This window comes from Prionailurus viverrinus, chromosome D3, assembly GCF_022837055.1.
Source record: "Prionailurus viverrinus isolate Anna chromosome D3, UM_Priviv_1.0, whole genome shotgun sequence".
In the NCBI taxonomy this organism is placed as follows: domain Eukaryota; kingdom Metazoa; phylum Chordata; class Mammalia; order Carnivora; family Felidae; genus Prionailurus; species Prionailurus viverrinus.
In genome coordinates, this window is record NC_062572.1 from 67,897,565 (window position 1) to 68,029,033 (window position 131,469).

Sequence of the window (131,469 nt, forward strand, 5' to 3'; positions counted from 1 at the left end):
TTCCTTCTGGGCTTCATTCAAATGCTTGCCTTCTGAAGCCTGATCATTTTGGGGGCCTAGGACCCTTCTTTTCAGAACCAGGGCTGGCTCTTTGTCAGGCTAACTCCTCCCTGGTGATGATATGTCCTCCTCATCATCATGTGTTGGCAACCCTTGCCTCTGGGTGGGGAGCTGCAGCCCATGTTTCTCCTGGAAGGACAGTGTCATTGTGGGGCACTGCTGATGCTCGCCCAATAGCCATGGCCCCTCCTCCTGCCTAAAAGAATTTTGATTGGTACGACTGGGGTTAGGCCAACCCCAGGATGAGTGAGGAGTGGTCAAAGCCAGTCATAGCTATCCTGTGCCTCTGTGTCATGACTGGTTCAGGGATGAGTCTGCCATCTGGTTCTGGCCAGTGAGATGTGCGCCTGGGCTGGGGTTGATACAGTGTGTGGTGCACCTTCTGGGAGAGATTTTCCTTCCTTCCTTCCTTCCTTCCTTCCTTCCTTTCCTCTTTCTTTCTTTCTTTCTTTCTCTCTTCTTTTTTAGTTTATTTTTTGAGAGAGAGAGAGAGAGAGAGCAGGGGAGGGAAAGACAGAGAGGAAGAGAGAGAATTCCAAGCAGGCTCTGCACTGTCAGTACCTGATGCAGGGCTCAAACCCACGAACCATGAGATCATGACCGGAGCTGAAATCAATAGTCTGACGCTTAACCAACTGAGCTACTCATGCACCCCCAAGATGTTCCTTTCTGCTAAAAGACAGAGGAGGCTTTTTCGCCCAGTTTTTCTTCCTGTTTTGGATGCTCTCATGTGAGGACATGATGCCTGAGCTAGGCAGCCATCTTGTGACCATGAGGCAATAAACCAGAAAATTAAAGTCCATATGCTGTGATTAGTGGAGTCAAAAGGTAGAAAGAAAGAGAATGGGGACTTGATTTCATTGTTAAGCCTCTGAACCCATTCTTTTTTTTTCTAATTTTTTAAAAACATTTATTCATTATTGAAAGAGAGAGCATGAGCAGGGGAGGGGCAGAGAGAAGGGGAGACACAGAATCCTAAGCAGGCTCCAGGCTCTGAGCTGTCAGCACAGAGCCCGACGCGGGGCTCAAACTCACAAACCGTGAGATCATGACCTGAGCCGAAGTCGGATGCCCAACCGATTGAATCACCTGGGCGTCCCTGAACCCATTCTGAAAGCACACTTACTCCCACTGTAGGACTTGCCAAGTCAATAATAAATGAACTTGTGGTTTATGCTTCTGTAAATAAGGTTTTCTTTTCATTATAGTTAAAAGCAGCCTGACTAATAACACTCACGGACCGTCTCTGGTCTCGGATTCTTCTGGTGCCTGGGAAAAAAGTGGTCTTAGTTTAGTACTTTTCTATAACAAAGTACCACAGACTGAGTGGCTTAAGAACAACAGAAATTTATTTCTCTCAGTCCTGGAGCCTGGAAGTCTGAGATCAGGGTGCCGACATGGTCAAGTTCTTGTGGGGACCTTCTTCTGGGTTGCAGAATGCCACATTCTCACCATGTCCTCCCAGAACAGAGAGCAGAGGGGAAGCAAACTTTCTATGACTCTTCCAAGGGCACTAGTCCCATTCGGGGGCTCCACCCTCATGACCCCGTCTCATCCAGTTGCCTCCCAAAGGCTCCACATCCTAAATACCATCACATGGAGGTGAGAATTTGGGGAAGACACAAGCATTCCACTGTAACAAAAGCTATGACTTATTGGGGTTCAAGGTAAGCCAGCAATTTATTCATTCAGTATTTATTGAGTGCCTACCCTGTGCCAGGCCCTGATTTAGGTACTGGATTTGAAATCCAAAACAGAACCAGGACTATGTAGGAGCATCAGCCAGAAAGAGAAAAAACAGGATGCCTCAGTGTATATCAGGGCACGTACAGGGCTTTGCTGTGGCCCACCCTGTGCACAGCATTGTATGTTCATCTGCGTGCCGACACCCATGGTAGGTAGTGGTAGTACCCCCATTACATGGATGAGGGAACAGAGGCTCAGAGAGCTTCAAAATTTGTCCATGGTAACATAACTAGTCAGCCTCGGATCCCTGAGCCCACACTTAATCACTTCATAGGTGGGACAGGAAATGAGTGTCTGTTTTCCAGCCAAAGGTTGTAATTTGGCAGAGAGAGTAGGGAGAGTGCTATGTTGTTCAGTCAGTCAACAGACGGCTGGTCAGTGGCGGGTGAACAACTGATCACCCTGTCAATCAAGCAAACATGGGTTCATGTCTTGACTGGCTCACCCTGAGCCCAGAGCACATGATTTCTGGGGGGGCGTGAGAGCAGGGAAGACCCTGCCCCTGCCCTCGGGGCACTTACAGCCTAGGCGCCAGCAGACCGATGGGGAGAGGCGGAGGCCAACGAGACAAGTGTTGCGTTTGTCATGCACAGGTGCCTCGCAGTTGATCTGGTTTAGGACATGGGCAGAGAGCTGGAGACAGAAGGGTCCCAGTGGAGGGCACTGTTCGTGGATTTCAAAGCAAGGCTCAGGAAAACAGCATGGTGTGGATTTCAAAGCAAGGCTCAGGAAAAAAGCTCACAAGGGTAAGCGTAGAATGACCATATGACCTAGCAATTCCACTCCTAGGCTTACACCCCAAAGCACTGAAAACAGGGACTCAGAAGATGCTGGTACACCAGCATTCATCGTAGCAATAGCCACAATAGCCAAAAGGTGGAAACGTCCCAAGAGTCCATTCACAGATGACTGGAAAAACAAAATGTGGTCTATCTATACACTGGAAAAATAGTCCGCCCTGAAAAGGAATGAAGTTCTGACACAGGCTACGACACGGAGAAGCCTTGACAATGGTGAGATAAGCCAGTCACAACAGGACAAATGTTGCATGATTCCACTTATATGAGGTATCTAGAAGAGGCAAATGCATAGAGACAGAAAGCAGGTTAGGGGCACCCAGGGGCCAGGGGGAGGGGGAATGGGGTGCTTAATGGGTACAGAGTTTCTGTTTGGGGTGATGGAAAAGTTCTGGAAATAGTGGTGATGATTGTACAGCATTATATCTGAAGGCACTTAGTGCTAACGCAAATGCACTTGATATAAATTTACACTAAAAACGGTCGAAGTGGTGAATTTTATGTTACGTGTATTTTACCATAATAAAACAAAACCAAACCAAAAAGTGAGGCTCAGATTTTGCCCACGTTGAGACTGTTTGCACCTCCCATTAGGCAACGTGGAGAAACAAAAATGACTCAGACATCGTCGGTGCCTGGAGGAAGCAGGGCAGATGAGGGGATTCGAGAACACAGGCAAAATAACGCAGGGCTGGTTCAGGCCCGTGCTGGGGCCGAGGAGAGGGCACGGCCAGGGTGAGCAGGGGTCAGAGGTGTTCATCTGGGAGGGCGTCCTGGCAGAGGGGTGACCCAGGAATGGCAAATTTAAATGCTTCGGGGACAGGCAGGTAATGCTATAAGATGCACTAGCCGGTATAGGGAGTACATCACAGGGAGAGGGGTTATGTAGCGGAATGAGAAGCTTTGAAATAAAAATCAAACACACCCAGCGTTCTTCTGGCTAAGCAGTCATACCCGCAAAGCCCCCACCTCTGCTGCCCCATATGTCCTGGGCTGGCTCGTCCTGGCCGGCCGAGAAATGCTGTGGTGCCCTGTACTCTCACCTCAGCGGGTTTCCAGGTGTCTCACGGTCCCCCGACCCCCTGGGCTGTGCAGGGACCTGGGACTCACTCTCTCAGCCTTGGATAGAAGCATCTAGGATGAACGAGCCACGGACCCCTGGCTGTACGCTTCAGACTCCCATCAGCCGTTACCACTGTAACCTCACGTAAGGCCAAGTCAGAAGCCCAAAAGGGTTTAGGAGTCCAAGGGTCAGGGAGGAGTGTCAGCACAGGCAGGGGCTCTGAAGAACATCCAGGTGAGCCCCTCGATATACAGATGGGTGGATGGGACCCAGAAGGACAGACACATGAGGAAGGAGCCCCTTGTCGCGGGAAGCATTCCTGCTGAGTGACCACTCACGGGTGATGGTACAGCGAAAATTCCCTCCCTGAGTTGGGGGATGGACTGGATTTTGTAAACTTTCCCTTCCGTGTCTGAGAGTCCCTGATCCAAGGCCCCCCACGAAGCCCTTCTCCCTGTGGATGGCAGCTCATTTCCTTCTTCATTCAATTTGAACACTCCCCATCTGGCTTTGCTTTGGAGCAGTTATTATTTGTCATCAACATCAATTCAGCCCTAATGATGTAACCTGAACGCATTGTGGGGTGTCAAGCCTGGACCCCAGCTGCCTCGCAGGGGACATCCCCAGGTCTAGCTGGCCTCGGACTTCTTACCTCCCTCTGGGCCCTTTAGGGGGTAGAGGCTGGGCCTCTGCCCTAAGCCCCTCCCTGTCTTGAGGACCAGCTTCTGGAGGCCTCTCAAATCCACCCCCCTGCCAGGCCCAAACCTGAAACTCCTATCTTTGGAGCTTGACCCAGGGCACACATAGCCAGCGAAGCAGGGACAGGAGGCCCAGGAGAGGGGAAAGAGAGAGACAGAGCCTCTGCAGGTCAGTCTGGCAGATGTGGTGAACACACTAAGAAGGGCTGAGCGTGTACTTCCTGAGCTGTGGGAAGAGTCAGCGTCAAGGGCCGACAGGTCAGAGAGGGGCACTTGGATAAATTTACTTGAGCACTCACTGCTTTTTCCTAAGGCCTCATTTTTAAGCCACTGAGTGAGGGGTAGTGGTGTTTGACGGTGTTGTGGCTGATCTGGGGACAAATGTGGAGGAGATGGGTCAAGAAGCCTAGGCCCCTCAAGTTCCACTGTAACGTGAGGCCAACGCCTCCAACGTGGTGAGGGGCCACCCAGGATTCTGGGCGTTGGGACCTAGAGTGACAGGATGCCCATGCCAGCAACATGCAGTGTCCTGTAGTTGGAGTGACCAGGCCTAGGGGGCAAGCCCAAGTGTAAATTTGGTGCCCTGGACTTGGACAAAGGGACCTAACTTCTCGGAGCCTCAGTTTCCTCCCCATGCCCACTGCAGGGAAGGGTGAGGGGCACCGTGGGGAAGGAATGAGGACGGCCTCGGGAGGCTCTGCAAATGTGAGGCCTCGGGCCCCACACCGTCTCATCTCCACACCCCGTCTCTTCCCTCAGTGCCCTCCCAGGCCCCATCTCCAAAGGGACGGACTGCCCAATACTAACACAGAGCTCGCCGGGGGCCGGTTAGACACTGGCCGCCCAGTCAGAAAGTGGGTTGAGGATCCAAATGTTGGCCTGAGAGTCTGATTTTTTTAAAAAAGAAAATCCTCTGCTCCTGTTGGATTAGAAACTCTTTTGTTCTCCCTCAGCAGGGCCAGAAGTGGAAGTGTTTTTAAAGTCACTCTCTTGCTCGAGACGGCACTGTGGCTCCCCATTGCCAATAGGTAGGCATTGAATGGTCGCCCGGGCCGCAACGTGCTGTGCAAAGCAGACACAGCAGAAGCTGTCCTTGGGGCTGACAATCTAGACCTCACAGCTGGGTTGCTTCCAGATAGCCCTTCACCATCTGCATGAGATTCACCAGGGAGGAGGCAGGGCTCACTAAAATGCAGACTCCCAGGTCCTGCTCTGGGCCCTCCTGGTCAGACTCTCAGGGGCTGGGACCTCTGAAGCCAAGTTCTCCATTAGAGTCTTTTGCACACTGAGGTATGAGAACCAGCCCCCAAGGATAGTGGATCTAAGGACTGCCTTCTGCCCCCAACATGGATTTCCACCCCTCACTCAGCCCCACCAACCAAGAAAAAAGAATGAGGGAACTAAGGAATAAGATAAAGTCATAATGCCCCCATTGCCCGCCAAGACAGGCTAAGCCATTCATCTTGTCACACCCAATTTGTTCCAGCGGCCCTTAACATTTGCTGATTACATTTAGCCACATTCTCCCTGCTTTTCTCTTCCTCATTGCCTCTTGATGTGCATGAAAGTAGTGCCTCTGTTCAGGAACTTAGAACTTATACGTGTCCATAAGTTTGAACAAAGCCTTGCATGTCGCCTCTATCCAGTACTCACACAGACACATACACAGGGGTCAGTGTTCCTGTGGTGATTTTCCACCTGCCTACAAGTGGGAGACAGTGAGAAAAGGTTACCAAGTAACAATGGCTTCAATGAAATAGACATGTAATTCTTTTCTATTTTAAACAAGTCAGGGATTCCTAGGAGAGAAAAAAAAAAAAGGAAGAAGTCACGAGAGGGCATCTGGGGCTTACAGATTTGCTTTATGAAATCATCCAGTGTCCACACTCTTTCAAACTTGCTTCTCCACCAGCTGCATGAGATTCACTTTCCATTTTATGGTCCTAGACGGCTGCTCAAGCTCCAGCCCTTACATCCATCTTCCAGTTAGCACAATTGATAAAGAGGAGAAGAAAGACTCATCTTTTTGCCTTTAAGAACACTTTCTGGGAGGAATACATGAACTTCTGCTTTCAGCCCAGCAGTCAGAACTTAGTTACACAGTCACACCCGGCTGCAAAGGAACCTGGGAAACATAGTCATTATTCTGGGTGGGCAGCTGTCTGATTAAAAGTCACACATATCATCAAGGAAAAAGGGGGGAATGTATAACAGGGACTGCCTGCCAGCACTCTGCCCACCCCTGTAGTCTTCCTCGATCTGAGGCATGTTTTCTATGGTGATCCTTACATTTGAGTTGATTTGTGAAGGTAAAAAACTGCCTCATGTCCAATAAGAATAAAATCAGAGACAATGTGGAAAAGATAGTAAGAGAATCAGATAATTACAAAGGGAATGAAAGTAAAGCATAACTTTTCAGAGACAAGTATATGTAATCACTTTGGATTTGGGAGCAATGGGACTTGGGAACCACCGTTGGAGTCTTATATCCTCATAAGGGGAGGAGTGCTCATAAAACATTCTTTCCCTGGTTAAAAATGTCAGGGGTGTCTTCTGTTCTTCCTTTATACTCCTGCGCTCAGGATTGATGGGCAGTTCCTACGTCTGACTTTCAACCTCACCCTTTTATCTCCATGCTTTCCCGGTCCCTAGAACCTACCCCCATCCCCATTCATTTTGTGCATAAATAGATTTCTTTTCGTGATCAGTTCACCCCTCTGCTCAGAAACCTCCAGGGTTGCCCATAGATTACCAAATATATTCTTATTTTCTTCACCAGGCACACACACACACACACACACTCTATTCCTATCAAATGAAAACACTGGCTGTCTCCCTAATTCACCATCTGCCTTGGCTTCTTTGGAGCTCTGAATTTGGTCACCACTGGCCTTCCCTATGAGGCTTTGCCTGGTTCCACTGGCTCCTGCTAGAGAAGAACATGTCCGGGCTAGCTGACAGAGGATGAGAGGCAGGTGGAGCAGGACCATCCCACAACCCACAGCTGGTTGTGAGAAGCGGAGCCACTCCAGATGCCTCAGGGCAGAGCTGGAGCTGGCCAGCCCTGGGATCTGTGAGAATAAATGCTTATTGTTGTGTGTCACTGTGATTTTACAGCTATTTATTATGTAATATCTTTGCAGCAATTGCTAACTGATCTACCTGACTACATACGCTCTTCCGTATCTGGACCCCTGCAGTATTTTCTGTGTGTCTTTTAGAGTATGAGTCCCTTCTACCTTCAGTTGCGATTGGGTTTGGATATGAACACAGACACCCAAAGAAACAGTGGTGAAAATAAGATTGGAGTTTATTTCTCTCTCATATGAAGGCTGTGAAGCAGGTAAGCCGTCGTGGTGAACTGAACGGTGAGCCAGCCGTCCGCTTTGCTGAGCGTGTCACACAGCAGAGCAGGGACAGTCCAAGGCAGTGAGCAGGAACTAACAATCAGCCTTAGCTCCCAGCCTAGGCCTGTGACCAATGTGAGAAACAGGCACTGTTTCCTAACTTGCCCAACCTGAGGAAACATCTTTTCGTGTGCTTGCAGAGTACGAGGATGTGTGCTGGCTATTTTCTGTGTGTTTTAGTTTTTATTTTTACTTTTGAAAAATTTTAAATATAAACCGTATTAGTCAGGGTTCTCCAGAGACACGGAACCAATAGGATATATATAGATACATAGAAGGAGATTTATTATAAGAGTTTGGCTTCCATGGTTATTGAGACTGAGATGTCCCACGATCTGCTGTCTGCAAGCTGCAGAGCAAGGAAATCCGGTGGTGAAAGTTCCAGTCCAAACCCAAGGCCCGACAACCAGGGGAGCCAATGGTACAGGTCCCAGTGGAAGTCTGAAGGCCCAGGAATGAGGAGCATTTATGTCTGAGAGCAAGAGAAGTTGGACGTTCCAGTTAAAGACAGCAAATCCCACCCTTTCTCCACCCTCTTGTTCTATGGAGGCCCTCAGTGCCTTGGGTGAGGCCCAGCCACACTGGTAACAGAAAGTCCTTTACTCAGTTCACCAATTCAAATGCTTATCTCTTCCAGAGTCACCCTCACAGGCACACCCAGAAATCCTGTCTCCCCAGCTCTCTGGGCATCCCTTAGATCAGTCAGGTTGACACACAAAATTAACCATCACATAAAGAAAAGTAGAGAGAATAATAGAATGAATCCCCACATATCTATCATTCAGTTTCAACAATTATCAACTCAGTGCCATTCTGGTTTCACCTATACTCCTCCCCCATCAAGAGGTAAGAACCTTCCACTCTTCCTTTCTTCCTCTCTACCTTCCTTCCTTCCTTCCTTCCTTCCTTCCTTCCTTCCTTCTTTTCTTTATTCCTTCCTTCCTTCCTTCCTTCCTTCCTTCCTTCCTTCCATAAATAAATAAATTAATTAATTAATTAAAAGTAATCTCTACACCCAACGTGGAGCTTAAACTTATAACCCCAAGATCAAGACTGGCATGTTCTACCAACTGAGCCCCCAGATATCAGTTAATATCATCTGGAAAGCATTTGGAAATACAAGGACACTTTGTGTAAACATAACCACAATACCATGATCTCATCTGAAAAAATTAATATCCTAATATCCATTGTCTGCATTTCCCCAATTATTTTTTTTGTTCTAATCGTGTTTCACAAAAGTCTAAATGTTGCATTTGATTGATATATCCCTTCTGTCTCTATAGGTTGCCCCTCTGTCTCTTTTTCTCCCCCTTATAATCCATTCATTTGTGAGAAACACGGCTGGTTTGTCCTGTAGCATTTCCACAATTTAGACTCTGCTCGTTGTATCCCATGGTATCTTTTAATATGTTTCTATTTCCTGTGCTTCCAATCAATTGGGAATTAAGATCAAGAAGTTTCATTAGGTTCAGGTTCCATTTTTCTGGAAAGACCACTTCAGAGGTGGCCGGCTGTTCTATTAGGACACATGTCACCTCGCACTGTCTCTCTTTTGGAGACACTAACAGCTATTAATGGCCATTGCCTAGAACTATTATTTCATTACGATGATATTCTCATCATCTCATTTCTTCTTCATTTATTAGCCAATACTTCTATAAAGAGAAGCTTCCCCTCATCAAATATTTCATTAACCTGAAACAGAGTTCATAGAGGAAAGGCAGGATACATGGTTGATTCTATTTACCAGTTGTTTGTTTGTTTGTTTGTTTTAAACGACTTCTTGGCATCCTCCAAAACAGCTCTATTTTCTAAGAAGGCCATCCTATAAAATTCCTGCTTCCATGCCTTTCCCCAGGATGTAGCCACAGGACCCCACCTCACTGCCAGCCTGGACAGGCAGGGGCTCAGATAATTTCCCTATTACAATGGAGACGGGGATCATGGACCCCGGGTTCTGCTTCGTTTCCTTTTGGTCCATCTCTGGTTGAGGACTTTGGCCAACTCCTGGCACCTGGAGCCCTGGTCAGTGCGTGTGCGTGGCATACCTGGGTCAGCAGTCCCCTCCTGCCTGCTCCATCCACCCCATGTCCCAGGTCAGTGCAGAGCACAGAGCTCTCTCCTGTAGCCTCACTTTTCCCAAGATGCTGCTGCTGCTGCCTTTCCTTCTCCTCCCTCTCCTCCCCCTTCTTCTTCCCTCTCTCCACTCTCCTCCTCCCTTTCTTCCCCTTCCTTCTCTCTCTTCCACCCCTCCAGCTCCTTCTCTTCTCCTCTGTTTGCTTCTGGGCCTTGGTTCATGTTTTACCTCCCTCCTTTTTCTTAGCTTGTTGCAAATGACCCCACCCTTGAGGGTCCTCTCCTACCCTGCTCTGTCCTGAAGGATTTCTTGAGTGCTCAAGCCCATCTTGACTTCCGCCTGACTCACCATCATCCCTGGTTTGGGGCAGCTTCTCTTGGATCCCTCTTTATTTTCTTGCGGTTATGCCCTGACTCCCCAGTGACCGTCAGCGCCCCGGGCCGTGCCTCTTCCTGTGGCAGGCTGCATCTAGAACCCCGCCACGTTCAGCACAGAGGCTGTTGTGACGCCAGTCGTGGAGGGGGCGTCTACTGAAGTCCAGCTGTTTCGCACAGATTTTGAAAGCTGTGTCTACCTGATGCCAACCCAATCTGGAGATGAACAGGAATTCTGTCATCTGTTTTGGAAAACTGTGGATGTCTACATGGCTGATGTGCTAGGTTTGTTTCCGTTTGTTGACTAAAGGGCAGTGGAGGTCATAACCCAGATCTAATGTTGGGCTCCAAAGGAGTAATTCTCAAAACAGATGCGTCTGGGCCCCAGAATCAAGAAGCTCTGTAGAACCCCTTCTGCAGGTAGCCAAGGTAAAGACAAAAGAGAGTGAGGAATCAAAGCATGAGCCAAGGTTCAAGGTGACAGTGCTATTTCTACCTTATAGGGTGATGTTTCTCTGGTTTGGATCAGGAATTACAGATTTCATTTTTAAAATATTTCTTCACCTTTCAGTTTTTAAATATTTCTTCCTGAATGTTACATGCTAAGCCTGCAAACATGCTCTAGGTATTGACCTTGGCAGGGGGCAGGAAGCACACATAAAGATAAACCCCGATGAACGAAATGTTTCTGCAAATATTCCTCTTCTCAGGAATCTGCTTTATTGTATCCTGTGGACATTAACTAATGCGAGGAAGAGTGGAAGACAGCCATCCTGGCGTGATGGAGAACCAGTGGGAAGTGGCAGCAATACTAGGCTATGTGCCAGGAAACAAGGATCCTCGTTCTGACTCATCCAGGAATGGTGGTGCCCTCGTTCATAACCCCATTTCTGAGCCTCAGTTTCCTTATCCATGAGACAAGGAGATGGGCAAAACAATAATCAAATTTCATTCTTGGAGATACCACTATTTTATGCTTCTAGAATTTTCCGTGTTCTATGCTTCTAGAATTTAGCCGTGGCTCCACGGCTCTCTGCTCATTTGATCCTCACAGTAAACCTTTAAGGTAGTCTGACAGGAGTTATTATTATTCCCATTGGACAGATGGTTGCATTGAGGCTGCGGAATGGTAAACACCCAAGGTTTTATTCAAAATGAAACCCCTTCTCGTAATGCGAAATACTTCCTTCTTAGCAGGAGGCTCACGTCTGTGTGCATGTGGGCATATTGGTGAATGTGGGCATCTGTCTGTCATGTTTCTCTGATGTTTGAGTAAGAAGGGTGCAGCTAGTAATTGGACTCATGATTTCTGCTTTGTCTGATGGATATTCCATGTCATGGTATCATTCTTGGTCTATTCCTGGATGTTTGCTTTTGTCTGACGAATGTTCCATGTTACAGTATAATTTATGCTAAATGCTTTAGGCAAAAATAAATAGTGACAGGAGGACAAAGGGTAGTGGGCAAGGGGAGACGGAGAAGTAAAGGGGCAAGAACGAAGAGCTGAATTGCCAGCACTATTGTATGTACTGCACGAGTGCAGAGTTCTCTTGATCTTCACATTAACCCCATGAGGAACTATAATCACACCCATTTTACAGATACTGAAACCAAGGCCTAGAGAAGTTAAGGAACTTATCCAAGAGCCAGCATGTGAAGCCAGGCAATCCGGTTTCAGAGTTTGTAGCCCAACCACCCCGCTGTCGAGGGCAGGTCGGGTAGTCATCAGCCTTTGTGAGCTGCTCTGGTATAAAGTAGGATTAAAAAAAAAAAAGAAGAGCTGCTCAAGTGAGGAAGGTTGTAGAGAAATTGGGACGCTATATACTGCTGGGAGTACTGACTGTGAGTTTAATCTTTTCATAAGCCATGTATGGCAAGAGCCATAAAGTTTTTCCATATTTGTCAACTCAAGAATGCCAACCCTAGAAGTTTGCTCTAAGCTTACAGTTTAACAAAAGCAACAAGCTATAGGCATGAAGTTTATCGTGTGATCTCCAGTAAGGGAAAAGTGGGAGTGAATTACATGCCCAAGAATAGAGTATGATTGAGTAATTTCACAGTACCTTCACTTGTTGGATACTATGAAAACATTTAAAATGAAAATTATGAAGATAATTATGTCGAAGGATGGGGAAATGTCTCTGATAAAAATGTTAAGATTAAAACGCAGAATAAAAAATATGTAGATTATGATGACAAATCTGGTCTATATGCATATTGACAAAGCCTGAAATGGAACAGGAGAAAAATTCTAGTAGTTAAGTGTTTGTTAAGGTCTTCTCATTTAAAAAAATGTTTTTAAAAATGTTTTATTTATTTTTGAGAGAGACAGAGACAGAGACAGAGACAGAGCATGAGTGGGGGAGGGGCAGAGAGCGAGGGAGACACAGAATCCCAAACAGGCTCCAGGCTCTGAGCTGTCAGCACAGAGCCTGACACGGGGCTTGAACCCACCAAAGGTGAGATCATGACCTGAGCCAAAGTCAGTTGCTTAACCAACTGAGCCACCCAGGTGTCCCAGGTCTTCTCATTTTTTCAAGAATTTTTATTAGTGGTGGCATTGTGTTTATTTGACAGATTATGAAAACAGGAAAGAGCTGGTGGCAGAAGCTTGTTGAAATGACCCTCCAGAGCGGGGCTTGGGCCTGGCGGGAGATGTCCTCCCCCAGTTCGCCCCTGTGGGGCAGCCACAGGTGTTTGGTAGGGAAGAAGTCGGAGGGATATATGTGCTTGGGAGGGAGAGAACGGTGTGCCCTGGGATCCCGCCCTACTGCTGCCACCGGGAACATGGTAGTTGTCTTGGCAAAGCCAGGCCATGGTTTTCCCTTTACTGTCTCCTTTTTTGCCTCGCCTCACCCCTGCCACTCTTCATGCTTTATCTCAGAAGTCACTTTCCTGGAGTCAAGCCAATTGCCCCCACCCTGCTTCTCGCCCACTGGGCTAGGTGCGCCCCCTAGGTGTCCCCTTACCGAGCACCCTATGCTAAGTTCCATCTCAGCCCCTAGCAGACTTTTGGGTGACTGCCTTTACTTGCCTGAGGCCCCTCTGCCCGCAAGGGTTGGAATGTCAAGGGATCCTGCATGGCCTCCCTATGCCCGGACACAAGCTTATCATGTGTTCAATGAATGATCTTCTTTTGCCTTTTCTCTAAAATGGGGGAAGGTTGGGTTGTATTAGATTCCTTTCAGCTCCCTACACTATGATTTTACCATGTAAATTTTTTTTTTTTTTTTTTTTTTTTACCAGACTCGTTAAATAAAGTAGCCATTGGGATTTGAAGACAAGTCCCAATGTAGGAAACGTCTTCCACCTTGGTGCCTGTGGATGGGCTCTGGGCACACTCTGGCCCTGGTGTGGGCTAAGAGCTTGGTCTGAGGGTTGTGCGGGGAACTTTCACAGCCCGCGGGCTGAGCGTGCATGGACACAGTCTTAGCAGTGCACCTGACATCAGGGCTGTGGGGTGAAGGCTCTTCACTTCTGTCTTGCTTGTACCTGGCAGGCTGGCCACAGGCCACACGTGACACCCCAGCTGTGCCTCCACGTGTAAATCTGAGGAGCCTCCTAGCCTTGATGTCATGTGTGCCATCCCCCACCCCCCTCCCCGCCGGCTGAGGAAGTGGGCGTGTCTGTGCACATGGCTGCTTGTGCCTGTGTCAGAGCAGGGTGAATGGTGGCCAGGTGGCTCTGGGTTTTCGGCGTGCACATACTTCAGTGTTATGAGTGGATTTCAATTCAGCAAATAATTATTGTGAGCTTTGTGCTCTGCCAAAGCAACAAAGCGTTGCCACGGGCAGGGAGCCTGGGAGTGTACATGTCTGCATTGTGTGTCCCCTCTGTGTGTCTTTGGGAATGTGCTCTTGGCACGTGTCCTGCCTTAACAAGGCTTTCGGTGTGTGCATGTCTGTGTGTCGGTGCCTGGGTCCTGTGTGCTGCTGCTTGCTCGCTTTCCACCTTCACTTGTGCCCGCAGTCAGGCTCTGCACGTGCGCCAGCCCCCATGCGCACGTCCCCGAGTGACCTGTGCGCGGTGTGCAAGGACCTCCGGGTCGTGTGCACTTGGTGCGCTCGTGCCTTTCTCTCCGCACGCACGAACGCACTTCCACATGTCTGGGTGCACGTCCCCCTCGGTGTGTGCACGTTCCGTGTGCACGCCGCCCGTGTCTGTGTGCAGGGCGCTTCACGCGCGCGCTCGGGCCTGCGGGCGGTCAGGGACCCGCGCCAGGCTCCACGCGCCCCGCGGGGCTGACCTCCCCCCCACCCCTCCCCGCGCCCGGCCGCGGGCCTCCGCGATTGGCCGCCCGCGCCCTCGCAGCCGTCACCCCTCCCTCCCCCCGCCACCCGCGCGCCCGCGGTCCCCGCTGTCCCCCGCGGTTCCGGCGAGGCCGCGCCGCGCTGCGCTCCGCTCCCATTGGCTGCGCGCGCCTTTGTGTGGCGGCAGCTGCGGCCCCAGCGCCTTTGAATGTCGAGAGGGGCCGGGAAGGGAGCCTTTCCATGGGCCATCTGTCTCCCCGCCAGCCGCCGCCCCACCGCCGCCCGCGCCCCGCGCTCCGCCTCCCGCCCCGGCGGCTCCCGCAGCCCCGCCGCCGCCCGCGCCCGCGCCCCGGAGCCGCGCCACAAAGGGCCCGCGCGCAGCCGCCGCCGCCGCCGCCGCCGCCGCCGCCGCCGCGCGAGGAGCCAGGATGGTCCTGGTCCACGTCGGCTATCTCGTGCTTCCAGTGTTTGGCTCTGTGCGAAACAGAGGTATCGCTTTTTCCTTTCGGGGTCCGCTTCGGAGCGTGGATCGCCGCAGGCAGCGGGGCGGGGGCGGGCGCCGCGGGCGGCCGGGGGCTCAGGGCACACCCGCGGGGACGCAGGGCGAGCGGTGGCTTCTCCCCTCTCCCTTTTGGGGGACCCCCAGTGTGGGGGTGGCCGCCCTCGTGGGAGCTTTTGTAGTGAAGTTAGGGTTTGGCGAATTTGGGTCCCTCCCTCCCCAGCCCCATTTTTTATTCTTTGCGGCGGACGCGGTTCCCCCAAATCACAGCCCCTTCCCTAATACCTAGCCCTGTATGATCGAAAGAAGGCGAGAGGTACATGACTGTGTGCGTGTGTGTGTGTGTGTGCAAGCATACTTGGTTTTCTGGTGTGTGTGTGTGTGTGTGTGTGTGTGTGTGTGTGTGTGTGTTGAGGCATATATGTTTTTGTGTTGTGTTTGTATTTCTTTATCTCTTTGGTCATTGATACCGAAGGCTGGTTAGCTGGGATCTGGCATCTGCCCTATCCCGTGCCCCAGCCCCCACCCTCTGGTGGGCACTTGCATGATTTCCTGTCCCGTCCCATCCTTTTCTCCCCTGTAACCCTTTTTTGCATCTCCCTTGTGCTATCCCCCCCAACCCCCACCATTGTCTTTGTATGACTGTTGCATTTATGGGTTCAGTATGCTTGGGTGTGTGTGTGTATGTGAGCGTGTGTGTAAGTGTGTGCGCGCTTAGGAGTCAGACGTGCCCTGCCGTGCACCCCTGGTCCCGGCCGGAGCGGGGTGCCCGGCCCTTGGGTGTCGCGCTGTGTGTGAGGATGAGGTGGAAAGCTGCCTCCACGCCAGGCCTTTGCCCCGGGCGGGCGTTGACAAAGCAGCAGGCCGGCGCCGGCTTTGTTTTTAACTGTGATATATGGGGTGTGTTTGCACGGTCCCCTTCCCCACATCCCCTTTCCCTTACATTCTGCTCCAACAATAGCTTGGTTTCCCCCTCTTCTCCCCCCCCCCCCTACATTTCTTCCATTTTCTTTTAATCAAAAATTCCCACCTCCCAAAGCAAATCCGGGATGCATTTAGATTCATTTTTTTTTTTTTTTTCTTTTTGTATTCTGCCTCTGGACTCACATTTCTCTTCTTGGAAATGTTTCTGCTACCCTCTCCCACTCCAAGTCTGCTTAAATCCCTGCTGGCTGAGGCCCTCCCTCCTCCCCCCTTCCTCACGCACAGAATGATGTCTTCCCTTTGCGACCAGGGCCGCTCCACCGAGTCAGAGCAGGGGGTGGGGTCGCGGGGCCAGCGCTTTAGTGCGCCCCAGGGGCCCGATTGGGCAAGAAAATGAAAGCCCAGCCCTCTTTCTTCCAGCCCAGCTGTCCCCAGCCCCACGCCTCTCCCCAGAACCTAAAAGGCAAGGTTGGCCCCCTTAGGCCTGTTTGAACCGCAGTTTTTTTGTGTGATGATAGAATGATGACATTCTGCATTTATCAAATCTTTTTTTTTCTTCATTGTGTAGCTCAGTGAATGGTCAACTCGCTGCTGTGTGCGCTGTGACCCTTCTGCCTCCGCATTTAGCTGTATTGTGACACCCCTCTTAACCATCTCCTGTCTCCATCTGAGGAAGGCATTGCTATTTAAGCGGCAGTATCCCTATCTCAGGCCGGTGGAGGGGGTGTGGGGTGGGTGTGTGAGGAATAGGAGTGGGGCGGGGGCTGGGCGAGATCTCCCTTGAAATGCCAACCCCCTCCCCCAACACACAATTATGTCTTATTACTTGGCATTTCCTCTTAAAGCGGGTGTGGAACATTACACTAGGCAGAAATTCAAAAATGATTAAGAAGGATGTTGAGCCTGAAAGTATAATTATCCTGATTAAATCATTATCATCCTCATTAATACCACGGATCTCTAAATACCATTGCAGGATGCCGATTTTACGTTTTGAAATTCAAATTGCTCAGCTGCCTTTAAATTTTATTTTTAATACACCCCCCCCCCCAAAAAAAAACCCCAACAAAACAAATTCTGCCCATCAGTCAAAGTTTACTTTCATGGCAAACACGCCCACAGGAAATTCAAGGGCTGAGGGTGAGTGGGGCTGTGGGTAAAATTTAGCACCATGAGATAAGAATTCATGACCTTTTGATAGAGGATACTAATGCTTAACCCAACAAGGTCCTACACCACAATCTTCTTGTAAAACTATTAGATAGCTTGCCAGCTTAAGTCTGTTCTTTTTAGTTTCCATTGTAGTAGTGTAGGATGTAGGCCATTTCAGAATAGATGTAGAGAAATAACCATTTTTGTATCTTCATCTTGTTTAGCTGAGTACATTGCACTGTAAATCCCTGTTAAGTGGATTCCTTTTGCCTTGGCTTGGAGGCTGTAGCACCCCATTTCCCGCTTATCTGGGTGGCCATCAGCTAGCTTCTTGGCAACACCCAGGAATAAGTGAAGAGATTACATTTAGTCGGAGGCCAAAAATAATGAGTGTATCTATACATCTCTGAAAATCTTTGATGAAATGGCAGTTGCTTCCACTCCATAGCCTCTGAAAATTTGGTGCAGCAAGGTCCCTGGCTTAAGGGGGAGCCGGGGCTGTGGTGTCTTAATTGTTTAATTGTACAATGTCAAGAGCATCTTTGGACATCCGCCCTGGCCCTCAGAGCTGCCCCTTTAACAGCCGGCTCCCTTCTGCTGCCTCACCAGCCAGACCTGCTTGAAAACTGAAACAAAACAGCGGCAATAATGAAAGAATAAGGCCCCTACTTCGAGGGCCCTTCCAAAATAAAGTCCCAAGTGGCTGCCCCAGATTGCCATTTGGCAATCTGAAAAGAAAGAGAAAAAAAAAAACAAAAAAAACAAACCACAAAACAAAATGAAGAAGAAAAAAGAATCCCCAGCAAAATGGTTTTCCATTAAACAGGGATAGCGTGTTCTGCTGTGCTGAATTACTTCTTGTTCTTATTTTGTGGGTAATTTTTTCTGTATCAAATATCCTTTTGGTTGTGTATCTTTTTCACCTTTTCTTGTACTAAAACTAAAGCATGATCTGTATTTTTTTACATCCCCCAGTTGACAATGTACAGCGCTCGGTTAGAGATGTCACCCTGCTGAAACGTACTGTGGTCGTGTAGCCCCGGCCATCTGCTCATTGTACGCTGCTTTTGTTCTGTTGCCCTTCCGAAGCATGGTGGGCCCAGCCTTTTTTTTTTTTGTATCGTGTGCATGATGACATTGTTACACACAGAATCCACTAATACTAATATACAATCTCTCAATAAAGAACTAGTTTTCCTATATTAACCTAGTGTGCTTTTTCTCTTGCTGTTTTCCCATTTATTGTCGTATCCTGCTGTTTAGATTTTTTCCCTTGCTTTTCTATCCCCACCCTCACCCACCCACCACTCCCACCTCCCATTGTAAGATTCGAGTGAATGCCTTGTTTTTTTCCTTTCCTTTCTTTTTTTCTTTCTTATTTATTTATTTATTTTTGTGGTACAGATCTAGTCCGTATCTTTTTACAGTAGACACCTGGGGCCATGGGAAGGGTCAGCTGCCCTACCACACCAAAACGCCTAACTGCGTAGGGACCCTGTCTTTGGCCACCTGTGTACCTAATAGCCTGCACATTTCATCATAGTTTCTAAGTTACATGGCACTCAGTTTGTGATGCTGGGGAAGAGGGAGGGGTATAACACTTAGGTTGAGAAAAGGGATACTGTTCTTAACTAGCAATCTTGTAGCATTTCAGACTCGCCTGAAAAACCCATTTTTGGTTGTGTTTGAACTTTTCCTTTTACTGTCTCATTGATTTACTGTCCTTATAAATCATGCTGGGGGTAACATGTTACATGCAGTTGAAACCATGGTCTAGAATTTTAAAGTACCCTCTTCTATGTGCATCTTTAAATTCTTGGGACCTGCAGTGTAAGTTTTGCATTGAGATCCTGCATAAGGAAGATGTTGGCAACAGAAACCAACCCAGACCACCCCCACATTTATCCCAGGGTCAGCAGCCTGACCTGTTACCGTAGAAATAAGAGGGTCTGTGTCCTCTGTAGGCTGTAAGCCAGTTAAAGCTGATTATAGCCTGGTTCCCTGACAGCTGCCTCATCTGTGGCCCTACTGCCTCTCTTGAGAAAGAAAGCCCGATCTTTTGCCATTGTCGCTCTGTGTGTGTGTGTGTGTGTGTGTGTGTGTGGGCGCGCGCATGTGTGTAGGAGGTGGGGTGCGGATCAGGAGGGAAACTTCCCCCAAATTGAATTGGAAGAAAAGCCCTTAACGTGTATCTTTTTTCCATAATTACGTTTGAGAAGCCAGTGGAGAGGTATTTTTCCCCCAGAGTGGAACCCAAATTCAAGCATTTGTCAATTACACCTATTCAATTTCAGCCCAGAAGAAGTCTTGCTAAATGAAGCATTTTAGACACCCAGGAAATCAGTTCATTAACGAAATTCACGGTTTCTACAAAGGGTCATCATTTTGGAGCCGCTCTTCCTTGGGCTGTACCTCCTCCTTCCTTCTCTGGGCTGTCTCCTGGGGTCCCTCTGCCCCTCTGCTGGCATTCCTTCCCCGTGGAGGTGCACCCTGCCTGACCACAGTGCTTCCTTGCCTTCTTTGTGGCTTGGTAGGACTCTCCTCTCCTCCCATTACTGCCCTTTCTGCTCTGGGCCTTTGTTCTCATGCTCTCCCCAGCCTGGGTGGGAAAGCTGAGCTGATTTACTGTGACACATGGACACACATGGAAGTTCCCAGCAGAGGCTCATGCTGTAGTTGGTACAAGAAGAGTATGCAGGCCTTCAAGGATTTTTTTTCCTTTTTTTGCTTCTCCTCCTTCCTTTTCTTCTTTTATTTTGGCTTACATGAAACTTTTAATTTTGTTCCTAGTTTGAGAAAGCAAAATCAACCATTCCCCAACCCATCCTCAACAATGGTAAAAGTACCCTAAATCAGGTGATGACCCTCATTTTTGCCCTAGAGAGCAGTGGCTTTTATTAGATTGATGTTAACCAACCCTAAGATTCTATTTCTCTAGATTATGTGTGTCAGAATTCGTTGAACAATACATTGCAAGGATGGTCTCATAACCTAGTAATAATATAGAAAGCTAGTGGGGTTAGTGGGAAGTCATGCTTTAGCAATTGATCAAATGCATACTCTATTTTCACCCAGATTGTCAGAAGAAACACATTCAGATGAAGAAGCCTTTTCCCCTGACTGGATGATCCAATCATTACAAAGCCATTGTACTTTACATCTACTCTCTCAACCATCTGACACATATCCGTTTTAATAACTTTTGACTCCAGGATTTTGGAAAAGCCATCTGTTACTTAGATCCTACAGCACAGACTTTGTAATGAGATGAAACACAGATCTTGTTTACCAGTCTTCTTTTCAAACAAAAGAACTCTTTTGAAACTAGCATCAGATAAGGACCACTTAATTGATGAGTTTTCTTAAATAATAGTTACCTATAAACCAGCAAATACAATTCATCACTCAAGACTAGGGGAAAACCATCAAGAGTCTCGATGCTCTAAGATGCAGGTGACAGAGACCTGGGTCCTCTTTTCTTCACTTTACAGTTTGCTCTCCTCCTGTCCCATCCTTTCCCCCCACATCTCTCCCATCTTTAAATAAGCAGCCTAAAGTGTCCCATTGGAAAACTTACTCGTTTCCCGGTTTGCTGAGTGAGGGAAGCAGCAGCTCTGAGCTGGACCCAAGTGCAGTGTGAAACCCCTTTCCTGGCCAGGAGACACACGCCCTTGACTCCAATTCAGAGTATGACTCTGGATCTCTCAATCCTACCTGACTACTGTTTGCACAAATGTGCCAGACATTTGTGCCTTTGTTTTCCTATGGATCTAAATAGCTCTTTAAAAATTCCTGGCTTAACACTGTATGAATGTGAATGAGTTTTTATTAGTTTCCGGTACGGCTTGGCCACGGATGAGCCAATATATTTCCAAGAGAGTTGGGGGGAGAGTAATGGGGAGAGCTTGCTTTGGAGAGAATCAGATTTTCTGGATGCTTTGAGAACTAAAAGCAAATGTTCATAACCCTGAAGCACAGCCGCTTGCAATGCCTGTGCCTTCATGTACTCAGTCATTCATTCATCCACTCACCTGTTTGTTCATTTAGTTATTGAGCGTTTATTGAATACCTACTTGGGACCAAGCTAAGGGGGATACTAAAGCAATGTAGGACCTGGGTGTCTGCCCTCCTGAGGCTTATGCTGAGGCTGGGAGATGAATGCTTAGGAAACGAGATGCTGTCTCAGATGTTCTGTGATGGCAGAACATCCTGACTGGGCGAAGTGGGAAGAGCCTGGAGCAGTCCCGGGGTTGAGTCCTAGCTCAGTCTTGACCTGGAAGGGTGAACTTAGACCGCTGCTCTGAGCATCCTCTAAACAGTGACCACCATCATACCCGATAGGGTGTGTCTAGACTATTCAAAGGCACCTGGCACGCAGCAGGTGCCTGGGCTCCGCTAGATGGTTGACCCTCCATCCCCCATAACTGGAGGCATTTATTCGTGAGGGATCAAATAAAGTCTCAGAGCTGACCTTGCTGAGGAAGTGGAGTTAAGATGTGCCTCAAAGGGTCGTATAAATACAGGAGGGAGGAAGAGGAAGAAAGGCTGCAGGTTGGGGTAGGGTAGAAGTGAGACTTTGGCTAAGGCCAAGAGGCTCCGCTGATTTGGCAAGACCAGGATGTGCCTATGAGGAAGGGTGTGTGTGTATGCACGTGTATGCGTGTGTGCATGTGTATAAGGGTGTGTGTGCAGGTCTGTCGCCTTGCATGGCCATAGGAGGCCCTGGGGTCATTGTCACTGCTTCTCCCTAGTGCACAGCTCCAGGGGTTAAGCAGCACGTGGTCTGGAGAATGTGGGAGGAAAGTCTGGAAGATATTTTGAAGCCAGTTTTTGAAGGCCTCGGGAAGCTTCAGCAGAGTTTGAACTTGCTCCTTTAGCCATTGGGAGCTCTTTGGGGAGAGTGGTATTTCGACAACTCATTCTGGCAGCTGATGACAGAGGGGTGAGCCAAGGGGCCGAGGCTGGGGAGGAGGCCATGGCAGGCTTCCAGGGGTGATGGAAGCCTAAACCAAAGGTCTGGGGGATGGGAAGGACAGTTCCCACAAGGGGCCTTACCATAAGAGGAAGTGAGCAGAACTGAGCCTGGGTGAAGTGCCTGGGAGTGTGTACGGCCATGAAGACAAACTGGGAGATGGGAGCAGTAGTCAGTTTCAGGGAGAGCTGAGTTCAGTGAGTTTGAGATGCCAAGAGTGACAGAGGAAAGGGGACTGTGACAGTGTCCTGTGGTTTAAGACTTCTGTACCCAGCGCGGTTAGGAAATTCACTTCAATAAAAATTCCTCATGTTTACATGGCAACTCCTCAAAACCCTCTCTCTGCAGTCTTGAAATCCCCTTCTCCGGTTATATGCACGCATCTTTAGTCAGTAGGCCATTCTCTCCATAGCCTCCCTTACGACACAGACCCCTGGGGAGCTGTGCCCCGCTGTGCCCTGATGTCTCAGTTTGAATGGTTTTCATCAAACTTCACCGTTTTTGAGAAGAGAGACTCCAAGGCAGGCAAGTGCCAGGATTCTTGCCTCCACACGTTTGCGGAAAGGTTGACTTTACCCACGTGAGGAGGAAGAGCTTGGTGTTTCAACAACTTCTATCTGTATTCTATCGTGGAAGTAGTGGAATGACATTTTGGAAGGTTTAGAAAATAGACCAAAGGGAAAAGAAATCTTTTGGATGTCCACCCCCTCCGATCATGTTAGTGAAATTCCTTCCACGTGTTCGTGCACACATACATGTATATATTGCGGAGAGCTGTAAACACAGTAACATACACTCCTGCATTCTCCATTTTTTTACGTCACATGTCACAAGCCTTTTCATGCTCTCCTGTGTTGTCCCCATGAGCATCACTTTTAATGGCCGCGCAATATTCCCCTCGAATGGTGGCTCTGCCCTTGGGCTGGTGGAGTCCAACGCACTCACAGGGCACTGGGTTGAGGGCTGCTGTGAGCCACATGGGAGGAGAGGTCAGCGGATGGGTCTAACAGCTCCAAAGCCTCTCTGCTCACCATCGGCCTCTTCCATCAACAGGTCCAAATAGGTGGAGAGGAGGGCGGGTAAGAGAGGGCTTGGAAGCAGGAAGGTTTGCATAAACTTCTGAGATCTGGGTGCTGGTCTTTTTTTCTGCCACAAACTCCTGTGATCATGAGCAGGTCAGCTTCCCCCACTGGGCCTCAGTTGGCCGGTCAGTCAAATGGGGATGATAGGTCCATCGTGTCTGTCTCACGGGGAAGGACTTGCCACAGAAAGTGACGCAAATGAAACAAAACGAGAAGTCAGCCAAAGGCCAGGGTAGCGGCACTGACTGGCATTCCCTAGTGGTGGTCCTCAGACAGGAGGGACAGTGCAGTGGGGACAGCCCGGACGCGGGGTCCTGCTCCGCCAATTAGCGAGGGTGTGACCTGTGGGTCACGTCCGACTGCTCGGTGCCCTCTTTGCTGTCTGCTACTGGAGATGATTGGCCGAATGGCCCCTTCCTACCTTCAAAAACTGGGATTTCCCCCAGATGAGAATCACTTGCCTCACTCTTTGCCTTTCCTTAGTGCCACCTTCCTAGGCCACTTCCGCTGGCCGGCTCTCCGCGCCGCGGGACGGCAGCCAGGGGCCCACCGAGGCCCTGAACGCCGACCCGACGCGGGCCGAGCTCAGGGTGGCGCGGCTGGCCGGCGCAGCTGCCCTGGTTCGGCCTCAGAGCGGGAAGTTCCCGTGCTTTCCTAAGGCATCCTTTCCTTGAAACCTCCTCCCCCCCCCCCCCCCCCCCCCCCCCCCCCCCCCCCCCCCCCCCCGGCGAGCCAGCGCGGGCAGGGGAGACAGCGCTCGGGAAGTCACCCTGTGGGTGGCCTGGCCCGTCGGGGCTCAGCGCTCCCCCAGGTAGCCGCGGTGCGGCGGGGACAGGAAGTGGCGGCTGCTGACTCAGCACCAGCCTGCCACGTGGAGAGGGGGTGGAGGAGAGGCTGGGAGGAAGTGAGCACTGGGCCAACACCTGTCTCGAGGAAGGGCAGGAAGCTCTGGAACAGCTGCTGCTCGCAGTCTGGGGCTGAGAGTGGGAGGGAAGGGGGCGGAGGCGCGCTCGAGTCTGCCCCTCCCCCACAGCCAGTGTCGCCACGGCTCTGCTCCCCTAGCTGCCGGGGCCTCCGTGCCACCCCCTCCCCGTGTTCCCCAGGCACCCGCCTCCTGGAGCAGTTGCTCCCGTCCCCAAACTCTGTGGGCAGGAATGGATGAATGCCTCCCCCCAGGACTGGAGATCCTGGTAGCGTTCCTTAAGCCGGAGGGTGGAGCTCCCCGGACTGGTGGCGGGGGGAGGGGGGCATTCCCTGCAGGCCAGCTGGAATGGACTGGCCGAGAAAGAGCGGCTGGCCTGTCCAGGCCTCCACCTCCACCTAGGAGACATGGTCCTCGTGACCAGAGTTGAGAAATCCAACCCTGGGGAAGGTGAGACATGATGAGGGGAAGACTTGGGTCCACAGGGATGTCCCCTTCTACAGGGCTCCCTGCACTACCGGTCACCCCTGGCTTGGGAGCCTGTGTGTCCAGGTGAGGGAGACAAAAGAGGTAGCTGGACAGAGCCTCGGCCTTGATTTAGTTGGAACTCGCTGGAGCTGCTCTTGGACACCAGGTTGGGTAGACTGTGGCACAGGTGCAAGTCTGGCCTGAGCGGGGGGCTCAGCGGCTGGTCTGGGTGGAAGCTGGTCTTGGGAGGCAGTGCCTCCTGGACTCCTTTCTGCTGAGGGGATAGATACTGAGGCTGCCGCAGGCAGGGGTGCCCGGGAGGCAGGGCTGGAGCCGAGCCAGAGGGGAAGGGCAGAGGGGAAGGACAGTAAGAGGCAGCCGTGGGGAGGGGGGAGGGGAAGAGAGGTCGCAGGTGGCGAAGGGAACAACAGCCAACCAGCCCTCACCTGGGCAGGTGAACTGGGAGAGTGACGGAGAAGGTGGAGAAGGACCCCAGACAGGAACCTGGGCTGCATTTTCGCATTCTAGCCCCACTTCATCCTGAAGGGTCCTTGACCAGTCTGAGCTCCCCCCAGGAGACAGGTGGAGGAAAGAAGGAGCACGACATGAAGGATGGGAAGGAGGAAGTTAGAGACATGTTGTCACAGTCCCCCCTGCTCTTCAGCAGGTGGCACTCACCGTCTCCCGCAATACTCACTAAGTCTTTGCAGAGTCCCTCTTGTGCTCACCATGGCCGGGTGGTCCAGACCTGCCCTCTAGGAGCATCCAGACTAGCGGGGAGTTGGGAGAGGTGTGCAAGGGACAGACAGCAGAACCCGTGACTCCGGGCCAAAAACGGCCCTTCCATGCCCCATGCCAGGGAAACATAGCGTGGTTTCCAGTTTTACTACCAAATCTGGGGAAAAAGAGGTTTTTATATTAAACTAGACAAGGAGCTCTTAAGTCATCAATTGCAAAGGTTGCGTGAACTTTTGAGTGAAAATAGAAGACTGGGATGACACATTTCATGTGGGCAGGTCAGACTGTACCCCCATGGCTGGGGAGCTCGTTGTTTTACATGGACATTGGGGTGCTCCCGGGGAAGAGTATGAAGGGTGCTGGGTGAAGCAAGTTCTCGTCACAGAACCGGAATCCCAAGCCTGCCCGGTGGCTGGAGTTGCAAAGCCAGCTCCCGAGCGCTCCAGTCAGGATCGGGACCCGGGTGTCCTGATTCTGAGGGGCCAGTGTTCTTCCTGGTCTTGATTCAAGGCCAGTTGGAAGCGGCCTGAGCTCCAGGAGCCCTCACAGGGGTGGTTGAGTGAAGCTCTGTCAGGGGCACAACTGGGTGAGGCTGAAGACAGTGTGGGGTTTAGGCAGAGAGAGAGAAGGATGGTATTTCAATATGGTGCCTCATCTGCCGTATTGCCTCCGAAGTCTGGAGAGCCAGGGCGAGGACTGGGAGCGAGGGTCTGAGTGGGGGAGGCTGGGAGGTGGAGACGAATCCCAGGAAGAAGCAAGGGAGGGAGGCTTTCCTGTGGGGGGTGTCTAGCAGGGCTTCCCCCAGGACTCTCATTTTTACTGTAGTAAAACATACAGTGGCTCCCCCTTACCTCTGCAGTTTTGATTTCCACGGTGTCAGTTACCCACCGCCAGCTATAGTCCAGAAACAGATGATCCTCTTTCTGACGCATCATCAGAAGGTCAGTAGCAGCCTAACCTACGTCACAGTGCCTGGTCGTCCCCCCCACAATCATGGACGCATTTTGTCACCACGCGTCATCACGGGCAGGCTGAGTACAGGACAGTGAGATGTTCTGAGAGGAAGACCACGTCCACGTAACTTTTATTTGTACGGCGTATCGTACAGCATATTGGTACAATTGTTGCAATTTATTATTAGTTATTGGTAATCTCTTCCTGTGCTTTATTTATAAATTATATTTATTGTAGGTAGGTGTGTATAGGAAAAAAACATAGTATATACGGGGGTTTGGTGCTGTCTCTGGTGTCAGGCATCCACTGTGGGTCTTGGAACATATTTCCTATGGATAAGGGGGAGCTGCCGGATAGCATAAAATTTGCTGTTTTCACCACTTTAAGGTATGCAGTTCATGGGCATGGAGTATATTCACAGTGCTGTGCCACCATCACCACTTTCTATTTTTAAAACTTGTGGATGGCCCCAAACAGAAGCTAAGGGCCCCCTTGACCTTGAGGCCTGCTCCTGGGCAGGGCACGGCCGTGCCTGCTGGGTCTCCTTGAGGACCACTGGGGGAGACTAAGTGGTAGCAGGAAGTGCACAGATTTTGGCGTCGGGAAATCTTGGGTTCAATTCTTGGCTTTGGCACCTACTAGCCAGGTGACTTTGGGTCCCTCTGAGCCTTCTCTCTTCATAACAAAAAATGGAGGTAATTGTTATTGGTACCAGCGTCAGGGGACAGCGAGGATGAAGGAATTACATATCAGGTACAAGGCACCTTGGAGGTGCTTAGCAAAAGATGGTCATTCCCAGCTCCCGCTGCCTCCTCTGAACACGCATCCTGTTTGTTTGGGCCTGGAACCCTGGGACAGTCTAGGGGCAGACCAGAAGGGGCTGGACACGTTCCCGTGTCATTGCATACACAGTTCATGAGAACCTAGGGTGCTGGGGAGACCCCCGAGCACCCCGGAAGTGGGTGGAAAACCCAGACTGGGCGACACAGAGGGCGAAGCCGATGGTGATGCTGGCTAGAAATGGAGCCTGGAGGCAACTGGTCAGGGTTGGCACACGGGATGGGGAGAGGTCGCTGAGGCCTGGAGAAGTCAGGAGGGCCTCCTGGAAGAGGCAGAGCTGGAGCTGTTCCCCAGGAGGGAGAGAGATCTGCCCTTTGCTGCCTGGGGGAGCTGTGAGGTCAGCCTGCCTCCCACGCCCCCTCCCACTAGGCCCACATCCGATCCAAGAGGTGAATGTTCAGAGTCCTGTGGCTGTCATCCTTGTCTGAGTTTTCTTTTTCTTTTCTGGAGCATTGGGCCCTCTCATTTCATTGTCATCCCACCCATTCCAGCCCCGCTCTCCCTGCTCTCTCCCCTGCCCCACCCCCAGCCATCTTCCCTATAACTCTCTGCCTCCTCTCCTACCCCCTGCCTGAGCGCTCCAGTGGGTCAGCGTGCCGTCCCTCGGGAGAGCCTGTGGAGGGCAAGGCTGCCCTAGGGGAGCTGGGGCTTTCGTAACCTCCCTCTGGAGCAGGTACCCCTCTCGGGGCATTGGTTCAGTTCTCTGCAGCATGGGGTCCTCATCCTGACGTGCCAGGCTGCGTGAGGTTTAAATGGGCCCCCCGTGATGCCCGGCACAGAGTATGGGGCTATTTTTGTTCCATGTGGCTGTCCACTAGGGACGTGCCACACACAGAATCCCCTGCCTGCTTCTAGGAGGCACTTTGAATTTGGTAAGGGGAACAAAGGCGAGGAGCCAAGACTTCTTGGAGCCAAAGTGCCCTCATCGGTAAAATGGGAACAATCCTGGTAAACCCATGCCCCCCCCACTGGCCCCCCTTATCATGAGGCTCAGATCTGATGGTGGTTTTGTGCAGCTCATCTGACAGGTGTGCACTGAGCAGCCCTGGCCCAGGCGTTGTCCCGGGCACCGGAGACGCAAGGGTAACAACGACAACAGGAGCACTATAGCATATGCTCACGGGGCACTTGTCCGTGCCAGCCGCTTTCCTAAGCGACTTACCCTAAACAGACTCCGTGTGGTGGGAAACAGGTGCGTGAGCAGTCAGAAGTGAGGGCCCAGGTACGTACCGGGTGCTCTGTCAGCCTGCGCGGGGACGTCCCGGGGAAGGCAGTGCCCAGGGGAGCTGGTGCGGAGCTGAGTCTTGGAGCGTGCGTGGGCTTGACCAGGGGATTGGGCCGGGGCAACGTCTCGCAGGCAGAGGGGCTGCAGGGGCACCGGGCGGGCTGAGAAGCAGAATGCTGCCCGTGGGGCCTGGAGGTGAGGCTGATGTCCTGCGGGGCAGCCGGGGCTTTGTCACTCCTAGTTGTCAGCACAGCAGTGTTGCCCGTCCATCAGCATGGCTGCTGGTTGACTGGCTTGTGTCAAGAACGAAGTGCACACGCCCTACCCAGAGATGGCATGTTCTGAGCCTCGGGCTGAGGGCGGGACCAGGGCACTGCCCTCGAAGGCCTAGGAAACAAGGTTGACATCTCGACAGACCCCCTCCCCCCCCAGCCCAGGAAGCAATGAGGGGACGGGATACCCTCCCCCCACCTTCCAAGGGTTATCATGGCTGACTGCTGGGAGGAGGGGGAGGAGGCCAGACGAGGGCAAGATGAGGGGGACGTGGTGTCCAGGAGTCTTGGAGGACATGGGCCTTGAGCTGACTGACCCTTGAACTAGGGCCCCGGGGCAGCATTTTTCACCCAAACACTAGGACCCCTTGAGCTGTTAAATGTTGTTTCTGCAGAAAAGTTACACGTTCCGCCATTTGGGAAAATGCTGCACGCGACACCCCTGTCATGGAGGTCCCCATGCATGTGAGCACACTGAAGGTTCTGGTAGCTTGCACAGTACTGAATGCCCTTTGGTTCTGCTTCAGTAGCACTTCCCCATACTCTCTGACCACAGAACTGTGTGTGTGTATGGTGAGTCCTAAAACATCCCTTGAACTTGGCGCACGGAGACCGTTTGGGGAATGGCAGCCTGGGAGCTGGGTCATCTACCTCAAGGCTGGGCCAAAGCAGCTCCTTATGTGAGGGGAAGTAGAGGCTAAGAAAGGCCATGAAAGGTGGCCCATCGGTTGGTGACTGCCTGTCTCGAAGTTCCCCCCCTCACCCCTCCAGCCCAGTCTTCCTCCCAGGAGGGCCATCTTTACCTGCTGAAGAGAAGACTCTAAGATCAGGAGGTCAGTGGTGAGCGGGTCACCCCCTCCCAGCGACACCCTTGCTGGCCAGCCTGGGGGAGCTCCAGCCAGGGAGCGGAGGAGACCCTGGAGGGAGCTCTCGGCCCCTGGAGGGACGGGCCTTGTACAAAGCCCTGCTCTGCTTAAGACGTTCCTCCCACCTTTTATATTTATGACCTTGTCCAGATGCCACGGGGTGGGCTTTCTCCCTACCCAGCTGGGAGCCCCCATGCCCCTGTGCCCATAGCTATATTTGACACACTGCACACGGTCCACGCAGCTCTTGATATTCACCTAATAATGCACCCAGGTGCTCAACCCCAGCACGCACGCACGCACTCAACCCCACATGGTCCCCGTGTAATACACATTCGTACACGATCCACACGCAGTCAGAATGTCAGCACATACACTCATTCACACTCGTTAACACCTGTACGGGATCGGAATGTGTGGTACACACATTCACAGGTGCAAATAAATGCACACCTATGCACTTGCAGCCACGCACACGTGTGCACACAGGTATACCGGTGACACCTCCTCACCTCGCAACATACAAGCTTCAATGTCTCCAGATGGGGACCTCCTTCTCCTTCTTGTCACTGACATGCCACCTGTGCCCGATGAGGCCCCCATCCCACCATCACTGAAGTCACACAGTTAAAATTCCAACAAACAGATGGAGACCTTCAGCCAGGCTAAAGCCACGAGGCCTGAGCGTCTCCATATCCCCTGGTCAGGCTGGCCAAGGTAAGGGGCCCACACCGGCCTCAGAGCCGGGGCCTGTGGCATCCCGTTGTTCCCATCCTCAGGACTCTGCTTTCTCCACGGGGCCTTGCTGAGGCCCAGGAGGGGCAGTGGCTATGTGGGCTAATGTGGGAGGCACAGCTGATTTGCTATGGTATCCACTATAGCCGCCTGGTGATGGATAAAACAAACATCGACAGCCCCTTTTGGATGTCAAGTGGCCTGGAGGGCTTCATGGAAGAGGTGGGTCTCGAGCTGGGGTGAAGGATGAGGACCATGTCAGCAGGAGGTGAGAGAGGGGAGGACGTGGAGGCGGGGAAGTCACACGAAGGGCATGGGGAGCAGTGAGCATGGCTGGTGGCCCCCTAACCCAGAGAGCCCCAGTGATGATTGTGGGGACAGCTTGAGCAGAGACGGGAGAAGAAGCAGTGGGGCCAGGAAGCAGTCAGTAGCCCTGCTCTGCTGGGGTTTCCTCCTGCTGCCCAGGAGACTCCTCATTCAGTGCTCAGCTTCTGCACCCAGGTGGTTGGGGGAATTAAAGAGACCATGCAGTATTAATGTTGCTGCCTTGTTTTATAAAGTGTCCTAACAAGCCGGTAAGCCAGGCACACTCAGTCTTATTTACAGCTGCTATTATTTCTCTGACATGGAGATTAATTTGATGATAGCCATTTATAAGCTCTTCTATCATCAGATGGGCCCATTACCTGGGAGGAGAGGAGGGCTGGATTTAATTTGTGAACAGTGCGCTGGGTTTTCCTGCTCCGGAGTGTGTGTGGGAGTCACAGTCATAAATCATGGAAGGGAACAGCAGCGCTGAGACTGGAGGCCGGGGAGCTCCCCGAGCCGGCGGAGTGCGGGAGGGAAAGAGATGTCCTGGCGGGTGTGCAGGTCCGCAGGCCCAGCAAGCTGGGTGGGGAAGCCCAACCACCTGTGTGGGAGAGAGACACTGGGGATCGCCCAGCCAAGGAGCTTCAAACTCAAGTCTACATCAAGTAAGAATCATCTGGAAGCTTATTAGAATGCAGATTGCCCTAGCCTAGGGGCAGGGTTTGGGACTTGCCCCAGTCTGAAGAAGGGTCTGGAGTGTTCTCCGAGGAGGTCTGCCTGGTGCATTGTTGCCTGTGGACAGGCCACACTAGTTCCCCTGCTCCAAACAGTGGCTTCCCTTCCCTGGATTTCTGAAGAAGAAAAGGACAGGAGAAGGGCTGGCCAAGAATGAGGTTGTGTCTTGAGCAAAATGGTCAAGTTTGCAGAGGCTGTCTCCTTGCATCTTTGGAGGCTCCCAGCACTGCGGACCCTCAGCTGGCTGTGGGAGCCTCCGGCCTGGCGGGAGAGAAGCATTAGTCCCGGAATGTTGTCCCACTGGGGGCTTTATAGGCACCCCCTGCCGATCATCCCATGTTGCTCTTGGGTTAGCTTTTACTAAAGCCAACTGAACAATAAGAAAACTGAGGTGTTGCAAGCAGTGGTTTTGAATGTCATGGCCTAGAAACTGAGGCCTGGGTTTAAGGGCAACTTGGACGTTGATGTCCTTTCCAGGACCAGAGGCAGTATCCCCAGCCTGGAGGCAGGGCCCAGCCCTGAATCAGCGCACGCACACTGACACCGCAGCGCTCAGCAGGGAGTAAGACAGCTGCGTGTGTTGGGGTAGGGGTCTGTAGGAACTCGAGCTATTCGAGGAGTCCTCATGGCTCATGGACCTACGCAGCCTTCCTCCAAGAGCTGCGTCTGTTTTCCTGGGGGCCTCTGGAACAGAATGCAATGGATCTTTCTCCACGGGTGGCCCGGCAGACACTACTACAGGTCAGTGGGGGAGATGGGTTGCGGAGGAGGAGGGCCTACCTGACTCACACACGGAACTCCATCGTGTCCTGTTGGACGGCAGTGGCCCGTGGGTGGTGAGCTTGCTCCTGACGTTTCCCCTTGCATTTCCTGGGCCTGTCCCCGGGATGGCTGCTTCGTGTCCCCTGCCTCCCAGGCCTTGGCCTTTCCTGCCCTGCCACCGGCTCTTGGCAGCTTTTGCGGGGCTCTGCTGGAGACTTCTGACGGTTCTTCAGGCCAAACACCCCCGTTTCCTTCTCCTTGGGTGCCTCTGGTCCCATCCAGGACGCTTGCCTTGATGAGCCCCAGCTGGTTAAAGCCCATAAAATGGGAAGGCAGCCAGTATGGACTCCAGCAGATGCCTTCCCCTAGTCGAGAATCCACGCTTCTGTTAATGCAGCCTGATTTTGCACCAGATGTTCTGAGCACACAGCACCCTTGTATTGAGCTTAATTCAGGTGGACCAGAACCCTCAAACTGCCAACACCTGCTACGGAGGCTCTTCTGCCTTAGCTTATTTGAACTGGTTTATTTGGTAGGGTGTAAGTTTGGCTCTGGTGACAGAGACACAAAGTAAAGGTGGCTCAAAGGGGCTACCAGCTCTCTGGCACAGCCTGGAGTTAGTGTTCCTGGCCAGGCCTGGTAGGTGGGTACTCGATGTCAGGCATCAGATACCTCCTCTCTTGCTGCTGCACCCCTCCCTAGGCCGTGGCCCCTTTCTGCGTGGCCCAGAGTGGTTTCACCCCCGTGTCCACTTTCCAAGCAGTGGGATGGAGGAAGGAAAGAAAGGGTAGAAGGAGCATGACACAGGCTGCCGTCACCCACTCATATCCCGTTGGGCAGAACTGGCCCACATGACCTCGTGTGGCTGCAAAGGAGGCTGGGAAATGTGGTCTTCATTCTGGAAGGCCACGTGCTAGCAAAATCCGGGAGTTCTGTTACCACAGAAGGAGAGAATGGATATTGGCAGAGAAGTCAGCTCTGCCTCCGTTGGTTCTCCGACCCGTACACCGGGCCTTACACTGACGTCCTGTGTGTGCACTTTTCCATTTAGTGTTATGGTGGGTGGGCTAGCATGCCCTCCATGGCTTCCCCACTAGGCAAGGACAAAGCCCCAGGGTGGGAAGGGGGAAGCCACCCTCCAAGCTGGTATCAAACCCTGCGCTGTATTGATGGGATGTGCTCATTCGTCTAGTTGCAGATTCTCCTTGTTGTCCTGGTGACTAGCTCTCATTTGGCATCTTGTCCCCGAGAATACAGTAAGATGTTGGAGTGGAGACTGAGATGATGGTCGTGGAGTGCCCGGCCCGGGGCGTGTGTACAGCAGACCCTCCATAAACGCTGTGCGTCCTTGGGCAAGGCACTTAACCTCTCAGGGCTTCTGTTTACTCATCTGAGAAATGGGGATATAATCATGGCCGGCCCCTGGGTGGCTGGGGGGATTCAGTGAGAGTCCACAGGGAGCACCATGCAGTGGCTGGCGCAGGGAGTGGAAGCTGCCACAGAGGCAGGCTGGCCTGGGGGTCCGGAGAGCAGGCTCTGGGTCAGGCTGCCGGGTGAGAGTGAGGCTCTAACCTCCCGAGAAGTTGTGTGAGTGAAATGGGATCCAGTGAGATTTCAGTACAGGTGCCTGGTAAGCAGTGGGTGTTCAATGAATCCTAGTTTGCTCCCTATGCCTACCTCACTGCCACTGGTGGGGGACCCTGGATGCCAATCCCTGGATCCCTCCCCCTCCCCCGGTAGACACTCCGTGGAGACAAGAAGGGGGGCGGGGCGGGTCTCTGAGAATCAGAGCAGAAGTGATGGGGCCAAGGAGCTGCTGGTGAGGAGAAGACTGGGGTTGTGGCGCCTTAGACCAGTGTCATGCCCACGGTCCCCCGTTTCTGCCTCAGATCCTCTGCTGGGGGAAATGAGATGTGCCTCCAGGAACAGTAACTAGACACAGACTTCCCATGTTGAGGGCTGGGGGCATGTGGTTCCCCGGGCTCCTGGTGGTGGCCTGGCTGTGACAGAAGATTCTGTCTTCCTGTCCACCAAGACTCAGCTCTCTGGGTTCTTACCGGAAGCCTGGAATAGCAGGGCAGGAGGGGACTCAGAGGTAGCCAGCTCATTACCCCCACCCCTCATTTTATAGGAAACAGAGCCCAGAGAGAGGAAAGGGCTTGGCCAAGGACCCTCAGCCACGGTGAAGACCCAGACCCACCTCTCAGTCTCCATTCTTGCTCCTGACCTGGGAGGGCCGGAGTCCTCTTTCCTCTCCTCTGCCTTCTGCCCGCAGTTAGGAATTAGTCTGTTTCTTCCCATGGTGCAGTCCCCTGTCTGGGGAAGGCCCAGGGAGGGGCAAGCACATTAGCAGAGGCACTGCAGGGAGGGGGGCAGGGGACAATCTCTTGGGGAAGCAGCTGTGATGGGGAGGGGGCATTGCAGCGTCAGGGGCTGGGGGCCGGGGCCTGGCCGCCAGCTCCGAGGCTCACCTGTGTGTGCCAAAGGGCAAGAGCGGGCACCGTCGGACTTGCCCGTTGGGGTCGGGGTGGAGATTCATCGACACAGGTTTGTAAACCGTGAGGGGCCATTCAGATTCAAGGGCTTCTGTCCATTTAGGCTGTAAAGATGAGGTTCCTCGGGCACAGGGCCCAGGAAGGGAAGAAGCATGGTAAGGATGCGTGGGCGCCGAGATCTAACTGTGCTATTGGTAAGCTGGGAAACGAGAGAAGTTTTTACAAGAGTGTCCGTAGTTGGTCAGAATGCTTGCAGGGTCTCTGCCTGACACTTCCGGGTTTTCACAGAACATTCCACTGTTCAGCCATCAGTAAGCTTCCGAGCTGCACACATTTCCGCAGTTCACATCTCCGAAACTGGAGGGCACCTGTGAAGTGCCCGTGCGTTCTAGTTTAATTGCCCTTAAAAAATCTTTTAGTGGTTGATAAAGGATGGTTCACTGTGCAATCGATGGCCTCTTAGAACTGATAAAACTCGGCAGCTTTTTTATGCTCCCCATGCACAAAGCTTTGGGGGCCACAAATAAGTCTGTAAAACCCTCAGAGACAAACATCAGTGCCAAGTTTGTGATTCATAATATCTAGGTTTCTTTTGCAATAGGGACTATCCTCCTTCATCTTGTTTTTAACATTTCACGAGAACCCAAGGACTCAGGACGATGAACACATTGGGGAGGGCCAGAAGTGGGCGAATCGGGAGACAAAATTCCTGGGACCCCTCTGATGGGGACCAGCTTTGTTACCATTTTGGGGGGGCCTTGGGCTCTTTGCTGGTCCAAAGGGAGGAGCATCCTCTTTCTGCCTTACTCTTCAGGGGCTGCTGAGGACCCACAGGGCATACTTGCTGTCTAAATAGCTTTGCAAAGGACAGACGTGCCCCAGAGCTAGGAAAAATGCGAACTTCCTTGACTTTCCCTCATTCCCCAAACCAGCTGTCTAAGCCCCCTTCCTGTGCCTGTCAGAGAACCGCCAATCTCCTAGATGGTCAGATGACCCTTCTGGGGTGCTGACCCCTCCTTTTCCCATTCCTCCCCCAGTCACTGTCTCCCAGTGCCCTGTGATGTCCCTTTCCGAGCCTCTGCCATCCCTGAATTCAGTGCCTGCCTGGCTTTCTGGCAGCTCCCTTCTCTCCACCCCTTGCGAACTCAGCTGCCCCCTCAGGACCTTCCCTAAACCCAGCTGCGCACACGTGAGCCAAAGCCTTGCACGGCCCCACTATGCTTGCAGGGCCCCAGCACCGAGAGACCCAGTATGGCCCCAGCATGTGGGGGATCTGATGGGCATGGATGATGGTGATGATAAGGATGGTGATGTTGAAGATGATGAAGATGAGGATGATGAAGAGGCTCTGTGGCAGGAGGAGGCACGGCCATATGACGGGGCTGCTGGTTCAAGGCCATGGGGCCACTCGTTGGCAGAGTTCCCATGGCACTCAGCCCAAGGCCAGTATGAGGTTGACTCAGGACAGGTCCAAACTGCCACCATTCCTCCCTCATTCCCCCCTTGATTTATTTGTGAAATATTTATGAAGTCCCTACTCTGTGCCAGGAACTTGTGGAAACTGGAAACGATATTGCCTTGTCTTTCCTTCCTTCCTTCCTTCCTTCCTTCCTTCCTTCCTTCCTTCCTTCCTTCCCTCCTTCTTTCCATTCAATCATTCACTCGTTCCCAAATGTTGATTGGGCGGCCAGCCCCGTTCCGGTTGTGTTCTAGGCATTGAGGATGCAGCGGTGAGTCAGAACCTTCCCCCCTGACTTCACGGAGCTTACGCTCTAGTGGGGGCTGGCAGACAGCAACTAAGTAAGCAGGTAAAAGCAGGTGGAAGGTGACAGGGGCTAGGTGGCAGAGAAAGCAGATGGAAGGTGGCAGGAGCTAGGTGGTGGAGTAGCTCGGGGCACGGGGACAGTGATGCTGGGGCCGGGGTGCTTTCTGTCCACGCTTGCTCAGGAAAAGCTCTGTGGTCAGTGCGGTGCTACCAGAGGCCTGACTTGAGGGTTGTGCGAGAGGGGCCCAGCGGCTCTGAGGGGTTCGATCTCACCTCCCTTGTGAGTGCGGCTGAGTATGGCTGCTTCCTGCCTCCCCGGTGGGCTGGAGCATCCTCCTTCCCAGGCGCTCTGAGCACTGCCTCGCTCAGTCTTCATACTAACTCTGCGAGGGGGGGTGGTTAGAGACCGTCATTATCCCTGGTTTACAGATGGGGAAGCTGAGGCACAGAGAGGTGGCCAGAGTGCACACAGCTTGTAAAGGCTGAGCCGAGCTTCAGATGCAGGCAGGGGACCCCAGAGTCTGAGTGGTCACCACTCTGCTACACCGCTCTTGAATGTCTCTGCCGTACCCCTGCATCCCGTGGGTTCTCTGAGCTCCGGAGCCAGACAGACAGCTGGCTCTGCCATCCTCCCCACTCAGGGCAGGAGTGCCGACTGGTTGGTGTAGCACCCAACACGGCATTCAGAATCTCTCAGTGCGTGGCTCCCTGTCCCCTCTTACATGTGAGGAAACTGAGGCCCAGAGAGGCAAAGTGACTTGCTTGGAGCCACCTTCTAATTAATGACCAAACAAGTTCAGAGAGTCTCCTCTCCATCCTCCTCTTTGCCGGATTTCTTTCCGGGAGCTTCAGGGCTAGTGCAGGGCCATGGAAGGGGGAGTCTGGGAGGAGGCAGGAGCACAGTGGGTCCATCTGTCTTCTCAGGACCATCTCTGAGCACAAGGCAGGTGTGTGCGTGCATGTGTGCACGTGAGTGTGTGTGCCTGTATGCATGTGCACATGGAAGCCCACCAAAGTCCCACTAAGGACCCCCATGAATCAAGCCCAGACATAGGCCATTGAAAACTGAGTGGTGCCCGGAGTCTCAAACACCCCTTCCAGGGCCCTGCCTCCCCAGGCCCTTCTCGATGGCGGTATCAGCTGTTCCTTTCATGGTGCCACCTCTTGTCCCCTAGCTCACTGCCTCCAGTTGAGATCATGGTCAAATCTGGTGAGCATAGGTTTTATACAGGGGAAACTGAGACCCTAAAGACGGGGAGGCTTCCTCCAGAGCCAGATGGAGCCCTGGTTGGGAAGACAGAATTCTGTGCCTTTGAGCTGCGGCGCTGACTTCAGGTGGGGACAACTGGCTTTGTTCAGTTCTCATACATGTCATTAGGGTTACCTGGGGAGCTTGCCAAAATCCATATTCCCAGGCCCTGCAGCAGAGCTACCTTTCTGAGGGGGGAATCTGTATTTTTATGTATATGTGAATTTTATTTTTTAGATTTTATTTATTTTAAATGTTTATTTATGTTTGAGAGTGAGAGAGCACAAGCAGGGGAGGGACAGAGAGAGAGAGGGAGACAGAATCCAAAGCAGGCTCCAGGCTCTGAGCTGTCAGCACAGAGCCGTCAGCACAGAGCCGGAGGTGAGGCTCGAACCCACAAACCGTGAAATCATGACCTAAGCCAAAGTCAGACGCTTAACCAACTGAGCCACCCAGGTGCCCCATGTATATGTGAATTTCAAATGCAAATGAGTTGTTTTGTCAATAAAGAAAAAAGTTCAAGGGACACCTGGGTGGCTCAGTTGGGCTCATGATCTGTTTCATGGGTTTGAGTCCTGCATTGGGCTCTGTGCTGGCAGCTTGGAGCTTGCTTGGGATTTTCTCTCTCTCTCTCTCTCTCTCTCTCTCTCTGCCCTTACCCCACTTGCACTGTCTCTGTCTCTCTCAAGATAAATAAATTAATTAAAAGAAAGAAACTTTAAAAAAAGAAGAAAGTGCAAAAAATGTGAGTGAAATGTAAGTGAAAAATGAAAGCCAAAAAATGTAAGTGAAAAATGTGCAAAAAAATGTAAGCAGTATGGAAGACTCGTTGCTGAACAGCAGGTTTCTTTCCTGCCCCACAGACCTCTCCCCAGAGCTGACAATTGCTATTACTCATTCTTTTTTAAAAACATTTTTTAATGTTTATTTATTTTTGAGACAGAGAGAGACAGAGTGTGAGCAGGGGAGGGGCAGAGAGAGAGAGAGTCACAGAATCCAAAGCAGGCTCCAGGCTCCGAGCTGTCAGCACAGAGCCCGACGCGGACCTCGAACTCATGAACTGTGAGATCGTGACCCAAGCCAGAGTCAGAGGCTTAACCAACTGAGCCTCCCCTTTTTAAAACAATTTTTTAACGTTTATTTTTATTTTTGAGAGAGAGACAAATGTGAGTGGGGGAGGGGCAGAGAGAGGGAGACTGAGAATCCAAAGCAGGCTCAGAGCCGTGAGCTGTCAGCACAGAGCCCAACGTGGGGGCTTGAACTCATGAACCATGAGATCATGACCTGAACCAAATCAGACACTTACCCGACTGTGCCACCCAGGCGCCCCTGTTAATACTCATTCTTGATTAAGTAGCAAGTGCTGCACCTGACGTGGCACATCCTGTGTTGAACAGAACCCTTGGGTCCCTGCCCTCCTGGAGTGCATAGTCTAGTTGAGGTGACTGGGAGAAACAAATGGCCCACAAATGTTCACGTTATCGTGAGACCTGACAAGGGTCAGGAGGAACAGAACAGGGTGTCGGGAGGGAGAACGGCAGGGATGACCTCACTTTGGGAGGCTGAGCTGGAGGAGGTGGTGGTGTATGGGTGAGGGTTCCCTGGTTTCCTGTCCAGGATGCCAGGTGGTTTTCGTGGAACCCTCAGTTTCCACTCCCTCCTCCTCTTCCTCCTCTTCCTCCTCCTCCTCCTCCTCCTCCTTCTCCTCCTTCTCCTTCTTCTTCTTTTAATTTTTTGGGTGTTTATTTATTATTGAGAGACAGAGACAGAGCACGAGTTGGGGAGGGACAGAAGGAGATGGAGACAGAATCCGGAGCAGGCTTCCTGCTGTCAGGACGGAGCCAGACGTGGGGCTTGAACCCACAAACTGTGAGATCATGACCTGAGCCAAAGTCGGACGCTTAACTGCCTGAGCCACCCAGGTGCCCCAGTTTCCACTCACTTCTTACTCTAAGTCTAGGGTACAGAGGGGAGCAAGATGCCTTCTGATGTTTCAGAGTCACCTTCCAGTTAGGGAGACAGGACAGAGGTTTTGATAAGGATTGTACTGGCTGCCTTAGGATTGTCCTAAGGCTGCCATAACAAATAAATGAGTGGCGTAAAACAGTAGAGATTTACTTTGTCACAGTTCTGGAGGCTAGGGGTCTGAAAGTAAGATGTCGACAGGACCATGCTCCCTCTGAAGGCTCTAGGGAAGGATCCTTCTTCCTTCTTCTATCTTCTGATGGTGGCCGCAGTCCTTGGCTTGTAGACACATCCCCCCAATCTGTGCCTCTGTCATCATGTGGGCTTCTCCTTCTGTGTCTCTGTGCCCACACACGGTCTTCTTCCAAGCACACCCAGTTTCTGGATTAGGGACCACTCTATTTCACTGTGACTTCATCTTAACTCGATCATTTCTGCAAAGACCCTATTTCCAAATAAGATCACATCCATAGGTACAGGGGGTTATGACGTCGATATGTCTTTTTGGCAGGACCCAATTTGACCCACAACGAGGATAAAACATGCAGGCCCCAGAGTGACCCAGATGGGTCAAGGAAGGGGGCCTGGGTCCCTGCAGGCTGGGGTGGGCAGTCCAGGGCAGGCCTCAGGAAGGGGAAGGTCTGGGTGGTCTGGGAGGGTCCAGGTACATGGGGAGGAGGGTGGAGCATGAACAAGCAAATGAATGAAAGATGGCAGAGTCAGGGAGGCACAGAGCACACACAGCCACAGGAAAGGGGCTCCAAGGACCTCTGCAGAGCTGCCTTCTAGAAGTGTGATCCAGTACAGTGAGGCCATGGCAGTTACGAAGCCTGCAGAGTATCCCACATGTCACTGTTCGCTCCTCCCCTGAAGGAGGCTCCGGAGGGGGGGGGGCTCTGGGGTGTCCTCTGTGACCTTTTCCAGCTGCTAGCTCTGGCCTTCAGATACAGTGGCTGCAGACAGGGGAGAAGTCACTGTCACTTGGGCTCCTGAGATGAGCCAGCACGTGTCCCCAGAGCCCAGAGCCTCTAGCCCTTGACGATAGGCTCCAAACCATCCCTTCGTTACCATATGCCCACACAACTAGCTCCTTTTCCCATCTTTTCCCTTCTCCCACTCTCAGGAGAAACCTGCAGGTGGGGTATGACATTGTATCCCCACTGCCTAGAGAAGGGCTTGCTTGGAGGAGGCACATAAGAAATATTCTTTTGGGGGCACCTGGGTGGCTCAGTTGGTTAAATGTCCAGCTTTGTCTCGGGTCATGATCTCACAGTTCATGAGTTCGAGCCCCGCGTCAGGCTCTGTGCTGACCGCCCGGAGCCCGCTTCAGATTCTGTGTCTCCCTCTCTCTCTGCCCCTCCCCCACTCACGCGCGCGCGCTCTCTCTCTCTCTCTCTCTCTCTCTCTCTTTCTCTCTCTCAAAAATAAACATTAAAAAAAAGAAGAAATATTCTTTTGACTTAAACAACGACCACAGAGACACGAGAGGCTCCTGACAGCGATGTCCTCAGACCTTGTCCCTGCAGAGACCGAGATCCCCCAGCCCTTCATGCAACCACTGTGTCAGGAGGCTCACGTCCTGCCACTGCTGCTGGGCTGACGTGAAGCTTGGGTGAGGTGCCTCCCCGTCCTGGGACTCAGTTGCCCTCCCTGTAAAGTAGTAGGTGGTAGTAGCCCCTTCACGGGGCTTACGTGAGGAGATGTGCACAGCTGTCCAGGAGCTAGAATTGTGCGCTTCGATTCGGCCCGACACCCTGGGCTCCTGCTCTGCACTCCCAAGCCCTATGCCAGGCCCAGGGGCTTCGGGGTAGACAAGGCAGGCTGTGCCCTGCCCACAGAGGTTATGGGCTGTCTGCTGGGAAAACCGTATCTTGCGTAAAGGGTTTACAGAAATGAGGAACGGTATAAGGAGGAGGAGGAGGTGTAACCAGGATTTCAGCTGGTGCAGGGGTCAGGTAAAGCCCTCCCAAGCAAGTGATACATAAGAGGGGGGTGGACTAATGAGGAGGGGTCAGTCAGGCAAAGAGCGGGAGAAGAGTTCTCAGCAAAGGGAATAGCATCTGGGAGACTGCAGTTCATGGCTTGTCGTAGAAATAGAGAGCAGCCTGGTATGGTGGGAGTGTAGAGAGCAAAGGGGGTATAAGAACTGAGTCCAGGGCCCAGGTGGACCCCACGTGAAAGGCCATTGTATTAGTTAGTATTTGCTTGGGTTCAAAATCTAGGTGGTTTCTCTCACCTGGTTGGAAGTCTGGAGGTAGCAACCCAAGGCAGGTATGATGCTCCGCATGGTGTCAGAGAATCAGACTCTTTCTGCTAATTGCTGTCATTCGTGACTTCCATTCCCGAAGTCACTCATGGCCCAAAATGGCTGCTAAAGCTTCAGCCCTGGGGTTTTCATTCCAGCAAATACAGAGGAGGAAGAGGTGAGGATGCCTTCTCAAACTGAGGCATTTCCTAGAAATTACATGTACCATTTCCACGTAAAATCCTATTGGGCGGATTGTAGACGCAGAATCGCATTTAGCTTCAGGGCAAGTTGGGAAACAGCCTTTATTCCAGGTTGCCATGGGCCAGCTAAAAATGGGGAAGGGGGCTCCTATTAATGTGGAAAGAGCAAGATGGATATTTAGAGATAACTCACGACCTGCTCCATAGTCACTATGCTTAGTATTTCAGTTGATGAGGACACCCTGGATCCAGGAAATGAGGAGATGCATCATGGGTCCATGCACTGGCTTCACTGAGTGCCTTCCATGTCACTCCCCCAAACAGGGCGATCCTCATCCCACTGATGTGGTCCATTCAAAGGCCATCCTCCTCTCCCCCGTGGAACCCTCACTCTCTGACAAGGGTGTTGAGAGCGTTGGAGGTCTTCCCTCTGACGCGTAGATTCGGAGGAGGGATGATGTATTTGTGGCCAGCCATGGAGGAACAGAGGGCAAATTCTACAGAGAGTGGACTAAAACTGGTAGTCAGGCTCAACTAGAATGCAGTCCTGCTGCTTCCGTGGGCTAACCTGGGAACCCAGGGCTCCCAAGGAGAATGCAGTTGGAATTTCCCTCACCTCGTTCACAAACAGACCCGGAGACCCAGGCTCCTTGTGCCCTGTTCTCGAAGACATTTCCATGGCAAGTCCCTGCTTTCCAGCCTTGCCCTGCTCTCTTTTGAGGCCAAAGCACCAGGCAGCATCAGACAAAGGACCCCAGAGGTAGGGAGTTATCGGAGCTTCCCTGGGGGCCAGGAGGTGGGGTGCTATGGGAGAACCCTTCCCTGCCCCCAGGACTGCCTGTCACAGGCACGTGAGGTGGGTTGTGGAATTCTGTCTGGGGTTCTACCAGAGGTCGGGCACTGAGGGGTCAGGCTGGTCCCAGGGCACTAGGCTGGGAGGGAGGTGAATGCCGTCCAGCCTGGGGGTGTCCAAGTTGCGCTTGGGGAACCATGAGGACTGCAGCCCTGCGGAAGAGGGAGGAACCCATGGGCAGGGCTCACCATCACAGTGGGAGACTCCCACTGGCTTTCACAGGGGGGTTTTCACGGCATTGCATTTGAAGGAAGTCTCTGCAAATAGAAAAAGTTGGACTCCAGCCAGTCCCCCAATGAGCAGCTGACGGGAGATGGGCTGGGCAGGGCACAGTGACTTGCCAGAGACCCACGCTGCTGGCCGGTAAAGCTGGGGTGTGGGCACCCGTTCCCGATGCTCGCCATATTGCCTGCAGTCGAGTTGGATTGGGTACTAGCTTCTTGACCTTGAGCGGGGCTTCCCTCTGGCTCCAGCTGGGAAAACAAAAAGGTGAACTGAACACTCATCCTTGCTCTCTGAGGTGAAATTTTGTGATTGTTATTATTTTTTGATATATCTATATTTAATTGAAGTGTAGTTGACAACAATGTTACTTTAGTTTCAGGTGTACAACAGAGTTCTAAAGCGAAATTTTAGCCCAATCCCTGTAACCTCGCTCTTGTAAAAAACAGAAAAAATGGTATTTATAGATTATGATATGGAAATCATTATATATGCATGCATATATATGTGTGTGTGTATATATGTATACATACACATATATATGTATGTGTGTGTGTATATACACATATACATATATATACACACACACATAATAGATATACACATGTATGTTTATTGATATTTGGTTGGGCATCATAGGCACATGACAGAATATCCAAAAGGCAGAGGGGGCACACAGTGAGAACAGGGCTCCCTTCACTGTGTCCAGCCCCCCAGTGGCCCTCCAGAGATTCCTGTGGACTCTGTCAAGGACTGTCATGCTCATTCTGGTTGGCCTTCTTGACCCCTGTTAATGTTATGTTTCAGTGTTGTTACTAAGTATATATGGTTATGGAAGGAGAGGGGCAGCTGGCCGACTGTCCAGGAAGGGACCTGCCCCACTCAGGACAGGGTGTGGAGGCCCAGGTATGAAGTCCTGCCCCCTACCCACTCGTGAGCTAGCCAACCCTGGGGGCCTCCAGCCCCTCCTCTGCTGGCTCCTGAGAGAATGACCCTCGGATGCTCCTTGGACCTTAGTCTACTGTACTAGCAAGCCAGGAGCCAGATCTCCAAGACGCCTTTCAGCTCAAATTTCCCTGAGTCTCTTATCTGCTTCATGCCCCATTTCCCCACTTAAAGGCATTAAGAAATAGGGCAGCATTGAAGATAATAGCTCACTTATGTCCCTGAAGGATTTCAAAGCATTTACAGAGTACAAGCAAAATGGAGCTCAAATTCAGCTGTGGTTGGCCTGCCAAAGTCACCACTACCTGCCCCATCTCCACTCATAGATGGGTGGTGTAGCGGGGAGGCTCCAGGCTCTGGGCTTGGGAACAGGTCCAAGGTGACAAGGGGCTGGAGGCAGTGGCTTCCCTTCTGAGGCCAGTCTTTTCTCCACCAGGCCATAAAGTGGGCCCCAGTAGGCCCATGGGATGGATCCTTGAAGACACCATGTTTCCCTTCAAGGTTTATCAAGAAAGTTGGTTTCCACCCAAGATTCCTTAGACCTGGGTTTACTGTCTGAGAGCCAGCTGGGAGAGTCCCTGAGAGCACTTCTAAAAGGAATAACAGACATCTGACAAGATGCCTGCCTTACAGGAGGGGAGTGTGTGTGTGTGTGTGTGTGTGTGTGTGTGTGTGTGTGTAGAGGTCCCACTGGCCCCAGGACTTAGGCCCACTCCTTAGCAATGCCTGCAATCCCATCGTGGGTATCCTCCTTGTGACTCATGTTCTATTCTTGAAAACTCTGAAGAGCATCATAGAAGCCACCCAAACAGATGGTGACACAGCTACACCCCACTCATCTGAACTAGTGAGAGCCTCAAAGCTCTGTTACTTACAGACTCCGGGCAACTCCACCTCGGCCAACAAAAGTTTGGGAACGTGCTTTGGTGAACCAACAAGAGGAATCTCTGATAACCATACCGAGTTCAGCTGTGTTTGAAGTAGGTGTGTTCAAAGTGCTTGACGAGGTTTTCTTTCTGACGGTCCCCTTTGGACCCCTTTCTTTAAATGACAGAAGCACAGCACCCTAGTGCTGAAAGGTCTTCAGAGATGTGTTCACCCAGCCCTCCATTTTTCACAGGTGGAGGCTGTCTCAGAGGGGAAAATCAGAGGATGAGATACTGGCAAAGAGCCAGCCAGTGCCCAGGGCTCGTGTGTGGAGTTCACAGAGATCTTTCCACGTGTGCAGAAAGCGTGTAGAGTGAAGCCCAGGCTGGCCTCTCTTCTGCCCACGCGGAAGCTCATGAGGGCATGGGTTTTGCCCCATTTGATCACCACTGTATCCCCAGCGCCTGGCCCAGGACTGACACATAGGAAATGCTCGATAAATATTAGTTGAGCAAGTGAATGGGAATTGCAACACATTCTCAGTCAGCGGGGTCTGAATAAATGTGGCTTTGCTGTGCTGTCAGTCGAGAAAATCCCTCGGTCTTTGGGCTCCGAATATGGCTCTGGAGATGAGCGTGCTGAATTCTTCCACCTCCTTCAGCTGCAGAGGAGGCAGAGGCCGTCTTCCACCTGGCAGAACAGACCGCTCTCTTCCAGGTGTGAAGAAGACGGAAAGGAACACGCCGCAGTGCCCCCAGCCCATCAGCCCCGGTTTGCAAAGCTCACGGGAGCTACGCCGGCCTGGGAGTGGAGGCTGGCTCCGCTTCTCAGCCTGAGGCACACATAAGTCAGGATACACCCCTTGGTGTCTGGGTCCCCGATTCACCCCTACACCCCGCCCTACCCCGCCATGTGCCAGTTGATACATACTCTGAGTGCGGCCCTGTGGTGGGCCCAGGGGAGGGCATGTGGGGGAGAGCAGGTGGTCAAGCCACAGCCCAGCCTGTGGTAGTGGTGACAGGGGGGTTATGGGCAAGTGGAGGGCCCTCGTTGTCATAGTGAGCTGGCCGTGTCTCCCCAGCCTGGCTGCATGCTCTCTGGGGACGGGGAACCTGCCCCTTGGTCTTGGGTTTCCTTGGACTTTCTGGGTAGAATTGAAAAGTTCACACAGAACAGTGAGGGCCACCAGTGAGTGCGTGACCTCCGGACTCACCTCTCAGAGGGCCTGTGGTCCAGTCTCTGCTCCCTGGAACCCCTTTCCCACAGAAAAAGATCTTCTGGGATCTTTTTGCACTCCCCACCCCCTATCCAGGCACTTCCTCCCCAACCAGACGTTTGCTTGGGTCAAAAGTCCTCAGGAGTTACCCCGAAGGTATCTTGGTGTGTTCTAACAAAGCATCAGGGTGCAAGCTCCAAGGACACAGAGCACACACTCTAAAGTGACCGCGGAGTGCCTCACTCTGGAGCGCTCGAGGACCCTTGGTGATGCCTGCCTCACACAAAGGTGAGGTGGGCACCTGGGCGTGTGATTTCAGGTCACCTTCCAACCCTCACTGCAAGAAGCCCTCCTCCGGCTGCTGCTCCATGCCTAGATTTTAGGACTGGTTCGCAGCTGAATTTTGTTTTCTTCCGAAGTGACCAGAACAGAGGAGGCAGCGTGGAATCTCCTTCGGTGGTTTTACCAGGTTGCCCTGGGGCTCCCTCTGACACCCGTCCTTGAGTGCTGGTTGGGGGTGGCCTTTGCTGAGGACCACACGGCCCTGGAATAGAAACCAGGAGAACCAGGTTCATTGGATTCCTCTGAACTCCTCCTGTCTGGGCTTCGGGCTGGAGGCCCCGGGAAGCAGCTGACGGGTTGGCCAGGTTTCCTGGAACTTCAGGGTGGCTTAGGTGGTGGAAAAGAACCCTGGCCCAGATTCGGGAGAGCTGGGCCCTCCTGGGCTCCCAGGTATCTGTTTCTCTCTCTGTGGCAAGAGAAGGGAGAGTGAGTTGGGGGTCTCTGGGACTCCCCTTGGTTCTAACATTCTGAGTCTGGTTCTCCCAGATAGTCCTACTTTATCACCTTCCCTTGCTTCTCCTGCCATGTCCTCTCCAGGAAGCTTCCTGCCTTCTTGTTAGAGGACAGGAAGGGGAGTTGCTCTTTGTAACCAGACTTGGGTGGGAGGGGAGGGGCTTGGACAACAGGGGCCTAGATGATAGGTGGCCCGAACCCTGGCCTTGAGGCTCCCAGGTGGGCTCTTCAGAAACTCAAGTCCCTGGGGCATCTGGGTGGTTCAGTCGGTTAAGTGTCCAACTTTGTCTCAGGTCATGATTTTGCAGTTCATGGGTTCAAGCCCTGAGTCAGGCTCTGGGCTGACAGCTCAGAGCCCAGAACTTGCTTTGGATTCTGTGTCTCCCTCTCTCTCCGCCTCTCCCTCACTCATGCTCTGTCTCTCTCTCTCTCTCTCTCTCTCTCTCTCTCTCTCAAAAAATTGAGTAAACATTAAAAAATTAAAAAAAAAAAAAAAAAAGAAATGCAAGTCCCCTGTCTGCATTACCCACTCCATACCCCTGACTCAGGGCCACGTAAGGTCAAGGGTTCAGGGGTTCTGTTCTTGGAGTGTCAGTGTCTGTCTCCAGAAATTTCTAGAGGAGACTTTTCTACGTTAAGTAAACACATATAGTTATTTCTTCACAAAGATGCTGGCTCTTGATATCCAAGGTCCTGACATTGAAATCTGGCCAGGTACCTTCTTATCTTGTGACCTTGGACGTCTCACTTCACTTCTGGGCTTCCACATCCTCCTTCAGTAATGGGGAGCTCTAGCTTTTGGCTAGAATTTCCAGAAAGTGCAGGGTGTGAGCGGGGAATAGGAATGATTACAGGGAAGGTATACAGCAAGGTTGCCTCAAGGGAAGTTACAGTCATTTGCAAAGGAAATGTCATACCTTGTGAGCCATACAATTTGGGGTCTTTAGTCCTCTGGAAGATTAGTGGGGGATGAGCTGGGAACAACTGACAGTGTTGTCTCCTCTCCTCCCCAAGCCCAGCCCAGCCCCAAATCTGTTCTTCTCAAATGTCCCCTCAGATGCTGTGAGTCATTTTATGATGGGCCCCTGAGAACTTGATGAGGGGTCATGGAGACTTGTTACCAGCTTCCTCTATGCTCTTAGTAAATGCGAGTGCCCAGCAATGCCTTGGCTGCCAAGGCGGGGCAATCCCTTGGCAGGGATTCCAGGAGAACTTCTCGAAAGCACAGTGGTCAGTAAATGCAGGAGTCAGGACAGAGGAATAGTAGGATTTCTGAAAAAATTCTAGACTGTGCCTTGAGATTATAGAGGGAAATATAGCTGTGCCTTGAGATTTTTCTCTACACTTCATAGTCCTGGAATTAGGTTGAATTCATTCATTCATTCATTCATTCATTTACTCAACACACACATGTGGACCATCCACTATATGTCAGGTGCTGTGCTAGAGGCTAGGGAAATGAGAGCAAACAAAATAGTCCTGGAGAGTGAAATGCAAGTCTAGCAAAAAGCCTTCTGTGTCCTGCTGGAAAGAATGGATTTTCTGAAACTGGCTTAGGGCCCGGTCCTCCTGTTGGGCTTCTGGGATTCACACCAAAAGGAAACTCATCATATACTTAATTTCTAAGAAAAAGGAAATAAATCGCCAAGCAAAACAACACTGTGGCCTTGTAAAGCAAACACAACAGGAAGACACTGGGATCAGGTGGGTGAAAGACTCCTCCCAGGCTGCCCGTCTGCTGGGAGATGTGGGATCTCTTCTTACAGATGCAGAGTTTTGGGGGTTTTCCAAGGACCTTTTGGGATTCAGCTTTATATTCAACTGGTTCAACCCTCTCCAGATGTGGGATAGACCAGATGACCTCTGAGGTCTCCATGTGCTCTAAAATTCAACAGCTCAGGGATTTTCAGGATCTAAACTCATACTAGAAGATGTATTAATATTCAGCATACGTGATGGGGAACAATTTGTCCATAGCAATGACCTGGAAAGTGAGTGGGATTTTGCTTGGAAGAAAAGTGGCTCTCTGTTCCATGCATTTGTGCCAAACCCTTGTGCTGACCCTCTCTGAAGCAGGGTTGAATTGGTTCTTGAACGACAGACCGGTCTGTTGGACCTGTTACCTGGTATCTTCCTAGTTAGGCAGTGTCTTCATGATGAAATCTGGCCTCAACCTGGGCCTTAAAACCCACATTATCTAAAACTCCCAGAATGGAGTGAGTTGTGTTTGAATAAACTCTGGCAACGTATGCCACCAAACTGGCCTTGGCTTTTCCCCCACCGGCAGCCTGTGACTCGTGCTTTAGTGGAGACCAGACCCCAGCTCCCCTGAGTTCTTGAATGTCAGAATCTCTTCAATGCTTTCAACAGTTCCGACTGCTGGGTTCTACTTCTTTGTATTCATGGCAGCTTCTCCGGGTTGGGAGCAGGTATCTATACATGTAACCACCTTCCTACACAGTTTTGATGGCTGAGCTAAGGTTGAGAACCACTACTTGAGGTCAGTGAGTCTCCCAAGTGGGGCAGCACCCTCACCTGGGGGCTTGTTAAACATGCAGTGTCCTGGGCCCCTCCCCAGTGCTACTAAATGAGATCCTCCATGGTAACTCTGGTGTGTCGGGCCTTGTCTGCTTCCCTGGGTCTCGTATGGGCTTTGGTAGGCCCTGGTGCTCGTATGAAGAAACCCTTCCTAGGTGAAGCTTGTTGGAAGTTCACTAAGTGGGTTCACCCCTAGAGATGGAGATTGGGTCTGGCTGATGTTCACCCTAGAGATTGGGTTGGGGTGTGGGGTCCTGAACAGAGAATAAAATATGTTGGTTAAATCGTTTGCTCTTCCCCCATCTTCTTCCTTTCCTGACCCCAACCTCCTGCTTACATCACCACCCTAACCCCCCAGGGACATTGCATGGGAAGCCAGAACTCCAGAACAGCCCTAGTCATGGGATAGAGGAACAGGAGGAAGCCCGTGAATGCCCCTGGCTTCCTTGTGGGCCAAAGGGACCCGAGTCATCTTGGTCAAGATGTCATGGGCTTTGTCCCCGGCCTCACCAGCTGTCTAGGAGGAGGCAGCTGGGCCTTCCCCTGTGGTGATTAGCTCTGTAGTTCTGTTCTCTTCGGGACAACGCTATGGAGCTGGGTCTTTTCTGTTGCGCGGAGGGTCGTGGAGCGCTTACCGTGCACCAAGGTCTGGCTGTGAATAAAGATGCGGGTCAGCCTGCCCCGAGAGTCTGCATGGTGCTTGGGGGCAAACCCGCTCTGCCCTTCACTAGCTGTGGGACTCTGGGTAGGTCACTTAACCTCCTTGAACCTCAACGTCCTCACGTTTGTTGACTCATACCCGTTCAACCAATAGCGATTTATTGAGGGAGCTGGACTTGACCACGTCATTTCTGGGAAACTGGGTACAGTGTCCTGGCCAGACCATGTCAGGAGGCATCCTGGGGATGAGGCAGATTTCCTGTAGGGTGGGACAAAGGGACTGATGTCTACATAGGAGTGCTCCATGAAGGCAGTGTCGCTGGGCTGTGGGTTGGCTGCAGGTCCTTGAAGGTTGTTGCAGTGTCTGCTGTGTCTTAGCGATGCCAAGTTCACGGGCACTAGAGAATCCAGGTCCTGCATGGAGTCCTTTGGAGGGTGCTGCTGATCAGGGCGGAAGCAGAGTTTTCTAGAGAGAGAGGCTGGTTGAAGAACGAAGGGGCTCCGTTGTAGTGCCGCCCTTGTGCATCCTTAGGCAGTGCACTTGGTTGCTTTCTGCGTGGGTGCTGGGAGCCATAAACCTGCCAACGTCCCTCCCAGAGGTCCTGTGAGGACTCAGTAAAAGAGTGCACAGGGCAGTCTGCGAACAGTGCTCTGCGGTGTCAGGGCATCATTGTCCCTTCCACCGTCTCTGTGTGGGGCACCTATGCTCACTCCCAGCTCACGGCACATTCCAGCTTGCTTCAGTCCTGGAAGCGAGGGCCACGTTTCCGTGACAACAGTCAGGAGCGGGTCTTGGGGGCTGGCTGACCTGAGGGATCAGGGGTTCTCCTGTCAGGGAACAGTGGAGGAGAGGCTGGGCTCCCCAGCTACACCCGCTCTTGCTCTGGCCCCAGGAACGAAAGGGTCTGTTGCCTCTGGCCAGGCTGTTTTATCCACGTGTCCCATCCTGTACATTTGCGAAGGACAAAATCCGTGTTTCCTTTATTCTAACCACACTGCAGTGCTGTTATGTAAGGGCTGCGTGGCGTCCAGGAGGCCTCCTGGGGGCACAGGGAAAATAAGATTCCTCACCTCTGCAGCCTGCACTCTCTCTTCTTGCCCCGCAGCCTTTCGGGGGCACTGCCAACCCTGCTTTGGAACCAGAAGCACATGTGTGCGTGCATGCGTGTGTGTGCATGCGTGTGGGCGTGTGTGGAGGTTGTGAAATGGGTGGGCTTACAGCTCCGAAGGTAGCAAGTGCACAGTGGGCTCTCCCATCTTCTCGTTACTCAGGCCAAGCCTCCTCCGAGGGTACATTCTCTTCCAGGACCTCCAGGGCCGTGAACTTGATGCCGTGGCTCATGGGGTAGCCTGGCTAATGCTCAGCCTGGGGGAATGGGGATGCCAGTCAAAGGCTACGGATAATAACGGTGCACATTTCCACAGAGCTGCGTGCAGGCTTTCTAGGGTTGCGTTTGTCTTTCTTCCTGCCAATCACCTGTGAAAGCGGCTGGCCCGTCCAGAAAGACAAGAAAGTGAGGCCCAGGGGTGCTGAGGGTCTGAGTTGGGTGGCCCAGGGAGGGGTGGACTCTATCCAGGCCGCCTGATTCCCCGGCAGCCCATAGTGTCTCGGCTGGGATGACTGGCCTAATTGGACGCATCCCAGAGAATGTGTCAATGTGGTGGTGCCTCTTGCCATTGATGACCCAATTCAAAGTGATTCAGGACAAGAGAGAGCCCAGTGCCAGGGACACAGGGGGCTTAATAAACCCCTGCTGCCGCTGCTCCCCAGTAGAAGCTCCGCGGGCCCCAGAACAGCCTGCCCGTATCCGCTAGAGCAGACACATTTGAACGGCCCTGTGTGGTTCTTCACAGGACAGGATGCTTCCCAGGATCCAAGTGGGAGGAAGGAGTCATTATCTGCATCGAGAGCGCAGGGAAGCTGGGCTCCAGGTGGCTCCGTGCCTTGACCCAGCCCTGTGCTGCCCACTTTCCCCCAGCAGATGGGCATTTGCTCCCACAAAGAGGGTGTGTGGTGCCCGTGCCGCGGTTCCCGTGGCAAACTCAGGCCCCTCGTGCTTCTAATTACCCCTGATGTTCCTTTTTTCCCTGGGTGTGAGCGAGGCCAGGCTGGGGCGTTCTCGTCATCCTGGTCCCCTCCCTGACAAGTGTCGCGGCTGGAGCCCTTCCCACAGACAGACCAACTGGGGCCCAGGCACTTGTGCACCGGCCAGGTAGCTTGTGTTTTCTTTTAAAATTGCTGTGTTAGGGGTGCCGGACTGGGTCAGTCTGTAGGGCGTGCAACTCTTGATCTCGAGGTCCTGAGTTCAAGCCCCACATTGGGCATAGAGCTTACTAAAAAAAAAAAAAAAAAAAAAAAAAAAGAAAAAAAATTGTTTTTTTTTAATTGGTTATTTTTTATGATGGCCAAATAAACATAACATAAAATTTTAACCATTTGAAGCGCACAGTGGCATGAAGTACATTCACGTTGTGCAAACATCACTACCATCCGTCTCCAGAGCATTTCTATCTTCCCCAATTGACACTGTTCCCGAAAGACACTGACACCCCATTCCACCTCCCTTCAGCCTCTGGCAAGCTCCATTTTACTTCCTGTCTCTATGGGTTTGACTACTCTCGGAACCTCACGTAAGTGGAAAAATACAGTATTTGTCCTTTTGTGACCGGCTCATTTCACCCACAACGAGGTCTTCCAGGTTCGTCCGCGTTTTACCACGTGGCAGAATTTCCTTCCTCAGCCAGGTGCACAGGGACTTTCAGACCCCACGGCAGGCAGGCGGGCAAGGGGGGGGGGTGACAGTTGGGGACGGGAGCAGCACACCGCCTGGATCCACTTTGGGTGTCCCGTAAATCCCTGCCTCCGTCACACTGCTGTGGATTGATCACCCCTCCCGTGCCAGGGAAAGTGCATCGGAGACCCTGCCCTCCGTGAGACAGTGAGTCTAGGCAAGTCACTTCACCTCCTTTTGCTTCCCTTTCCTTCTCTGTAAAATGGGATGATGACGTCTGCCAGGGCTGTCCAGGGATGAGGTGAGAAGATAGAGCCTGTCGAGTGCTTGGCCCCGGGCCGGCACGGTCAGGGCCACCAGGCGCTGGCCACTCCGAGTGGCACCCTCGCCTGTGGCCGGGGGCCAACGGACACCTCTCTGTACCTGCTGTGTGCTCCGAGCTTCCTGTCTGCAGCCCTGGCTTTTAGGCAGCAAAGCTGTCACCTGTCCTGACTCACATCAGGGCGCGACAGGGAGGGACCTGACACTGATTGGCTGCCTTCTCTGTGCCAGGAATCTCTGCGAGGTAAGGGTCAGTATGCCCGCTTTGAAGACAAGGAAACTGAGGTGCAGGGTGGTGAAGGAACGTGACGAGGACAATATGGTCAGGACATGGCAGAGGACACAGTGTGGCCCTGGCCCGTCCAGCATTCCCTTTTGTTCCCGTCAGGGGAGGGCAGAGGCGTAGAGGAAACAGAAGGTGCAGCTCTGTGGGGCGATCATTTTGTCAGGGGTCTTTTGAAGCCTCCTGGATGGGACCCCAGACCCCACCGGTGCACCGGAGTATTAGGCCAGCCTTTGTGGGATGTTGCAAAGTCATGGGCCAGGGACTTCGAAAAGAATTTCCTTCGGGGCCTCAATTCAGTTCATTTGAAGTTAATTCAGCAAACACCGGGTGAGAATGTTTTATGTGCAGGGGATGGCAGAGGCTCAAAGACAGCAACACCCAGCCCCTGCCCCAGGACGCGCCCTGGCCCCTGGGAGGAGGCGGCCGTACTGGGAGCACTGGGAGAGAGGTTTAGATATGGGGACCCCGCCTGAACTCCAAGTTAGCACGCAGCACAATGGGGTGTCTTCAGCTGTGAACGTACGTATAGGAAAGGACTTAGGAAGGCGTAAATTGTATCACCTTTTGTTATATCTTTAGTAAATGGCCTTTAACGAAAAGAATAATGTTTCATAAGGCCGAGGTTGTGTATTTGAGACATGATGTCGTTCCTCCCTCTTTCTGCCCCTTCCTCCCTCCTTTCTTTTCTCTTCCCCTCCCTCCCGACTCTTCAACAGGTATTCGTTGGAACCTGCTACATGCTAAACACACCGGCTTATTCTAGCTATGGGAGCTATGGTGAGGGGAGGGAGGCAGACACAGAAAAGGCAATAGCGAACCTAAAACTGCTCTGGAAATGTCTACTTGAAAAAAAAAAGAAAGGGCAATATCAACATCGCTCCAGAATGGCCCTGCATGCAGGGGCTGCAAGAGCCTTCGGGGGGTACTTCACTTCGTTCTGGGGCAGGCGGCGCCCAGATGAGGAAAAGGTGACCAGAAGGACAGCGCCATTTTGTCCAGTGAAGGAGGGGAGGATGAAGTGGGAGGTGGGGAGAAGGTGTCAGGTAGAGAGAAAAGCAAGTATGGAGGCTCTAAGAACCAAATATATGGGAAGTCAAGGGAGGATGTCATTAAATTTGCTTGATGGCAGAGGCACGGGAGGTAGACAAAGGCTTCAGGGAGGGGCTGGTGTTTGGGGCATTGTGGGATGAGTAGGAGTTTGATGAGCCAAGTTTGAGAGCACTCTGAGCCCAGGGAGAGTCATGTGCCGATAAATGCACGCTATATTTAGAGTGTGATCCTCAGGCCATCGTGTCTAGGAGAAGAGTACAAAAAGGTGGGACTTGCCATGATCAGGCATCTCAGAGAAAGATCTGGGGAGTAGGACTGCTAGTAAGTGATGGTGGGCTACATGAGGGAGGTGGTGCAGGAACAGAGAGGCGTTTGGGAAGAGGGCGGCAGGTCTGGGCAGCTGACGAGTCACAGTTGAGGTGAGGCCCGTGGAAGATGGCCCTGGGCTTTGTGTCTTGAGCAGACTACTCTGCCAGATCCTCATGTGGACTTCATCAATGCTCCAAGGGACCCCCAGCCATTTATCAACTTGTGCTGGGGGAGCGAGCTTGAGGGTTCGGTTCAGAAGCAAGCTAAGGGCCCCACACATTCCCTGGGGCGGCCGAGCTCTGGTCCTCCCTTTGCCCCTGCCACGGAGGAGAAAACTGAGGCTGTTGTGTGGCTTCTGAAGGCACAGAGCAGTCAGGGTCAGTGGCAGGGCTAGAGGCCAGGTACCCAGGGCATGTCCTCTAGAACACTCATCCCTCTGAGCATAGTGTGGGGGAGGGACAGGGTGAGAAGTGGGAGCCTTTTGCACCCCTCTCTCTATAACTCACCACGAAGGATGGAAAGGCTTCAGGGAGCTTGAGGGGAAGCCCTGAGGGGTCTTCACTGTCTGATGTCAAGCCTCCTCCTTCCCCAGCATGGCTCAGATGAGTAAGCGGCTGAAAGTAACCATCTGTCAAGGGGAGGGACCCCAGCGCCCTGAGAGGGGCTCACCTGCTCCTAGTTAGGCCTGGGGTGGGGAGGACAGGGCGGCACCAAAGGACAGCAGCTGGAGTGTGGTCCCCAGGATGCAGAAAAGAAAGGGATGGCTTTGGGACCTCACGTCCCTGCTGGAAGTTCCCGGGCCTGCGCCCGTCCCCCGTTCAACCCCATGATAAGAGGAGGTAGAAATGCTACCGTCCCGGTGAGTCACTCAACCACTCAACTTCCCTGTCTTTTGGGGGGGCTTCTAGTACAGAAGATTTTAAGCTTGTTGTCCCCACTGGTCTCCACCTTGACAAACACAACATCTTCTCCTTTACATTTAGCTTGAAATTTAAGAGAACAAACCGATCTCATAGGGCAAAGTGCTGGTTTCCTTTCAGGGCTTATGCCTCATCCCTCCAGATTCTTAGAGGTCCCTCCCTACTCACTACCCCTCCCACCTCTATCCAGTTTACAGATGCGGGAATAAGCCCAGAGAGGTTGAGTGAACTGCCTGAGGTCACACAGTGCTTTGGCCTGGGACAGCTGCCCTGGTCCTCAGCTCTTTCTCCTGACCCCTTCTAGCTCCACCAGGCCCCCCTGGGCAAGATTCCTCCTTTGGGTCACCTTCTGGATTTTTCTTCCTGCCCATTCCCCTCCTTCCTCTCCAGAGAGGCAAGGGTGTGGCCTCTCTGGAAAGGCCAGGGTTTAGCCAGACGCCCTGGGGAACCAATCAGATTTCCAAACCTAAAGGGTGTGATTTCAGGACACACACAGGGGCCGAGGCACTGGATCCAGAGGGTCTATTCCAGGGTCGCTTTAAGAGAGGTTGCCCCGGCAGTACCTGTCACTGAGCTAACTGCAGAAGGGCCTGTCCTGCCCCCCGGGGTCCTTGGTCCCCTGGGAAGTTCCTGCCACTAGGAACGGGTGACCTGCTTGCTGACCTCATCTCAAATGGAATTGGAATGTGAGAGAACAAAAGATGAGCGTCCAAAGGCAAGAGACACCCCCTTCCCTGAAACGCCTCTTGCCCTGGTTCTCAAATTCTATCAAGGAGCTGTGCTGTACAGCTTTTTAAAAACAGCTCGCCCCACCCCCACCCTTCCGGCAGGGGGCAGAGGGGAAGAGCCTTGACAGGTTGTCTCCCTCTCCACCCCACCCCCCCCACCCCCCCACCCCCCCGCCCCTGCCTCCAGGCCTTGCTTTCCTCCATCAAGCAGGAGAGTGGGGCTGAGGGTCTCTGCCAGTCTCTGACTCAGTGACCCCCAAGGAAAGGAAGAAGGGAGAGGCGGCTAACAGGAAGTATGGCCACGAAGGGAGCTGAGCCACCACCTGTGCATGTGGCTTTGGTAGGGGGGGCTGCTGTATCAAGTGGCCAGTCTGGCCCTGCCGGGGCTGGGGGCCGGGAGGTGGACCCTGGAGTGCAGAGGCATCTGCTGGCCTGAAGGAGGCCCGAGGAACTTGCTTCACTGAGAGGAAGGTGTAGTAATCATGATGACGACAAGCACAATGTCAAGAGCAACGGCAGGGGTAATAGTAACAAGCAGCTCTTGGGTGCGGCTTCCACGGGCCACCTACACGAACTCTGGCTCACGGCTTGTCTTTCCTCAGATCCCCAAACTTCTGAACCGGTGGCCTTAGGGAGATGCTGGGCTCACCACTGGGTCCTGGAGAAGCTCAGGCGGGTGGGCGCTGGGAGCCGGTGGCTTCTGAGGTCCCCCGACCCACACTCTCCGGGGTCCTGGAGTTCTGAACGCAGCCTGCGCGCCCTGGGCTGGCGGCCCCTGTGGTGTGGCCCCTCGCTAGCTGGGGGAAAGAGAGACCGGAAGGCGAGGGGGGCCCTCCTGGGTCAGGTTCACATCATCACACTCTTCCCAGTCCTGCTCCCCCAAGTCTTAGGGCAGCCCCAGAGCCAGCCCCATGGTGGAGAAGGAAGGAAAGAGCTTGAGGGAGACTTCCCCAGAACGCAACCGTAGCCTGGCTTGGGTTTCTTTCTCTCTCAGAAACAAATCCTTCGTAGAGAACATCCTCGATCCTCGGGTTCCTCTGGCCATGTGTGGGAGTGTGGCAAAGCCCGGGCTCGACACTTTACTAGGTCTCAGTCTCCCCATCTGTAAAATGGGGACAATGCCCTCACTCTGCCATCCCCCATGGAATGAGAGAAGGGAAGCAGAGTCGTCCTGAAAAAGGAGGGATTGTTGTTACTTCCAGCCTGGCTCGGAGATAAGGCCTAGCACATTCTCTGTTGTTTGCAGCCAAAGCCAGGGTCCGTCCAGATTTGCCGCTCCGGTTCTGGTCTCTGATGAGCTAGGCTCCCCCAGCTCGGGCCACAGCGGCAGACCCAGCCACAGGAAGCAGTGGCCCGCGCCAGGGCAGTGCTCTGCTTTTCCGCCCCCTCCCTCCTGCCAGGGCCTTCTGTCCCCGCAGTCACCGGGTGCAGCCTGTCCCTCGTCGGGGCTCCCAGGGCTCTCAGCTGCATCAACGTTTGGCCCCTCTCAACGTCCTCCTATTTCCGCAGAGCCCTCCTGAAGGGAAAAAGCACATCTTTTAAGACTCTTAGGAGCAAAATGTTCGTGATGGAATTTCAGGGACCCCCAGAGAGAAGGTCTTTATGGAGAGATGTGCTTCTCCCTGGCTCTCGGCCTCAGACGTACTGCAAAGCACAGAGCCCCCGGCCCGGCCCCCACAGCATCTGGGTTTCTGCAAGCCTGTGGCATTCAGAGATGTGAGTTTTTATTTTTACAAAGAGGAATCCCTTCCCTTGTGTGTCAGTTAATGTTTTAATAGTAATGCATTCATCTAGGGTCAGTCTCTTATCGTCCCGTCGTTTGTATTACCTACCCACTGAAGGTGAAACCCTGCTCATGCCTAGAATCCTGCAGGTTATGCTAACACTTTTGTATCCTGAGTTTCCAGTTCTTCTAACCGTGCTCGTCTATGGCCTAGGCTGCCACAGCCCCTGGAGCCGTGTTTCCTCTGTGTGCAGGGAGAGGGGCTCACAGAGTGCCAGGGCCGGCCCGAGGCTTCCCTCCCGGTGAAGAGGCAGCAGAACTGGGCAGAGCTGAGCTGTCTGCCCCTCATGGCCCCCCTGGGGCTGGAACCTCACGCACACTCCAGGCTGCCTGACCAGCACGGCCTGATCGTGGCCCGCCATCGTGCCCTGTGTCCTCTCCCCTGCTAGGCCAAGGTCAAGCCCAGGGCCCTGCACAGGCTGGCACAGGAGCCAGCTGCGTGAGACAGACTCCAGCGGATGGCTGTGCTAGAGCGGGCCACGGTCAGCACCCCGGAGCTGTGGGAAGCGGTTGGTGTTGGGGCTGAAGACAGAGGGTCAGGGCGAGACAGCGTCAAAGTCAGATTTTTAAAATGGTGAACAGTATAATTCTCCTACAAATATATGGTGAGCACAAGTCAGAGATATATTTAAGTTGTTAATGAGGGAATCAGCAGGATACACACACACACACACATACACACACACACACATACACACACACACACATATTAATGGGGAGGCAAAAAAAAGAATGCCGGAATAAGATTGCTAAATTAGATACAAAACTGGTATTCTCCATTGACCCAAAATCATTTGCACCTTACCTTGGATAATCTAACTTTACGGAGACTGGGTTCTCTCAGTAGTAACCAGTAAGTCAGGTAAAGTTACCTTGTTCCAGAAAGCCAGATGACTCTCAGGCAGGGCCGTTGGTGTTCTAGTATGACTTTGAAAGGATGTAGTCTCTTTTTTGCCTTATTTCAAAGTTTTGGGTATTTTCCTGAATAGCAGGCAGAAATAAGCAGGAGGTAAAACTAAGGATTCCAGCCAGAGAGAGCCCAAGACAGAGACAGCACAGAGGATTTTTTTTTTAACCATCTAAGGTCACTGTCCCCCTCTGCTGGTCCCATTCCACCTACTTGGTTGACCCCTCCCTTCATCTAGAACATTCCATTCTGGTTATTAGAACAACCTGGACTGGACACTTTATGATGGACATGAATCCAAGAGGCTCTGGAGACGCCCAAGAGCTCATGGGGACTCCCTGTGGGCACCCAGTCTTCCTGGGGACCTTCCTGCAGGCTGGTGTGCGTGTGTGGGGTTCCACTCACTTACCACAGGGACCCTCTCCTTTAGGGATCTGCCAAGAACTGGGCCTTGAAAGCCTCTTCTTTCTTCAAAGAACTCTGCCCTTATTTTCTACTCTCCCAAATGCATTGCTCTTTCCTTGAGTTTTTCCCACGGACATATATTCGCCTATTCCTGCCCCACCACACAGGCCCACGTGCAGCACCTCCCATGAAAGCGAGCCCACTCACTCAGGAGGTCTGAAGGAGCACGGCTTTCTGATAGAAAAGGGGTCCGTCTCTACCTTTCACGTCTTTCCACTTGGGGCCAAGGCTAGCCCGTTCTGCACCTTTGCGTGAATTAGAAAATGGCTCCCCTCCCCGCGGGCAGATGTGGTCAGAGCCAGGGTGCACCCACTGCTGCTTCGGTCCTGCTCCCCCCCTTTGCGGGACATCTTTATGCTTGGCACAGACAGCACATCTACATGTAACGGCCCCATTCCCTCCCCCTCGGAGATTTCCAGAGTAGTCTCCAGAGCCCCTTCAACCTCTTGGTTGGCAAACCTTTTGAAGTCTCGATGGGAGATAGTCCAACCACCACTGGCATATGTCCTCTGAGATCCTACTCCCCATACTGGTGCAGCTCTTGTCTCTTGAGTTGGAGACTATGGTTGCCCAGGTGATGTGATGTCAGGGGCCAGGAGAAGCCCATTCTACCTCATGAGTTACAGGGCTTCTTCCTGGGCCCAAAATCAAATTGCACAGAAATGAGACTTACAGAGGGCCAGGCCAAGATGTTGTACATTCTTTTGGGAGATGGGAGTGGGGGGGTGCATCTTCACAGCTGGGCGTAAGTGGCTGATGACAGATCGTCTTGTCTGGAGGTGCTCTGGGAACTAGGAACTTGTGTGCATGCTCACGAACACAGAAAGGGGTTCTAAAGAGCAAGGTGATGTACAAGGATGTTGAGCCCAAGACTGGGAGCTTTCCATGTTGGCTCTGATGACCCTACTGGACAGAGAACCATGCCTGGAGCTTCTAAATTCCCAGATTTTCTCCTCTCTGCTGATGGGTGAAAGGAGGAACAAGGAAAGGCACAGAGAGAAAACCTAAATACAAGCCCCACAGCCCTTCATCTGAACATGTCACCTTTGACCCTCTGGAGTGTGAACTGGGAGCCCACTACCTCCTTCCAGAGGTTCTCTGCTACTCCCCCAACCCAGCCTCTTGCTCCTTTCTTATGGTTTTGGCAGGACCCCCTGGAGGTAATTAATGAATAAATCAGTGTTTGCCTTTGACCTGCAAAAGTGATTTCTCCCCGTCCCTGTAAGTGACAGATGTTTAAGCTGGGCTCAGCTGAGCCCAGCGAAGGGCCTGGGGCTGGAGGAGTTGTTTTTATGAATATGTGCCAAGAAGACTGTCATAGCATCTCCATAAACTGAGAGGAGAGGGCTGGATGACATCATGATGGTGTCTGCCAGCTCTGGGGCTCTGGTGACATAGACCCCGTGTCTACGGAGGAAGCTTCCAGGCCATCTGGGCCTTCCTCTTGGTTGGTTTGCCAAAAGGAGGTATTGGGCTCCACCCACAGCCTCATGGGCCTTGGCAGCAAATGCCTTGGCCCATCAGTTCGGGGGGGAATGTTCTCATGGGTGAGAAGGAAATGGGCTCCCACAGGTTGTCCTCCTTCTCCTGGCTGCCTCGGTGCCCACGCTGGAGAGGCAAAAGCTGAATGAGTCCCCCTGTCCACATACCAGGGCCTGTGGACTCTGACACCTCTTGAATCAACCACACTGTCACTGTCATCATCATCACCTCTGGCATTTGTATGATCTGGTGTTTTACCAAATAGCCACCATATATGTAGTCATCCTGCTATGATGAGGTCAGGACAGATATAACCATCGTTATTTGACAAGAAGCAGTGGCTCAGCGGGGTTAATATCAATTTTCTTCCAAGGCCAGCAAGTGTTGGGGCCAGAACAAGAATCCAACTCTCTTTCTGTGGCATCTTATGACTTGACCCCAGATGCATCCATCCATCCCTCCATCTATCCTTCCATCCATCCTTCCATCCATCCATCCAATAGATAATTACTAAGAGCCAAGCATGTAGGTAGCGGTGGACAAAAACAAACCTGTTCCTTGTCCCTAGCTGCCGTCAGTTAAGTGGAGATTGTCTTTTCTGTAGATAGAAAGATCCAGGGTGTAGAGTGAAAGCCTGGGCATGAAGCTCTCAGAGGAAGATTTTGTTTTCCCTTCCTACCACTTCCTCCTGCCTTCTACCCCCAGCAGACCGGTTTTTGGGAGCCCTCCACCTTCCAATTTCTAGAACCTTTGGCATGGTGAGCAGGGCTTGAGAAACAACAGAGCAGCTAAGCACTAGCCGAGGGGAGCAAGGACACTGATGTTTATGGGTACTGTTGGGTGCTGGTGTTGACCAGGCATTTTGCAAACACATCTCATCTAATTCATTTCTCGCAAAGTCCCCGAGGAAGAGTGGGTCAGGTCAGAGAAACAGTGATTTCTGGTGGTCTCACTGCAGTGAGGTCCTGATGTGCCTTAAAAAAAATTTTTTTAATGTTTATTTATTTTTGAGAGAAAGACAGAGTGTGAGGTGGGGAGAGGCAGAGAGAGGGAGACACGGTATCTGAAGCAGGCTCCAGGCTCTGTCGACACGGGGGCTCAAACTCACAACCACGAGATCATGACCTGAGCCAAAGTCGGATGCTCAACCGACTGAGCCACCCAGGCGCCCCCTGATGTGCCTTTTTAGCGCAGGGCTCTGGTCTGGCCAGCTCAGCAGACAAGTTTCTTGATGACTGTGGTTCTCAACTTCAGTGTCCAGCCAGGGCACATGTGAAAAAGATTACCAGAACCCACCTCTGGAGAGTTCCACAGTGGGTGTGGGAAATTAAAATAAGCTCCTGCATTAAACCAAGTTGCTCCCTCTGACCTCAATGCCATGATTCCAGTGCCCCGGGGGCTACCCTGAAGTTGGGGAAGCAGCTCTCTTCAAGACAGTGGAGGCTTTGGGAGTGAGTCTGGCATGAAAATAGCGCTTACCTCTGCGGACGGGGCATTTGTATAGGACTTGCAGTATTCAGGGGTTCTAGCGGAGAGACTTGTGTTAGGTCCTCTTGAGGTTGTGTAAAACGTGGAAACTGTGTGCTTCCAACTCCACCCGAGTGGAGGCAGGTCCGGAAGGTGGGAAGGAAGGACATCAGAACGGGAGGAGGTCTGGAGCTGAGCAAGCAGGTTGAGTGAGGGGTGCAAGGACCCACCAAATGGGAACAGACAGAAACCCCAGGCGGCCTCCGTGACTGGAGAGGCTTCCAGTCTCTGCCATTGAGGGCTTCTGAAATCCCAAGTTCAGGTCCCCCCAAAACAGACTCTTAGGTGTCCTTAGGTTCTAGTTACAGGGACAGCCAATAGGGGGCACGCCGGCTGCCAGCCCAGCTCCTGGGGTGGGGGCAGGCATCGTTGGTGGCCAGGTGGGTATTCCTCCTGAGCCTGGAGACAGCTTTAGAATTCTTCTGACCGCGCGGCAGCCCGGGATGTTCCCAGATTCTTGTTGGCACCTGCCACGTATGCACCACTTAGCGTCCCACGCATGCCTCCTTGCCATTCCCAATCTAGATGAACTCCCCCATTTGCCCCATGAGGACCAGGAGGCTGAGAGAGGCTTGCTCAATGGTTATTTGGAATTATGGCGGGGAGGTGAAGGAGGGTAGCTGCATGATAAGGTGGCCTTGTCAAGGGACGCTTGGGTCCCGGCTGGGTAAGCTTGACATATCCTGTATGCAATGTCCCCTCTACCTGGAAGATTCACCACTCACCTGTTACGTTACAGGCTTGAATGTCCGGAAACTTTTCTTTTACCCCTGTTTCCTGGACGCATTTGGTCTTAGGACCCTTTCAGCGACATACAAGCCGCTGAGTCCTGCCGCACAATGTGTTCCTGAAACACGCTTTGGGACCTGTGAGATGAGCAGAAAGACACGGGGGAGGGGGGGTGGGCAAGATGCCTGCACTCTGGTTTCAGGGTCTGCCTCAGCCATGAACAAGGACACAGGAGGACGCGGGTTGGCACTAATTGGCGTTGCCCTCAGTTGGGGTCTGCGGAGGTCATTGACTTCATGGCTTCGTTTTGCTCCGGGGGTGTCGGCTCCTCAGGTGGGCGTGGGTGGTGGGGTGGGCAACAGCCTGCTCACCAAATCCGAGTCATGAAAAAGTGGCTCTTTTGGAAGGTGGTTTTAGGATGAATCAAAGAAAATGTCATTTCCCCAGAGTGAGGGGTAAACCTGGAGAACCCAGAGACATGTTTGTGTGGAGGAGGTGGGTGTGAAAATTTAACACCCCACTTAGGGGCAGTCAAAAACAGATCTAAGAACACAGAGATAAAAAAAAGAAAAAAAAAGGCACAAAACACTGAAATAGCATTCATGGAGCTCACGTGCTTAACTCTGGGGCATAGGGTCTTAGATTTCTCTTATAGTTTATTGACTCTTAGTTTACAAAGAGTTCTACCAGTCTTGGTGCCCAGTCAACAATAGATCGAAAGCAACCAGTTGGAAGGAGAAGGACAGGCTTGGGGATGGCAGAACCTATCACGGGGACAACTGTGTACACCCTCATCCTTATCACAACTCACCACTGGGTAATTCTGACCACTAGGAAATAGGGGAGGATACGTTATATTTAGCCACTAGAAGGAACTAGGAAACTAAGTGAGCATTTAGGAAAGATTTCCATACTAAATGATGGGGATTCAATGGGTAAGTTTGTGTCATGGGGAAAATTCACTTATGTGAATCTTTCTCAACAAGGCTGATAAATGAAACGTCACTGTAAATTCTAAATGCTCTAGATACATTTCCCCTGGGACAGACACATACTATGTATAGGAAGCAGAGCATGTCAGAGTCATCTGGTTCAAGCCCTTCATTCTGGAGGCACAGAAAGGGAGGTGGGGTGGACAGGAGCCACCCAGTTAGACGCCCACAGCTGGTGGAGGGAGGGATAGTGTAACTGTCCCCTGTCTTTCTCCCCTGGGATTAAGCCCCCTAGCCTTCCCTAACATCGCCAGACCCTGTGATTCTTTCTTCTTCCTGCCCCCCCACGCCCCTTAGGGTGGACTTGGCATAGGAATGGGGCATAGGGGGAGATTCAGCCAGGGTGGGGGTCTCTTAGGAAACCAACTGCATTCGCCATCACTGGTCTGACGGCCAGTGACAGAGGTTGGAGCCGGGTCACTGCATCTGTGTCCTCAGGTGGTGGGGCTGGTTTCACAAGGCTCTGGCATATAGATTCTATTTTCAGTGGAGCTTGATTTTAAAGCTTGTGGACTTCTGGCTTCCTGTGAAACAGAACACTAACCCTTCTCTGAGGGATGGAAATAGGCCAGTTTCTTCTATTTTTTTCACTATAGGACGATGAATCCATCCGCCCCCATTCACGAGCACTTCTGGTGTGGACTTAAGCACTTAAGGAGAGACGAAGGAAAGGCGGGAGAACGGGACTCAGAATTCCAGGCTAGCCTGGGCTCAGGTTCCTGTTGCATCACTGCTGAGCCGGGAGCCCTCGGTCTCGGTAGCTCGTTTGCCTCATCTGTGGAATGGGCATATGATGCCTCATAGTGGTGATGGCTATGAATCACTTAGGGAGCCCACGGTGAATGGCAGATTATTGCTTGCAGGGGGATTTTGACTGATTTTGACTGACTTGCCATTTATGAGAGCCGTCGCTGGAATTCTTGAAAGCAGTGAGCACAATGTGCACACTTCACGTTTCATAACGGTCTCCAAGCGTGACGGGCTGGCTTTGAATCTGCTTTTGCCGGCCGGGGGGCTGCGGATGAGAGCTGCTGCCTCACAGGGCCAAGGACAAAACACGGGCCGGTCGTGGCTCCCTCAGTGGGGGGACCGACGCTCCTTGGTCATTTCCAGCTCGCTGCTCACTAGCACTTCCTCGTGAGGTGTGTTTCACGTGAGTTACATTCTTTAGTCTGGAGGCAGGAGACTGGGGTTCTAGACTTCGCGCCTTCATAGGGCCATGGATCCTGGAGCAAGTCTGGTCCCTGCTCCGCGCTGCGGGCTGTCTCTGTTGGGGAATGACACGGCGGCCGTGCCCGCGGGTTGTGAGAGGTAGAGACGAGGCTCACCGCGCGCTCACGCTCTCAGAAACGACGGCGCTCACGTTGCTGCCGTTACTCCAGCCCCGGTGTCTTCACGTGCGACGTGTATTGAACCTACTTCGTGCGTCCCCACCTGTGCCCTGGGGAGACACAGGGCTCCCAGGAGCCTCCTGGGCAGGCCCCGCAGGGGGGCAGAGGTGGCTGGCGCAGCCCGACACTCCCACCTGCCCTGCGACCTAAGCAGCCCCGTTTGGTCTGTTGGAGTTTAAAATAAGTTTGCACAGCACTGACTAGGGCCACCGGCTGCGGGCCCGGCCGCGTCCATCTCCAACAGTGTCCGCTGCTCGCTTCCCTTCACCAGCCTGGCCCCCAACACACACCTGCCCCCCACCCACGTACACCACACCCACACCCACACCCCCACATACACACATCCCTCCTTTCGTTCCTGCCTCCACGCCATTGCCCTCTCAGCCTCTCACCTCACTGGACTTCACCTTCAGCCTGCCTCTTCCCCAAAGAGGCTGGGCTCACACGGGCCCATGCTCACCTCTCTCCTTCCTGATCGCTCAGTGGGGCATCTGACTGGGTTCAGCCAGGGACTCCTTGCTGCCGGGAATGGCCCTACGTGTCCACCCCACAATAAGGCCCTCAGTGCCCTCCTGCTGTCCCTTGTTGACCATACTTGGTGGGAGGGGACAACACTCAGTATGGTATTGTTTGCTGGGTCCTGAAAGCCACCCTTGGCACGTGTGAAGCCGTCTGTGGCCGTAGCTCTGTCCTGCTGGGCCCGTGAACACAGACTTGGCAGAAGCTGCCCGAGAGAACCCGTGCGTGGGGGGCTGGGTCAGTTCACAGGGGAGGACCCACAGGATGAGCGGGCAGGTGCCGGGACAGCCTCGGGGCTGATGGAGACACTGTCCCTGGCCACTTCGTTCTCTCCCTTCTGAGCGCCAGGGCCCTCGATTCAATACTCTGTTATGCCCCTGCCGGGCACCCAGCTTGGGACGGGGCCTATGTGAGGAACAGCCCCCAGCATCATCACGCCGTGAGCAGGAGAGCAGGGAGCCTCCGTGGAGCTGAAGTGCAGCGAGATGCATGGCCCTGGCCTTTAGGTGGTGACTCCTGGTCCTGTTTCCATCTGGGTCCAGCCCCAGGAACTGAGAACCGCCATGTTCGAGCTCCCTGAGAGCTCGAGGGAAAATGGAATCCCCGAAGCAGCTTCCTCACATCACTGGCACAGAGACCCAGGGGCCCCCAAACTCACCCCCCCTGCCGCACAGCAAGGGCGCAGGATGAGCCCTTTCCAATGCGGGGAGCTACGTCCTCTCTGTCGGCCTCACAGATTCAGATTTTTCATGGGTCAGGTTTGCTTAAATTGTGCCTCTGAATTTAAAAGCAGAAGCACAAGAGGGCACCGTGTTATGAATTCTCGTATTTGTCAAGAGGATACGCCCACTGGTTTCATTCTGACAACATCCAGTTAAATTTGAGGAGCGCTTCATGGTATGAATCTTCTCAGACAGTTCTGGGCTGTGGCGGGCCTTTCGCCGGTGACAGGGCTGCCCCGGGGCCCTGGGCCATTGACCAGGCAGCACCTGACCAGGTGACCTTCCTCCTTGCCGACAGCTCTCTCTAGGAGGTAGGATGCCTAACCAGAGCCTTCCAGAGGGCAGCCCCCAGGGCGCCCTGTTCTCCCTTCTCCCCAGGGTTTTAGAAACACAGTCCTCAGAGCTGGGAGGCTTCCTCCTTCCGTGGTGGCCTCATGCCCTGCCCGCCACGGGCCCCTCCTCTACCCACCGGGTAGGACTGGAGCTGGCCCGTGTGCTGTTGAATTCGCCCAAGTGTGAGGTCTCAGACCTGCTGTCACCCCACTCCAAGTGATTGTCCAACCCTGATGTGACCTGCAGGTTCTAAAACCTCCCACCCAGTGAAACCATTTCCCAATTCCTGGGAGTGTCAGCTAGTCTGCAGAGGTCTATAGGGCGATGGCCCAGTAAGTAGAAAACAGGGTAGACTTGCAGTTTGGAAACTGGAAGGGCTCTGGAGTCTGACAGACCTGGGTTCAAAGCCTGTCTCTGCCACACGCTAGCTGTGCTGTTAGTTAAGCCTCTGAATCTTGGTTGGTGCAAGGCTTAGAAAAGATACGGTGCCTGCCGCCTGGTGGGGTTGTAGGCGTCTCCAGGCGCTGGCTCCAGGCATTATGGGAGGCGGGGAGAGTGGCCTTAGGTGCCCCCACCTTTCCCTGTAGCTTTCTGCTGCCTAGAAGCATCCCCAGGGCATGGGGAGGGCACACCCTGCTGCAAACCAGACTCACACTCATTTCTTTCCTCCAGAACCTTCTTCTCACTTAGGTGCAAATGACTAGGGATGTTGACATGATGAAGGGCCTCCTGCAGAAAGACAGACTCTAAATGGGGTGAGAATATGAACCTCAGGTGATCAAGTGCATGTCCTGATTTCACCACAGGAGGTCATCTTTCCGGGCCCTGACCTGGAATCCTTCGTGTGTCCCAGCCCCCCACACCAGCTCACTGCCCCACACCGAGAGGGCTCCTTCCTTCTGGCCTGCCCGGTGTCCCTGACATTGGATTGGTCTCTGCTGGGAAGGGCTCTCCCCTTCCCTCTGTCTACTGGCTGACACCCTAATGACTCTTCTGGACTTTCACTTCCGTGGGGGGTCCTGAGTCCCCATCCTTCCCTGCACCCCACCCCACCCCATCCACTTCCCCATTCGGCTCCCAGCTCATCTCCTCACATGGTTACAGTGGGGGAGGCTTCAGATTGATCAGATAGAATGCAGTCTCTCAGGTGGCTCGACGTGTATCCACAACTAACTATCCTGGGGGCGTTTTCCTACTTACTTCTATTTGGGGTTTAATGGACCCTCCGTAGCCCACCCAAATCCAAAAAGCAGGAGTCCCCGGAGGCAGAGTTTTCCCTTCACGTCCCTGACCCTGTGCAAGGACAACTGTGGATCCTAATAAGTGGTCCCATGATTATTCCTGCAGAAGCCAAAGGCCTTCTTAATCAGCAAAGGAAGATTCCAGTGTATTTCATTACAGACTAGTTCTTTAAAAACAGATGCTCTAGCAGAGCGTGCAAGGTATCTCTGGGAACCCGCAACATTCAGTTAGCATTAACTTTCATGTGGGACTTTGCTCAAGAGTGCTATAAATCCCATGCACAACCTCTCAGTTTGTGAAGACAGCTACCTTTTGGTCACAGACGGCCAGAAACTCAGAAATGTCCTCCCCCTGTTGGAACTCAAGCTGAAACCTAAACTCCATCCAGACTGGCTGGGATCCCATGTTACAGACACACGGGGTAGATGAACTCAAAGATGGAAGGTGGGATAACTATCATCCGCACCGAATTTGCTCCTGCCGCTTTGCCAGGAACGTCCCAGGAATACACGGGACCTTGGGCCCCGCTTCCCCAGGGGCTGTGTGACCATCTCCACTGCTGTTTGGTGTGTGCAGGGACTGGGGCTGGACACCTTGGGGTTTCACTGTTGACATTTGGGGCTGCATAATTCCTTATAGTGGGGGCTACCCCGGGGCATCATTAAGATGTTTTCCAACATCCTTGGCCTCTCCTACTGGATGCCAGTAAGCAGAACCTGTCCCCCCAACTTTGTGACAACTAAAAATGTCTCCAGATATTGCCAAGTGTCCCCTGAGGGGCTAGATCGCCTCCACTTGAGAACTTGTGGTTTTACATATCATCACACGTAGCCCCTTGAGGGACCAACTTGGATGATCACCTCCACTTTACAGATGAATTCACTGAGGCTGAGTTAAGCAACATTTCTGCAGCTGGTCAATGGCAAAGCCAGGACCCAAACCTGAGTCTGCTGACACCAAAGTCTATTTTATTGCTTTCTAATTTTTTTCAGTTTAGTTTTTGAGAGACAGAGAGAGAGAGAGAGAGAGAGAGAGAGACAGAGCAGGGGAGGGGCAGAGAGAGAAGGAGAGAGAGAATCCCAAGCAGGCTCCGCACTGTCAGCGCAAAGCCTGATGCAGAGCTCTAACTGATGAACCGTGAGATCATGACCTGAGCCGAAATCAAGAGTCAGGCGATTAACTGACTGAGCCACCCAGGCGCCCCAAAGTCAATGACTTTAACCGTGATTCTAGCCATGATTCCTGCTGCAGGGGGTGAGATGAGATCTTGTTCACTCTCTGAAGCTCCAAGGAGCCAGGGGTCGCCTGGGAAAATGCTCAAGTTTTGGGTGTGAGAAAAGTGAGCTAACAGGTTCACTGCAAGGGTCCCAGCCCTGAATTCTCTTCCTTCAGAGGCTTTCTGGGGCCCGGCAGGAATGGGAAGAAGTAGCCGAGTGGTAAACCTACTTTCCTTCTGCAGTGGGGCTGGCTAGCTTTGGACCTTGTATCGATCTCGAGTGCCGCAATCACGCTGCGTACTAAGTCGCCCAACACCAGTAGCCGCGCACCGGAATCATTTGCTGGAGCTCGCGATTCCCCCGCAGTGCACCCGGCCTCATGAAGTCTCAGGGAGGCCCACGTGTGCGCGTGTGGTTTGCTGCCCTTGGCTGGGCTCTGTCCCATGTCTGTGCTCCTGCCTGGCCACCAGGGCTGTCCTGGCTCTGTTCCGTTTGGTCTCATTGTGCGGGAGGTTAGTTTTAACTTGCTCACGTGGTGGGGCAGGAATCCGAGAGAGGGAAACGGAAAAGGAAATGTGCAGGGCCCTGTGAGGCCTAGGCTTGCAACTCGAACAGTCACTTCTGCCTCATTCTATCGGCCCCAAGTCACAGAGCCAGCCCAGATTCTAGGGTGCGGACATAGACTCTGCCTCTAATGGAGTGACTGCAGAGTCACAGTGTAAGAGAGGGGACAGCTGAGGCCTTTTTTGTGTTCTTTCTCTCAGAGGGTTCATCTGGCTTTCTGGAAGGCCACGGGAAGCCCAGGCCCTGCTAGTGAGAGAGGAAAGGGAAATGTCAGCAGGTTCAGGCTTCTGCAGAGAAATTGTGGCTGCCTGGAGGCAGAGCAGATCTCCTGTCACCCCTCCGGATGGCGAGCTCCTTGAGGATACGGCCTCTGTTCACCCCTGAGTTCTGAGCATCTAGCATGTGCCTGACACACAGTAGGTTCTCAGTTGTTGAACGTGAGATTAATTCAACGAATTCACCTCACTGAAATCACATAACCTGATTTCAGTGGTCTTTGTTCTGTCCCTGCTGTCTATTGAGCTTAGCCCTACTTACTCTGAGAGTCAGATCTGCCCAGGTCTCCACCACAGACCGAGGGCTGGACGTGACTCATGGGGGACGTGACTGAGAAGGCATCCATCCAGCCTCGGAAGTGCTGGCCTTACAAACCACACCCATGTCGCGACAGCCTGGGCCACCCAAGGAAGGGCATGCAGAGGCCCGGGTCTCTGGAAACTCTTCCCAAGTTCTCAGCACCATGTGGGTTGGGTGGATTTTCTGCTGATTTTTCCAAGTGGTTCAGTTTAGCCAAATCCAGCGGGTGTCTCGGCAGCCTGCTGGCTTCCCTTTTCCTTTGAAAGCCTCAGAGCTTTGGAAGGGAAATCTGAGACTGTGCACGAGATTTACCACAATGCTGTCTGTGTAAGGGCAGCCGGGATGGGACAGACTTTCAAAGCCCCAGATTCTTAGAAACAGGAAGCTGCCTTCTGCCAGGAGTCAACGAGGTTAGCCTCCCCCGGGCAGGCCCGGAGTCCTGCTTCGTTTGGCCGAGCGGGCCTGTGCCTGAGGCGTCCCCTCTTCCTGCTCTCCAGCTTGGAGGAGGAAGGAAGGGGTCTTAATGAGATATCAGTCCTCCCTCTCATCTCCACCCACATCTCAGGAGTAGGGCCTAGGGCAGGAGGTAAAGTGGGATTCCTTCCAGATTGGGAAGTAAATCAGGCCGGTGTGTGTGGTTTCTTGGTGGTGACTGAGAGTGGAGATTGCCATATCAGTCACTTAGGTCAGGCTGTGTGGAATGTGTGTGTGTGTGTGTGTGTGTGTGTGAGTGTGTGTGAGGTCACGGGGAGGTGGCAGGGTGGGAGAGAGGGGACAGGTAGGAGGAAGAACAAATACCAGGAGACCAGGTGTTATATGTTGAGTGTGCGTGTGGTGGCCTGAGCCTTTGCCGGCAGCTGTGGATGGCCCGAAGAAGAAAGGCAGCCCTTCGTCTCCAAGGTCCCCTTGTGAGTGGGGACAAGAACCTGGCACAGGTGAGACTGCTAGCCAGCAGGGATGGACAGTCAGATCGTGCGGCCAGGACACTGGGGCTGGGGGACAGCGAGGGTGGGTGGGGAAAGCTTGGAGAAGAGCGTGAGCTGTGGTGGCACAGTGGGCTGGCAGGTCTGGAATGGTGGGGGTCCACTGTGATCGTTGGACACGGATCGTTGTGTGATCTGTGTGACCCAGAGCACACAGTCCAGCGCTGGAGCTCCGTGGAGACCAGTAGCCTGATACCTGCCATCGCGGTCTCCGGTGCCCATGGCAGGAGAGGCCAAATACCCCAGAAGCAGTGACCCCGCTCCTCTGCTTGATGCTCTTGGGTGGGGTGGGTGCTTACTATACTTCCATGTATTATGATTGTGAAATACCTTCAACTACAGGGTTTTCCCCACAACTCCCTTTTGCCCTATTATATTGGCTGAGCAGGGATAGCTGCACCCATTTCCCGGATGGGGACAAAGGAACTCCTGAAAAGAAGCATTTGCCCAGGGGCATGCGGGAATGGATGGTAGAACTGGGATGCCCTTTTCCATCAAATACTCCTCGCTAGACTGGGCCAGGCAGCGAGGCCTCCTGGGAATGTGTGCACTTGAACTGGGCAAAGACATGTGACTCCCCAGGAAAAGCCTGTTTTATCTGGTTACCTAATGTGCTGTGGTTGCTGACTAGTGGCAGAGAACAGAGTCCGGGGGGCACGGGGACACAGGATGGACAGGCTTTGACAGGCAGAGAAGGGGAGGCAACGAAAGGAAGGGTCAGCTGGCAATGACAGTGTCCCATGCTGCTTCAGACCAGTCCTAGCCAGTCCTAGAGGCAAATATTGGCTCTTCCCATTCTCGCCGTTGGAGGACTCCTGGAGAGCTCCAGAATCATGGACTGTTATAAAACAGAAGGCATCTCATTTTACAGGTGAGGAAACTGAGATGCAGAGACCGGAAATGGCTCACGCAATAACTAATCATAGTGGACTAGGGTGACGCCCTCATTAACAGCAGACAAGGGCACACGCTTAGATTGTTCCAGATTCAACAGGCACTCATCAACTCACCTCCTTTCTTGTCCAGGATCTACTCTTGTTCTTCTGTCTCATCTTGGACTGTTTCTCTGGTTTTCTCTCCAATTCCCTGATGCTGAGCCCTTGTATTCTACATTGTGATTGGCTTTTCCAAAGCACTTTTGTGTACACCACCCTGAAAGGTGATCGGGGCAAGCAACCCACTTTACAGATGAGTAAACTGAGCCACCGGGTTAGTGGAATGCAGATATGGGACCAGACCCTGGCTGTTCTGATCTTCAGGCCCTCGGTGTTGGACACTGACTCTCAGAGAGAGCACCCCATGCTCACGTCTGAACCCTCACCCCACCTCCTAGCCTTCCCCTGGTTTCATTTCCCGGGGCTTGGATGTCCTGGTGTCCCTCTCTAGCTCAGACTTCTAAAAATGGGCTGGGCCTTTCTGACCCTCCTTGATCACCCCTCTCGTCGGCTCCTCTCTTCTGAGCCTCTTGCTTGGACCATATGGGCAGTCTCTGGGTGCCTTCTTTGTACTTGGGCTTGGCCAGTACATCGAGGGTAGGGCCCTGACTGCTCACTTCTCTGTGTTCCCTGGGAGAGGGGCTGGGCACCCAGCAGGTTCCCGGTGAATAGATGTGGCTTCATTAGGGACTCCAATGGCTTCTTCCTGGCCTGTTAAAAGAGTGCTGTTATGGCCTTCGTCCCCTCTCCGACAGGCTCAGATCGAACGGGGACCCTCAGTCTGTTAATGGGCAGTTTGTAAGATCGTGTGACCTGCAGAAATGGGGGAAGAACCTTGCCTATGCACTGTCGTTTCTCTGCAGTCAGAACGCCTCCCTGTTCTCACAAGTCCCCAGCTGTTCAGAACATTCCCTGACGCGTCAATGTGCCTCTTAGTGTGGTGGGCCGAGTCAGACAGTCTGTCGGGGATGCTCTGTCGTCTTCCTAGGTCTGAACACAGCCTAAATTGTGCCAGCTTTCAGCAGCCCTGTCACCGTGCTCCTGAGGGCCAAATCCTGTTTTCTCTGTTTGCATTTTTCCCTCCTTGGTCTTCTGCTAGAATGAAATGTGCTGGTGAGGGCTCGGGATCAGGGCTCATGGAGGCATTTACAACTCAGCCCTCCTGGGTCTACTGGGGAGAGCAGGTTCTAGATGGGCAGGTGGAAGGAATGGGGATGGGGATGGGATACAGCGAGGCCAAAGCTGCCAGAGGCAGAGATTGCCACCATCAAAGCTAAGTCTTGTACTGGAAATGCTGGGAGGACTGGCCCTCCCGCAAGGATGGAGGGACTTTGCATGCAGGCCGAGAGCCTCAGGGCCATGTGACGCGCCAGGTGAGGGCACGGGAAGCCCAGGCCCGGGTCCCCAGGGCCCTCCCTACTCAACCCTGCGCAGAGGTGAGGACAAAGGCTCACCCAGTGCTCCTCCGGGCTCTGTCTGAGGGAGAGGTCCTGGGCCAGTGGGTCCGTTACGTGGGGAGCCACTTTACCTGCCATGCTGGCCCCGGTGTGGCCCAGGGTCTCCCAGCAGCCGGCCGGCTGGACAGGCCACACCAAACTCAGCAGGTCAGCGGCCCACATCCCAGCCGAAGTCAGGGCGGCACGCAGCATTGCACCCCACCTCCATTTCTGCAGCCACCGCCATCACGCAAGGACACCATTTCCTTATTACGGAATTTTTCTGACCTCTCCGTGTCATTCAATTAAGAATGAAGATGCCATGTATTTACATTCTGTAATGGATCCAAGAGCATGAAGGCATGAAAGGAACTTAGCAAAACCCTTATCCTCTTTTGGACAGGCCAAGTGACTTGCCCATGGTCACCCAGCTACTCAGGGCCTTCCTCCTGGGCCATGCCAGGGTCAGAGGATGGAGCAAAGGGACACACGAAGGCAGCTGGCTCTCCCTCTCTCCAGCCATCTTCCCACTAAACCAGCCTTAAGAGACGTCCACCACCTTCTGGGCTGCCCTTGCAAACCACCGGCATCAGCCTTCGAGGCTCAAGCCCCTCCAGGGGGCTTCCCGGTGCCATGGGCCTTTGAGTTGAGGAGGTTTTGGAAGTGTCTCCTCCTGCTCCTCAAATAGGCGGGGGTGGGGGAGATGGGGGGGCGGGACGCACATCCAGGTCCCGGAGTCTAGCTGACAGCACGCATCTCCCGCCACAGTGGGGGGTTTTGCACTGTGGGAGGGGCCGCCTGCCTTCGTCTGCTCTTTGTGGGGCGGGTTGGGGGGAGGGAGGACTCTCAGCGAGATCTATTTACCCAGAGAAGAATTGGAAACCGCAGATCTGATGCAGATTCACAAAACCCTTCCTCGATTCCCAGCGGGAGGCTTTGGACTTAGCTTTCTCTGCAGGAGGTCTCCTCCTCTATTACAGAAAGACTTATCGAGGTATGGGTGATGCTCCATAAGCTGCATGTATTTAAAGTGTAAAGTCTGATGAGTTTTGCCACGTGTATATACCTGTGAAAGCATCTGTTCCCTGCTGGTTGGTTCTTCTCGACTAATTCATTTATTAGATCAGCTGCTCCTTGAGAACACCCTCCATGCCATGGGCTTTTGCAAACTTATATTGCCTCTACATTCTACTCTCCAACCCCAGTTTCATTAGGTGGCCAGATAAAACACAGGATGCTCAGTTAAATTCGAATCACAAATAGACGATGAATAGGGCTTTTTTTTTTTTTTGGTATAAGTATGTCCCAAGTATTGCATGTGACATACTTCTACAAATACTGCACATGACGTATTTATACTAAAAACCATTTGTTGCTTACCTGAAATTCTAATTTAACTGGGCATCCTGTATTTTTATTTGCTCACCCCGAGCTCTAGCCTCTTGTGTTGTATAGAATTCGTGTGTTCCCTCTGCCAAGGAACAGCCCTTCTGGTGTTTGAAGAAAAATCTCAGCGTTCCCTGATGTTCTGAACCTTCCTGGGGTTTTAGGGTGCTGCACAGCACCTCCTCTGGTCTCCCTGTCATGAATTTAATTACTGATGTTAAGATCGTGCTAGCCTTTTCGAGTCACGTTCATGGCCTCTGTTGACCTCATTTACTTGGGTACCATCAGGCAGTCCTCCCCTCCAGCCTTCAGGCGTTTTTGAACTGTCTTGGCCCCTTCATCTCTGCCTGTGTTCTTTCACCTTGTTGATTTGTCCATGCTTCTGGGTCATTAGAATCCAGAGTGTGTAGCCCAGCAAAAAAGTCTATCCCTCCCAGGTTAGAGTATATTCAGACGTGATAAGCCTGACTGGTAGATCTACAGTCAAGTAGTTGGTGAAAACGGGGACCTGGCCAAGGCTAAGCACTGACATCTTTGGTGTGCCCCTGATGACAGCCTTCCCTTCCCCACTTCCTGTAGGCTGACATTAACCAACACTCACTGGGCCAGCTTACCTGAGTGTAGTATCTATTACCCAGACTACATTTCTCATTTCATCTACAAACATTTTATAACAGTCTTCTTCCATTTTCTGATTCATTCATTGCAGGGAATATTTTTAGAACGCCTCCTTGTGCCATGTGCCAGATGCCTGGTGAAAATCAGATCCATTACATCTCCCAACCGAGGTAACCCCATCAGAAAGGCTCGTTCTTTAGGGAACTCTACTGGCCCCTAGTGATTGTCAGTCTCCTCTTGCTCCCCCTTCCCTTTTTAAGGGATCACAAACCATTTCGAAACCCATTAAAAATTTGTCAAGGTGTTTGAGATTCCAATTTAAAGTTTCTAGACTTCATCTTTTTTCCTTGTGGGAAAATTTAAACACAATTCATGGTCAGAAATGTCTGGCCCTCTGCTGCTGTGCGTGATTCCTCCAAAATTGCTCAGCAGGTCTGTGGTCTCGTCTGCAAGTCCTTTCCCCATGCCGCACTACAATTTAACAGAGCTGAGAGACATGTGTCCAGTGAATGTGCTGAACGACTGGCAGCCTTACTCTTCTTAACTTCTAACCCTAATGAATTCTAAGTAATTTGGTGGATGTAGGTCAAGGACAGGAGAAAGGGCGACAGAAGGAAGCTAATAGTAAGCACTTGTTTTGTGTCAGATATGCAATGCATTCAGCATTCATTATATGATTCCACCTTCCTCCAACTCGATGAAGGGGAGATTTTCAGCCCCGTTTCTGAGTTGGGGAAACTGAGAAGTTCAGAGAAGTTACGTCACACGGCTGGAATGTCTGTGTGATATCTGCAGACTCCACATCCAGCTCCATTCAGCCTCAAAGTCTGTGCTCTTTCCACTGTGCTCCAGGATGCACTTAACTTACAGCGCGTATAATATGGCCAAACCCAAATGTTCAGAGAGATGAAGTTCATCATGCAATTCTTTTTTTACATAGGATCTGATTCATGAAACGAGTTGACTATTTCAAACACGTCTATCGTGGGCAGTGTGGCAGCCTGGGTTGTCTCTCTCTGGGACACAGGGAGGTCGAGTGATTGTTCAGTATCCCAGAGAATTTTTAGCCGTGGGGGCAGCTGAGAGGCCAGGTTTTTCAGCTCGGAGGGCTCCCCAGGAATAGCAGTGGCCGAGGGAGGTGCCTACGGCCAGGGAGGCAGGCAGGCAGCTGGTGGGAGCCGCGGAGTTCTGTGAGCCGGCGGGCTGACACCCAGAGAGCGCAGGGTGGGGCCCACCAGGCAGGTGGTGGGGTGGGTGAGGGGTACGGTGGTGGCCCAGGGAGGGACCGTGAGGGCCGCAGGCACAGCTGAGACAGGGGGCTGGGGTGTCGGTGGGAGGTGGCAGAAACAAGAGAAGTGGGTGGAGGATTGGACTGAAAGGGTGCTAGAGAGAGAGAGAGAGAGGGAACAAGGGGTGACCCTGGGAAGGTTCCCAGGCCCCTGCCCTGGCCATGGGTCCAGATGGGTTCTGTGTACCCCAAGGGGTAAGACAGGTGGAGGAACAGGTGGGAGGGGAAATAAATTTGATTTGGATGGGTGGCTTCAGATGTGTCATGGGACACGCTGGCTGACGTCTTAGTGTTTGGGGCTGGCTGCAGAGATTCGGGGTTACTTCCGGGAGGAGAGCTGTTTTCTAGAGTTATTTGTATGTAAGACCTTCCCTGAAACGACTCTCCCTTTCTCCCACCCAGTAAGATTCCGCTGGGATTTGTGCACATGTGCATGCCCTCACACACTCATCCACACACACACCACGCGGTCCCCTCACGTGTCCACACTCACACACGTGTACACAGTCACACCTACACCCACACGCGTGTGCACCTTCACACACTTATCCACACACTCACACTTGTACATAACCACACACTCATGTACGTACCCACACCCACGTGTACATCTTTACACACTCCTATCGGACACACTCACATACTGGAACACATTTACACACACATTATGTATCCCTTCGACACACATCCATAAACACATTCACAGGCCCCTTCCACACACATGCACACTCCCTCCATACACACTCACGCACCTCTACATATTTGCACACTGACATACACATACCCTCACTACCCTCACGTGCTTGTGCGTGCACACACTCCCCTCATATACATATCCGCACACTAGTACACACACACACACATTGTGTACACCCTCACCCACCCACACACTCATGCAACCCACTCACACGCTCCCCTCATCCACACACACACACTCCCGCTCACACACCTGTGCACACTCATACACTCATTTAAACACACAGCTTCACACACACGTGTCCCCTTTCTTATCTCCCTCCTGCTCAGAAACTGCTCCTTCTGCACAGCCAGCCCTTTACAGCCTCCTCAGAGAGCGGCCACCATCTGGGGACTGGGTGTCCTGGGCAGGGGAGCGGCTCCACTGTCAGGTGGCCCCCACCTGGGCTGGCTCCCCACCTCTAGTCGCCACTGACCTCGTGGGTGCTGGCTGGGGCCGGCCAGCTGGAGCAGAGCCTCTCCAGGATGTGCAGCCCTTTGGTCCTCAGTCCCAGGCCTCTGGGAAACCAGGGTGTCCTTGCAGTGGGACGAAGCATTAGAACTCGAAGAATTCATAGAGAGCCTCTCATCTGGCTCATTTACAGAGGCCTGCCCTGCCCAGGGTCACCCTGCCAGGTGGTGGCAGGTTAGGAGCTAGAACACCAGGATCTGGGTCAGGGGGTGGTGCTCAGTGCCCAGGCTGACACGTTTGATCACAGTGGGATCAGAGGTGGGCCTGAGCTGAAGCCTGGGCACAGGGCCTACCAACAGCGGCGAGGCCAGATGTTGGGCGGGGGGGCCTCTTTTGGTCCTGTCCCGAGGAGCTGCCGTCCTTGGGGCGGGGCCTGGCTGGTGCCTGGGAGTGGGCAGTGAGGGCATGCGGCATGCAGCCCCTGGCACCCACCCATCCAGCCCAGAACCCTGAGGCGGACCGGGAGGCCAAACGTGCGTGTCTTTGCTGATATCACCCTCCTTCTGTCCCTGAACAGCCTAGTTTCCCTTTAAAAATGGTTATTTATGGAGCTCTTATTTAAGAGTTATCTAAAACCTTCTCAAACCTGACTTTTGCCCCTGCCTCTCCCAGCTCTTGGGGGAAATGAGGACTATATATAAATCGCATCCTACCGCATAGAGTTGGGCATCCTTTGATCTGCCTTGAATTCCCCAGCGTTTGAGATCTATTTGAAATACTGGGCTCAGTGAACGGGGGCTACCGCCTCCCTTCCCAGGGCGTGTGTGGCCTTCACCCCACAGGGCGGGACACCACCTCTGGCCTGGGCCTCTGCTTCAGACCCCCCAGGCCTTTGGAGGAAGCAGGTGTCCCCTCTGAGCCAGTCTCTTGACACCCCACCTGAGTGTGGCCACTCGGGCTGGCCTGGCCTGGGAATTAGCTCTGTCTGGCTTGCTCCTGTGGGCTTTCTCTCTTTGGTGCATGCTATCTTTATTATCAGCCTGTGCCTTTACTTCTTCTCCTGTTATAAAATCATGTAACAAGAAATTTGGAAAATATCATTCCTGACTCCATCACCCAACAAGACCATGTTAACCTGTCTGTGTATTTCCTCGTAGATGTTCTCCTTAGGCAGATGAGGTCTTGGTTAGTTTGTTGATTTTGTTGATGTTGTTGTTGTTGTTTGTTTTTGTTTTGAAGTTGAAGGTTAATCTCCTCGAATGCAGAGGCTGTTTCCAGACCCATGGCTCCAGCAGTGGCTTGCATGGGGAAAAAAATGAATCACAGCTGCTATGCATAGCTGGATTTTAAAAATTAAGGGCAGGGAAGCACTTGCTGGGCCTGGGCTCAATGTCTTGAGGCATGTCAGGGAACTCCTGCTTGGAAAGAGCATATATTCTAGGTAAGGTGACAAGATCCACTCAGGTAAAAAGTTGGGTGATATCACAGGCATTATGTCATCACAAATGTGATGCTGCTTCGGAGGACCTTGTCTTTTGAGAAACACAGAGATTGATCGCGCCTTCAGCAATCCAGGGGGGCAAAGATCCGGTGAGGGAGTCAGAGAAGGCTTCCGGGGGGAGGTGGGATGGTGGCTGAACACTGAAGTCTTGGAAGATGGACGTCGGAGAAGGGGGCTGCATTTCAGTTTGGGGGGGGGATACCCTAGGGGGATATTTGGAGACAGAAAAGCTCCAATATGTATGGAGGCCCGGAAGCGGCTCAGTGGGTGGGAGCGGTGAGCTGGAGTCAGGCGTGATGGGTGGCACCTGTCCTGGGCTGAGCAGGGAACCATGAAGGTAGCCGAACGAGGTGCTGTGATGGAGGCTGCTGATTCAGGGAAAGGTGAGCGGGAGGAATCTCAGGTCTGCCTCAAGATATAGTAAAGAGGCCAGGAGGGAAATCTGCCAAGTCCTACCTCCTCTCTGCTCAGCCAGAGCTGGTCTCGGGCTGATCCGACTGGCATCAGCTTGGCCCACGGCATCTATAATGACAGCCTGGAGGCAGGAGAGGGTCTCTAGAGGTGAAACACTCAGCACGGAGAACCTGATTTCCGAGATTCAAATTCCACGTCTATCGCGTCAAAACCCACCGGCCGAGACCAGCGGGAACACACCTGTATCCCAACCCAGTCAGGGGTATTAGCCTGCCGGCAGCAAGTGAGGGCATGCATCCTGGGCAACTGCGGGGCACCTCCAAACAGGGCGCTAAAGAAGGGGCGCACCCTACTCGTTGGAATGAGCACTGCGTGTGGTATGGAAACCAATCTGACAGTAAATTATATCAAAAAAAAGAAGGGGTGCACCCAGAGTTTGGGGGCTGGAAAGAATCCCAGCACGGTCTTGATCAGAGTCGGTAAACTAGTGGGTTGCTGAACAGTCAGAAGTCACATCTTTAGAACACGCAAGCCTGCTCGGATTTGCCGTCAGATCAGTTTGTCTGTGGGCTTCTCTTGGAACAGATGGGTGTGGATGAGCTGGTGTCAAAGCATTTGAGCTTAGCTAGTCTGCGCTGTGCCGTTTTTCTGTTTTATGAATCATCACACGGGCCTCTTTGCAATTGGTGGTTTCTGTTTCAAGTCGCAGTTCCCTAGACACTGCCTATCTGCCCGCAGGGCCATGTCCTCCCTCGTGTTTGCCCTTGGGCTAGTTACTTGCCCCCACTGTGCCTTGGTTTTCTCACTGGGCAAGTGGGAATAATAGCGGCAGCCACACCGTGGAATCCTGAGGATGACACGAGTTAATATGTTAGCAGCATCTAACCGTGCCTGGCACACACTGGGTGCAATATACACGCCGGCCATCATTATCACTACAAACCTTCAAGATCGAGAAAAAAGAACATCGATATCCTTACTGCCCCTAAACAAAGGATGGTCCGCAAATTTGTTTTCTACTTAAGGGGGAAAAAAGAGGTACCGTGATCTGAGATACCCCGACCACAACAAGACAGTGTGGAAGCCACCATAATCTAGAACAAGCAAGTCCTGTTTGACTGGTGTGATCTTCTGAGCAGTGAAGGAAGGGGATGGAAGGAGGCTTTGAGGTTTGGGGCACGTCTATGTGCAAGTGAAGGGGGGTGACACACACTTCCTTACTGTAGCTAAGGACAGTGCAGGAGGAAAGGCACTAAAGCAGTGACACTGAGGTTTGATTTCGATAAGGAAAGAATTGTCTGACTCTGTGTTGTTAAGTACTGGGTGGGGAGGCTAAGGGGCCACGGGTGGTGGCAGGGTGGTGGCTTTCTGCCACTCATTGTCCTCTCCTGGTCTTAACCTCCCCATTTACGAGACGAAGGATCCAGAGGCCTTTCAGACTCCTTGCTTTCTTCGCTTCAAGGCGTCCTGGAGATCATGGTCATTCTTCCTCATGACAGCACTGTGTTCTCTGAATACACGTTCCCTATCCATGGACACCCGGTTGTTCACAGTCTCACAAGCTACCGTGCACATTTTGTGCATGTATCTCTCTGGACTTGTACGCGCTGAGCTGTAGGGTGCCGAGCGGAGCGGCCATTGCCAGGGGTTGTGCATTTGTGATTTTCATGTCCATTTCCAGATGTCTCTCCACAGTGGCTGCACTGGTTATAATCCTACTGCCAAGTCATGGGCCCTGCTACCTCACTCACGTGGTGGGGCGGTGGGTGGGATTCCTTGACGAGCCCTCCAATCTACCTGCCACCTGCCACCTCTAAGGCTACGTGACATTAGAGTCTTGCTGTGCTGCTGCTCCCATTTCTTAAGGTACCGAATGTTTAGCTGGGCTGGGCTTCTTATCAGGCTCCGTTCCTGGGATGCTTCCCACCCCAATTTCAGAAAGGAGAGAGAGAGAGATAGCGAGAATGAGAGAGTCTCTGGTGTTCAGTGTCTTACCAGTGATATGCCGGCAACTGACATCATTCCAACATCTGTGAACACATGCCTTGCCTCCCACGGTCAGGGTGGAGGAGGAGAAAAAGGAGAATAGCCAGCTGTGTGTGTCACTGGGAAGGTCAGAGTCCCTCAGGCTGTGAGACTGAGGGGCAAACTCACTGTCCAGGCCTTCGGTGAAGGATCCTCGTCCTTAGCTTAACGAAGCTCTGATACTTATGGTAATTTCACCCCAGGAAGATGCTGGTGGGGCCTAGATCTTGGTGGTGACCTGGAGCCATGCCCAGAAACACTCAAAGCTGTCACCAATAACCCTCCAAGGGCTTAGCTAAGGGGGAGGGCCTCTCTGACACACAAATGGAAATCCGTCACAAAGGAAGTGTAAAATGACCAAGGAAAGGAAATGCCTCTTGTCCCTTCCACTCTTGTCATGGGCATAGCACACGGTGAGCCTACTTTTATGCATCATTTCCTCAGTTGTCCAGGCTGATGAAAGTGGTCAGCAAGGAGTCCCTGGATCCTGCAACATGTGCTTGTGTAATGTTTACAGGGCCCTTCTCTCTCTCTCTCTCTCTCTCTCTCTCTCTCACACACACACACACACACACACACACGTATTCTTTAATCAGACATCTCCTGGGCACCACTGTAAGCCAGATGCTGGCTGTGCATGGGTGGCAGATGACCAAATCCCTGCCTCCCCCCAGGGGAAACTGCTCAGACAAGACCTCTTGTGACAGAGCACAGGATAGAAGGTGACAAATGTCATAGACAAGATGGGCAAGTCGTGCCCTACAGATCCCCCCTTCTCTCTCAGTGACAGCTCTCTTAGTTTCCATTTCCTGGGCATCCAATGATTTCAAGGGAGAGAAGCAGAGTACATAGGAGAGGACGGCTCCACGGGCAGGTGGAGAGAGGCTTGCAGGCGACAGTTTCAGGTCTAGCGTTTGCTGGTTAACAGGGTCACTGGCAAGCTGCTTCAGGTGGGGCCAGTTTGCAGAAAGATGAAACTATAGTGGCGTTGGCTGGAGAAGGAAAAGAGACAAGATTTCCTAGGGGCCTCTGCACTTGGCCTTTGTTGGTGACGTAATGCCATATGACTATCATTAATAGGACCCCTGCTTCTGGATCAGTAGATCGTTTCTCACACTTGCAGTTGAGAGGGAGTTTATTACTGACCATTTCAACATACATTTGTGAAGTACCTACTGAGTACCAGCAGTGAGCCGGACAATGGAGGTCCTGCCTCATGGAGTTGACACTCTATATGTGTCCTCGACTGTGATAAGCCACCCACCCCAGAGAGGCTCACTTGGATCTTAGTGGGGGAGTCTTGAAAAGGTCTTCACATTCTGAAGGGCTGAACCTATACTGGTGGAAACTCAGGCATGGGTCCTATATTTGGGCTGTTCACCCAGTGTGAACAAGACGGGGTGTGTTCAAGAATGAAATCCTGGGGCGCCTGGGTGGCTCAGTCGGTTGAGCGTTCGACTTCGGCTCGGGTCATGATCTCGCGGTTTGTGGGTTCGAGCCCCGTGTCGGGCTCTGTGCTGACGACTCGGAGCCTGGAGCCTGCTTCAGATCCTGTGTCTCCTTCTCTCTCTGCCCCTCCCCCACTCATGCGCTGTCTCTCTCTGTCTCCCAAAAATAAATATATGTAAACAAAAAAATTTTTAAAAAAAGAATGAAATCTTGACGGTATGTGACAACACGGATAGACCTTGGGATTTTTTTTTTTTAGATTTTTTTTTTTAAGTTTATTTATTTATTTCGGGAGAGGGTAAGCGTGAATGAGGGTGGAACAGAGAGAGAATCACAACCAGGCTCCGTGCACTGTCAGCATGGAGCCCTATGTGGGGCTGCATCTCACAAACCGAGGTCATGACCTGAGCTGCAATCAAGAGTGTGCAGCTTAACCAACTGAGCCACTCAAGCACCCCAGACTTTGAGGGTATTATGCTAAGTGAAATAAGTCAGACAGAGAAAGAGGTGGAATCTGAAAAGCCAAACAGCAAAACGAAAAAGAAGCAGACTTATAAACACAGAGAACAACTGGTGGTGGCAGAGGGGCGGAGGGGCCTGAGGCGTTGGGTGAAATACACGAAGGGGTTGAAGAGGTATAAACTTACCGTTAAAAAGTCAGTAAGTCACAGGGATGAAAAGTACAGCACAGGGAATGCAGGTAACGATATTTCAATGACTTTGTATGGTGACAGATGGCAAGTACCCTTAACGTGGCCATCATTTCATAATGTGTACGTTGTGCACCTGAAACTAATAAGAATATCGCATGTGACATACACTTTAATTACAAGGGGTGTCGTTCGGGGAAACCAGATACAGCCAAGTAGCCGGACGTGCCTAAGTTATGGCCTGGGGCTGAGCCACGTGCGTTTGTGATCTTCACATCCCCTTGGTCCCTTTCTCCTGGACTCTTGGAGGCCCACTTGGAGGAGGAGGGACCGGAGGGAACCATGGCATCTGGCCCCCTGGAGTGGCATCAAAGATGCCAAGCTCCCTGGGCTAAAAGCCTCTTGTCAGCAGAGTAATTGGATCTGACTTGCAGCAGGCAGGGAGCAGAGGTATTCAAGTCAGCCGTGCTATTTTTAAACGCCCTCTCTTCCCCGAGTGCAGATCTCAAGCTCAGCGGGAGAGAATGGCTCATCTCGGAGCCTTGGGAATCAAAGAACAACTTCCCCCACCCCAAGTTTAACCAAAGTTTAAGTCTCCCCACCCTCGTCCTTCAAAATCACATCGACTGGGCAGCCGCCTGTGAATCTGGCCATGACCACCACATGTCCTGGATTGGGGAAGTGTGGACTCCACGGGCCGTGGGGTAGAAGGGATGCATCTCGGTTATTGGGCCAGCTGCCCAGCTGGCCGGAGGCAGCCCAGCAGCCCTGGTCTCTTGGTTGCCTGGCAGCCCCAGAGGCTCACCACTAGGCCAGCAGGCAAACATGTCCCTGCCTGTCTGCCATCTGCCACTGTCTTTGACTCTTGGTAGCGGCTCACAGCTGCCTGTCGGGCTTTGAAGACAGCGGGAGTCAGAGCAGAGAGCAGGCACCCACCTGTCCAGCGTCCCTCTGGGAGCTGAGCCGAATACTGCATGCAGCCCTGGGTGGGGAGAGGGCTCCAGGGAGGCCAGCCTCTCTGAGTGGCACCACCGCGGAGGCACCCTCGTTTGTCTGGTTCTTTCCACTTGCGCACTTCCCGCCCCCCCGCCCCCCAGCCCCCAGCAGCTTCAGCCATGGGCTGGCAGTGAAATGCTCCCCTTGCAGGGGATGCAGGGAAGTCAGGAAGGGCCTTGCTGGTGGTCCTGATGACCCCTCACTCTCGGAGAAGGACAAGGCCACCTTAGGCAGGAGCTGTGGCGGATATGGAGTTGCCGTTACCAGCCATCATGGGGTGAATGCCTTCCATGCTCTAGATATCACACCTGTGGGCCAAGTATCACTGTGCCCTGTTACAGGTGAGGACACAGAGGCCCAAAGGGGAGCCCCCCTGGCCAAGGTCACTGGAAGATCCTTCGTCTCTCCCTGACAAGGATCCTCAACCCACCGCTCTCAACCTTGCCAGAATTCCTGATGTTCAGGAATTAGTGAGGCTTCAGCTTCAAACAGCACAGCTCTCTGAGAAGGTGGAGGTGTTCCAGATACCTTCCTGCCTTTGCTGAGGGGGAGGAGTGGGGGGTCGGTGGGTGGGAAGTGTGGCCATGCTCTGTGGCACTCTGTAAAGGCTTGTGGCTTTGGGTGTCAGGTCTTGAACTCAGTTTTCAAAAATGTTTGGTTCAAACACTGCAAGCCGGGAATCCTGTCAGGACCTCTTCTGTCTAGAGTGGAATTAGAATAAGGTGGGTTGCCTCGACCCTTTCCAAGGGCACTGATTCTCAAGTTCACAACCAAAGCAGCACCTTCAATAAACCAGCCTCACTCAAGCCCAGCCTTCTCTAGAAGCAGACCATGTGGTGACATCCAAGGGGCCCTGGGAGGACCCTCTCCACCCCAAAGTATGTCTGTTGCAGCCTGTCCCATGGGGTCTGAACTCACACCACTGTAGGGGCTTCCATTGACTTTCTAGAGCAGTTCTGAGTTGGAGGTGCTACGTGGGGTCGGAGGGCCCCCCCTGGCTGTGGAACTGAACCCCAATACACCTTGTGTTCACTCTGGGGTAATGTGATGGGCCGTTGTTGACTTTCTTAGTGCCTCAGTTTGCTTATCTTTAAATTGGGGAGAGGGGGAAAGCTGAAACTGGGGGATATGGGGGAGACAGTGTGGGGCACCCTGGGAGCCTGGGGTGAGAAAGTGAATAGAAAGGGGGGTAGAACAGTGCTGAAGACCAACCGACTTGCCCATTTTGCCGTGCTTAACATTTATTATTTTTAAAAGCTACTTTGTGTATTTTAAAAACCACACAGTGTAGGGCACAAAGCCACATGGTAGAGAGGGTGTATATAGACCGAGAAAACCACATCCCCTCCCCTCCCCTGCCATCAGCCACCCGTGCTCTCTCCTCATGGGAACCACTGCCATCAGAGCTCGTGTCATCTTCCAGAAATCATCTGCTGCGTGTACACTATAACCTAGTGGCAGACTTGACTTGAAGTTACTGTGGGACCCTCAGGCTCCTGTAAACGTCTGTTGTAACGCCCTTCCTACCCAGGCCTCCCTGCTGTGAGCCGTTGTATACTTTTCAAAGCCCTTGACCCCAGCACGTCTCCTCTGAACCCGTGACCATCCTGGATGAACAGACGGCAATATCCTTGTGCCGTTTTGTAGGTTGGGAAGCTGGAATTCAGAGAGGCCAGGCTGCTTGCCTAAGGCCACACTGAGAGTGAGCGAGTGAGACTGGACTTCAGTGCGACTCTCCTGAGTCCCAGGGCAGATGTACCCTACTGCTTCCTAGAGGGACAGTCTACTCCCCCTTCTCCTGTCCAGCGGCGTGATTGACCTGACAAAGCAGGACTATGCGAAGCCACTGCCAACAAGTAGGCCTAATTCCAGCAGGCCACGGAGCAGGCGATGGATGCAAGGGCACAGCTGCCCCCATGTGTGCACGCACGCGTGCACATGCACACACACACGTGCGCGCACGCTGCCCCTCCCCCCGACACCCCTCAGACTCCAGAAGGGCAAATGCAGCATGTGGAATCTCTTGCTCCTCTTGGCTTCTCTTGCCTTAGTGGAGAGGGAAGGGTGCAATGGTAACTGGGAAGGGTCATGTGAGAGGCCATATTAGGTTCTTCGGGGCTCACTTTGTACCCGGTAAACATCTTTACTCTGTGCCGTCATAGCATTGCAGATGGGGAGCATTGCAGATGGGGAGCACTGCAGATGGGGAACATGCACAGAATTGCAGATGGGGAGCACTAAAGATGGGGAACATGCACAGAATTGCAGGTGGGGAGCACTACAGATGGGGAACGTGCACAGAATTGCAGATGGGGAGCACCCCATATGCATATGGGGAGCAGTGAAGATGGGGAACGTGCACAGAATTGCAGATGGGGAGCACTACAGATGGGGAATGTGCACAGAATTGCAGATGGGGAGCACCCCATATGCATATGGGGAGCACTACAGATGGGGAACGTGCACAGAATTGCAGATGGGGAGCACCCATATGCATATGGGGAGCACTACAGATAGGGAACATGCACAGAATTGCAGATGGGGAGCACTAGAGATGGGGAGCCTGCACCAGGGCTTCATGAGAGTATGTGTGGCATCAGGACTTGGTTTAAGCACCTTGGAAGAACCTGGTAAGATGGGTCTTTATTCTTGGCTCATGGACACCCTGAGCTTCAGGTGACAGCTACAGCCCAGGAGATGGGGGCAGGGACAGTTTCAGGGCCTGGGAGAGCCTGCGTCTCTTCAGAGTGTCCCCTTCCCTGGGCCTGGAAGACTGGCCAGAGTTTAACTGACATCAGCTAAATGCCCACGTGAGACCTGAGATGGTAACCTTACCAGTGAATTGCTTATGGAGCCCCCCGCCTCAGTGTTCTTGGCCCCATATTTTGATGGTGCAGACAATGAAAGAAAGACAGGCTTGGAATGAGAAAACTAGGCTCTACGTTTCCAGCCCTGGGTCAAAGGATGTTGGTAAGTCTTTCTAACCCTTTGAGCCTCAGTTTCTTCATCTCTAAAATGGAAGTAATGTCTACAATGCACTGTGCTGGATGGTTGTGGGGCTGAATTTGGGAAAGGCTTTGTGGGAGGTGACTGAGATTACTGTCAGCATCACAGAGGTACCGAAGCGGAGTTCCTGAGGGATTCAGAGCACCTGGGGTGGAGGAAAGACAAGCAGGGAGGCATAAAACAGTGTCTAAGGCCCTGGAAATGGGCACCAACCTTGGATGGAAGAGTCAGGACGCCCAGTGCTGCACCAGCTGTCTACCCAGGGTTGGGAACTGTCCTCAGCCTTTTGACTTTGCTGTTGGCATTTTCCCTGCTAATTAGCATGTCATGGGGGTGGAGAGCAGGAAAAACACAAAACAATTGATTTGTCTCTTTGCCAGCACATCTGGGAAAAGGCTGGGTGTGGGAGGTCAAAAAGCAGGCTAAAAATCAGTGCTTCACATTCTCAAGGAAGCTCACGGCTCTGCAGGTTTCAGTTCTCCACTGCTATTGCCGGTGAAAGCGCTATGAAATCAAGGTTCAACTGCAGACCCTCGGGGTAGAGAGAAGAGGCATTGAAAGCCCTTTTGGCTTTGTCAGGGGAAGGGTGATTCAGGGACCTGGCTGGTGCTTAGGGACCAAATAATAAGTCATCCATGCATGCACGCATGCATGCATCCATCCATCTATCCGCCCATCCAGTAAGTGTTCAGTGTGCACCTAGATTCCATCTAGCCCCCTCTGAGGTGCTCTGGAAGAGATGAGGGAAGGAGAGGCTTTTGCTCTCTAAACATCCAGACTCATATTCAAAACAGAGCATAACTCAAAACTGGGTCCCCGCATCAATAAATCAATTATACCAGCTAGCTTTTCCTATATAACAACCACTCTAAAGCTTGGCTTTAAAACAACAACCATTGGGCACCTGGGTGGCTCAGTCAGTTGAGTGGCTGACTCTCGATGTCGGTTCAGGTCATGATCCCAGGGTTGTAGGATTGAGCCCCACATTGGGCTCCATGCTGAGCATGGAACCTGCTTAAGATTTTCTCTCTCCCTCTCCCCCTCTCCCCCACTCATGTTATCTCTCTCTCTCTCTCTCTCAAATAAAATAAAAAATAAAAAAATAAAACAACAACCATTTATTCAGCTCACAAGTCAGTGAGTTGATAATTTGGGTTGAGCTCAGCCAGGACCTTTGGTCTTATCTGGGCTCAGTCATACATCCACAGCGAGCTGGGACCGACTAGGGCAGGAGGACCTCCACCAGGAGAGTTTTCCCCAGCTTTGCAGGTCTCTCACTCTCCAGTGGGACAGCCTAAGCTTGTTTATAAGGGAGAAGCAGGAGTCCAAGAAAGTGCGAACAGGCAAGGTCTCTTAAAACCCAGGCTAAGAACTGGCATGATGTCACTTTCTCTACATTCTAGTGGCCAAAGTCGGTCACATGGCCAACCCCGGATTCAAGGGGTGGAGAAATGGATTCTGCCTCTTGATGGGGCGGGTACAAATCGCCTTGCAAAAATCGTGTCTATCCAGAGCGGAGGAATTGGGGCCACTGTTTTGAACAGTCAACCACACAACTTTCGTTGCTCACAGAGGCTCTGGAGTCGGCCTTGCACTCTGTCTCACATTCCACATCCAATCTATTAGCAAATCTGGTTACCTCCACCCTTGACATATATTTTCCCTTCCTCCCTCTGCCCCATTCCCTCCAGTGTCCAAGAAACTGTCACCTCTTTCTTGGTACCTGCTTCTTCCCTTTTGTCCGTATAGCCTATTCTCAACATGGCAGCCGGAGCAAGCCAACTCATATTACTTTCTGCTCAGACACCCCTTTGGCTCCTAATCTCACTTGGGGTGAAAGCCAACATCCTATAATGTCCAATGGGGGCCTGCACAATGTGTTCCCTGAACTCCCAATATCCATCTCACCTAAACTCCTGCCACTGTCCCCTACCTCACTCTGCCCCACCCACACTGGCCTCCAGATGGTCCTCACCATGCCAGGCTTCTCTCACCACAGGGCCTTTGCAATGCAGACCCGTCTGCGTGGAAAGCTCTTCTCCTGGATATCTTCACCCCCAATCCTTGGCCTCCTTCAGCTCTTTACAAAAACCTCGCCCTCTCACTGAAGGCCCTCCTGGCCATCCTATCTAAAATTGGCACATTCTCCCCACCCCTCCTCCTTCCCTGCTTCAGTTTTCTCTACAGCTCTTGGCAACATCATCAATGAATGATATGTTTTCTTATATAGCCCCTTAGGGTCTAGACCAACATTGCCCAATAGAAATATAATGTAGGACACATATATCACTTAATTTTTTTCTAGCAGCCACATTAAAAAAGTAAAATGAAAGAGGTGAGATTTGTTTTAACAATATATATTATTTAATCCAATATATCCAACATCACTCATTTCAATGTATACTTCATTTGAAAGTTAGCTTTTGGTTTTTACTAAGTCTTAGAGGTCTGGTGCACATTTCACACTGGCAGCTTATACCAATTCAGACTAGCCACGTTTCACATGCTGACAGTCACATGTGGTGACCACACTGCTGTCATACAGAACGAGACCACAGTCCCATGAGGGCAAGGGTTGTTGACTGTTTTGCTTATGGGTGCATCCCTAGCATCTAGAACTGTGCCTCGCCCGTAATAGGCACGCAGTAAATATTTGGTGAATGAGTAAGTCGGGTTTGGAATCAGATACAAGTCTGTGGCCAGATAGTTTCAGACCCAGCGAAGAAGTACTGTCTGGCTGTTCTCATCCTCAGGGCGGCCAGGCAGAGAGCTGCAAAGGCCATGAAGGTAGTCTTTCTCCCTGAGCCCTGCAGCTCATTCTGTACCTCCCCGGCTTTCCATTCTCTGTGGACGACAGAAAGCCCTGCATGGCCTTCCGCCTTAAGGACTTAAAGTGTCGCCCTCTTGGGGACATTTGCATCTTAAAAGCAGGAGTGTGAGAGAGCAATGCTTAACCCAAGGCAGTGCCTCTCTCCTGGGAATTTTTGGCTCCGGTGCCGGTGCCGTTGCTGGGCTATGAATCTCTTCCTTGTCCCCGCGTTCACCCCAGGAGGGGAGGCGAGCTGTGGTGGCTCTGCGGGCAGGGAGCCCCGGTGCGGGGTGCCCTTGCCGCGCTCCCCTGCCTGACATCTCATCGTAGACCATGCTTGGGGCTTGTGGGGAGAGAGGGGACCTGGGAGGAGTGGGTGTTCCCTGCGGCCGGCCCGTCCCCTCCCCGAGAGGGGTGAGCGGTGTTTGTCCTCCGTGAGGCACCTTCCGCGGTAATGTCTCATGGTGTCCATCCTGCCAGGTGGCCAGAGGCACTACTCGCTCATTTTGCAGACAGAAGGCTGCAGCCCAGAGCTGGGAAGTGAGGTGGCTCAGCCGGTCTCCTGAGGGCTTGTGTGGGGCCCTCCTCCGAGCGGGCGGAGTCCGGGGGCCGCTGGGCTCTTAGGCCAGCTGGGGTGACCTGGTCGGAGGGACACTGGCCTGAAATGAGTATGCAGGATACCACGTGGTGAGCTGGGTGCCCGGTGGCACGGCTGGCCCCGGCCTGCCTGGGGAGGCAGGTGCTGTCACAGGCCAAGCCAGTGGCAGCCAAGGGACTGACAGAGTCACTGGAGGTGACTTGAGATGGGCCTTGGTCGCCCATCAAGCAGCTGGGATCTGCGGGTTGTGAGACCCCCGTAGCTCTGCTCTTCCCAAGTCCTCTCCCTCTTCCTTCTGCCCCTTCTGTCTTCTCATCTCCTTTCTGATCTCCCAGCCTTCCCTCTCTCTTGCCCCCCTTTGTGCTCCCTCAAGCATTTCAACCAAGGTCTTCCCTCCCTCCCTCCTGTCTCTGTCTCTCTCTCTGTCTCTGTCCCTCTCACACCTCACAGCCCAGGGAGCCGGCCCGAGGTCCTCATGAGCAGTAATGGACAGGGATCTAATTTCAGTGCCCCTGGCTCCCTCTGAAAGCAAACGGATGCCCACCCACGCATGTGGTTTGCTTTCAGGGGCGCAGGGAGGCCAAGGACTCCCCCAGCGGGCGGACCCGCAGGCTTCCCCCTGAAACCCCACCATTAGCGCTTCGCAGCGTGATCCCGCCCAAACGTAGCCGCTTCGGAGAAAGGCCTCCGTCTAAGCTCTTCTACACTCTTCTCAGGAGGAGCGCGCAGGAGAACGTGTGGTCAGAGCAGATGGAGTCGTCCCGGTGGGAAACGGGAGGCAGAGGCACGGTGCTCCCTGCGGCCCTGGCCCGGGTGTTCATAGGGCCGGGCCTCTGTGCCAGAGGCACGTATGTCCTGCACACCTGGGTAGGAAAAGTCCATGGAAGCAGCTGGCTGAACTTGGTCTGCCTGATGGGCACCAGACGGTGCTAATGTGACCAGGTCCCGGGAGCGTCCTGGCACTTCTCGAAAGTTGTTGGGGTTTGGTTTCTGTTATTTATTTATTTATTTATTTATTTATTAACGTTTATTTATTTTTGAGACAGAGAGAGACAGAGCATGAATGGGGGAGGGGCAGAGAGAGAGGGAGACACAGAATTGGAAGCAGGCTCCAGGCTCTGAGCCTTCAGCACAGAGCCCGACGCAGGGCTCAAACTCACGGACCGTGAGATCGTGACCTGAGCTGAAGTCGGACACTTAACCGACTGAGCCACTCAGGCACCCCTGTTTTTTAAAAATGTACTGGAGCATTAAGGCCATGAGGAGAGTATCTGAACTCATGACCTGGGATTCGCTGCGCGCGGTTTACGGAAGCTAACCAATGCCACCAACAGTGTGGACCCCTCCTCCCGCGGCCAGGAGCACTAGGTGGAGGGCTCCTGTTCTGGGTCTGAAACGGCTTCTTCTTCTGAGGTATTTGCTTGTGATTCATGGTGACCGCCTCACATGCTGGGCCACCCCAGTCCTGGTACTTGCATCTGGGCCCTGGGATTCACGGAAAGAATCCTCAGTCTTTCTGTGGTGCTCACCGGGTTAGTCCTCCTGCCCCACACTTGAACTCCATCAGCCCCTTTGCTGCCATGCAAGCCCGCGGGTGCTGACGCACTGGGGGCAGCTGGTTTGCACACTACCAAGGCTTTTAGCAAGATGCCCCTTCCTACATATTCAACTGTTCATTTTCATTCACTCACTCATTCATTCTTTCATTCAGCAAGTTCTTCCTGGGTATTAGGATCTGTGCCAGGCACCAGGAACATAGGTAAATGAGATAGACCCAGGTTCCGCCCTCAGGTAGCAAGGTCTCCTGACCATAGACGCCCTCCACCAAAAGCCCTTTTTATGAGTGCACTGGGAATGTTTGTCTGGTTTTTTCACATTTATTCATGTTTGTGAGACAGAGAGCGCGAGCAGGGAAGGGGAGAGAGAGAGAGAGAGAGAGAGAGAGAGAGAGAGGCAGGATCTGAAAGAGGCTCCAGGCTCTGAGCTGTCAGCCCAGAACCCGACCCGGGGCTCGAACCCACGAACCACGAAATCATGACCTGAGCTGAAGTCGGACACTTAACCGACTGAGCCACCCGGGTGCCCACTGGGAATATTTTTACAGCCATCTTTGGCATTGGATGGAGAAGAGGTATCTTCGGGGCTAGAGGACGCCTGGAAGATTACCTTATCCCCGTAGGCATTTTCTTCTGCAGTAGCAGCCTACTGCTAGCTGGCCACTCCCTCCTAGGCTCCAGTCTCCTACTCCTGGCCCAGTCGGCAACTAGAGCTAAACGCTTGCCCTTTGCTGCTTGTTGGAAGCATGCAGTTTAATTGCTTCCTGTCCAAGGGCAAGTAGGCTTCCTTAGGATGGAAATTTCCCTCCCATCAGTGGTTTCAGAGCCAGAATTCAGTTCCTTGGAAGAAGCTGAGCTTTTCATTAGAGATCAAAGATTGGCCCTGGGGAACCATTCAGAAAGCTGCTCTGGGCTCCAAAGGACCCCTCTGGGCATATCACTTCCTTTCCTGGCTCTGTTGGTAAGGGAACCAAACCACAACCACGGAGTGGGAGGAAAGGAGACCTCTGGCAGCCCAAGGGGCTGAGCCAGGGGATAGGCCTCTGGGGGTTGATCGGACTGGAGCAAAAGGGGTTAAGCCGATTTACCTGGAGGAGGTAAGGAGGCGGGAAGAGCAGCCAAGAAGCTGGGCTCTGGGCAGATGGCTCACGTTCCTGTTCCCGTTCTTTATCTCTGATTTTATCTGGTCTGTCATCAAGTACTCAGCTCAGGAAGTATATCCCAGACTCCTGGTCTTGGGATTCAAGATTCCCCACAACTTAGCCCTCCCTTCTTCTTCCCCGTGTCCCCCCCACCCCCAAGTGTTCTGCATCTGAATGGATCGCAAAGGATGCATTTCTTGTCACCTGGATCTCAGATGTGAGAAGTCAGTGTGGGCCATCAGGAGGCTCAGCAGCCGCAGGAGATGGGATTCTTCTGATATCAGCAGAGGGAAGAGGAAGCCCCTGGAGGGCCAGGTGGAGTAGTACAGGGAGTCTGACTTGTGGCTCACGTCGTCGACTCCCTGTTCCCTGGGCTCCGGCCTCCAAGCTCGGGCCCCGAGTACCCAGGCTTGGTCTCTCCTCGCTGCTGTGCTCCATACACCCTTCCCTATCACCCAGGCCAGCCTTTCTGTGCCTTCCCACAACGGTTCGGCATCACTACGATCAAGCACTGGGAGGTGTTGCAGTGAGTGTGCATCATGTCCTGGTGGGCCTAGAAGGGGTCCTGGAGGTGCTCCAGGCCATCTCCAGAATCCACACACCTCTGCTGGGCAGGTAGTAGGCCTCTGCGTGGGCATCCCCCATGATGAGGAGCTTTGGGGGACATAGTGACATTCTAAAAGACATCCTCCTTATGTTGACCCAAATCTACCAGAAAGAGCTTAATCTCTTTGCCTGCAGCTATTATCTGCCCCAGAGTCTCCGCTTCCTGGTTCACACTCAGATTCTTCAGCTAGTCCTTGTACGACACAACCCAAGTCCCCTGACCATCCTGCTCTCGTCCTGGTTTACCTACGTGCATGTTCTTATAAGGCTTCCGGTGTTGGTGCTCAGACCCAGGGGTTTCCACCATCCTTTTTATTAGCTAAACCCCGTGAAGTATAGGGCTGAAAGCCTTCTGCAGAGGATTTGTCAGGGCTCCGTAGATTTGCCCTGTTACAGAAGCATCCGATGGGCTGGCAACATTGAATAAGCCCTTGGCATTTTCTTAGGCCGGGGCGGGAGGCGGGGGGGTCCTGGGGCCCCTGGCCAAAGTGGATTGGACTGTGCCTAAGCAACCTCAATCAGCATGGCTTTTCATCAGCGGGACACCACTCTCCAGGGACAGTGGTAGCTGGTCCCTTGTCATTTCATGGTTACCTCCGTAGGCAGGAACAAGCTTTCTCCTGGGGGCAGCTGGGGAGACAGATGAGGGTGAGATAGCGGAGGTGGTTCCAGCAGGGTCGTGTGCGTCATTCTCATCCAGCGGCCCACCGGGACAGGTGGGTTCCTCTCTGGGGGTACCATGTGTGGTCATGGGGGGACATGCGGGGGCCTGAGGGCTGGCAGGGGGACTGAAATAGCAGAGCAGAGGGAGAGCACACTCTCAAGGCCCAGAGCCTTAGCCCCCAGCTCGGCCGTCACTACCCGAGAGCCCTTGGACAGGCCACCCCGCATTTCCCCCTTTGGGGTTTTCACCTGTCCACTCACTGAGGATCATTTAGCTTGAATATTCAATGAAGAACCCTATTACCTTACTAGCTAATAACGTAATCTTTAACTTTCTGAGGTAATGAAGGTCTTTCTTTTCCTTTTTTCTTCCCTCTGTCTTCCCTCTCCTCCTCCTAGATTTTTCTTACCCTCTCTCCTCCATTCTCTCATTTCCCTCTCCGTCCCTCTTGGAAGATTCCAATCCCCTCCCCCCTTTATTTTTAATGTTTATTTATTTTATTTTGAGAGAGAGAGAGAGAGCAGGCGCACAAACAGGGGAGGGACTGAGGGGGAGAGAGAGAGAGAGAGAGAGAGAGAGAGAGAGAGAGAATCTTAAGCAGGCTCCATGCTGATCCCATGACCTGAGCCAAAATCAAGATTCGGCCACTCAACCAATTGAGCCACCCAGGCGCCCTGCTAAGCCCCTCTTGAGAACAAAAGACATCTACTGCATCGTATTTGCTTCGAAACCACTCACTTCACAGCTTATTTTTGGAGATAAAATTTGCCCACAAATGAAATGCCAGTGTATGAGGCGAAGGCCGCAAGTGAAGCGGAGAGGGCACCTCATGTGGCCGGGAAGGCGCTGGAGTGCTCCGAGGGGCACTGGCATCTGCCCTAGAGCCTGGGCTTCACAGGACATATGACAGTCTGGTTAGACAGGGCAGTAGTGCGGGGCAGAGAATGGCGGCCAAGGGCTGGAGGCAGGCAAGGCCCCTGGGGGCCTGGGAGAGGTGAGAGGGAAGGTCACACAGGGCAGTGAGGGGTGGGGGCAGGAGGGGAATTTGGGCAGGGAATAGAATGCTCAGGGGTAGGCTTTAGGATAATGTGGTAGCCATTCGGAAGGTGGGTTTCAAAGGTCAGTGCTGGTCTGCTCTGCTCCTCACTGCTTTTAGCCCACTTGAGATGCTGGACATCACACAGATCGCAACAGGGGCCAGGGCAGCAGAGCCGGGTCTGGGCTTCCAGCTGTGGGCCCCTGGGGGAGCACAGATGTCAGTTCACAAACATCTTCCAGGGCTTTCTACTTGGCTTCCCAGTGAGCGAAATGAGAGGCCTGGCAGGAGAATGTTCATGGCCCCAGGCAGCCCAGACCTTTTAGCAGGTGTGTAGGATCAGGTGTCATCATCGTGGGTCACAAGTCTAGGAAACTAAGGCCTGGAGAAGCCCAACGTCCTGGCCAGGTCTGACTGCTAAGGGGAGGCGCCCTGGCCTCTAGGACAGAGGCTTCCACTGGATCACTCTGCCTGGCTTTGAAAGCCTCTTTGGTAGCAGAGGCCTTCCTCACTGGCCTCTTGTGGACGGCAATCTGCTTTTCTTTTCTTCTCTTTTCTTTACTTGATTTTCTTTTAACGTTTATTCATTTTTTGAGAGACAGAAACAGAGTGTGAGGGAGGGAGGGAGGGGCAGTGAGAGAGGGAGGGGCAGCGAGAGAGGGAGACACAGAATCTGCAGCAGGCTCCAGGCTCTGAGCTGTCAGCACAGAGCCCGATGCGGGGCTCGAACCCATGGACCACGAGACCACCACCTGAGCTGAAATCAGCTGCTTGAGGACAAAGCCACCCAGACACCCCAGCAATCTGCTTTTCAAAGGACTGGTTTTCTCTGCTGCTTGAGAGCCAGCTTCTCAGAAAGGAGTAAATGCTGCCTCCAGCCCTAGCTTCTAGGGAAAGGCTCAGCAGGGAGAAGGTTTCCAGCTGCTCCTGTCCCCTTTCTCCCCAGCCATCCTCGGCCCCAGGGCAGGGAGTCTCCGTGGTGCCCCTTCCCTCCTGACTCTGCCGTGGGCCTGCCTAGCGCCCCTCCCCCTGCCGGTTCTGCCCCCAGCTTTGAGGGAGGGTGACGCTGGGTCAGTGAGCTGAGGGACAGCAGGAACCTGACACCCTGGGAACAGGCCTGGGGAGGATGGGACACGCCAGGCTGGCTTCCCTGGGGACCTGGAGGGTTTGGTTCCCACCCTCCTCTCCCAGGGTCCCGGATCCCCTGGGGGAGCAGGCGAGACTCGGCCAGCTGGTAGACTCTGTGCACCCACGAGCACAAGGGGACTATCACCAGGCTGCGGGCAGCAGCCCAGAATGAGGAGATGTCAGTTGTCCTACTGCACGTCTGTTCTTCCCCCTTGCCTCTTTGTCTGAAGGCTTGAAGGCGGTGCCCCTGGGCCCTGGAGTCTTGGGGATTAAAGCCCCTTTGCCTCTGGGTGACCATGTTGATCAGGTTCGAATACAGCTAGAATCTTCCAACATCTCAGGGGGCTGCCTGCGCTGAAGAAGCCTCCGTCAGGCCTCAGGGCTCTGCTGTCTCAGTCACCATCCCTGGCGTTCTGACATGTGGGCCTGGTTCCTCTGTGCTCCCACCTAGGCCCAGCCCTGAGGTGCCCCCAACCCCCTTGATTCTGTCCCCAGGCCAGAAACCGCAGACAGGCCCAGTGTGTCCTCTGGGTGTCCTGGCCCCACTTCTGTACCACCTTCCTCCTTGGTAGGTCCCCTCGCTGCTACCTCTGCTTTATTTATCAAGCCTCCTAGTTCCCTGGGCTCTGGGCCCTCCTTCCCATTGAGGATTTGCTTTCAGGAAAGACCTCGGTTCAAGTCTCTGCTCTGTTATTTATCAGATGAGTGTCCATGAGCCTTTCAGAGACTCGGGACCTCTGTCACCGTTGTCTCCACTCACCTCACCCACCATCCTTAGCCCCACAGTCCTCGGCTTCTCCTTACCTTTCCCTCCGCTGTGGGGTTGTATGGTTTCTTCTGTCCCCTGGTCCACCCACTCCCCAGCTGCCAGCCTGTTCAGGCTCCCTGCCCACGAGGCACAAATCAGTCACTAATCCCCGGGCTTGTGTGGAGTACCTGTTGTGTCCCGTGTGTCAGGTGGGCATCAGGAGACCCCCACACCATGTGCTTCCCTGCCCCAGCTGTGCAGGGCCAGCCCGGGGCCTCCCTCCCCAGCCCTGCCCTACCTTGTGCATGTGCCAGGCCCCCGCTTGAAGGTATGGCCCCCTGCCAGCTCTCGGAGGGGTGGGGTGGAGGGTTGCTATGAACACTGATTTTCTGAATTCAGAGATGCACATGCTTCTCTTCCATTTCCCAAACTAATTTGTGTCTTATGCTTGATGTGTTACTTTAGTGGGGTGCTTTGTTTCGGGGAGCTCCTTCGTTCTCTTCACTCCCTAAAAATGTCATTTAGCTCATGGCGGATCTTGCAATTGATGGCGTATCAGCCCCGAGGAAGTATGATAAATGGATAGTGTAATCAGGGACATCTGGAGATTATGTTGTAACCCAAGGGAGTGGCTCTAATGGGAAAAATTGTGGGTTGTCTATTGATGGGGCCATTTGGGGATGTAAGTGCTGTTCAGACGTCATTGATCATTGGCTTGTCATGGGCCCAGATATTCTACCCTGAGAACTTCACTCCTCTGGTCTTAGAGGCCAGACAGAATCGCTATTACATGCTACTTTCACAGACCCCACATGACATAGGGTTGAGGAGAGCCGGGGTCCCTGAATGGCTGTCTCCTGGTTTCAATTCCCTCCTGAGCAGGGGTGTTGAGACTAAGATCTCCCGGGCATGGAGGCGATGGGGAGAGGGACCCAAAGTCCCAGAGCGGGAGTCAAAGGGTTTTTGCAGGTAAAAACTGCCTCAAATATGGGACAAATAGACACTTTGGTTCACCTTTCTCTTGCCGCCCCTCCCGGAGGGAAGGCACCTGTCCTCACTTCCCAGTGCATCAGTGTGAGGGTCCAGGCTTCAGGGAGCAAAGCCTCTCTAGGCTAGGACAGTCGCTCGGCCCTCTTTCTAAGAAGAAGGAAACCTGAAGGCTCCCCTGGCAGGGTGGGCACCCTGGAGGCAGGCCTCTGGCCAGCCCTGCCTGACCTGTCCCCGCCCAGCTGCCGCGTTAAAACCCGGGAGCTCACCCAGGCCCTTCTTGCCGTTCTCTCTCCCTCTCAATTTGAAACCAGCTTGCCACCAACCAGTCTCAGTGCACCAGTTTCCTGAGCTACTGCTTCTGCCTCAGACCCTCCAACAGTCAGCCAGTAGGTCTCCACTGAATGCAGCTCCCAGAGACGTGCGTGGGGATCCAGAAACAGTAAGACACGAAGCTCAGCCAGCTGGGGGTGGCGAGTGTGAAGAAACAGCTCAAGGTAGCCCCTGCCAGGTGCCAAATGAGTGATAGAGACGGGGCGTTCTCCACGAACCCAGGGGAGGCTGGTGGGCAGGGGAGACGTTTTGGGAAGAGCTGAGAGGTGACCTTTAAAGATGAGGAAGGCGGCCGATGAGGTGTGAGCCAAGGCCCCTCAGTGGGCATATGTGTGGCATGTCTGAATTTTGAGTTGACCAGTGCAGACGGCTGGGGGGGGGGGGGGGAGCTTAGTGGAGTTAGCAGGGATCAGGAGGATGGGGCTTACTTTCTGGCAAAGGGGTGTGCATCTCACCTGTAAGCAATGGGGAGCTCCCCATTTGAAGGCAGACCAGTTAGGAAACTTGGCTCAAATGCATTGCTCCGTGCATGGAGTTGGCTTTCTTCCTTCACAGCTCACTGTCCAATAGGGGAGGCACTAACCCCAAGGGGCAGCTTGGGAGGGGGCTAGTCGGAACTCAGATGCTTTATAAGTGCAAAATGCACACTTGGTTCTGAAGACTTAGTGCACAATAAAAAAAACAACGTACTAGGGGCGCTTGGGTGGCTCAGTCGGTTGAGCGTCCGACTTTGGCTCGGGTCATGATCTCGCAGTTGATGGGTTCGAGCCCCGCCTTGGGCTCTGTGCTGACAGCTCGGAGCCTGGAGCCTGCTTCTGATTCTGTGTCTCCCCCTCTCTCTGCCTCTCCCCCACTCATGCTCTGTCTCTCTGTCTCTCAGTCTCTCAATAATAAACATTAAAAAAATTTTTTTAAAAAAGCAATGTACTATATCTCATTTTTTTCCTGGAGTACCTGTTGAAATAATAACACTTTGGATATATTGGCTTATGTAGCATATATTATTTATTTATTTTAATTTTTAATGTTTATTTATCTATTTGGAGAGGGGGGAGGGGCAGCAAAAGAGAGAGACACAGAATCCCAAGCAGGCTCCACGCTGTCAGCACAGAGCCCGACGCGGGGCTCTATCTCGCCAACCGCAAGATCACTACCTGAACCGAAATCAAGAGTCGGGAAGCTGAACCGACCGATCCACACAGGCGCCCCTAGATATATTATTAAAATTAATTTCACCCATGTCTTTTTACTTCTTTTAAGGGTGGCTACCAGAAAATTTTAAGTTACACACGTGGCTCACGTCATAATTCTTTTGGACAGGGCTGGATTAGAGTCTGTATTTTTTACGCAATTCCCTTTCCCTGCAGTCACGCCGCCTTTCATTTCTTTCCATGATCTCTCAACAGCCCTCCTTCCTTCTTCTTGCCCCTGTCCTCTGTCACCTTGGCCTTTTTCTTCTCTTTTGATGGTCAGGCGTGAGTGAGGGAGGAGGGGGAATCCAGGACCTACTTGCTCAGGCCACCGCCCCTGGACTCAGCAAAGCCAGAATTCAACAGGCAGAGAAGTCCTACTTATCCAGAATGTTTGTAGAAATAAACCTTCTAGATAATTCTTTCCTGGCTCATTTGAGGGCAGTCAGAAACTCTTTTGGTTTTCATTTGGATTTGCAAAGAGTTATTTTTAAAAGATTAAAAAAGTCTATCAACGGCATGCCCATCATTTACAGAGTCAAAAGGCACCAGTATGTAAGATACATGTAGCAATGTATCCGCCTCTTCCCCTCTCCGACAGCCCAAAGCCCAACTCATGCCACTGGTCTTTAGCTGTTCACTTCCTGAAACACATAAATTACTAAGTAAATTTCCAAATAAATTCTTATAATGTTATTTGTTGATTTTTCAATTTTGACATTACACATTTTCTTTTTATTTAATTAATTTAAAAATGTTTATTTATCTTTGAGAGAGAGAGAGAGAGAGAGAGCGTGAGCAGGGGAGGGGCAGAGAGACAGGGAGAGAGAGAATCCCAAGCAGGCTCTGTGCTGTCAGCACAGAGCTGGTGACGCGGGGCTCTGTCTCACGAACCATGAGATCATGACCTGAACCGAGATCTAACCGACTGAGCCACCCAGGCACCCTTATAGTTTCTTATTAAGAGAGAAATGTCTTTTTCTGTTCTGATATAGCTTATTAATGTTTGCTTTATTATACATATAATTAATATAATATAATATAATATATAATATAAATATTTTTTACTGCTGAACCAAGTAGTACATAGTAATTACACTTTCTTGCATAACTTTTTCTTTCCTGGGAGGTAATAACTGCCTCTTTTTGTAGCTTAGCATTATTTTTTGTGGTTGCCTTGCTTTTTATGACATTTGCACAAATTCTTACCAAATTCTGTCAAACTGCAAAATTCTGTCAAATACTATAAAATTTTTTAAATTATTTACTTATTTTGAGAGAGAGAAAGAGTACATGTGTGAGTGGGGTAGGAGAAGAGAGAGAGAGGGAGAGAGAGAGAATTCCAAGCAGCCTCTGAGCTGTCAGCACAGAGTCCGTCGTGGGGCTCCAACTCACAAACCTGGAGATCATGACCTGAGCCAGCGTCAAGAGCCTAATGTTTAACCGACTGAGTCACTCAGGCACCCCCTTCAAATACTGTTTCTATGTGGCTAAATCTCTTGGTAGTCCTGTCGTTTCCATCTCCACCCCCACGACACCCTCTCAGAGCGCCTCCCTTCCAGCTGCTTTCCTGTGCAGTGCTGGAGCCACTGCACGGCTTGGGAAACCCCATCTCTTTCAGGCCACACCCCCTAGTGTCTGCTCCTCTTTCTTGGTTTGTGTCAGTCCGTCTCTGAGAAACGTGCGGAGAAGGTTGATGTTTTTGAGACCCAGCATGTTCGAAAATGTCTATATTCTATTCTCATGCTTGATCAATCAACAGTTGGGCTGGGCATAGAGCTCTAGATTGAAATCTTTTTCCCCCTCAGTATCCTGAAGGCAATTGCTCTACTGTTTTTCTGCTACCAATGTTGCTTTTGAAAAATCTCATGCTATTTTGCTTCCTGACCCCTTGTGTGGCCCCTGTTTGCTTTCTCTCTGGAAAGTGTTAGAATCATCTTGGCTCCTACAATTTGGGTATTTTACAGTCAGATGCCTCAGTGTGGGTTCTCCTATCCATTTTGCTGGGCACTCAGAGGACCTTTTCTATCTAGAAACTCAAACCGTCAGTTTGGGAAACTATCTTTTACAATGTTTTTCATATTCTCCTCCCCCTTGTTTTCTCTGTCTTTTCCCTCTCACGAGTCACGTATGTAACCTTCCGACCCATCTGTCTATGTTTACATCTGTTTTCTCCTATTTCCTGTCTCTCGGTTTTCTCGTTCTGCTTCCTGGGAAATTTCCCCAGCTTGGTCTTCTGACCCTTCTGTTTTTAATGTCCAAGAGCTCTGGTTTTCTCTTAGCTCCTTTTAAAAGCACTTCTTGTTTCATAGATCCAACATTTTATTTCTCGGAGGATGTCAATTATAGGGTTTTTCCTTTGCATGGCCTCTGTTCCTTTGGGTTCCTTTGTTTTGTTCTTTTAAAAATTTGATACATTGTCTCTCTTCACTCAGTAATCTTCCTCAGAGACTGATTACCCTTGGGCTATCTGTTCATGGTGAAGACTGGGTCAGTTAAAGCTATCCAGAAAGTGGGAGCGATTGTGTGTGCCTGTATGGACTTTTAAAAGTACAGGTTTCATTACAGAGCGGCTAGTGGGGGACCCAGCCATTTTACTGGGCCCTCCCAACCAGAAGTATCTGCAGATGTCTTTCTGGGACCAGTTTCCAGTGCGCTGCTGGGTGACTGTGCTTTCAGAGCCAAGTGGCAGACGGGGGCAGGGGCTTCCAAAGTTTCGTGCATAGACTTTCACTTAAGCCCCCCCGTTTGAGCACGCTGCTGCATTCTGGCCCAGTTTCCCTGCAAAATGCCAGGATGAGGGAGGGGGTCGTCAGTGCCTCCGTGGGAAAGGGGAGAAGCCCCAGGCAGAACTGGTCCTCATACAGACTTGTCATCGGTGTCCCTCTCCCCAGCCTTCCAAAGTAGCCACCACCTCCAATTCCTGACCCAGAGGGGCGGCAAAATCTGTCCACTTCCTGTTGCCCGCCCCCTCGGGCGGGCACTTATTTCCGGTTTCTCAGCTGTGCAAATTCCTCCATTTGCTTTCCATCTTCCAAAATCTGTTGACATCTGCTGTCGGCTCGTGTCATTTCTACTGTTCTCTCTGTCCCTAGCTGTTTATCTTCTCTTTACAACTTTGCTCTCATTTCAGTGGGGTTAAGGAAGGAGCAGACGTGTGCTGAACCTGCCACGTTTAGCAGGAAGCCCCGGTGAACGTTTGTGAAGTGCCAAGTTCTCTCCCTTGTCTTCATAAAGGGCCTCCAAGCTGAGAGCTGGCTCTTTCCTCATGGAGAATCTGTAAGGCTTTCCTGTCATCAAGGTCAATGTTATTTAGAAAAGTCGTGGAGACTAGATTAAGCGTACCCTGAGCCCAGCTCGTTCTTGGAGACGGTTGCTTTTAAATACATTGTAACACTGTAACAAGTTACTTAACTTTTATGGAACAAAACAATGACTTTTCGTGGATTAGTCTTTTTCCCGAAACTGCATGGAAAACAATATCTGGTTGTTTCATCTCTGGAAATTAGGGCTCCCCCCGGGGTTGGGTCCTTAGGCTGGACTCCCTGTGTTCTAGGTGGCATCTATGAACACGGGCAGGAGGGTCAGTGAGGGTGCACGGCAGGCGTCGAATTCAAGAAGGCCAAACTGCCGCGAGGGGCCTGACACCTCCTCCAACAAGTGTGTTGATTTTTAAAAGGACGCTTGCGAATCGGGTCAGTAAACGAAACGCTCCTCTCTCCTCCAACACACACGGCACAGAGCCTCTACCTGGCGGCATTACAGACGGCCGCGTGTGTGCGTTCCGGCGAAATGCGGGCGTTTCACCAGCTGCCGGGGCGGCCCCTCGGTGGGGGAGGGGCGCAGGGCGGGTCCTCACCGAGTCTTCTCTGTCCTTCCTCTCCAGGTGCCCCCTTTCAAAGGTCTCAGCATCCTCACGCTACCTCCTGCCGCCACTTCCACCTGGGCCCCCCGCAGCCGCAGCAGCTGGCCCCCGACTTCCCCCTGGCGCACCCCGTGCAGTCGCAGCCGGGCCTCAGCGCCCACATGGCCCCGGCCCACCAGCACAGCGGCACCCTGCACCAGTCGCTGACTCCGCTGCCCACCCTGCAGTTCCAGGACGTCACAGGTCCCTCCTTCCTACCTCAGGCCCTGCACCAGCAATACCTCCTGCAGCAGCAGCTCCTGGAAGCCCAGCACCGCAGGCTCGTCTCGCACCCGAGGTGGGGTGGGCGCTGCAGCGGGGAGTGGAGGGGGGGGAGGAGGGGGGAGGGGGGAAGGGGAGGGGGGAGGGGGTGCGGGGGCGGCCGGGGGCTGGGCCTAGCGCCGGATGCCTGGCTTCCCCCCGCGGGCTGGACAGGCGGTCCTGAGTGGGCTTCCCCGTCTTTGGGGGGGAGGGGGGGACGGCTCTTGCTCGTTAGAGGCGTTGGTGTCAGGCAGGGAACACCACCTGGACCCCACACGGGTTCCCTCAGTAGCTAGTGTGTGTCCTCATACCACCCGGGTGCAGGGACGGGGACTGAGGGACTGGTGGTTTCTAATGCTCACGGTGGGGGAGATGGGGTTCCTTATGTCTCCTTGAGCTCCATGGTCACCTGATTCTAACACCTCGGTTCTCCAAGGGACACCAAAGGACGTGGCTGCTTCCGCCCTGGAGCCCGAGGTCTGGTTGAGGTGACTAGCTCCGAAACAAATGGAGAGTAAAATTAGATAATACTAATCAGATAGGTCTGAAGGGCTGTGGGACCCTGGGGAAGTCACTTCACCTCTCTCAAGAGAAAGAGATTACATTGGTGCTTCCCAAATATTTTTGCCTTAGGACCCTTTACACTCTTTAAAAAAAAAAGGATGTTTATTTTTGAGAGAGACGGAGACAGAGACAGGGCATGAGCAGGGGAGGGTCAGAGAGAGAGGGAGACACAGAATCTGAAGCAGACTCCAGGCTCTGAGCTGTCAGCACAGAGCCCGACGCGGGGCTCAAACTCATGAGCCGTGTGAAATCATGACCCGGGCCCAAGTTGGTCGCTTGACCCACTGAGCCATCCAGGGGTCCCAGGAGCCTTCACAATTATTAAGTATTACACAAGCTTCTGTTTGTGTGGGTTATGACTATTAATACTTACCACGATGGAAGTTAAAACTAAGAAATTTTAAAAGTGTTTATTAATTCACTTCAAAATACAATAACAAACTCATGCTAACACTAATAATATCTTTTTGGGGGAACGAGCTATATATAAATGTAGTGAGAAGAGGGGCTTTTTCTTTTTTTACATAGTTGCAAATCTCTTTAATGCCTGGCTTAATAGAAGACAGCTGTGTTCTCATGTCTGCTTCTGCATATTCAGTCTGTTGCAGAATCACATTTGGTTTCTAGAAAACCTCACCATTCACTTATGAGAGAATGAGAGTAAAAAAGCAAATAATGTCCCAGTATTATTATGAAAATAGTTTTGACCTCACAAACCCCATGACGGAGCCTCAGGAATCCCCAGGGGGTGCTTGGAATACACTTTGAAGACTGCTGGACCTGATGGTCTCTAAGGCTCTGAGTGGAGTCTCATCCATGACTGTAGGGGTGCAGGTGTAGGGGCAGAGATGAATGTTGTAGCAGGCCGGAGGGACAAGAGGTCACGATGCTTGGAGTGTTCAGGGAGGCCTTCCTGCAGGCGGCGGCTTTGACCGGCACTACCAAAGCTGGGAAGAGTGTAGAGAAGGGTGGAGGAGAGGGGTGCACAGGTGTGCAGAAGCCTGCAGGAGGCGTATCTGTGTGTCCTGGGGACAGCCTACCAAATTCAGAAGGAAGAAGTAGGAGAAGGAACAGAGAAGGCGAGAGAGTTTGGGTGGGACGGGTGGCCTGCTGCAGGCACACCCGGGGAGAGGCCTCAGAAAAGTGGACAGAGCCGGGGCAGCAGGAATGGTCAGGCTGCTGCCAGGCTGGGGAATGTCCTCGGAGTTTGGGAAGGGAGGCAGAGCCCACTGCTCTGTAGGCTGCAGGCTCAGGCAGACGACGGCTGCTCGGTGGTCCTGGGAGCTGGGCTGGCCGTGGGCAGCCGTGACACCGCGGGCCCTCCTTCCCTTCCTGTGCAGGCGGAGTCAGGAGCGTGTGTCTGTCCACCCCCACCGCCTCCACCCCAGCTTCGACTTCGGCCACCAACTCCAGACGCCTCAGCCCAGGTATCTGGCTGAGGGTACTGACTGGTGAGTCTTTGGGGCCCCTGAGCGAGGGAGGGAGGAGGGTCGGAGGAAGGTCTTGCTGGTCCGTGGAGACCCTGTTTCCTTCACTTTGAATGGGGCAGGAGGCCTAGTCCTCAAGCTCTTGCCTTTGCCTGTGCCCCCAGTCACCCTCAAGGCCAAATGGCCCCCAGTGGGCCTGGTTTCAGCAATTAGCTCATTATGAGGCTGGATATCATCATGCACCCGGCTTGGGGCTCTGTGCTCACGGTCCTGCAAGGGAGGAGGGGACAGAGTTACAAAACATTTCCCAAGGTCAGCGAGGGCTGGAAACCAGTGGTTTTGGGGAGGCGGGCAGAAAGGAGAGTCTCAAGAGCTAGCTAGTCAGGGAAGGCTTCCTGGAGGGGGTGGGCCTTGAGGGATTCACAGAGAAGAGCCAGGGCCAGTCAGCAAGACCAAACACAAGCTCATAGAGGCAGAGCCAGCAGGGTTGGAGGTAAGGACTGGGGAGAGAAGCTGGGGAGAGAGATTAAGAGCTTTGCCTGATGCCTTTTAGGCACCAGGTCCCTATGAGGCCTTCCACTATCTCTTGCACTTGAGACAGATGTCTTTGCAGCGTTGCTTGGCTTTGGGTCCTCTGCCCTACCTGACTCTCTGGTTCTAGCTCAAGAGTTGGCTGACCTAATCTAGAGTCAGATCCAAACACCCAAACACATGAAAAAGACGTGTAGTTTACTGAAGCACTTAGGCTTAAAGGGCATCATGATTGTAATTTATTTTTAAATAGTTCAGAAAAAAAAAAAACAAACCCTGGAGAAGTGTGTGTGTAGATGTATATATGTATACATGGAGAGAGAGAGAGAGAAATAAGAATGCAGTAAACAGTAAAACATCAACACATGGGGAATCTGGGTGAAGGGTATCCAGGAATTCTTTGTGCTGGTTTTGCAACTTTGAGGTCAAAAATGTTTCTTGAAAGAATGCAAAAGCAAACAAGAAACTTCTATGGAAAGGGATGGACTATTTTTTTTAAATTTTTTTTTTAATGTTTATTTATTATTGAGAGATAGAGAAACAGAGCATGAGCAGGGGAGGGGCAGAGAGAGGAGGAGACACAGAATACAAAGCAGGCTCCAGGCTCCGAGCTGTCAGCACAGAGCCCGACGCGGGGCTCGAATTCACAAACCGCGAGATCACCACCTGAGCCGGAGTTGGACGCTTAACCGACTGAGCCACCCGGGGGGCCCCAGGGATGGACTATTTAAAAAAAAAAAAAAAAGACATCCACTGTGTCATTCTTCAGTCATTGGGTGAACTGGACATCCAGGAATGAATGATGCAAAAACTGGAAAGTTCTGGTTGGTTACATGTGCAGGGCGCTTCCAGGGGCAGGAAATTGTTGTTCTGGCACATTCCGATGTCTCTCAGCCCTCTGCTGGTTCTTGGGGACACTGTTAAATTGAACACTTCCTTGAAAGACAGGCTGCATGGCGGCCAACTTCAGCCCAGGCTTTTTCTAATTAGCAGATTCAAATCAGGAAGATTTAATTGCAGTTTGGATTGAATTCTGTCCCTCGGCACTCAAGCCCATCCGATTGAATTCAATTCAGCACACACCGAGTGATTTGAACAAACATGTCGGGGCCAGTGCAGCAGGTTGGGACCGGGTAGGTGACACGGGTGAGTGGAGAGTGGTGGCCTGGAGAGGTGTCAGGTGCAGTGTGGGTGTGAGCCCTGCCAGGCTGCTTGCTGTAGCCAGACCTTCTGTCCTCCTGCAGCTCAATCATGCTGCCCTCCTGACCTCTGTCTGCCTAAGAAACATAAAGACTGAGGTCCTGAGAGGCCTTAGCGGGGGAAGAGGGGAGGCCCCTGCCCCGAGGCACACCTGGGTCCACCCTGGGCTTTCTCTGCCTGGCCTGTCACCCTTACTTTCGGATATGTGAACCCTACCTAGGCAGCTTCTCTTAGCTGGGCACCTTGGCCCCAGAGTGTGTGGGAGCAGCAGGCCTTGGGGGATCAATCCCAGATATGCCCCCTTTTGGGTCCATGCCTGATAACGCGACCCTGAACTTGAGCTCCAATGTCTCTGTCCTCATGGTGCTCCTTCTCTGACTCAGTCCCGGTTTCAGAGTTCCAACTCTGATGCCCTGTTCTGACTACCTACCCCCAGCACTAGCCCTGCCCAGGCAGAGCCCCCCAGGGGCACCTGGGACCTGTGAGGCGGGGCAGCGAACAAGAGCCTCCTGCTGTCCTTCCCCTGCAGGCAGCTGTGCCTCTGCCAAGCCTCCAGATTCCCCTGTGAGATGGTCCAGCACGGATGCTCCCCCAGGGAAGAACGTAAGGGTCTGTGTAGCAACCGGACCACGGCATGCTTCAAGGCCATTGATAGTGGAAAATAAAGTTTAGCTATATGTATATATTAGTTATATTAGCGATATATATATTAGCTATATTAGCTATATGTATATATATGTGTGTATGTGTATATATATGTGTGTGTATATATATATATATATATATATATATATATATAAATATAAATTTTTTTGAGAGAGAGAACATGTGTGAGAAGGGGAGAAGGACAGAGGGAGAGCGAGAATCCCAAACAGGCTCCACGCCCAGTGAGCCCAACATGGGACTCAGTCTCATGACCCTGGGATCATGACCTGAGCCAAAATCAAGAGTCGGACGCTCAACCAACTGAACTACCCAGGCACTCCAAGTTTAGCTTGATATTTAGACAGAGCTGACATAAACTGTGCATTGAGACAATGCCCACAGGAAATCTCCAGAACACCGTTCTGGGTTAACCCTGTGGCTCTAGGGCTGTAAGGTATTTCTGTGACCCTGTTCAACCCTCAGCCAGGTTCTCACAGTCTGGGGCAACAGCAGAAAGGCGGGAGACACTGCTTTTCCAGGGGCTGATGTGTCCTAGGGTAAGTCCCAATCCAGGCTTCTTTTGCACCCAATGAGTGTCCCCTTTTCAGGGATCCTGGGTTTAGGAAGGAATTTTCTGGTGAGATGATAAGAGGGGTATCCCAGAGACCACCCAGGGCCAACCTGGGCAGGTTATCCCACTCACTGTGGGTCAAGGTGCCATTGCTCCCCCAGTTAGCATTCTTGCAATTGGGTCGACTCTGTTCTAAGTTCCTTTGGACATTGCTCTTGGTAGAATTCCCTGAATATCTCTTTGCTGCTTTGAATTTGGTGCCCCCCCCCCCCTCCCTGAGGCTGCTAAGTAAATACAGCCAGAGCTTCGGCCACATGAGGGTGCGCCATGGAACACCTTCCCCGAGGCAGGTCAATGGAATGGGCCCGGGCAAGGCTTAGAACCCAGGTGGCCCAAACTGCCTCGCCTAGGACCGTGGGTCAGGCACGGCCACTCTTCAGGCCTCAGAAGGACCTGGGGAGCCCGGGGGCTGGATTAGTGGGTTTCTAAGTTTGCTTCCAACTGGATCCAAGAATTTAGCTCATTTCCCAAATGATAGACTCATGAAAAGTTATCCCAGGGATTTGGGCTAATATATTCAGGAAATACAGCACTACATGTACATCGTAATATATATGTATATCACGGCTGGAAACAGAAATCCCTTTAATGCCAAATGCCTCTCATATTGGTTGGTTGTTTGTTTGCTTGTTTGTTTTTGTTTCTTTTGACATATTTGTTGAAGAATTTGGCTGCTTCTGTGGAGTTTCTCCTTTTCTGGATTCAGCTAGTTGCACTTGTACTCTGGTGTATCCCTTAAGACCTCCCTCAGTTTCTCTATGTTCCCTGTGCTCTGGTGCTTAGATCAAGGTTTGAGCAGATTCCGGTTCAGCTCTTACTATTTCTTGGCAAAAATCCTTCACAGGGGGTGTGTTCTTCCAGCAGAGAGCTGGTTGCCTTTCCTTCTGTGATGGTAACATCAAATGATCTTCGCCAGGAGCCTCTATTCCTTGAGGGGCTGCAAAAAGGCGACAATTCAATCCTTGCTTCCTCATTTATTACCTAGGAAGCTTTTATGATGAGAAATTTCCCTTCTTCAGCCATTTGGTTACCCTCAAGTACAGCTAATAGAGGAAAGGCAGGGTAAACGTTGTGTTCTTTCCCTTTCTTTACTAGTTTTCAAAATGAAGTCTGGGTTCCCTGACATGCTTCAAAGGGCCCTGTTTTCCTTAGCGTCACATAACCTATGCGATGGGTTTCCATCCACCGTAATTATGCTCACTGACTTGCCAGGTGTCCAGACTGGCCAGGGGGAACCTCTTCGGGATGGTTCCTGAATCCTTTTCACCTCTGACCTGGGGTAGCTTCCTTACTCGCAGTTATGACAAGACGTTTCAAAACATTTTGTGCGTTTTCTGCCCCAGACCTGAAATTAGCCGTTTCCCAAGGACCTGGTTCCTTTTCAGTCACATTGACTGGTTAAATTTTTTTAAAAATTTTTTTAAAAAGTGTGTTCACTTATTATTTCTGAGAAAGAGAGAGAGAAAGAGCACAAGCTGGGAGGGTCAGAGAGAGAGAGGGAGACACAGAATCCCAAGCAGGCTCCAAGCTCTGAGTTGTCAGCACAGAGCCTGACGCGGGGCTTGAACTCACAAACTGTGAGATCATGACTTGAGCCGAAGTCAGACGCTTAACTGACTGAGCCACCCAGGCACCCCATTGACTGGCTAATTTTTAAGGGAAATGAGTTTTCCTGTACTTGCAGGAGTGGGGGGCAGGGGTCCAGGATAGATTTTCCAACCTCACCGCTCTAGAGGTCCGTCCCTCTTCTGTGGTTTTCTCCAAACACGGCCTCTGCTCCCACCTCTGTCTCTGCCTCCCTTGTCTTCCCTTTGCTGCATATCCCTCCCTGAGCAGCTCTATTTGGATTCTTCTTTCAGCATTTCTGCCAGGGCCGGGCTTTATCTTGGTAGGGAGCCTTGGTGCACTAATTTGAAGAAGATTTGTGAGGCATAGACCATCCCTGCCCCTTCAGGCCTGGCAGACCCCTTGCCTCCTCTGAGTCTCCGTTTTTAAAGAGAGGCGATGGGGCTGGTGATGCCAAGCCCCTTGCAGCCTTGGTGGTTTGTGACTCTGACTCTTGTCCCTGGGCTTGAGGTCTGAGGTCCGTCCTCCAGACCCCCTTCAGACGGCTGAGTCACACCGCCCTGTGGCCTCGTCCCTGCAGGGATCTCAGCGTGGACGCCGGCTTGAGCCCTGCCCAGTTCCAGGTGCGGCCCATCCCTCAGCACTATCAGCATTACCTAGCGACTCCTCGAATGCACCACTTTCCCAGAAACTCCTCCTCCACGCAGATGGTGAGTGGAAGGGCCCTGCTGGGAACAGAACCCCCCCTTGCTGCCGGCGGGTGCCGACGGCCGGGTGCCGAGGGTGGGCCAAGGCCAGAGGCTCCCGTGGGTCCTGCTGTCACGCTGCCCTCCCCTCCCCACTCCTGTTCCCACCTACCCGGCCAAAGTCGGTACTGCGGCAGGACTGAGTGGGGCGCTCGAGGAGCCAAGGGGGTGCGTGGCAGGCTGTGGTCTGTGGGGAAGAGGCCGAGAACAGAACAGTCCTGGTGGTCCCTGGCCTCACTTAATTAATTTCTTGGAGTCAGTGCCTCCCTGGGCTTTGATTTTGCTTATCTGTGGGATGGGAGGAGGAAGCCTGCCTTGTCCTTCTCACAGGACTGTTGTGAGGGACAGAGGAGACCCCACAGGTGGCCCTTGGGCCCTGCCTGCTGATCCAGTTCTGCTTTCTGCAGGGGGCTGGTCTTTGTCACCGCAGGCATCAGGGTGGCAGAAGGGGGCAGGTTGGGTTTGGGGGCCTTCGGTCGGTCCCTGGCGTTGCGAGCTAAGTGGAGCGAAGTTGGATATTCCATCAAAGCGGCAAAAGACAGATGGCAAAATCTTATCTCCTCCCAGCTGCTTCACAGTTCCACCCTTCCAGCCCTTGCCTGTGTCATTAGCCACTCAGTTCCTCAGTCTCCATATTTGTCAAATGAGAGGCCTGGAGCCCTGGTCAGCTCTGAGGCGCGATGGTTCGTGTCATGAAGCACCATCTCCTGGGGAAAAAAGCTGACGTTTATCGAGCACTTACTGCATGGCAGGCCCTGTTCTAAGCACTTTGCGTGAATTAGCCATAACCTTACCCAAAAGGGCATTGTCCCTATTTCACCGATTGGCAAACTGAGGTATAGGGGGGTTAGCTAACAGGGTTCATGCAGCAAAGAGCTGTGATGGAGATCTGGCCCCTCTGACACAAAGCTGATGCCAGAGCGAGGTGAGGGAGGCAGAGCCCTGCCAGCACAGGGTCAGATTCTGTCTTTATGTAAGCTTTTGATATTTTGTTCACTGTGGACTTCCGCATTGATTTCCATTTAAAAGATAGTGCGTGAAGATATTACTTACCTTGATTACTGAGTCTTTTGTGTTTAAATTTTGTGCTCTCACTGCATTTCCCAGTAAGGACCCTGGCCCCAGCTCTTCCCCGTCTAAGGCAGTGCAGAGTGGAGAGGAAGGAAGTGGCCCATGGCCACCCAACTGCCTGGGTTTGAAATTGTGGTTCTGCCACTTGGTTGCATAACTTGGGCACCTACTTTATCTATTTGTGTCTCATTTGCACCATCAGGAAAATGGGGATTTTCCTATTTGTCCTATCAGGAAAATGTGTAATTGCACCCACATTCTAGAGCAGATGAGATCATTAACTTAATCATGTGAAGTGCTTAGACAGTGCCTGTCACGAAATACATGCCCAATCAGCTCAGTTATTTTTCTAATTATATTAGTATATGGTATATATATTTACTAATTTATATATATTTTTAGATGTTTATCCATCTATTTTTGAGAGAGAGAGCATGCGTGTGTGTGAGCGGGGGAGGGACAGGGAGACAGGGATAGAGAGAATCCCAGGCAGGCTCCTTGCTGTCCGTGCAGAGCCTGATGCACGGCTCGAACCCACAAACTGCGAGATTATGACCTGAGCCAAAATCAGGAATCAGATGCTTAACCAACTGAGCTACCCAGCTGCCCCTAGTTTAAATTTTTGTAATGTTTATTTATTTCTTGAGAGAGAGAAAGAGAGAGACAGAGTGTGAGCAGGGGAGGGGCAGAGAGAGTGAGACACAGAATCCGAAGCAGGCTCCAACCTCTGAGCTGCCAGCACAGAACCCGACACGGGGGTCAAACTCACACGGTGCGACATCATGACCTGAGCTGAAGTCAGACGCTTAGCCGACTGAGCCACCGAGGCGCCCCCAGGTGCCCCTAATTTATATTTACTTCATTGATTTTGTTATTTTTTTTCTGGGGCTGGTCTAGTACAGGCTTTGTTCTTGATGAGGAGAGGAGGACAGAGGAGCAGGAAAGATAGAACTTCTGCCTGAAGAATCTTGAGGGTGTGCAGATTGGTGGTTATGAGGGTGGTGAGGAGTTGGATGCCGGGCTCATGCAGCCGGGAATCCCATCTGAGCATTTCCTCCCCAACAGGTGGTCCATGAAATCCGAAACTACCCTTACCCTCAGCTTCACTTCCTTGCTCTCCAGGGACTGAACCCCAGCAGACACACCTCTGCAGTGCGGGAGAGCTACGAGGTATGCCTGCCCCTCTGTCTGGCTCCAGCTGGGTTGGTGGAGACACCATTATTGTTCATTGTCCCGTCCCTCTTTCCCCTGCTGGTGGGTAGGGCATGGGAGGTTGCAGGGAGCTTCAGGGTTAAGAGTAAGAGAGAGAAAAAGAGAGAGTGAGTAGAGATGTGGGGTCTTTCAGTACCAGGCAAGTTCTTCCTGATGGCTATGTGAATGGTTCCTGTTAACATCTTTCAGTGCCCTTCCTCCTTATCCTCTGTGTGTGTGTGTGTGTGTGTGTGTGTGTGTGTGTGTGTGTATAAGCTTGTACATGCAGAGTGCACATATCCACATTTTTCTCTTTGCAGGAGCTGCTGCAGCTTGAGGACAGGTTGGGAAATGTGACTCGGGGAGCCGTACAGAACACCATCGAGAGGTTCACCTTCCCCCACAAATACAAGAAGGTGCGTCTGCAAGCAGGTCAGCCTGCATAGTTGAGGTGCTGTGGTTAGATGCTCTGAAGCTGTGATGCTTTCCCAGGGTCTTCTCCCTTGTCTCTGTCAGGTGTGACCAGGAGAGGAGATGGGGGTGCCTCTCATCATAAAAGAGGAGGGCTGGGTGTGTGGTACACATGGACTTATGAGTAGGTATATTAGGTAGGGGTACAGGTATGTGAATGTTTGTATCTGAATGAGGTGAGCCAAGGGAGCACCTGCAGTGAAGGCTGAGATTTGCCTTAGAAGAGAATTCCAAGTCCAATCCCTTGTGTGGACAAATAGGCAAGTAAACCTTCAGAGCAGGGGTTTCCAATCCTCACTGACCAGCAGGATCAGTTGGGGAGCTTTTAAAGCCACACGTTTACAGGCTCTACCCTAAGCCTGTAGAGGTAGATTCTCCAGAGTTATTGCTCAGGAATGTGGAGTAGGATTAGAACCCAGGGATTTGGTTTTTAAAACATTTTAACATTCAAATAAATAAAAAATTTTGGAAGCAACTGAGATGTCCTGCAATAAGTGAATGAATAAACAAACAAACTGTGGTACATCCATACAATGGAATATTATTCCATGATTTTTAAAAATGAGCTATTAAGCCATGGAAAGACATGTGGGCACCTTAAATGCGTATTACTAAGTGAAAGAAGCCAGCCCGAAAAGGTGGCATACTATATGATTCCAACTATATAGCATTCTGGAAAAGGTGAAACTAAACAGTTAAAAGATCCCTGTTGCCAACGGCTTTGGGGAGGGAAAATAAATGAGCACGTGGGTGACTGGGTATTTTTAGTGAAAGTATCATTCATAGTGTAATGGTGGACACATGACATTGTGCATTTGTCAAAACCCATAGAATTCTACAACACAAAGAATGAACCCTAATGTAAACGAATGTTCTTCAGTTAATAACTGTGTATCACTATTGGTCCTTCAGTTGTAACAGAGATACCACATTAATGCAAAATGTTAATAATAAGGAAAATGTGTGTGTGTGTGTGGTGTTGAGAGGGGGAGGGATTTGGGAATGCACTGTGTTTTCTGCTCAGTTTTAATGTAAACTAAAATCGCCCTACAAAATAAATTCTATGGAAACAAGTATTAAATAGTTTTTTAAAATTTAAGAATTAAAAGCTTGGCAAGTGCTGAGAAACTTGGAGTGGGAAAATGCTCATGGTGGTCAGGCCAGAGCCCATCCTCACTTCCTCATGAGGTGCTAGGGTGCAGTGGTTGTGATCACCCGGCGTTGAAGTCGGACAGGGCCAGCTTTTAATTTCAGTGTTACCACTGTCTTTGGGCTGCTATAACAAAATACTACCAGCTGGAGGGCTTAAATGGCAGCCATTTATTTCTCGCAGTTCTGGAGGCTGGGAAGTCCAAGATCAAGGTGCTGGCAGATTTAGTTCTTGGTGATGGCTCTCTTCCTGCCTTGCAGACGGCCGCCTTCTGCTGTAACCTTACATGGCAGAGAGAGGAAGCTCTGGTGTCTTTTCCTCTTTTTATAGGGACACTAATACCATCCCAGGGGCTCTGTCTTCATGGCCTCATCTAAACCTAATTAGTTCCCAGAGCCCCCATCTCCTGGTACCATCACACTGGAGGGTAGGGCGTCAATATGTGAATTTGGGGATGGGAGGCACAGACATTCAGTTCATAACCACTGCTGATAGCTAGGTACTCTGGACAACTTACTTGGCTTTTCTGGCCCCTTCTCTGACCTTTATAATGTAAAATGGGAATGATGTGTTAGTAGCGACCATAAGGGGTGCTCCAGGGATTCAATGGGACAATGCATAGAACAGCTTAGTACAGTGCCTGGTATCTGGTGAGTGACCGGGAATGGTGAACCACTCTCACCTTGATACAAGGCTCACTTGTTATAGGCTTGCCCAGGTGTCCATGTAGTCAGTGTCACAGACTATGAATCTTGGTCTCTGCAGACCAAGATAGAGGCATTGGATTCACCCGTAAGTGATTTCAATCAACATTTATTAACCTCGATGTGTCCTGTATGGGTAGTGCGTTCGTAGAGGAAATGACAGTGTTTCAGTAACTAAAGGTGTCATCTCCAAGTGGAAAACGATCATTCTGTGCAGGGAGAGCTTTAGGCTACTGGAGGAGAACATGGAAGGAATGAGTGATGTGTTCAGGAGCCCAGAGCAGCTTCCGCATCACCGATTAGGGTGTCCTCACTCCTGCCAGGGCCACACTCTCACCTGCCCTCGTGGCAACAGGCCGTGAGGAGACAGGAACAGAACATACATTGAGAATGAGAAGGGAATGTGGACCAAGCCAATGATATAAAGAATTGAGGTAAAAATGATGAGACTAAAGGGACAATTAGGGGAATAGAATATTATAAAAAAGAAACCAGAAGAATTAAAAATATGAAATGATAAACTTTAGGACCCACCTAAATAAATTGTGAAAAAAACTTTGAAAATGTGAACTGAGAGGGGTGCCTGGGTGGCTCAGTTGGTTAAGCATCCAACTGTATCTTGGCTCAGGTCACGATCTCATGGTTCGTGGGTTCGAGCCCCACATCAGGCTCTGCGCTGATGGCTGTCTCTCTCAAAAGAAATCAATAAATACATTTAAAAAAATTTTAACTGAGAGTCAAGTAATACAAAACAAAATGAAAAATATTTTACAATGGTGATATAAGAATAGAATATATAAAATAAATCTATTCATGTAGAAAAATGTAAAAAATAAGAATTAGGCAAAGATATGAAAGCAATAGGGGGTGCCTCGGTGGCTCATTGTTTAAGGGTCTGACTCCTGATTTAGACTCAGATCATGATCTCATGGTTGTTGAGTTTGAGCCCCACTCAGGCTGTCCACTGACAGTGCAGAGCCTGATTGAGATTCTCTCTCTCTCTCTCTCTCTCTCTCTCTCTCTCTCTTTCTGCCCCCCCCCCCACTTGCACACTCTCTCTCAAAAATAAAATAAACACTTTTTAAAAAAGATACGGAAGCAACATACAGAATTAAAACCAATAACACTGACATGAAAAGGTATTGTGCATGAGGACAAAGAGGGACAGACAGAAGGAGTAAAATAAATATGAAAGAAATAAATGCTGAGAAAAGTTACTGTTAAAATAAAAGTTACATGGATGAGAAGAGAAGAAAAAACCCAGAAGACCTAAAAGATTACAAACACAAAAGAGAAAATAGGAAAAGATTCGAAAAGAGACAATCATTAAATATAGATTAGACATGGTAAAACAAGGTAAGACAATTAGGTTTAAATCATTAGCTATAAAAAGGAAATCATGAATAATGGTCGGGAGAAACAATAGAAAATAGGCAAATAGTGACTCTTATTAGTGTCATTTATGGAATATCCCTTTTCTCAAAGGACCAGCTAAAAGAAGGCCACTCCCCACCAGAAACACTGCTGGGCTGTTAGGCAGGCCGACTATCATGACTCCGTTCAGACTCAAAAGCCACGGTGGTTATATGTGACTAAGGGCGTAATTTTGATTTTCTGGATTCTAGATAAGGGCACACTTATGCAGTGGCCATCGCATGGTTTGCAGTTAGCGTGTGCAGGGCACAGGGAGGCTGAGAGCAGAAGCTTAGAGTTTCTTCAGTGTTCCAGGGAGGCTATGGTACTCTGGACGCCATATCACACTAGGGATCTCCAGGGCTTTGGACCAGGGACCAGAGTGGGGAAACCTGGCCCCCAAGCCTGGCATGAAGCTTACAGTCATTCTGTGCATGGTTCTTATCTTGTGACTCTTCAGATTTTTCTCTTGGCAAGAATGGCCTTTACCCCTGCTTCTCTTTGGAAAAGGGGCCAGAAGGGCTAGTTTTCTTCCCATGGATATTATCAGACTGTTTCACTGCACAGCATGGGGATGAGGACAAGAAACATGGCTGGTTTCATTCACTGATTAGATTCCTTGCTCTCCAGAATATGTTTTTAAGCACCAGTGATGTGCCTTCTACTTGGCCAAGTGTGGAACACTACCTAAAGAAGGGTGGACCATGGTCCATAGCATCTAAGAGCTTGGAACTTCCTATAAACTAGTTAACTATTTTCAAGTAATTAGCATAGAATTTAAAACAGGACAACTAAAGTCAGTAAGTATAAACAGAATGTTTGATGTCCAGACTTGTGTCTGGAGCTGTTGCCTATGCTAAAGGAACTTTCTGGATAGGAAGAGATTCAACAATATAAAATTACAGGAGTTAATGCCAGGTTGAGGAGTTTTGCCTTCATCTAGTAATAGATGAATAAATGAGTAGACGTTAGTTGAGTGGAAGAGAGGAAGGAAGGGAGGGAGGAAGGAAGGGAGGGAGGAAGGAAGGGAGGGAGGGAGGGAGGGAGGGAGGAAGGAAGGGAGGGAGGGAAACAGGATGGATGGATCGATGGATGGATAGATGGATGGATGGAGGTTTAAATGGGTGGATGGATGGGTGGAGCTTGCTGGACCTAAATGTGAGGGAAAAGCCTGGAGGCAGGGATCTATGTTGGAAAGGATGTAAGGAGGATGGAGAGTATGAAGGGAATAGAGCAAACCGTTCATGCACAAACCATTGTTTTGCGAAGGATCGATTCATTAGGCACCCGCTTCCTGTCCAAACCCTATGTGCCCTCGGCCAGCATACCACCCCTGTATCCTGAGGCAAGGAGGAAGAGTTGGAGAGGAGGCCAGGAGAAGGGTCTAGCGACGGCACACCAGCCTGGGGTTTCCTTAAGAACTTAAGAGAGACACTGACTTACATGTAAGGGAGGGGAGGCTGTGGATGAAAGACAGTAGGCACCAGGTGCGTCTGTTCCAGGTAACTAACGCCCCTCCTCTTCTCACAGCGAAGACCCCAGGATGGCAAGGGCAAGAAGGAAGAGGGGGAGGAGTCAGACACAGATGAGAAATGCACAATTTGCCTGTCTATGCTGGAAGATGGAGAAGATGTGAGGTAGGAGGCCAGACTCTTCTGTTCCCCCTCCCTTCCCGCACAGGCATTTGCGATCAGTCACCTGCTGTATGTCAGGGGCGTGGTGCTTGCTCACTTGTGCATGTGTGTGCTGGGCGTGCCACAGTGTGCCGCGTGGTTGCTCCCGGCAGGTGGGCGTGGAACACCGGAGATGTGCGATGTCTATGGTGTGGACTGGTGGACACAGAGTGTGAGAGAGCAGGGTGATATTTGGCCTGGATGGGTCTAAGACAAAGTCATGGCTTTGTTTTCAGCTGGTCTGAAAGGGCTTCGTGGAGGAGGGCCTTGTCATGACTTCCCATCCCAGCCACAGCCTCGCTCTGGAACAGGGCTCCCCACACCCTCTTTGGCCCATCCCCCGTGGTGTTGGTGTGGTCCCCAGTCCAGTGAGAGCCGGTGTTGCTCCGCCTCTGGCCCCGCCCCGGGCCCCTCTCTTTCCACCGGTCCTCTGACCCTCCCTTCTCTTCCAGGCGCCTCCCCTGTATGCACCTCTTCCACCAACTGTGTGTGGACCAGTGGCTCGCCATGAGCAAGAAATGTCCCATCTGCCGAGTGGACATTGAGACACAACTGGGAGCCGACAGCTGAGGGAGGAATTAGCCAGTGGACACCCCATTTTCCTTCACCAGGTCCCCCCCACGGCCATAGCCCTTGCAGCCAAACTTTGCCTTCTGAGCCATTTGATGTAGAGGAAAAGCCTGCAAGCACATTTTGTGGAAAGAGGAGTTGGCGGTATCAGTGTCTGAGGGAAAGGAGGGGTGGGGGGGCGACCCCCCCCATCCAGAGCGGTGACTGCCCCCATCCACCTCGCTGCGCGGGAGGGAGCTGGCCGTGCCCGGAGCAGGGGTGGGAAGGGGGGGCCCACGCTGCTGAGAATCTGGACGCGAACTGGAAGGTCCTAGCTGATAGACAGGCCCCTCAATCCTGTCCTTTGAAGGATTGTGTATATACCTCTCGACCACGTAGAAACCATGTAGGGGTCTCTAGCTATTTCTGTGGATGGCAGCCGGAGCATGTTAGCTTAAGAAAAATGTTGTGTGTGGTGCTCTAGTCATCTTGTGGTGGACATGTCGCTATTACGAATTCGCACCAAATATTTCTCATTGAGTTCCTTGTTTTGGTGCCTGACTGAACCAACCAACGACAGCCCAAATCTTCCCATCTTTATGAGAAAAAAGGAAAAAGGAATCAAAGGTGAAAAAAAAAAAAAAAAAAAGCCAAATCCTGTTTCTGGTGAAAAAGGATGATTTTTTTTTTTTTTTCACCCGGGTTGGGAGGCGGGAGGGGGGTGGTTCTTGTTTTGTTTTTGGTTTTGTTTTTTCCTTTGCTTTTGTTTTTCTCATGTTTACAGTGCACGGAGTGTGGAAGGGGAGCGTCTGGGGAAGGGGAGGGCAGGAAAAGGGGGAGACGGCGGCTTCGCTGGGCACCCGAGGGGCTCAGCCAGGGCGAGGAAGGCAGAGTTTGGGTCAGTGAAAGGGGAAATTCTGTCTTGAAGGAGGGCTCCCCAGTCCCAGGGCACATGCACTTAGTTCCAGCCATGTCCCGGGTCCCACGGTCCCCTGTGGAACTAGGGCGGAGCTAGCTTTCCGCTCGAGTTGCCCCCGTGTTCCTCAGAGCCAGGACGTCCCTGGGTATGCCACCTTCTTCCTTTTGGCTGTGTGTATGCCCTGTCACAAAGAGGCGATTTGGCCACGGCCTCCCTATGCAAAAAATTCACTGGATGATGAAGATATATTAGTACAGCTGGTGGAGGACCCTTGGCCTTGGCCAAAGTGCTCTGGCTGGCACTCAGGGGCTGGGGTCAAACACCCCGGACCTGGGGGAACACTTCTGCTTCCTATGGGATGTCTCAAATCCCAGTGGAGTCCCTCAGAGATGGCCCTGGCCCCGAGACGGTGTCAGCTGGGCTTGGGAGGCCCTGTGTCCCTAGTCTCTGGCTCTTTCTGTCTTTGATGACCTTGGACAAGTCCCTCTATTTCTCTGTGCCTCATTTGCCTTCTCCTGAAAGGGGGAGAAACGACAGTCCTCCCTATCTCCACTTCTTCGCCCTCACCTACATGTTGTGAGGACTGATAACCGTCCACTCAATGCATTCGTGCTGTGTCCTGGGACCCTCCTGGGGGTTTAGGGATGGGAGTGGTGAGAGACAGAGATCCGGAAGTTCCAAGCGACACCACCGAATGTGTCTTTCTGCACCACCCCGCGACTTTTCTGAACCTCAAAGGGAGCAGGGAGATGGGAGGACAGAAGAATGGAGATGGGAAAATCCACCAAATCCCAACCCCAACCCCAACCCAGCTTTCTTTATCCATGTGCAGAACACCCCAGCCTAGCTGAAATTCTGCTCTCTTCCTTTACCCCTCCCCCTCCCTTATTTGCACTGCCCTCGAAGCCTCCCCCTCTCCTCGCCCCTCCCCCAATCTCAATGCCCTCAAATCAGTAAGAGAAGACTAAGGAGGACAGGATACTTATCCCCTATATGAAAAAATTCTGTAAGGTTAAGGGTACGACCAGTACCAATGGGTTAAAAATGACTGAGAGGCAGATTTTGGCTTGAGGTAGAACCTTCTAGCACAACCAGAGCTGTCGGGCAGAGGCATGGCTGTTCTGGACACCTGCAGGCACAGAATGGGGATGTGGCTTCTGGTGGAAGGGTTACTCAAGGATCTTACTCAGACTGAAGCCTCTTCCAGCACCAATACTCTCGTGTTCTATAAAATCTTTCCTGAGTGCCTGCTCAGTGCTGGGAGAGAGGACAGTGTCCCTGCCTTGAGGAGCTTACAGTTTAGCCAAGGAGGCAAGACACATACAATAGCACAAAAGTGGTGAGTCACTGACACAGGGTTAACAGCAGCGAGCATTACGTCGTCCAGTTCCATAGTTCAGTGCATGAACTCTCTCCAGGGCTGAAGGCTGGAGAACCCACCAGTGCAGAAAGTGCTTCCCAATCAGGATTTGGGGGGGAAAGCTCATCACTAGTAGCCACAGGAAGCTGGGACTTCTCCCCAGCCTGCTTTGGACCGGGAGGCAGCCAGGGTGGTCTAGGGAAGTCACTCCCCTCTTAGTCTGGGACTCTTGTTCTCTCTGAGGCTGGTTCAGAAGGCTAGCAAGTAGAGGGAGTCGGTGCGGAGCCAGATGGCACGAGGGCTGGTGTCCGCGGGTTCTAGTCTTGGCTCTTCAGTGACCAAGCGCGTAATGCTGGAAACCTCCTTCTCTCTGGGCCTCAGTTTCCACAGCTGCGCCGCAAGGAGTCTGGATTGGATGCTTGCTAAATTTCCTTCCGACACTCACATTCTCTGATCCTCCCTGACATCAACACATCCTCCAAGTGGTAGGGCCACGTGCCCACCGAGCTGTTGAAAACAACTTCCTGTGGGCACCAACATCTGTCTCAGGGGCTGAGAGTGGGAGTGCGGTCCCCTCCTCCTCCCTGTTCTGGGCACGCTCTGAGTGCCCTAGGCCAACACTAGGCACTAACTGGGGTGGGGATCACCCAGTGGGGAGAGGTCAGCCGCTGACTATGGGGGTGGATCCTGAAGCCCTCCTCCCCTCCCCATCTCTCTGGGGCCCTCGCACCTTGCAGGGGGGGCACAGGAGGGGACGTGGACTCAGGCTCCTGCCAGCTCCAGGCTCCTTAGCCTGGCAGCTCTCTGGGTGAGAAGACAGGAGAGGGGTCTGTGCTTCTGCTCCCTGGAAGCCCCCTCTCCCTCGCCCGGGAGCCCGGGAAGATGGAGAAGAGGCAGGCTCGGGCCTCAGCATCTTGTACCCACCACCTCCGGGAGGGGAGACCCCCGGTAGTCCTCCTACTGCTCAACTCAAGGGACTCAGACCCTTTCTTGACTGAGACGCATGAGTGCCTTCTGGGGCGAGAGCCACCCCAGGATTCAAGTTGGGCCTCCCAGCCGCAGTGTAGCCCTGGCCGCAGCGGGTTGCAGAGGACGCCAATCAACGAAACCAACGCCACAGCCACAGCCACAGCCAGCGCCGGCTGGCGCCAGCAGGGGGGCGGGCCAGGGCGCGGGGCTCCTCTACTGGCCTGGACACCTGGCCCCCGTGGCCCTGGCCCAGCAGTCGTGACAGGACTCAAGCTACTCTTCTGCAAATGTCCCAGCCTCCCTGCAAGTATTCTCAACTCTTCACGCCTAATGAACAAGCACAGTTTTTTCAATGGTGAAGAAAAAGCACCAGATCTTTTTTTCTTTCTTTTTTTTTTTTTTCCTGAAGAAATCCCCCAAGCCCCCCGCCCGCCGGCGGGACAAACACTCCCCGCGTGGGGCTGTAGCAACGTCTGTCAGGTCCCCTGTCGTGTTTCATCTCCTGCGCGTAGAGCAAATGCTAGAGCGATTTCAGCTGATAGAAAAACAAAAATGAAAAAAAAAACACAAAAAACAAAAAACATGGCACGTTGCTAGTTTACAGGGTTTTGTGAGTTTAAATGCCTTATATTTAACAATCATAATTTATGACTAACTTGTAGATATCGTGGGTTCTTATTTAATTATTTTTATAGTTGTTTTGCATTTTTAATTATAATTTATTTATTTAGAAAGGATACTAATTTTTTTTATTACTCCTATTACCTCATTTTGGCGTTGTTTCTGGGAGTGGAATGCTTTGCATGCATTGGTACGATGACAAACAACTATGAATACGAAAAAAAAAATTTAAATAAAATTCCGCGAACTTTATTTCGTCCAAACTATCAGGGTGTGTGATTGCAAGCTGTCCTACTGTGGTGCTGGCCTCTTTGGATACATTCCATACGAAATGCAAACCTTTGATTCTGTATGCTGTGACCTAGTGAAAAACTCCAATATAGTGACTGTATTTAGCACATATATAAATATAATTTGCACTCGTCAGCAGACTGGGGTAATCCTTTCACTTGCTACCCCTGCCCCCTCCCCAGCCCCCTCACCATTAACCTATTTTTCTTTCTTCCCTAACCCTTCCCACGACCTCAGCCGACCCTGCCTCGGAAGAAGGTCAGGGGCCCCTAGGGGTCACTCTCTCCACCTGGGCTCCGTATCTCTCTGGTTCCAGAACTGGGCCCTTCAGACATTACCAGCTGGGGCATCTGAAAGCCAAAATCTGAAAGCCTGATTTATTAGAAAGAGCCCTGGACTGGGGGGTCAGGAGGCTCAGGTTCTCAGACCAGTTTTATTGCAAACTTGCCTGTGACCTTGAGCAAGTCGCTTGGCCTCCTTGAGTCTCAGGGTTCTGGGCAGAGGTGAGGGAGGCAAAAGGGAGGGTATCTAGGGTCCCTCAGACCCAGATAGACTAGGATACAGACCCAGTGGGGACCCCTCGCTGGGCTTTCTCAACCTCTCAGGAGAGAAGGAAGGGGAAGAGAAAGGATGGAGGGGTGGAGAGAAGGAGATGAAAGAAAAAAGGAGAGAAAGAGAGCATCCTGAGAATTTATTCAGTGGATTTGCTCACGGTAGACACCGGGAAAGGGTTTTGTCCTTTTATACGCAGCATCCCGCGGGAGTCAGGGAGGCGGGATAGGTGGACACATCCCCAGACGCAGGACGTGTGCTTTCACGGGGTTCCGTGGTCATTTGCAGAGCGAGCTGAAGTCCACATCTCATTAGATGTGGGGAGCGCATAGGCAGAACAGCAGCCCCGAAGTGTGGTTTTTGGGATTGGCACCCGTCCTGTCCTCTCTTGGAGCCTCTGTTGTTGAGCAGTACCCTGGACAACAGATTGGGACAAGGATTTCAGACCCATGATCTCTCCTCCCAGCGTCGTCTCCGCCTCTGCCCCGTTCCACGGCTGTGGGGAGGGGAGGGGCTGCTGTGAAGGACTGGAGGGCCTTCCGGTCTCACTACTGAGGACCACGAATGCTAGGGGAGGGTTTGGGGGAAGCGGTCACCTCCAAGGCTGGTAATGCTGTGAGCCCAGATGCCTCTGAGCCAGAAAGAGAGAGAGGAGGTCCATGCCCCCCGGGGGTCCTCTGAGCCGGGGCTGTGTCCCTGGCCGGGAGAAGGAGGACCCCTCCTGTCCTCCTTCCCTTCTTTTCCTTCTCATCCTTCCCTCTTGCCTCTTGACATCACTGCCTTTGCCCGGTGGAGAAGTCCATCCTCCACATGAGGCCCCGGGATGGTGCTGATGGGGGAGGAGGTGGAGGCCCAGACCCACCACACTGCCGGCCTAGGCTTGCAGGAGTGGCCGGGCCGCGTAGGGTCCCTGAGCCCCACCTTTGCTCCGGCCGGACTGTGGGCCCCGTTCCCTGGGCTTCCTGCCTGCTGCCTGCCCAGCTTCCCTTTCCGCCTCTGCCCCGGAGCCGTGTTCTCCTGCTTTTTCCTTGGAGACGGCATGGCCACCACACTGCCAGGCCCGGCGGACATGGCCCCCTCGGCAGGGCTCCTGGACGGACAAGCCTTACGCCGCTCTGCGGGGTCAGAGTGGGAAGGGGCCCTTTGCCGTGGCTGGCCTGTGCCCCCCCTCCCCCCCTCCCGGCCCCTCGCCTTTCCCTAGCCCCACCCTGGCCTCGGACGTGGCTCATTTCTCAGCTCCAGAGCCAGCCACGCCCGGCGCCAGGCCCGCTGGGGTAATTTGGTTGCCCCTGGTAAGTGAAAGGATTATCCTCAGTGTTGATTGTCCTTTTTTGTAATCCTCCTGCTGTTCTGTTCTGTTGTGCTGTGCAACATTTTGCTACATAGACTATTTTATAGCAGAAAGCTAGAAGAATATTTATTATGAATATTAAAGCAATAGTGCATCAATGAAAAGGCGGAGACATTAGGAATTGTGTAAATGCTTAGATTCACTTTTGGTGGATTTTTTGTACTTTATTTATAACTAATAAAAATGAACTGCATTGCTAACTACACCTCGCTGGTGCAGGGTGCTTATTTCCACGCGTATCCAGGGCGTGTCTGCGGGAAGCCTCTCACAGACCTGTCTTGTGTAAGAAGTTAGGTAACACCATCCCCATCCATTTTCCTCACTGTCCTTCACCTGTTTCCCTTCTCCTCCCCCTCTCCTCTCCCCATCTCTTCCTCCTTCCTCCCCCCTCCCCTTTCCTCCCCCTCCTCCTTGTTCTTCGCTCTTTCTCCCCTCACCACCTCCTCCCCCTCTCCCCTTCCCTTTCTCCTCCTCCTCCTCCCTCTCTTCCCCCCACCTCCCTCCCCTCTCCTCCTCCTCTATTCCTCTTACCTCTTCCTCCTTCCTTCCCCCTTCTTCCTCCCTCCCCTCTCCTCCACCTCCCTCTGTCCTCCCTCCTAGCCTTCTTCTTCCTCCTCCACTCCTTCCCTCTTATCATTCTTTTTTACCTCTTCATCTCTCAAGAAATTTGTTCAATGCCATGGATCTAATTAACCTGTTTCCTAAAGTTTAGTTTACGAATCTTAAAGGGGAAAGTTCTCATTTTTGATCAAGTTTCTTTTTTTTTTAAAAAAAAATTTTTTTTTTCAACGTTTATTTTTGGGACAGAGAGAGACAGAGCATGAACAGGGGAGGGGCAGAGAGAGAGGGAGACACAGAATCGGAAACAGGCTCCAGGCTCTGAGCCATCAGCCCAGAGCCCGACGCGGGGCTCGAACTCACGGACCGCGAGATCGTGACCTGGCTGAAGTCGGACGCTTAACCGACTGCACCACCCAGGCGCCCCTTGATCAAGTTTCAAATGTAGCCTCTGGTGTTCTGAACGTGAGGGCTCCCCAGTTGCTCTTAAGAGAGAAGGAGTCCGGCTTTTCAGCGGTTGTCATGGATTTCTCATTTCTTTGTAAGAGCCCAAACCCAGATACTCTGCATCATCTAAAGTCCGTTTCTCAGTGTGTGGATTAGCAAACTGAAAGATGACTCTCTTGCATCACCTGGAAACAGAGCCCACATTAATAAGCCTTTTTGTTGTTGAAGTAATGGACTTCACTGTTCAGAGCAGGTTTGGGTCGACAGAAGAATGAGCAGAAAGTACAGAGAGTTTCCGTGTACTATCTCACTTAGGTGCTGCTATTAACATCTCTCCTTAGCGGGGCAGGTTTGTGACAACGGATGAGCCAATATCGGGACATTGTTATTAACTAAAGCCCATAGTTTACATTAATTTTTTTTTTCCAATGTTTATTTATTTTTGGGACAGAGAAAGACAGAGCATGAACGGGGGAGGGGCAGAGAGAGAGGGAGACACAGAATCGGAAACAGGCTCCAGGCTCTGAGCCATCAGCCCAGAGCCCGACGCGGGGCTCGAACTCCCGGACCGCGAGATCGTGACCTGGCTGAAGTCGGACGCTTAACCGACTGTGCCACCGAGGCGCCCCACCCATAGTTTACATTAGATGGATGAATGTTCAAATCCCTGGTTGCTGTGCCGGTGAGTGATCCAAAATGCTGTAGCTTTCCACATATTTCCATGTATGTTTCTTGGTCCATGGACCGGGGCTCCGTAGTCCTTAGCTCACCACTCACTACTAACTGTCAGGTGCACAGGGGAGAGACGTTTCCCTTCCCTGGTCTTGCAAACTATAAAAACGTGGATGGCAGACCCGGCTCCTTCCAGTGTTTGAATTCCACGGGTTTCTATTTACAGGCCCTGCGTCCCTCTGTTATCCTTGTCTGTTCAGTCTCTGTACCTGCAATGGAGGTGACCCCGGGAGGACAGGCCTGGGCTAGCTTTGGGGTGGGGGCAGGGGGCTGGGACAGTAATTCTCTTTCTGTGGATTTTATGCCCCCCCCCCCCTGCAATGGGCAAATGTACACCCTTCCCAGTCCCCTCCAAGCTCGCTTCCCCCCACCTTTCTAAGGCAGTGCCAGGGAGGAAAGAAATACCTCAGAGAGCATCTAGGCTCACACTCCGCACAGGCCTGTGACTCCCAGGCACTGTGACGCTCCCCCAGGAGGTCAAGTGAAGGAAGAAGAGTCTCTATTAGTGTTCTCCAGAGAAACAGACCAGTAGGAGATATATTCAAAAGGAGATGTATTGAGCAGAATTGGCTTGCGTGTTTCTGGAGGCTGAGTCCGGCCCCTGCTGCCCGTGGGCTGGAGGCCCAGGAAAGCCGTGATGGAGCTCCACTCTGAGTCCAAAGGCCTGAGGACCAGCAGAGCCGATCGTGAGAATCCCAGTCTGACAGCAGGAAAGGACCCAAGTCCAGCTGGAGCAGGTGAGCAGGAAGGGGACAAATTCTTCCTTCCTCTGCTTTTTGTTCCGTTCAGGCCCTCAAGGCGTTCGAAGGGGCCCACCCACACCAGGGAGGGCAGTCTACTTTTATGAGTCCAGTACTAATCTCATCTGGAAACCCTCACAGGCACGTCCCAAGTAACATTGAACCGGGGTACCCCACGGCCAACCGAATGAACCATCACATCGCCCTCACCTCACCCCCAGGCTCCTGGCTGTCTCCCAGTCGCTTCTGTCCTCCCTCCAAGCCCTGCCCTGCAATGAGACCTCTCACTTCGGGCCTCCTGTTTCTCCCCAGCACTCCCTGTTCTGGGGGGTGGGGATGGGGGGAGACCCCCACCGCTCCTGGGAAGTAGGAAACAAGGAATTCTCTTGCCAGAACATTATCTTCCCCACTCCCCTTGCCCTCAGTGGCAGGCCCTATGCAGCCGCCTGAAGCCCAGCAAGTAACACTTCTTCTCCACACTTGCCCTGCACGGTGCTGATCTGCCTTCTGTCTCAGAACCGCCCCGTTGTCCCCACATCAGCCAGAGCAGCTGTTCTTTCATCTGGTTTATGTACCCAGCTCTCATCCAGCATTTTTTTTTCTTTTTTTTTTTGAGGAAAGCCCTGCCCTTGGGTTTCCTGTGCCACCTGTTAGCTGTGTGCCTTTGGGCAAGCTACTTAAACTGCCTGTGCATCAGTGTCTTTGTCTATGAAATGGAGATCATAACAGGACCTCCCTCGTACGTCTTTATAAGGATCTAATGAGCTAAAGTGCTTTAACACGTGTCTGGTATATAGTATGCGCTATATAAACATTAGCTACGATGATGATTTAAAAAAAATCCCTGGGGCGCCTGGGTGGCTCCGTCGGTTGAGCGTCCAACTGCGGCTCAGGTCATGATCTCACAGTTCATGAGTTTGAGCCCCATGTCGGGCTCATTTGCTGCTGTCAGCACAGAGCCTGCTTCAGATCCTCTGTCCCTCTCTCCGTGCCCTTCCTCCGCTCACGCTTGCTCTCTTTCTCAAAAATAAACATTAAAAAAAAAAAAAATCCCTGCGTTCCATAGTCTTTCTCCTTGGTCCTCTTGTTCTCCCCTCCCTTTCCTTTTCCTAGAGAGTTTTCCAGGCCCCATCAATGTGCATTCTTCCCCGCTGGCCGACCCCCCCCCCCCCCCCCCCGCCCCCGTGGTCAGCCACCAGCAATGGCTTGTCCAGTAGGAGAGCCGATAGCTGAGGCCTCAAAGCCAAGACTTCTGGAATCACCGCTTGTAACAGTCTTTCCTCATTCGGTTGGGAGATTCTAGAAGAAAAGCCACATTGAGGCTCCTAGGCCAGAAGCACAGAACTCCTCTTTTCTCCAGCTCACAAGCAACCCCACCTCTCCCACCATCCAGGTGCCCCATCCAAATCCCCCTTGTTAAATTTAGGATGAAAATGCTCTTTCTTCCCTTACTCTCCAGGCCCATCTGTCCAAGACTTCCTTCTTTCTCATAGGCTTTCTTTACTTCCTTTGTCCAAAACTGAGGCTCCCTGACCTGTTCTCCGAAGCCCCTTACCTTGCCTTTGAAGGCTCAGGGCATCTCCTTCTCCTGGTGCCCGCCAGGGGTCGACGCCTGGTGCCATGCTCTTTCAAGGGGCTGGATAAATGGGGGCCCCTGTTCAGGACACACACACAGCACCAGGGGTCCTCGGGGCGGGGGGGTACCCACAGTACTTCTGACCTCATCTAGTTGGACCCTGCACAATCAGAATTCAGAAGGCATGTAACTGAACTGGCGTATAAAAGTAAACCGAGTTTACTTTTCTCGAAATCTTGGAAGAAAAAGGTTGTCCAACCAAAAAGCTGAGAAAATAAAATT

General features: G+C 52.2%; 1 protein-coding gene across 2 annotated transcripts; it reads left to right on the top strand.

The window, feature by feature from the left end:
• The first annotated feature begins 14,848 nt into the window (after positions 1–14,848).
• On the top strand, positions 14,849–121,692 carry ARK2C (arkadia (RNF111) C-terminal like ring finger ubiquitin ligase 2C). 2 transcript variants are annotated; one of them, XM_047828865.1, is made up of 8 exons: positions 14,849–14,964; positions 105,261–105,576; positions 107,444–107,554; positions 112,684–112,813; positions 114,986–115,090; positions 115,432–115,543; positions 120,380–120,486; positions 120,975–121,692. In XM_047828865.1, the coding sequence occupies exons 1-7, from the start codon at positions 14,904–14,906 to the stop codon at positions 120,436–120,438; spliced, it is 894 nt and encodes a 297-aa protein (XP_047684821.1). In that variant the 5' UTR covers positions 14,849–14,903; the 3' UTR covers positions 120,439–120,486; positions 120,975–121,692. The 2 variants fall into 2 exon arrangements, with proteins under 2 accessions (XP_047684821.1, XP_047684820.1); XM_047828864.1 differs by having other exon boundaries at positions 115,432–115,527.
• The last annotated feature ends 9,777 nt before the right edge of the window (positions 121,693–131,469 follow it).

What these genes read in the sequence shown, in the direction of transcription:
- ARK2C (XM_047828864.1), top strand. Translation starts at nt 14,904, where the DNA reads ATGGTCCTGGTCCACGTCGGCTATCTCGTGCTTCCAGTGTTTGGCTCT. An exon ending in ACTCCTCCTCCACGCAGATG is followed by an intron (nt 112,814 to 114,985) that starts GTGAGTGGAAGG and finishes CCTCCCCAACAG; the next exon opens with GTGGTCCATGAAATCCGAAA. An exon ending in TCCCCCACAAATACAAGAAG is followed by an intron (nt 115,528 to 120,379) that starts GTGCGTCTGCAA and finishes CTCTTCTCACAG; the next exon opens with CGAAGACCCCAGGATGGCAA.